The 144,179-nt window shown below is 44.2% G+C and overlaps 7 protein-coding genes and 1 long non-coding RNA gene across 11 annotated transcripts; 3 read left to right on the top strand and 5 right to left on the bottom strand.

Moving 5' to 3' along the window:
• The first annotated feature begins 89,476 nt into the window (after positions 1-89,476).
• LOC147868827 (uncharacterized) lies at positions 89,477-92,227 on the top strand. Its single transcript, XM_087323787.1, has one exon. The coding sequence runs from the start codon at positions 89,547-89,549 to the stop codon at positions 91,458-91,460; it is 1,914 nt and encodes a 637-aa protein (XP_087179913.1). The 5' UTR covers positions 89,477-89,546; the 3' UTR covers positions 91,461-92,227.
• A 1,336-nt stretch (positions 92,228-93,563) lies between these two features.
• LOC147868826 (cryptochrome-1-like) lies at positions 93,564-98,139 on the bottom strand. The gene is made up of 4 exons (XM_087323747.1): positions 97,540-98,139; positions 95,716-95,940; positions 94,927-95,633; positions 93,564-94,505 (listed from the first exon to the last, which is right to left on the bottom strand). The coding sequence occupies exons 1-4, from the start codon at positions 97,880-97,882 to the stop codon at positions 93,669-93,671; spliced, it is 2,112 nt and encodes a 703-aa protein (XP_087179873.1). The 5' UTR covers positions 97,883-98,139; the 3' UTR covers positions 93,564-93,668.
• Positions 98,140-102,434: 4,295 nt separating this feature from the next.
• On the top strand, positions 102,435-104,929 carry LOC147868825 (uncharacterized). Its single transcript, XR_015530150.1, has 3 exons — positions 102,435-102,561; positions 103,270-103,339; positions 104,762-104,929. It is a non-coding gene; the product is annotated as an uncharacterized LOC147868825 (long non-coding RNA).
• A 1,299-nt stretch (positions 104,930-106,228) lies between these two features.
• Positions 106,229-109,798, bottom strand: LOC147868824 (cysteine proteinase COT44-like). The gene is made up of 5 exons (XM_087323797.1): positions 109,253-109,798; positions 107,714-107,961; positions 107,304-107,447; positions 106,921-107,133; positions 106,229-106,527 (listed from the first exon to the last, which is right to left on the bottom strand). Exons 1-5 carry the CDS (start codon positions 109,731-109,733, stop codon positions 106,495-106,497), a joined length of 1,119 nt encoding a protein of 372 aa, XP_087179923.1. The 5' UTR covers positions 109,734-109,798; the 3' UTR covers positions 106,229-106,494.
• A 3,849-nt stretch (positions 109,799-113,647) lies between these two features.
• On the top strand, positions 113,648-116,109 carry LOC147868823 (putative F-box protein PP2-B12). The gene is made up of 2 exons (XM_087323808.1): positions 113,648-114,255; positions 115,388-116,109. Exons 1-2 carry the CDS (start codon positions 113,659-113,661, stop codon positions 115,841-115,843), a joined length of 1,053 nt encoding a protein of 350 aa, XP_087179934.1. The 5' UTR covers positions 113,648-113,658; the 3' UTR covers positions 115,844-116,109.
• A 1,150-nt stretch (positions 116,110-117,259) lies between these two features.
• Positions 117,260-120,112, bottom strand: LOC147868822 (putative pentatricopeptide repeat-containing protein At3g01580). Its single transcript, XM_087323736.1, has one exon. The coding sequence runs from the start codon at positions 119,933-119,935 to the stop codon at positions 117,413-117,415; it is 2,523 nt and encodes an 840-aa protein (XP_087179862.1). The 5' UTR covers positions 119,936-120,112; the 3' UTR covers positions 117,260-117,412.
• Positions 120,113-121,809: 1,697 nt separating this feature from the next.
• Positions 121,810-124,177, bottom strand: LOC147868821 (pentatricopeptide repeat-containing protein At1g11290, chloroplastic-like). Of its 2 annotated transcripts, none has more exons than XM_087323758.1 (2): positions 123,894-124,177; positions 121,810-123,719 (listed from the first exon to the last, which is right to left on the bottom strand). In XM_087323758.1, the coding sequence occupies exons 1-2, from the start codon at positions 124,111-124,113 to the stop codon at positions 121,831-121,833; spliced, it is 2,109 nt and encodes a 702-aa protein (XP_087179884.1). In that variant the 5' UTR covers positions 124,114-124,177; the 3' UTR covers positions 121,810-121,830. The 2 variants fall into 2 exon arrangements, with proteins under 2 accessions (XP_087179884.1, XP_087179891.1); XM_087323765.1 differs by having other exon boundaries at positions 123,929-124,113.
• A 5,276-nt stretch (positions 124,178-129,453) lies between these two features.
• On the bottom strand, positions 129,454-134,144 carry LOC147868820 (uncharacterized). 3 transcript variants are annotated; one of them, XR_015530147.1, is made up of 5 exons: positions 133,339-134,143; positions 131,325-131,439; positions 130,555-131,189; positions 130,065-130,200; positions 129,454-129,995 (listed from the first exon to the last, which is right to left on the bottom strand). XR_015530147.1 is itself a non-coding variant. In XM_087323832.1 (4 exons), the coding sequence occupies exons 1-3, from the start codon at positions 133,362-133,364 to the stop codon at positions 130,585-130,587; spliced, it is 774 nt and encodes a 257-aa protein (XP_087179958.1). In that variant the 5' UTR covers positions 133,365-134,144; the 3' UTR covers positions 129,454-130,200; positions 130,555-130,584. The 3 variants fall into 3 exon arrangements, 2 of the variants coding, with proteins under 2 accessions (XP_087179958.1, XP_087179947.1); XM_087323832.1 differs by having other exon boundaries at positions 129,454-130,200; positions 130,555-131,217; positions 133,339-134,144; XM_087323821.1 differs by having other exon boundaries at positions 129,454-130,200.
• Positions 134,145-144,179: the final 10,035 nt, after the last annotated feature.

The following is a 144,179-nucleotide window of genomic DNA, read 5'->3' as shown; positions in this document are numbered from 1 at the left end:
GAGAAATCAGCCTTCGGGCAGTTGGAAATCATGGTGGTCGGACACTTATGTGGGCCATATGGCCGGAAACCGTCTCCGGCAAAGGTAGAAGCCATCTCCGCGATGAAGCCCGACTGCAGCTCGGTCACGGAAGTACGAAGATTCCTGGGGGCATGCGCATTCTACCACATATGGATCCCGCATTACGCCCACGTTGCGGAGCCGCTATACGGGTTATTGAGGAAAGGGCGACGATTCGAATGGCTAGACAAGCACACGGAGTCGGTCCGGAAGCTGAAGGAGGCTCTTTCGGCAGCACCGGCGCTCCGAAAGGCCGTCTACGGGAAGGGCACCCCAGTGTACATAACGGTTGACACGAGTCCGACCGGAATCGGGTGGGTCGTCAACCAAGAAGACGAGGACGGCAATCGGTTTCCGATCCGATTCGGCGCGAAGGTCCTCAGCGAACGGCAGCGAGGATACGCCCAGGTTAAACGCGAACTCTGGGGTATCGTTTCGGCGGTGAAGGCCGACAAGGACTATCTGATCGGGACAGAGGTAATCATAGAGACGGATTGCATGCCGATTCTCGGCATGGTTTCCGGATGCGCGACGCCGGACCTGGCAATGCTCAGGTGGATAGCGTACATCAAGTCCCTAGACCCGGTAGTACGACACATTTCCGGGAAAGACAACGCCATGGCCGACATGCTTTCAAGGGCGAGATTCGATGACGAGGGCGGCATGGTTTCGGAGGACGAAGAGGTCGGCGTGGACTTCTTCGAGACTGCGTATGTAACAACCGACGGGACAAGCACTCCGGCGCTTAACGACTTCGACGCGAGCAAGTACGACGGGGAGTGGCTGCAGATCGGTGGGTTTTTGAAGACAATGACGCCCGATGCGTCATGGACGAAGGACGAGGCCAACCGGATCCGGAAGAAAGCGTACCGGTTCTTTCTCCGGGATGGCTATCTATGGAAGCACCCGAAGAAGAGGGACGGCGCTCCGCTCCGGGTGGTGGCGATGAAGGAAGAACAGGAGGAGCTGCTGACGGCCTACCACGACAGCCCTTGGGCTGGATACCGTGGGACATGGGCTACGTTTGAGAAACTGAAGGGGAAGTATTGGTGGCCGGGGCAGTACCAGGACGTGCATCGGTTCGTGACAACTTGCGAGAGCTGCCAGATGCACTCCATAGTCCGACATTGAGACGAGCTTCACCCTACGTACCCTCCGGCCATCCATTTCAAATGGATGGTAGATCTGGTAACGATGCCAATGGGAGTAGGACAGATGCGGTACCTGGTCCTAGCGCGGGAGGATCTGACGAACCAGGTGGAAGGCCGGGCCCTTCCGAACAAAACGACCGCGGCCGTATGCCGGTTCCTAATCGAGGACGTGATATGCCGGTACGGGTGCGTCGGGAAGATCGTGGCTGACCGAGGGGAGTTGGACGCCGAAGAAGCTGCGGAGCTGTTCGACCGGCTGGGAGTCAAGCTCTCGCTCACCACTGCGTACAATCCGGAGGCGAATGGAAAGGTGGAGCGCGGACACGGACCGATCGTCAAGGCGTTGGTCCGGGCATGCGGAGGCCGAGTCGGTGACTGGCCGCGGCTGCTACCTTATGCTTTGTGGGCAGACCGGACCACGCACAGTTCGGTAACCGGGTACATGCCGACGGAGCTCATGTTCGGCCAGAAGCCGATCATGCCGATGGAACGGACGATCTCCTCGTGGGCAACGGTCGACTGGAGGGACGAGATGAGCCGGGAGGAGTTGTTGGCCGCGCGTATACGACAACTCGGGCGGAGGCCGGAGGACGTGGAACTGGCTGCGGAGAAGCTCCGGGTGGCGAGGACAAAGAACAAAGCCAGGTTCGACCGAACGCACCGGCTCCGACCGAAGAAAATCGAAGAAGGTGACTGGGTGCTCGTCTACGACAGCAGCCTCGACAACCAGCACCGAGCCACACGGAAGTTCGCACGAAGGTGGTTCGGGCCTTACGTGGTACGGAGCGCCAATGACAACGGGACATATCACCTGGCGGAACTTGACGGCACGAGAGTGGCGATACCGGTTGCAGGGAAGCGGATCAAAGCGTTCAAGAAGCGACATGATGACGAGCCGGACCCGGCTCTCCTAGTCAGCAGTGACGAACGATCCGAAAACGAGGAATGAAGACGGGCCGGTTTTCTCCGTCCCAACTCTCTTGGCGCATACCGGAGGATGCGCGGTTAGGTGGGGGCGGATGTCGTGAAGAAAACCGTCCATAGGCAGAATCGGCGCACCTAGGCGTGGGAACCGGTTCTTCACGCGCGCAAGCTCCAAGTTGTACATAGAAGCGAATTAGGAGGATAATCGGCAGGAACGGGCCCTAACACAAGTGGAGACAAAGACCGCGCGAACAGTCTTTTCGGTCGCGCGCGCGAGCGAAGGAACTGTACGAGTCGGCGGCGTATCTACGCGGACGCGTGAAGGACGGAGCGGATCCCTGTCCAAAAGGGACAAGGAATAAAGCTGACATGACGGCCTGCTCGTTGGGCTATAAAAAGAGGAGGAAAGAGCTGTTGCAGGGATCGCGGGCGGAGAGGACGAAGTGCTGTCGGACCGTTTCTGGACGCTTCTCTCTCTCTGTTTCCTTCCTTCTTGAGCTCCATAGCTTTCTGTGCAGGGTTCCGAGGAGGCTCGCGCTGTTTCGAGGAACGCCCGAGTGCTTCCGGCAGCACCTCCGACCTGCAAACCCCCGTTTCCCCGTTTCCCCTGTTTGTGCGTCGAAGCGAACAGGCATCGGCATCTGCTCGCCGGCCTGTTCGGTTGTAACCAACCTGTGCCCCATCGAGGGTTGTAGTCGTGTTAGCCATTTGTTAATATACATATTTAGTCATCCGCGTCTGTCTGAGTCGGTGTCTGTTCGCGTTCTCCGTGTTGAAGGGCCGTGTCCCTGTGTATCCCCGGTTCTGCGTAGCCTGTTCTCTCTCTTTCTCCTCCCTCGCTTGCTCTTTGGTTCGAGACCCCCGCGGTCCCGCCTCGTTTCCACACGCACTTGCGTAATAACTCGACAACGTTCAAGTACCTTGGATTTACGATGGGGAGGTCAATCCCCAAGGGAGCGCAATTGGCCCACGTACAAACCAAAATAAATAGGAAGTTGACCCAATGGAGTAGATCTAAATTATCCTTCGCTGGTAGGGTCCTTGTTGCGAACCAAGTGCTGCTTGCTACCATGTGGCACTCAGTCTCATGCTAGATTATGAACCCTACAGGTCTGCACGCGATTAAGGCTGCCATCAGGGGGTTTATATGGTCAAGTAAGGACAACCCAAGGGCTGCCGCCAGAGTGTCATGGTGTTGGTTAACACAACCGTGGGCCAAAGGGGGGCTTGGCGTCATAGACCCGTTAATGTAGAGTCGTTCATTGCTGGCTAAAATGGTGGTTCGCTGCCTCCTGCCAGGTAAGGGGTGTTGGAAGGTACTACTTCGCAACAGGCTGCAAGCAGGGACTCCCACGTATGGTAGGCCTTGGCCCGACTCCTTGAATTGGTGCTGCACGAGCGGAGTCCCACCCAAGCTGGCTTGCCATCCAGAGGACAGGGTCGCGAACTCCATCTTGCGGGCATGGTGCCATCTATGACAACATTTGGTCAAGCACACCCCGGAGACATTGATCGAATGGACTAGACAACCACTATTTTGGAATCCTCACGTGCGAACAAGTGACGACACGATGCTAGGGCAACTTAAGGGCCTAACATGGGGAAAGCTGGCACAAACAGGCCTCCTATCTATAGACGATTGGAGACACATGGCTGTTTCAAGAAGAGCCCAAGAGGACCTTTTCCCTCCCGTCAAGGGAGCTACGAAAATGCGGAGACTGATAGTTGAGGCAGTTGACAGGGTTCCGATGGGGGAGGCGAGAGAACATGCATTGTTCGATCTCTTTGACGAGGCCGGAATGGTCAAGTCTCTAAAGGGTGTGAGTGGATTGGGGAGAGATTGTCGAATACATGTGTATAATGGACGTATTCACACTATCCCGTTTTGGCCATTTATGTAATTAGCATAAAGGGTAGTTGCCCTAAGTCGGTCACTATATATAGTGACCTTGTAACCTCTTTGTGAGGTTGGTTGTTGTATTATTTGCTTTATGAAATAAAGACTCTTTTGTGTGTGTGTGTCTCTCTCTCTCTCTCTCTGTGCAACGACCTACAATCTCTCATACGCAGGTATTCAGAAAAGAATCGAATGCTCCTTGATCTTCCGCACAGAAGACCCTCCTCGCTTCCAACATCTGGTATCAGAGCAGAGGTTCGGCCGTCATCACCGCCTGCACAGCATTCGGTTCTTCACTTCATCACGGCCTGCACAGTATTCGCGTCATTCGAAGAAAGAGAGAAGAAGAACAAAAACGAGGTTTGCACCTCATCGCGTTAGATCCCCTTGCTTGGAGTAAGCCAGCAGGTTGTACTCTGTCCCTTGCGATCGTAACCGCTCGAGGTGAAATCCCCTTGTGCAACTTTGACAACAACCCAAATTCGTGCTTCATCTGGCTGATCGACATTCGGGAGGATCAGTCGGATTCGTCTCTCTCGTCGCTGCAGTCACCCGAAGCCGAATCGGTCCAGATAATCGGTTTCAATAATCGGTATTCGGCATATATATCCGAAGCGAACCGGGCTCACTCCGACTCGGCGACATTCGGGAAGACCAGTCGGTTCTGTCCCTCAAGTTACCGGAGTCAATTCGAGCAAGTTCAACAATACATATATCCGAAGCCGAACCGACTCGGGTTCAAATCCGACTAGAACGATATCGGGTGAGCCAACCGGCTGCACTCCAACAAGGTTCGTAGTCAACTCCGAACCGAGCTTCGTCAACCAAAACCGAACTTGATGGCATCAACATCAGGCTCGTCAGAAATGAGCCTACGAAAGTTCGATGGATCGAACTTCAACTTCTGGAAGGAACAAATGCAGGACTATCTCATAGTCAAGGGGCAAATCGACCCCATCGAAAATGAAGAACCTCCAGAAGGATACAAACCAACTGAGTGGCAGAAGCTGGACAGAATCGTCCGCGCCACGATTCGGATGCACCTATCGGAATCGGTATACTTTACGGTGCAATCGTGTACGACAGCATTCGAACTGTGGAAAACACTGTCGGACACTTACGAAAAGAAGGTCGCTTCAACGAAGATGTTTCTGATCCGGCGCCTCTACAACTTGCGGATGAAAGAATCCGACTCGGTTCAAGCACACCTCAATGAGTATGAAAGCATAAGCTCCCAAATCTCGTCACAGGGGACGACAATCGAGGATGAACTCAGAGCAATGATACTCATGAGCAGCCTTCCCTCATCATGGGAAACTTTCGTCACAACCGTGTGCAACGCGTCAACCACGGCTGTTAAATACTCTGAAGTCACGAGCGCAATCCTGACCGAAGCAGCTCGGAGAAAGTCTTTCGCCAAAGACTCAACAGACGACGCTTATGTAGTACAAGGTTCGACAGACCGATCGAACATACGAGGAAGAGATTCCTCACGACCGCCGAACAATCAGCGAAGACGGAGCCAGTCACGGGATAACCGAATCTGCAACTATTGCAAGAAACCCGGACATATCAAAGCCGACTGCCGCGCACTCAAGAACAAGAACAACAAGAAGAGTGGCCGGCATGAGGAGATCAATTACGTCAGCTTCTCAGATGATGTACTACCGGACGACCCGAATATACTATCAATCGAAAATCCAGTCGGATCAGAAGTTCTGCTCACGACTGAAGAATCGAGCACATGGCTCTTAGATTCGGGCGCGTCATTTCACGTGACTCCTCATCGATCCCAATTTCGGCAATATACGATCCGTCACTCCGACTCAGTTCGGGTCGGCAACTCACAACACTGTGACATCATCGGAATCGGCACAGTAGAGCTCAACCTTGCAGGTGGCTCTACACTTGTACTCCACAATGTCCGACATGTACTCGAGCTCTCAAGGCCATTGATCTCAGTCGGACAACTAGATGAAGACGGCATTCGTGCCGGTTTTTCTTCGGGAGGGTGGACACTCCACAGGGGGAACCTCCTGCTTGCTAGAGGACCTAAGATACACTCCTTGTATCCGTTACATGTTACGCTCAGAGAGGGTAACCTGTTTTTGGTGGATATTCCTGTGTCATCACTATGGCACCGAAGATTAGGACACCTCAGCAAGGCCGGCATCACGCACCTATCCAGAGCCGGATACATCCCCAAACTCTCCTTCTCGGACCATCAATTCTGCGAGCATTGCCAGTATGGAAAACAAGCAGCCGCATCACACCCGACATCAGCACCAAGAGAATCGAGACCTCTTGATTTGGTCCACTCGGACGTCTGCGGCCCAATGCCGCATCAGTCTCTCGGCGGCGCCTCTTACTTCGTCACTTTTATTGACGATTCGACTCGAAAGGTGTGGGCGTATCCAATTCGCACCAAAGATCGGGTTTTCTCGATCTTCACCGATTGGCTCGCTATGGTGGAAAATCAAACCGACCGAAAGCTGAAATGCTTTCGGACAGACAATGGGGGAGAGTTCAAATCCGAAGAATTCGTCAAATTCTGCCGACAACGCGGCATCCGACGTGAATTTACGGCACCACACAGTCCGGAGCAAAACGGGATTGCCGAACGCATGAATCGGACAATCCAAGAACGGATAGTTTCCATGCTCCAACACTCCGGACTGTCGGATGGCTTCTGGGCAGAGGCTCTACTCACGGCAGTACACATAATCAATATGTCGCCAAGTAGACCTCTAGGACTTCAAATTCCTCAGGAACTATGGATCGGCAGTAAGCCGAATTACGACAAGCTGAGGATCTTCGGATGCGAGGCGTACGCCCTTATTCCGAAAGATGATCGCCGAAAACTTGCACCTCGGTCCAGGAAATGCATTTTCCTTGGATATGGATCCGACGGCGAAATGGGATACCGACTCTGGGACCCCGAACGCAGACAAATCGTTCGAAGTTCGGACGTTGTGTTCAACGAGTCGGCTATGACTCCATCAGTCGAAAAACCGATCGAAGTCCGAAGGGTAACATTTTCCGATGTGCCGACCCTTCAAGAAGGCCCCGCTCTCAACACACGGTCAGCTTCACGGGTAGCTGAACCTTACACTACCGACTCGGACAACTCCGACTCGGCACAGCCGAATGATTCGCTTTCGGACCATCCGACCTCGATACCCGATGCGACCAGTCCAATCATGCCTCGACGATCCGAGAGACTGTCGCAACCTCCGGAGAGGTATTCTCCTGGAATTTTCTTCACCGACGCCGGCGAACCGACGTCTTACGAAGAAGCATCGACATCTGTCGATTCCGCCACCTGGCATCTGGCGATGGAGTCGGAAATGCACTCCATTCGGGCAAACAAGACTTGGGATCTGGTCGAATTACCTAGGAACCGACGTGCTCTTCCTTGCAAGTGGGTCTATCGACTAAAAGAGACGTCTGATTCGACCACCCCAAAGTACAAGGCCAGATTAGTTGCGAAGGGCTTCCGACAAGAATATGGCGTCGACTTCGACGAGATTTTTTCACCAGTGGTGAAAATGACAACCCTTCGTTTCCTACTCGGCGTAGTGGCAGCCGACAACTTGGAGCTGATTCAGCTAGATGTCAAAACAGCATTCCTCCATGGTGATCTTGACGAGGAAATTTATATGGAGCAGCCAAAAGGCTTCGTGGCAACCGGCCAAGAACATCTAGTCTGCCGACTCAGGAAGAGTCTATACGGCCTCAAACAGGCACCGCGACAATGGTACAAGAAGTTCGACGACTTCATCCAATCGATCGGCTTCTCAAAAAGCGATGAGGACCATTGTCTCTTCACCAACACAGCTCAAGATGGATCACCCATCTTCCTCATCATTTACGTGGACGACATGCTAATTTCTGGACGCCACGCGGGCGAACTTGCCGATCTCGTTCGGCAACTGCGGTTGAAGTTTGCCATGAAGGACCTCGGTCCGGCACGACACATACTCGGCATGAAGATTAGTCGGCATCGCGATAAACGACATCTTTTTTTGTCTCAGACCGACTATATCGGACGTGTCTTGGAACGCTTCAACATGCAATCAGCCAAATCTGCTTCAACCCCGCTCCCCATGAATCTTCGGCTCTCTCAGCGAGACTGCCCGACATCCGGTCCGGAGGGGGAAGATATGAAGTCGGTACCGTATGCACCGGCAGTCGGCTCCCTTATGTACCTGATGGTCGCGACACGGCCTGATATCTCTCATGCCGTAGGAGTCGTTAGCAGATTTATGCACAATCCTGGCCGATCGCATTGGAACGCAGTCAAGCATGTGTTCAGATATCTGGCTGGCACAAAAGACCATGGCATTCTTTTCGGTCCGAACCGAACCTCAGGCGTAGTCGGTTACACCGACTCGGACTTCGCCGGCTGTATAGACAGTCGGAAATCAACAACCGGATACTGCTTCAAATTCGGCAATGGAGCAATCTCGTGGAAGTCGAAACTTCAGGAGTGCACAGCGACCTCAACGACCGAAGCAGAATATGTAGCTGCGTCCGACGCGGCAAAAGAAGCCTTGTGGCTCGGTCGGCTGGCGCACACGTTTCGACAAGTCGACCATGACTCGGCTCCAGTTGTCTACAGCGACAGTCAAGGTGCTGTTGCCTTGTCGAAAAATCCGGTTCACCACAACGCCTCCAAACATATCGACGTTCGATATCACTTCGTTCGGGACTGCGTCATTTCAGGGAAAATCGGTCTAGAGAAAATATCCACAACCGACAATGTCGCAGATGGAATGACCAAGTGTCTTTCGGCAGACTGTTTTCGGTCTCTTCGGCATCAGATGGGCGTAACGACAAACCAGTCCGGTTAGAGCCGGACACAGAGCAGGATGGTTCCCGACAACCGACATCAGTTCCTTAATGATCGGCTTCAACTGTTCCGACCCGACCAGTTCGGTCTTCTGCCTTCGGACCCTGCCGACTCGAACAAAGCTGATATGTCCGAGAACCTAAGCCTATACCTGTAATCTTAGATAACCCATGTATACGCCCATTACGGGGGAGTGTCGAATACATGTGTATAATGGACGTATTCACACTATCCCGTTTTGGCCATTTATGTAATTAGCATAAAGGGTAGTTGCCCTAAGTCGGTCACTATATATAGTGACCTTGTAACCTCTTTGTGAGGTTGGTTGTTGTATTATTTGCTTTATGAAATAAAGACTCTTTTGTGTGTCTCTCTCTCTCTCTCTCTCTCTGTGCAACGACCTACAATCTCTCATACGCAGGTATTCAGAAAAGAATCGAATGCTCCTTGATCTTCCGCACAGACGACCCTCCTCGCTTCCAACAGAGATACAGTTTTTGGGGACAGTTAGAGCAGGGGCTCTTGGCACCCAATCCGAGTGGTGGCACAGGTTGATAACATTTGGAAGACAGACCCAGATGTTGCTAAGGTGGAGCCCCATTGGAGGTTAAGGGTATACGGCTGTCGCCTCCTTGTCGATGTGGATTGGGACCTAGGGGATTTCAGATGGAAACATGACGATAGACTCCATCACTTCTTCGATTACACCACTAAATTGGGTTGGACTTTGCAGCTGCAGCTAGACAGCCCCCTTCGCAATGGCTGGCGAACATTGGGCATCCCCGATGAGGCTTTGGAAGGGTCTCTGGCATCTCCACATGCCTGAAAAGATCAAGCTCTTTTGGTGGCAGATCGGTCATAATGTGGTGCCCGTTGGCGAATGGCTAGATAAACGTGGCGGCCCGTTAGGCTGCCCACTGTGCTCTCGACCTATTGAGACTTTGAGACATTGTCTGTGGGATTGCCCTCAAGCTCAAAAGGTATGGGATAGAGTGACTCATCTCCTTGCGGCATGTGAAGTTGAAGGAATAGCCTCGTGGAGCGCTGCGACATGGATTGATCACTTGGTCGAAGGGTGCACGGACACCGTCAATGCGGATAGTTGGTGCTATATATGCACGAGAGGCAAAATCGTCAAGATATGTTTTGAAAGAGGCTTGCAGCCCGCATCCCCTAGGTTTCCAGAAATCTGGATGTTGATCACAGGTTTCACCTTATGGTATATATGGAAAGTGCGTTGCCTCAAGGTTTTCCAAGGTACGGTACGGCCCCCGGAGGAAGTGATCATGGACATATGGTTCGCGCTTATCACCTGCCTACGAGGGCAACTGGAAGAGGTTTGCAGCCACTCCAACGACGTGGTCTCTGCCCGTTTGCGCTTTTGGCAGAAATGGCGGAACACACCTATGGTGATGCAAGGCGGGAGTGGCCCAAGGTGGAACTACCAGCCCCCACGTTGGATGTTCCCTACTCACCTGCCACCCTCTCTTCATTGTAGGCCCCAAGAGCCGACTCGTACTAGGCAACATTGGAAGGCATCGCCTTGAATATAGGTAGCTTCTTACATTAAGTTAGGCCGCAAGGCATTGTAAGTAGGCTCATCTTCTTTTACTTGATTGGAGGAAGACTCCCCGATGTGTGTATAAGTCTCCTTGTAGACTCTCTATGTAATAATCCTTCCTAACTAATGGGAAAGTAGCTTCATTTGGAAAAAAAAAAACCTATGCCCTTGGTGATTTCCATAATAAACTAATGATTTTGGTTAGTAATGGAAGGTCTACGGGAAACTCTTCTATAAGACAAACATTAATAAAAGGCCATAGGACAAAACAAGGAAATGTGTGATGTGATTAAGGGTTTACATAGGAATTAATTACTTCCACTTACTGAGAAAGGTTTGAGCTTTAATATATTGCCTTAATTAGGAACGGTAATAGCTTGTACACTTCACCTTTTATTTTGCCCTTCAATGTTGTCTAGGTTTAAAGGATATTATTCCTTAAACTTTCTACTATTTATAAGTGTAAACAATTAGTTAGAGTAATTACGTTATGCGAAATAGATTAGAGATGTGTGTTATGTGTGTGTGAAAGAGGAGAGAAGAGACACAAGATAGGAAAATAAAAAGACTCAAGTGTATATTAACGAGGAGTAAGAAATTCAATAGAAAACAACCAACCAATACAAAGGAAGGAAGGTGCTTTATATAAAGTCACACTCTCTCTACATTAAAACACTCACTCTCTCTCTAGTAACTATAGAAGCTCATGTGTCGTGGGGAATGCAGAACCTCATTAGTTATGTGTCATAGAATATGATTCTATGTCACATAGTTAATGTTGGAGAGTTAATGGTGATCTTTGACCTTTGAATGCTTATACATTCTCAAAGGGTGTGTTCACACATTAGACTAGGTTGAGTTTGATTCTCAACATGCCCCTTCAAGCTCAACCATGTCATGATCGAACCAGTTGTCAGGTCGGCTATCAGTCCCCCTCAAGCTCGGTAAGGCGTAGGTCGAAAGACCAAGCTCAATCAAGAATTGCCGAAGCTTGTCGGTCCCCAAAGATTTCGTGAAGATGTCAGCTGTCTAAAGATTGGTGATGATGTGTTGAAGGTCGACATCCCCAACAAGGATACATTCTCGAATGAAGTGGTAGTGCACCTCAATGTGATCTCATCCAACCATTAGGCCTGTAAAGAATCGGGTATGGTTCTTGTGTAGCGGAATAGGTGAGAGATGTGCGTTATTTGAGTGTGAGAAAGAGAGAGAGAGAGTGAGAGAGAGACAAGGAGTAAGACACAGAGAATACGCAAGGTTAAGTATATTAACAAAGGAGAAAGACTTAACATAATACAAGGTGGGAGGAGGGTGCTTTATATAGTCACCCTCTCTCTTCATTAACTACAAGACTCATGGAGCATGGGGAATGTGAAAGCTCATAAATTATGTGACATAGAATATGATTCTATGACTCATACTAAATGTTAGAATACAAAGTGGTGACATAATGGTGACTCTTGACTGTTGGAGTGTCTATTCACTCTCAAGGTGAGTTCACACACTAGACCAAGTTGAGCTTGATTCTCAACAAGGCCATTAATGATTGGATGGTTATGGTTTGTAGGAAATTGTCGAGAATTCTTGAATCCAGTGCACAATTATTCATGAAGAGACTCACGTAGTTAGAGTTTGATTTATCTTTAGGTAGACCCTATTTGTTATGGCATGACCATATAATATCCTGTGGTAAGATTGTACCGTAGTATTCTATACACGTGTATAATGTGTGAGGCTTAAATGATAGTGTAAAGAAGGGAGGATTACTTTTAATCCTAGGAATTGGGACAACCCATAAGGGCCAAGTGTGAACTTGCTTGGGGGCCTTAGGTCTGGCTATAAATATGATGGCTAACTACTCTCATTAAGACATCATTTTTTACTATGTCGAGTCGTACTTGGTACTGACGCGCTCGCTACAAGAGTCTCCTCACCACGCGAGACTCGGGTGGATTGACCCCTTCTTTCTCTCTCTTCTCTATTTATATTGATATTTTATTTCCTTGTCGGATTCTTACATTAGGATTAAGCTCTAATACTAATTGCACACCACACATTCTTAGAAGGTTGTTGAAAGACGGCTCATGCATGTGTTTTTTAGTAATAATAATATATACTCTAGCAAATAATTGATCCCCAAGGTATCTCTTAACTGTCTAAGCTACATAAGTGTACAATTCTTTGGCTTTTCAACAAATTGCGTATAAGAGTTTTATTAATAAGAGTTTTATTAATAAGAGTTTTTCCGTTTAGAAAAAGGACTTACGTCAAGCGTCGTATTCAAAACATACGAAAGCTTGGAGACATCGTGTTGTGGGGTCAAATATTGTGTTTTTCTGCAACCAACTAGCAAGCGTATCCTAGTAATATAGACAGGTCGGGGTGGGATTTATTGATACACAAATTATTGCCTTGTAGATATTCAAAGTAGCATAATGATGCAAAAGAGACAAAAAACATGTTTGTATGTTCATATCTTTAAATATAGAAGTGTTGCATATTTTAATTTCTAGTGCATGTTTAGCCTCCAATTATGTTGACATGGTATGGTTCATCATACACACAAGATAAAGCCCAAATTCATGGCGCTTGAACATTCAAAAGGCATTAATGTTAGAGCAAGTAATTAACCATATATGAAACTTGTCAACTCATGATTTGACTTTAAGATAACTTCAATAATAGTACCACCTTGTATTAGGGGGGTAATAACGCTCTCGTCGTTGACCTTAGTAAACAAAATTGGGCACACTAATTAAAAAAATTTCATTATTTTAAATTTAAAGATTTTTCTAATATGTGAGAATAAGGTTCGAAAATGAAAAGATTGTTTTAAACTAAAAAAAAAAAAACAATCGTTAAATAGTTTAAATCACGGTTTTTTACTGTTGAAACCAAACCGACCCGTTAAAAAAAACCCGAACTTGAATTGAACCGTTTAAACCGTTAAGCTGTGGTTTTACGGTTTGGTTTGGTTCAAAATAAACCGTTGTTGACTGTTAGGCACACTCTCACTTGCTCTTGGTCCAAAGGACCTCGCTACTCGGAGATTCGTCCTTGCATCCTAGGGTCATTAATGACAAAATAAAATATCAATGTCCTTCTAAAATCACATAACCAATTAATTTCTTCTATTGTGATCAACTATGTCGTGGAGATTAACAATCGGCAACGGTTCAGTTCGGTTCGGTTCGGTTTGAGAGGGTCAAAATTGAATCGTTTAGAATTTTTGAAACCTGAATTGAACCGAACCACGAAACTGTTCAACTGAACCATTAAACAATGTTCAAACTGTTAAACCATTAAACCGTTAAAACCACGGTTTCGTGGTTCGGTTTCAATTTTCAACTTAGGTCAAATTTTAAAATTTTAAAATTTAAAGATATTCCTAAAATGTGAGAATAAGGTCTAAAACTGAAAAGATTGTTTAAAAACAAGTTATTATTATTTTTTTAAATTTTAAAAAATGAAAAATGAAAAACCGTTAAACCGTTTAAATCGTGGTTTCTAATTGTTGAAACCGAACCGAACCGTTAAAACCGTTAAGCGGCGGTTTTGGGGTTTGGTTTGGTTCAAATCGAACCATTGTCGATTGTTAGTGGAGATGAGTGGAGATGAAACATTTGTCCTTATAACACACATACAAGGAAAGAGGAACAGACTCATACAAAGACGTATGTGTTGACCTCCCTTTTGTGGATCTATAAGAAAAGATCAAAACATGTACACAAAACAAATAAAAAAGGATTTAAATTTTGGACTATAGGGTTGCCATTAATTTGATTACTGGACCTAGTGTTGTTTGTGTATAGGTTGTGAGTGCATGTATCCTGGTCCTATTTTGGGCAAACTCTTTGATAATCCATTAACGTGATACCCAAGATAAGTCTCACTCCCTACCAAGTATATCACATTGTAAGTAAAAACACCAATTTGTTGAATGAAACCCACCAATCTTCAAGTGGGCATCATCATCATTTTGTTGGTTTAAGTTAGATACAATTTAAAATCAAATATAAAAAAGAAAAAGAAAACATACAATAATTGTGCTCAACCCAATTAATAAAATATAGAGATTTTTAACTTATGAATAAATGTACAGATGAAACTAATTTAATTACAAAGAGATTTTTTATGTACATATTATGAACATAAAAACACTTTGTCTAAAGTGGTGAATTTGTGGGCAGATTGGAGTTTTGCTACGAGGATGATTGATGTGTTTTTTTTTCTCACTCAAGTGGAACTCACAACTATAAGGATAATAAATAAAAAGTAGGGGCTATTTGTGTAGTTTCAACACCACTTTTTACTTAAGTCTTTATATGCTACCATAGAGGGGTAGCCTAAATAGAAAAAGGAAAGATGAAAAATCTAAAAATTAGAAGTAAAATAGATTTATAAGAATAGACAAGAGAGTGAGATTATAAAATAGAGAGAGTGTGTGAGAGGAGAGATTATTGGGAAACATATGTGGTTAGAAAAAGGGTAATTAAGGTATGGTCTTTTCATAGGACAACAATTTGGTGGAAAAATGTACTCCAGAAGGGTTGGTGTTCATATTTGTCATTTAGAGCTAAGGTGTTTATTTGGAGGGTTATGGTTGGTGGATTACCATTGGGTGATGCTTTACGCAAAAGAAAAATAGCTAGTGGCTTTTGTTTCTTTTGTACGGTGGAAGTAGAGCACAATCGACATCGATTTATTTCATGTCCTGTTACAAAGATGGTTTGGAGATTTATTAATGCAATATGGATGTCCTTGAGAGGAGTGATAAAATCTTCTTAGGAGGTCTTTCATTTCACCTTCATTTCAGATTATTTCAGATTATTTGAGGTATTATGGGCTTTGGTTTATTTGGCATATGCAAAATGCTTTTATATTTGATTCACATTCGCCATTTGGTCTGATAAGAAAGGTTATGGGATGTTGAGAGACATATTCATGGTTTGTAATGATATGAATATGTATCTCTCTATGTAGATATGTAAAGCTGACTTGCAAGTTATAATAGTGGGGTTTTTACATGCAATTAATATAATTGTGTGATTTTACCAAAAAAGAAAGAAAAAAGAGATCAAAACGCAAAGACAAAAGAAAGATACAAAGTGAAGGAGGAAGCTTGAATCAACCTTGATCTCGACCGAAACCAAAGCCCTGCTTCTGTTGTATGTGAAAGAATCCTCGTTTCCGTTGATCTTATGCACTACTCACATACACAAGTAAACCTTCTTACCTTCTTCTTAGTGCAACAAAGTAGGTGTGGTTGACTGTTGGATGTCAAACAATGATATCAAGGGTGTTTGATTCTGATGTAATCTCAAAGAGACATGCTCCATACATCCATGTATATAAATATGCTTATATATACACGTTTGTATGTATATTTTCATATGTTTATGCTTGTGCTTATATCTCTCTATTGTAGGTATGTTATATGCATATATTTATGGTTGTATATATTACATGTATGCATATAGAATGCTCGTGTCTATCCGCTACCAAATAATAAATAGGGCAGGCGAGGGAATCACGGCCATAGACGGTGCAAGTCGTTCAGCTGAGGGTGCGCACGATTTGCACCGTTCAATATGGATAAGAAAGAACACGTGAAAAAAGCTGTCAAAGGTCGCCCAACTTAGACACCTCGATTGCTCGACCGTTGTTGTGAAGATTTCCGGCTATAGTGTGAAACCGGGGTGGAATGGGCAAATCGGTGGTGTGCAACATGTGCACGTGTATACTAGGAAAGGGTGTGTAGAAAGAAGAGGGGAATTTTATCCCACATTGTAAGGTCCCCCCTTCCTTGGGCTATAAAAGGAAGGGAGGGGTCACTTATGAGGGGTTGCCTATTTTGAGGGAGAGAGGCATACCACTTAGGTCGAGGGTTTCCTATTCGGTTTTAGGGTTTCGGTTAGGGTTTTCTTCTAGGGTTTTTCTCATAGTCGTTTGGTGCGGCCATGGCGGCCACCATTGTTATAATCATTTGTTTGTTTTAATAAATCTTGTTGAGTATCTTACCTCCGTTGGTCTCTCCTCCTATGTCATGATCTTATTCTTTCTTCTTCTCCTCTTGAGATAAGCTTCCAAACATATCTTATTCTTTCTCCTCTACTCCCTAGTCCGAGACCCCCGTGGTCCCGCCCCTTCTACATGCACGCACGTAACTTCATGACACCGTGTTAGAACAATTAAAAGTAATAAATAAAACTAATACTAAAAATGTACCTTATTCTCTCTATGTTGTTTTCATTCTAGGATATATCTGCCTAATTTCTTTATATTTAGAGTATCTAATAGTTGTCAGAGATAGTACTAGAGACAGGGAGAATTAGTACAAAAGACAGAGAGGAAGAATGAGAATTAGTACTAAGAAGGGGAAAAGTGTGTGGAGACTCACGAGAGAGAGAGAGAGAGAGAGAGAGAATGATGACAACAAGTGGTATATTATATGAAGAGAAGATACAAGAGTAATTAAGAGGCTTAAGACTGACGTTGAACCGAATTGGTTATTAATAATGCCATGTGCCTCTATTTATAGTACTCCTGAAGTTTCTAGAATTTTCCAGAGTAATCTGGAATATACATGAATTTCCTATGGTGAAATAAAAAATGAACATAATATCTTTCGTATTACAATGCATGGTTTAATGGTAAGGGTTCAACCTATTTAACACAATGTCATGGGTTTAAATCCTTTTGGGGCCATATCATGGCACTATCCCCCCCCTTTAAATGACAAGTGTACAAGTCGTCTTTGATTAGGGACTTGGTTTGTCCGGATATGGAAGTCTTCAAGAAGAGCTCGAGCATTAGCCAAATTCGTCACTGGTTCCCAAGTACGCTCGCTTGGACTATATTCTAGCAAATCGACCAAATAATAGAGCTTGTTGCGAACAATCTTGGAATCGAGGATTGCAACAATCTCATACTCAGGTCCATCTTCAAGTTCGATCGGGGGTGGTGTTGGTGCAATATGATCTGGGATAGTACTGTCCTGATAGGGTTGTAGGAGAGGACTATGAAATGCCGGATGTATTCGTAGTTGCAAAAGTAGATCAAGGCGAAAAGTAGCATCATTAACTTTTCCGTTATACGGAAAGGGCCTAACCGTTGATAATCCAGTTTGTCACACGGTCGAATAGTCTTGATGTGCCGTCGTAATAGCCATACTCGATCTCCAATATTTAAAGAGGATGGAAGCCGATGCCGATCCGCATAGTTCTATGTTTTCTGGGCGTGATGTATGTAGGTAGATATTTCTACCTGAATTCGTCGTAACCACTCCAAATGATCCTCCGCACTAGGATTTGTAGGTAACTCCGTAGTTTCTAACACACACCAGTAGAATGGTGTAACCCTAGTAGAGGAGTTGATAGAATTATTATAAGGAAATTTAGTAAAGTGTAGAATATTTGCCCAATCATCTTGTTAATAACTTAGGAAACACATAAGATATTGTGCTAGCGTTTGATTGGTACGTTTTGCTTGTCCATCTGTTTGGGGATGATAGCCTAAGGAGAGATTGCAGGTGATCTTGAGCATTTTAAAGAGATGTTTCTGTTGGGATTACGGTCCCTTCGGATGGGATGGTCGGATGTCGGAGATGAATGCCGACGAGCCCGGTTTCGGTTTCGGATCCGGATGACGAAGACCCCGGCTTCGGTGCCGGATGACGAATGTACCCGGAGAGCGATCCGGATGCAGGGACATATCCGTGAATATGTTCGCTATGGGCCCCTGAGGCTATAGTTGTAAATAGCCCAAAGTCATATAAGTATAAATATGACTTAGGGCAAACAGTTTTGCTGTTGCTACTCATTTTTCTGTTTTTCCACTCAAGAGGAGTGAAGAGAGAGCAGCCGTGAGAGAGAGAGAGAGAGATAGAGCGCGAGAGAGGAAGAGGTAGACGCCTCTGTGTATTTCCGCCGCCTGTGGCGAGGACAGCGAGCTCAAGGTCGTCGCCTTGCAGCTCGCCATTGTATACTTCTCTGTATAGTGTTGGTTTGGAGTCTTGTACTCCCGTGGTTTTTCCCGTCTAGGGTTTTCCACGTTAATCCCTGTGTGCTCGCGTTTTGTTTCTCCGTGTGGTTCCTATTTTCTGCTCCATTGATTCGCGCTTACTCGGTTGTGGCCGAGCGGTGAAGGTGAATAGAAGCGTCTATTCCTTACAAACTGGTATCAGAGCGAACTGCTGCAGAAAATGGAAGGCGGCGGCAACGGGCAGCCGGGGATGATGGTGCTGACTGCGCAGAACTACGCCGACTGGAAGATCAAGATGGAAGATCTTCTGATTGTTCGGGACCTGTACGAACCGATTGACAGGTCGGAAATACCGAAAGGGGTACTTGAGTCGGAATGGAGGCTTCTGAACTGGAAAGCCGTTGCAACCATTCGGCAATACGTCGACGTGAGCGTCCTACAACATGTGGCAAACGACACCAACGCATATGAGATGTGGAAGAAGCTGTCGGGCCTCTACGAGAGGAAGAATGCGTTGAATCGGACCTCCCTGATGAGGAAGATAGTGAATCTCAAGTACCGGGACGGCGAGAGTATGGTGGAACACGTAAGCACGTTCATGGGATTCGTGAATCAGCTTGCGGCGATCAAGTTCCCGTTGGAGGATGCAATGCAAGCCATCATCCTGATGTGTACATTGCCGGAAAGTTGGGAGAACTTGGTGGTGACTCTCAGCACCTCCTGCACAGAAGATAACTTGTCCTTACAAACGGTAAAGACAAGTATTTTGAACGAAGAAGCGCGTCGGAGAGATAAAGAACCGGCCTCCGACTCGAAGGCGCTGCTTACCGAATCGGATTGGGGAAGACAATGGAACCGGAGTCCGCAAAGACGGGAGAAGTCGGGGACCCGGTCGCAGTCAAGAGGAAGGCCCACATGCTTCCACTGTGGGAAGCCGGGGCACTTCCGAAAGAATTGTCGGCATTACCGAAAAGACAACGGAGCCGACGACACCGATTCGAAGAAGTCACCGGAGAGAAACGGTGCATACCGGGGAGCCACGGACCGGAGAGGTTCGGATCGGCGAGGGCAGGACCGGAAAGGAACAACGGCACTCGCGGCAAGTGAGGAAGAAATCATGCTCATCACCGAAGAAAGTGAAGTAAACATTGCCGGCGATGAGACGACCTGGGTGGTCGATTCCGGAGCATCGTTCCACCTGACCCCGGAGAGAAGATACTTCTCATCCTACACAGCCGGTGAGCATGGCTGTGTTCGGATGGGAAATGAAGGTACGTGCCGGATTGCCGGCATCGGAGACGTGTGGTTGACAACCCCGACCGGATGCAAAATGCTGCTGAAGGATGTCCGACACGTTCCGGAGGTTCGATTGAACCTGATTTCGGCCGGGAGGCTAGACGATGAAGGCTACACAGGTAGCATCCGGAACGGCGTAATGAAGTTCAGCAAGGGGAGCCTGATAGTGGCTCGGGCCCGGAAAGACAACACACTGTACCTGATGAATGCCCGGTTATGTCCGGAAGAGCTGAATGTGGCAACCGACACTGCCGGTGAGCTGTGGCACAAAAGACTGTGCCACATGAGTGAGAAGGGGATGAAGAGGCTTGCAGAAGACAACCTTATTCCAGTGAAGCATGTGCACCTGGAGAAGTGCACCGATTGCCTGGCCGGTAAACAGAACCGAACCTCCTTCCACTCAAGGCCACCGACGAGACGTAGCGCACCATTGGAGTTGGTGCACACTGATGTGTGTCAGGTAGAAACGAAGTCACATGGCGGAGCCCAGTACTTCGTAACATTCATTGATGATCACAGCCGGAAGCTGTGGACGGCACCGTTGAAGACAAAGGACCAAGTGTTGTGCGTCTTCAAAGAACTCCACGCGAGAGTGGAAAGGGAATCCGGCAAGAAGCTGAAAGCGATACGAGCGGATAACGGAGGGGAATACCGGGGGCAGTTCGCGGAGTACTGTCGCTCGAAGGGAATCCGGCTCGAGTTTACTGTGCCGAAGACGCCGGAACTGAACGGGCTGGCCGAGAGGATGAACCGGACCATAATGGAGAGGGTCCGGAGTATGCTGGCGCATGCGAAATTACCCAAGGGGTTTTGGGCTGAGGCAATGTCGACGGCGACATATGTGATAAACCGATCACCCTCAGTACCTTTGGACGGAGACACGCCACAGAGAGTGTGGACCGGTAGGGAAATATCTTACCGGCATCTGAAGGTGTTCGGGTGTCTCGCATACGTGCACGTGGCAAAGGACCGGAGAGGAAAGCTAGATCCAAAGACCCGGCCATGCATATTCCTCGGTTACGGCGACGACGAGTTCGGCTACCGAGTATGGGACCCGGTCGACAAGAAGATATTCAGGAGTCGAGACATCATCTTCATGGAGGACAAGACACTCGCCGACTGGGAGTCGGAGAAGAAGATGAAGAGCTCCAAGTCGACCGGTGAGGATCAACTCTACGAGGAGCAGTCCCGACCGGCAAGGGACCGGTTAGCACTCGAGGATCCGGCCGAAGACGGTGAAGAAACAGAACCGGCTCCGATCCCGAAATGGATTCGGATGAAGAAGAATCGGAGGAACCGGTTACCGAAGCTCCGGAACGGAGATATCCTCTAAGAGAGAGAAGGGCCCCCCGGAGATTTCCGGAACCAGAGCACGTGCTGCTAACCGACGAGGGGGAGCCGGAGAGCTTTGAAGAAGCAAAGCACGACACCCAGAGCCGCAGGTGGTTGAGTGCCATGCAGGACGAGATGGATTCCCTGCATGAGAACCACACATATGAACTTGTGGAGTTGCCGAAAGGAAAGCGGGCACTTCGAAACAAGTGGGTGTTCAAGCTGAAACCGGGAGATGCCGGAAACCCCCCGAGATACAAAGCCAGGATCGTGGTGAAGGGGTTTCAGCAGAAGAAGGGCGTCGACTTCGACGAGATATTTGCCCCGGTAGTGAAGATGACCTCCATCCGGACGGTGCTGAGCATAGCGGCAAGCATGGACCTCGAGGTAGAACAGATGGACGTGAAGACGGCATTCCTTCACGGTGACCTCGATGAAGAGATCTACATGCAGCAACCGGAAGGATTCGAGAAGAAAGGGAAGGAGCACCTGGTATGCCGGTTGAAGAAGAGCCTTTACGGACTGAAGCAGGCTCCCCGGCAATGGTACCGGAAGTTCGACTCCTTCATGACCGACGAAGGGTACCTCAAAACGCAGTCCGACCACTGCGTGTTTGTGAAGAAGTTTGAAGGAGAAGACTCTCTAATACTCCTCCTGTACGTGGACGACATGTTGATCGTCGGACGGGACCAGGTCAAGATACGGATGCTGAAGAAGGCCCTTCACCGAACCTTCTCAATGAAGGACCTGGGTCCGGCGAGGCAAATACTAGGGATGCACATCATCCGGGACCGGAAGAAGAAGCAGTTGTGGCTGTCACAGGAGAAGTACGTGACAAAGGTGCTTAAACGGTTCAACATGTCGGAAGCAAGACCGGTCGGATCGACCCTCCCGGCAAACTGCAAGCTGTCCAGCAAGCAAAGTCCCAAGACAAAGGCTGAAAAGGAGGATATGATGAAAGTGCCGTATGCCTCAGCCGTCGGGAGCTTGATGTACGCCATGGTGTGTACGAGACCGGACATCGGATATGCAGTCGGAGCGGTAAGTCGGTACATGAGCAATCCCGGCAAAGAGCACTGGAACGCGGTCAAGTGGATACTTCGATACCTGAAGGGCACGGCAAACGTGTGCCTCCGATTCGGCTCCGGAATGCCCGAACTCGATGGCTTTACCGATTCGGATATGTCGGCTGATGCAGATACCAGCCGGTCCACATCAGGGTATGTGATGACGTATGCAGGGGGAGCTGTTTCGTGGCAGTCGAGGCTGCAGAAGACGGTTGCGTTGTCAACCACGGAGGCGGAGTACATGGCGGCTGTTGAAGCCAGCAAGGAAATAATATGGATGAAGGACTTCATTAGAGAGCTCGGTATCCGGCAGGAGGAGTACCGACTCTACTGCGACAGTCAGAGTGCAATCCACCTTGCGAAGAACGCGGCCTATCACTCCCGGACGAAGCACATCCAGCGAAGATATCACTGGATCCGGGAAAGGATAGAAGACAAGGAGTTCGTGCTGACAAAGATCCACACGGACGAGAACGGGTCGGATATGCTGACCAAGGTCCTCACACCCGACAAACTGGAAGCATGCCGGAAGAGGATCGGATTGGAGAGACATCCCATGCCGAAGTGAAGGGGGAGTTTGTTGGGATTACGGTCCCTTCGGATGGGATGGTCGGATGTCGGAGATGAATGCCGACGAGCCCGGTTTCGGTTTCGGATCCGGATGACGAAGACCCCGGCTTCGGTGCCGGATGACGAATGTACCCGGAGAGCGATCCGGATGCAGGGACATATCCGTGAATATGTTCGCTATGGGCCCCTGAGGCTATAGTTGTAAATAGCCCAAAGTCATATAAGTATAAATATGACTTAGGGCAAACAGTTTTGCTGTTGCTACTCATTTTTCTGTTTTTCCACTCAAGAGGAGTGAAGAGAGAGCAGCCGTGAGAGAGAGAGAGAGAGATAGAGCGCGAGAGAGGAAGAGGTAGACGCCTCTGTGTATTTCCGCCGCCTGTGGCGAGGACAGCGAGCTCAAGGTCGTCGCCTTGCAGCTCGCCATTGTATACTTCTCTGTATAGTGTTGGTTTGGAGTCTTGTACTCCCGTGGTTTTTCCCGTCTAGGGTTTTCCACGTTAATCCCTGTGTGCTCGCGTTTTGTTTCTCCGTGTGGTTCCTATTTTCTGCTCCATTGATTCGCGCTTACTCGGTTGTGGCCGAGCGGTGAAGGTGAATAGAAGCGTCTATTCCTTACAGTTTCCAAAATTTAGAGATGAATTGTGGTTCACAATCACTGATGATACTGTCGGGAAGACCATTATGCCGAAATACTTCACGCATAACAATTCCAATGGTTTCTTCTTTAGTACAGGGCACGAAATGTGCCATCTTAGTATATTGATCTACCACTGTTAAGATTGCATTGAAGCCCCTTGACTCTGGAAGATCTGTGATAAAATCGAGAGAAATAGATTGCCATGGTTTGCTAGGGATCAGTAATGGCTCCAACAAACCATATGGATGATGTTGCTGCATCTTCGCGCGACAACATGTATCACATGTCCGAACATAGTCTTCGACAAATCTTCGCATATGAGGCCACCAAAATGATCGTTGTACTAAATCCAATGTTTTAGTAACACCAAAATATCCAGTTATGTATGTGTCATGACAATTTTGTACTATTTGAAGGCGACAAGAACCATTGGGAACATACAAAAGTTTCTTAAAGAAGAGTAATCCATTATGACATTCGAATTGCTGGTAATCTATACTTGGTTGTTGTGATCGTGAACAAGATGCCCGAGAAGGTTTGATTTGATCTAGAATAGCTTGGGCAAAAACATCCGTCTTCAAATCTTCACATATGGTATCGATAATGCGGGAATCCAATGGAGTGTCAAAGACCCACGTTGCTTGAAGTCGTGCCACACCTATGATTACTTGCTTTTGATTGTCGAAGGCCGGATCACTAGGACGGGGAGCTAGATACGAGCATCGTGATCATGCATCCGCCTTTCCCAGTTGCTTGCCCGGACGATATGTAATCTTGAAGTCAAAACGAGTGACGAATTGGGCCCACTAAGCTTGTCGTTTATTTAATACGCGAGCATTCTGGAAGTAGGCAAGATTCTTGTGATAACTGAATACAGTGACTTGATGAGGAGTTCCTTGTCATGTATCTCGTAGTTGATTTCGGCGGTGTCAAATTTGCGCGAGTGGAAAACCAAGGGATGTAGCTTCTCATCATCACCTTGTTGACAAAATACTACTGAGGGCGAAATCAGACGCATCTGATTCAATGATAAATGGTTTTGGTGGATCAACATGAGCTAAAACAAGAGCTGATGTAAATGCTTTGTTGAGACCCTCAAAAACCGTGTTCGCTTCCTTAGTCCAAACAAACAATTGCCCCTTCTTTGTAAGTTGTGTGAGCGGCAAAATAAGCTTTGAGTAGTCTTGTATAAACTTGCGATAGACGTTTGCAAATCCTAAAAAGCATTGCACATTACAATGAACGTGAAGTCTGCCACTCCAACACAGTTTGGACTTTAGGTGGATCCATAGAGATGCCTTCCGATGAGATGACATAGCCTAGAAATTCCTCCTGATTACAGTGAAAGCTACACTTTTCTAGCTTTGCATAAAGACCATGTTCTCATAGTCGTCTTAGTACTAATAGTACATAAGAATCATGCTCCTCTTGTGTTTTTGAATAAACTACCAGATCATCCAAGTAGATGATCAAACATATCTCCAAAAGATCTTAGAATATATCATTTTCCATGTGCTGGAAAACCGCTAGCGCATTGGTGAGGCCGACTAGCATAACCGTATGCTCAAAGTTCCCATATCGGGTGCGGAAAGCTGTCTTCCATTTGTCTCCCAGTCGAATCCGTACGAGGTTATATGCTCCTCGTAAGTCGATTTTTGTAAAAAACTTGCGCCATTAATTATTTCTAAAAGATTCGAGATCAAGGGCAGTGCATACCTATTCCTGATTGTGACCTTATTCAAGCCATGGTAATCCAAGACTAGACGAAGTGATCCATCTTTTTTCTTGACAAAGAAAATAGGTGCGCCGAGCCGACAGGAGATTTTGAATGTCGAATGAACCCGTTTCCCAAGTTTTCCTCTATGTAGGCTCGAAGAACTTCAAGCTCAAGTGGTGACAAGTTGTAGATCGGTTCCCTCAGTGGCTCTTTTCTGGGTTGTAAGTCAATGGAACAATCAGACGATCGATGATGAGGAAGAGTACTAGCTTTTACCTTATCAAAAACGTCGGCGTAATGATGATACTTCTTTGGAAGTTGAATTGTTGACTCCTTAGTGGTGTTGGAAGGTTTCACTGATACTGCAAATACAAACATTGCTTCCTTGCGTCCTTCTTCATGCAATTGATGTAGTGAAATCGTTGAAATCTTATGGGTAGATCCTTGAGGTTGTCGATACCCGATTTCTCTTGTTCTCCAATCTACGTCTGGATTGTGTAATTTGAACCATGGTAACCCTAAAACAATTGGATGCGCTGGAATACTAATTATATTAAATGATACTAAACATGCCAAATTATTTAGGACAACATTAATCGGCTTTGACTCTTCTACGATATTTCCGGAAGCAATGGGGCGACCATCAATGACTACTACAGAAGCTGGGCAAGGGAGTTTTCTTAGCTATATCTGATCAGCTTGGGCAAAATTCTTATCCATGAAGCAAGAATTGGCTCCAGAATCTAGGAGTGCTAAGACATGTACTGGAGGATTACTTTTAGTATTAATTGTTACTTGAGCTAGGAAGATATTGCTAACTTGCTTTGAGAGGTTAAAACCACTAATGGGTTGCACAGATCTAGGACTGTCCAACCAAATGGCTCCTATTTTGGATGGACTTAGTCGTTTAACTCTTCTTCTAATTGACGAAGGACTTTGAATTTGTTTGATAGGCTTGGGCTATTAGGACTATCTGACACTCCTAATGAAATAGACTCAAGTTTAGTACTATTAGTACTAGCGACTATTTGATTTACCTGTCTTCTTGGCCTATGAGCACAATTCACTTCAATATGCCTCGGTCCACCACAATAAAGACATAGTTGATTTGCTCGACGTCATTGCTTTTCCTCTTCCTATAATGGTCCGCGATGTCGTGTGGTGACGATTTCCATCGGAGTTGGAATATTTCCTAGAGACGCATTATATGACTCTCTTGGAAAAGGTTTTGCTACAACTGAGGCATAGGTGGGCTCTGATCTTGTCCTTGGCATCTGGAATTGACGTTCCGAACGTCGTTCGAAAAGGCGGTTATTGCATCGTACCATTCGACTGATTACTTTTGTGAGCGACTTTGGTTCTTTAGGGAAAGTCAAGAGTAAATCCTTGATATCATTACGTAGGCCATAGTGAAATTGCTCCATCAATGCTTGGTCATCCCAAGGAATATCGGTGGTGAGAAGACGGAAATCCGCGACATAAGTTGAGGCCGTCCGATCACTTTGATGCAGTCTTCAGATTTTGTTTATTGCCATCCTAACGCTATCAGTATCTCCAAAACATGGTTTAAACTTGCTAATAAACTCTTAAAAGTTATTTAACAATGGAGAGCCTTTTTCTAACAAAGGGGCGAACCATGCCAAGATGTGCCGCTAAGTAGCGTGCCTACTAGTCCCAGTCGTGATGCATCAGTGGGAAATGTGCTATGGTGTAAGATATTCTGTAAAGGAAATGACTTTGTACTAGGCCTAATTTCATTTCCATCTAAGTCTCTCGAAAAGAAGTGAGAGGTCAAAGGGTTTCGATGTGGGTGTAACCCGTGGTCCCAATGTAGAACGTACCATAACCATGGCTTCTAGGTGATGTAGCTCACATTCTTTTATTTTCTTAATTGCGTCTAAACCACGCTGAGTTGCTTTGAAACTCGGCATCTGAGGGCGTTTAGTTCTTCGTTGGTTTTTTGCTTCATCAAGGAAGAGGCCAAGTGGTGCAGGTGTGTCCACATTTATCGTCTCCCCCTGTCCCTGAAAAACTTCATTGGTTACATGTTGGTGAATATTAGAAAAGTTACTATTAACATTTTGTATTTACGATATGGCAAGACTCGAACCCATGACCTTATGTTACATAGGTCGAGCTCTTGACCATTAGACCATATGTTGTAATTGAAAAATATTATTTTCATTTAAATTTTACTATAGAAAATTGATGTATATTCTAGATTTCTCTGGAACATTCTAGAAAATTTAGGAATACTCTTGAGAACACTATAAAAGGAGGCACAAGGCATTATTTCAAACCAAATCGGTTAAACGCCAGTCTTAAGCCTCCTAGCTACTATTGTATATTCTCTTAACATAATATATATCTTTTGTTATCATCATTCTCTCTCTCTCTCACTCTTTCCTTCTCTCGAGAGTTCTACATATCCCTTAGTACTAATCCTCATCTTTTAGTACTAATTCTTTCTGTCTTAGTACTATTCCTGACAATACTTCTCTCTCTTAGTACTGTTCCTGACAGTTTGAACCAATTTTGTCTCCTTCCTTCTCTTCCTTTATCTTCTTACTTCTCCCTCCCTTCATACTAATCTCTTATTCCTCTTTCTCTCATACTATGGCCACTGTTAGCGCTCAAGTATATCAATCCGTTTTTTTGGAGTTGCAATGCTTGAAAGAGAAGTTTCTTGCATTGGAACAAGAAAATCAACGACTGTTGGGGGAGCTTCAACAAATCTCCTTAGAGAAATAGTAGACGCAACAACAAGATGGGGAACTAGCGTTACGCGTGCAACAACTCGAAGCGACCATAATCGCGATGCAGCAACAAGGATCCAGTACGCAAGGGGTTTATAAAGAACCCAAGATCGGCCTTCTCATGAAATTCGATGGAAAGTGATCACAGTTTAGAGGATTCCTTAATCAGGTACGATTAGTCATTCAAATGCATCCTTCCCGATATCCCACCGATGCATCACGAGTGGGTAGGCACGTTGTTAACTGGCTCAACTTTGGCATGCTTCGCTCCGTTGTTAGAAAATGAATCTCCTATACTAAACAATTTTGAAGAGTTTTTAAGTGAATTTAAAGCCTGTTTTGGAGATACTGATAGCATAAGCACAACAATCAACAAAATCCGACAATTACGTCAAGGTGATCGTCCAGCCTCCGCATACGCTGCAAATTTCCGCCTACTCGCCTCTGATATCCCCTGGGATGACCAAGCACTTATGGAGCAATTTCGTTATGGTGTACGTAACGATGTCAAGGATTTACTCTTGACCTTCCCCAAAGAACCAAAGTCATTGACAAAAGCAATTAGTCGCGTGGTGAATGCGACAACCGTCTTTTCGAACGACGTTCGGAACGTCAGTTCTAGAAGCCAAGGGCAAGATCAGAGCCCACCTACGCCTCAGTGGTAGCAAAACCTTTTCCAAGGGAGTAATATAATGTCTCTCTCTAGTGAATACTCCAGCTTCGATGAAAATTGACACTACACGTCGTTGCGGACCACTATCGGAAGAAGAAAAGCAGCGACGCCGAGCATATCAACTATGTCTTTATTGCGGTGGACCAGGGCATATTGCAATGAACTGTTACCATAGGCCTAGAAGACAGGTGAACCAAATAGTTGCTAGTTCTAATTGTACTAAATCCGAGTCTATTTCAATAGGAATATCTGATAGTCCTAATAGTACTAATAGCCCAAATCTATCGAACAAATTTGATGTCCAGCCAAAATAGGAGCCGTTTGGTTGGACAACCCTAGATCTGTGCAACCCATTAGTGGTTACATTCCCTCTAAGCAAGTTAGCAATGTGTTCTTATCCCAAGTAATAGTTAGTACTAAAAGTACCTCTCTAGTACATGTCTCAACATAACCCAGACATAGATTGGAGAACAAGGGAAATCCGGTATTGACAAACCTGAGGATCTACTCATAAGGTTGCAACCATTTCGCTACATCAGTTGTGTGAGGAAGGATGTAAGGAAGAAATGTTTCTCTTCGCAGTATTAGTAAAACCCTCCAACACCACTAAAGAGGAGTCCAACATTCAACTTCCAGAGAATTATCTTCATTATGCCGATGTGTTTGATAAAGTACAAGCCAATACTCTTCCTCACCATCGACCGTATGATTGTCCCATCAATTTACAACTGGGAAAAGAGCCACCGTGGGGATCAATCTACAATTTGTCACCAACCGAGCTAGAAGTCCTACGAGCCTATATAGAGGAGAATTTGGCAAATGGTTTCATTCGACATTCGAAATCTCCAACCGGCGCACCCATTTTCTTCGTCAAGAAAAAGGATGGATCACTTTGTCTCATTGTAGATTATCGTGGCTTGAATAAGGTCACCATCAGGAATAGGTACGCACTTCCCCTTATTTGAAGTCTTTTAGAACGGATCAATGGTGCAAGGTTCTTCACAAAGATCGACTTACGAGGAGCATATAACCTCATACGGATTTGACCAGGAGATGAATGGAAGACTACATTTCGCACCAAATATGGGCACTTCGAGTATACGGTCATGCCATTCGGCCTCACTACTGCACCAACAGTCTTCTAGCACATGGCAAATGATATATTCCGAGATCTCTTGGATGTTTATTTGATCATCTATTTGGATGATCTACTGGTTTATTCGAAGACCCAAGAAGAGCATGATTCTCATGTACAATTAGTACTAAAACGACTTCGAGAACATGGTCTTTATGCAAAGCTGGAAAAATGTAGTTTCGAGTGCAACCAGGTAGAATTTTTGGGCTATGTCATTTCCTCGGAAGGCATCTCCATGGATCCAACTAAGGTCAAAACGGTGGTAGAGTGGCAGTCTCCGCGTTTGTTGCGAGATGTGCAAGGCTTTTTAGGCTTTGCTAATTTCTACCGCAAGTTTATACAGGATTACTCAAAGCTTGTTTTGCCTCTCACATAGCTCACCAGGAAGGGACAATCGTTCGTTTGGTCTGAAGAAGCGGACATGGCTTTTGAGAATCTTAAGAAGGCATTTACATCAGCTCCTATTCCGGCTCATGTTGATCTGGAAAAACCATTCATCATAGAAGCAGATGCGTCAGATTTCGCATTGGGTAGCATTCTGTCACAACAAGGCGATGATGAAAAGCTCCATCCTGTGGCTTTCCACTCACGCAAGTTTGACGCCACCAAAATCAACTATGAAATTCATGATAAGGAGCTATTAGCAATAGTGGACTCTTTTACACAATGGAGGAATTTTCTAGAGGGATCTTCTCATCAAGTCACCGTTGTCGGAAAGTTTCGCGCGTGCGTGGAGAAAGGCGGGACCACGGGGGTCTTGGACTAGGGAGTAACGACGCATAGGAAGTCGTGCTTCACCGTTTCCGGGGAATCCCAGAAGCACACCGGAAGCAACCAAAGGGAGGGAGAGAGAGAGAGAGCAAGCACACAACATTGACTCTCGCACACACGCACACAGTACGCCGACCCAGCTCACGCCTTATGTACAGAAACGAGAAAGAAACACAAAGACACACACATGCACACCAACAGAGACTCGAATATGCACAACCAAATGTATATGTATTTACAAGACAACGAGATTCAACACCGACTTCGAGCCGGGCCTAGGTCGCATAGGATACAACTGTTGTCTACTGCCAAGCCGCCGATCGGGGAGCTCTTGGGCTTGTCGCGCCGAGCGGGGCTTGCATAAAGTACAAGGCAAAAAACCGAAACGCTAGACGCCAGTGCCCGACGCGCAGAACGACGAAGAAGAAGCAGAGGAGAGCAAGAAAGGAAAGAGAGAAAGAGGAAGAGAGAACGTCTCTTCGTCTAACGGTATACCCTGCCAATACAAAATGGGCAACCCTTCACAAGAAGCGCTCCCTTCCTTTTATAGAACAAGGAGGGAGTTGCGTTACAATGTGGGATAAATCCCGACTTACATGGGATTCTCTGTCCCGACTAGACTACTCTTCGGCGCCATAAAGGCGCCCTCGTTATTCACACTAAATGTACAAGGGTGAGCGCACATGCTGCACCCCGCCGATATAGCCAATATTTCCCGATTTCCGCCTCTGGCCAGAATTCTTCATGACACCATATTGAGTGATCACATAAACCTTGCCTACTTTCAGAATGCTTGTGTGTTAAATTGACATCAAGCTCGGTGGGCCCAATTCCTCACTCGTTTGGACTTCAAAATTACATATTGTCCAAGGAAGCAACAAGGGAAGGCAGATGCATTATCACGATGCTTGTATCTAGCACCACATCATGGCAAGCCAACTTTTGATAACCAAAAGCAAGTAATCCTGGGACCAGTATGATTGCAAGCAACACAGGTCTTCAGTATGCCCTTGGATTCCCACGTTATCGATACCATACGTGAGGACTTGAAGACAGATGCTTTCGTCCAAGCCATTCTAGCACAAATTGGTCCCTCTCGAGCATCTTGTTCACAGTCGCAACAACCTGGTACGGTCTATCGACAATTCGAATGTCATGATGGATTACTATTCTTTAAGAAACTCTTGTATGTTCCTAATGGTTCTTGTCGCCTTTGAGTAGTCCAAAACTGTCATGACACATATACAACCAGGAAATTTTGGTAGTACTAAAACGATCATTCTGGTGGTCCCATATGCGACAATTTGTCAAAAAATTTGTTTGGACTTGTGATACATGTTGCAAAGCAAAAATGCCAAGGCATCGTCCATATGGTTTATTAGAATCATTACCAATTCCAAGCAAGCCGTGGCAATCCATTGCTGTAGATTTCATCACAGATCTTCAGGTCTCTATGGGATTCGATGCGATCTTAACAGTAGTAGATCGATATACGAAGATGGCCCATTTCCTGCCATGTACTAAGGAAGTCTCCAGTGAGAAAACTACCAAAACTGTCATGCGTGAAGTATGTCGGCATGATGGCCTTCCCGATAGTATCATCAACGACCGTGGATCCCAGTTCGTCTCGAAATTCTGGAAGCACCTCTTTAAAATGCTCAAGGTCACGTGTAACCTCTCCTCCGGCTACCACCTACAAACAGACGGCCAAACAGAACGCACAAATCAAACGCTAGAGCAGTATCTTCGGTGCTTTCTAATCTATCATCAAGGTAACTGGGCGGATATTCTCCAGTTCGCCGAATTTGCATATAATAACTCTGTCCACTCATCGACAAAGGTTACACCATTTTATTCTTATATGGGCTGTCACCCCCGGTGGTGTGTATTTGAAACCCCAAAGTTACCCACAAATCCTTGCGTAGAGGATCGTTTGGAGTGGTTACGGAAGATACAATCGGATTTATCTACTCACCTACAACAAGCTCAACAAACACACAAGGTTTACGCAGATCATCATCGGCTTCCATCCAATTTTAACATTGGAGATTGGGTGTGGCTACTACCACGACACATCAAGACTACTCGCCCATGCGAGAAGTTGGATTATCGACTATTACGTCCTTTCCGTATTATCGGAAAAATTAATGATGTCACTTTTCGTGTCGATCTACCTCCACAACTTCAGATACATCGATTGTTTCATAGTTCCCTCCTCGAATCCTATCAAGACAGCACCATCCCAGGTCGTATTAAACAACCTCCACCCCTGATCAAACTTGAAGATGGACCTAAGTACGAGGTTGCCGCCATCCTGAATTCCAAGATTGTTCGCAACAAGCTTTACTATTTAGTCGATTAGCTAGGATATAGTCCCAGCGAGCATACTTGGGAACCAATATAGAATGTGACCAATGCTCGTGCTCTTCTTGAAGACTTCCATCGTCAATATCCAAACAAACCGGTGTCGCGTTGTTACGCGCGTGCGTGGAGAAAGGCGGGACCCCGGGGGTCTTGGACTAGAGAGTGACGGAGCGTAGGAAGTCGTACTTCACCGTTTCCGGGGCATCCCAGAAGCACACCGGAGGCAACCGAAGAGAGAGAGAAAGAGAGGGAGCGCGCGCTTAACATCGACTCACGCACACACATGCATGCACACACACACGCACACACACACACACACACACAGGCTGACCCGACTCACGCCCTTATGTACAGGAAACGCAGGAAAGGGGAAGCACCCGACACCAACAGAGACACGAATATACACAGACAGACGCAAATGTATATATATAAGAGGAAGAATACATTCCCGGCTTCGAGCCGGACCAAGGTAGGTTACAATAGTCGTCAACTGCCAAGCCGCCGGTCGGGGACCTCACGGGCTCGTCGCGCCGAGCGGGGTCTTGCGCAGGAGAGGAGTTGAAGCAAACCCTAAGCGAACACGAAGGGGGAGAAGAAGAAGAAGAACAACAAGAAGAAGAAATGTAACTAACCCTAAATCTAACGGTATACCCGCTAACGCAAAATGGGCAACCCCTTTCACAAAGGGCGCTCCCTTCCTTTTATAGAACAAGGAGAGGGATGCGTTACAATGTGGGATAAATCCTGAGTTACATGGGATTGTCTGTCCCGACTTGACTACTCTTCGGCGCCATAAAGGCGCCCTCGTTATTCACACTAAATGTACACGGGTGAGCGCACATGCTGCACCCCGCCGATGTAGCCAATGTTTCCCGGTTTCCACCTCTGGCCGAAATTCTCCACGACATCCGCCCCCACCTAACCGCACGTCCACCGGTACGTGCCAAATCCGGTGAAGGGTGAGAGATTTCGGCCGGTGAGAAACCGGTCTTCCGTAATCCGCATCCCAGGTCGCTGCCGGTTTGATCTGTCGGCTTCGGTTCTTCCTTCGCACTTACCTCCCCGTAGGCTCGTTCGACCCGTCGATGGGTCCTACGCGTACTTCCGTTGGCCCTTGTTCGGTCGTATGAACGCCCCGCTCCCCGCCGTATGCCCGATGTCCTCCGCTTGGGGAATGCCCATAGTGGCCCGCTTGGCCTCCGTTGATCATTCGCGTCGTCCTGATTGCCGTCCCATGTTGTTTCACGTTGCCCTCGTCCTCTCGCCGCCACCTTCCTTCTCCATGGTCTTACATTGCCGCGTTGGCTCGAACCGCCATGGTCTCCAGAATGGTGTGGAGGATCCCTTTCTGGCCTTCTTCGCGCTACCTCCAAACCGCGCAAACTGTCTCCGCGCTCGCCTTCCCGCTCCGGCACCTTCGTGTGCCACATACCTTCGTCCGTTGTTTGGCACTGCCTGTGCCGTACTCCGGTTCATTGCACGCCTTGTCGGCCCCCCTTTTCCGGCCAGATCGTGCATCGCCGCTCACCCGCATACTAGTGTCCTTCGCATCCGAGGAACACCCCGTAGTAGCCTGCTTAGCCCTTCCCGTCTTCGTGCTGTTGCAACAGGTCCCGAGTCTTCCGCTTGTCGTTGTCCCCTCGCCCCCACCAGCTTGTCACCCCGGGCTTGCCGTGTCAGTCTTCGCTACTTCGACGGAGCTCCCGAGATCTACGAAGCGAGTGTGGAGGATCCTCCTCCGGCCTCTCTTGTCATCCCCTGACTCTGACCCTGTGCAGTCCACTATGTCACCTCGTTCCCGACACCTCCCTTGTGCCGTCTTCCGCCCGCGCCGAACACCGTCCCGCAGTCACGCTTTGATCCGGCCCGCGATGGCCACTTGCGAGACTCTTGTTCCGTCCCAGGTGTGCCTTTCCGGCCTGACACACCTCCCTGTGTTTGCCCCTACCGGCTCCTTCTGAAACCGTAACCGGCCGGTGAGGGTTTCACACTTCGTCCGCCCGTTTTACCGGCTCCCTATCCGCTACCTCGTGTCGTCGGGTCTCGTTCCCTGCCGCCACCGTCCTTCTCCCTAGGTCTCATGTTGCCACATTGGCCGAACTGCCGGAGTCTCCGGATCGGTGTGAGGGTCCCATAGGACCAGACTCCGTTTCTATGCTTGCCGAAATTCAGGTGTCTTTTGTTTGAGTTCTTCCCTGACTCTCCTCGTGTCTTCCGCGTAGTCAGGTCCCGTTTCCCACCGCCACCAACCTTCTCTCTCGGTCTCATGTTGCCACGTTGGCCGAACTGCCGGAGTCTCTGGTTAAGTGTGGGGATCCCGTAGGACCGGACTTCCTTACGCCCACTGACCTTGCCGGAAGGTCCGATTTGGTTCGTGGCCGCCTCGCCAGCCTGATACCTCCTTGCCGTTCGTCGCCTCTTGCTGTCCAATCACGTTCTCCTGCCGCCACCGATCTTCCCTATAGGACTCACGCCGGCTCTCGGGCCGACCGCCGGATCGGTGTGAGGATCTCCGTAGACCGCCCATCCGTAGCCCTTTTTACCTTCGTCACCTCGCCGCCACCGTCAATATCTTGGTCTTACGTCAACCGTTATCGCGTTGTTGCGCGCTTACATGTAGAAGGGGCGGGACCACCGGGGTCTCGGACTATGGAGTGGAGGAGAAAGAAGAGGACACGATATGGAGGCTTAGCTCAAGAGGAGAAGAGGAAAGAATAAGACCACGACATAGAAGGAGAGATCGGCGGAGGCAAGATGTTCAACAAGTTATATTAAAACAACGAATGGTTACAACAATGGTGGCCGCCATGGCCGCACCAAACGACTATAAGAAAACCCTAAAGGAAAACCCAAGAAGAAAACCCTAACCAAAACCCTAAAACCGAATAGGAAACCCTCGACCTAAGTGGTATGCCTCTCTCCCTCAAAATAGGCAACCCCTTCATAAGTGACCCCTCCCCTCCTTTTATAGCCCAAGGAGGGAGGGACCTTACAATGTGGGACAAAAATTTCCCCTCTCTTTCTATACACCATATCCTAGTATACATGTGCACATGTTGCACACCACCGACTTGCCCCTTCCACCCCGGTTTCACACTATAGCCGGAAATCTTCACGACATCCACCCCCACCAAACCGCACATCCACCGGTATGTGCCAAGAAAGGAAAAGGGTGAGAGATTTCGGCGATGGTGATCAACCGGGTCTTTCGCCTTACCAACACCCAACCGCCTTGCCGGTCCCTTGCTGGCGCCGATCCGTCTTGCCGGCCCCGACCCGCCGACTCCATCCGATTCACCACGTCCACCGCGTTTCCCCGAACCGTCAGCTCCATCCGATCCGCCATGTCCGGCGCATGCACCTTCTTCTTCGACCGGCCATCCCGAACACCGTTGCCGATCCGGTCTCCCTTCCTTCGCTCACCGCGCATGTCCTCCGGTTAGACCCCCGATTACTTCGATTGCTCGTCGGGTGCCGCTCCTCGCGTATCGCGTGTGTTCCACCTCCGGCTCGACCTTCTCCTCGCCCCGAACACCTCGTACCGACTCCCTTCGTTCTGCACTCGGCTTCCGTAGGCACTTTCCGTGCGTCGTTGTCGTCCATCGAATGCGTGCTCGTTCTTCGGTCCTTACGTGACCCCATTACGCGCTCCTTGCTTCTCCCTTGCTCGTCGTGCTCTCTTGCCGTAGAGCGTACCGTCATCCCGACCACCATGTCAATGTCCTTCGCGACTCCCGTTACCGCTTCATCCCGACTCTCGCCCTCTTGGCCCGCTTGGCCTCGCATGCCTTCCGGGAAGCCGTGCTTCCTCTTCCCGGCGCGTAGCCCGTTTCTCTCCACGCACCTCCTCCGGTTCTCAAGACATAGCCTTTCACGCTCGTCGATCATCCGCCGATACCGGCACCTCACCGCTCCATCTCTCGCCGCGCGCATTCCTCGCAAAGGCTCGTATGTCCTCCGGGTGCGCTCTTGAACTCTCCGATCGTACTCCGGATTCCGCCTTTTTCGTGCCGCGTATGTTCCTCCTTTGGTTTTATCGTCTCCGCATGCCGAACTCCTCGGCGTGTCGACTCTTCCTGCTCCGTGCTTGCCTTCCATGGGCTCTTCTCATGCGTTGATGTTGTCCCCCGAATATGCGCTCATTCTTTGGCCCTTAGGCGACCCCATTCCGCGTTCCTTGCCTCTCCTTTGACCGTCGTGCTCTCTCACCGTAGAGCGTACCGTCCTCCCGACCTCCGTGTCGGTGTCCCTCGAGGCTCTCGTTACCGCCTCGCCTCGGCTTGCGCCCTCTTGGCCCGCTTGGCCTTGTATGTCCTCCGGGAAGCTGCTGCGTTTTCTCTTCCCGGTGCGTAACCCGTTGTTCTCCGTGCACCATCCTTCGCTCTCGCCACCCATCCGCCGATCTCGGCACCTTACGGCTTCGTCTCTCGCCGCGTGCTTGTCTCTCAAAGGCTCGACCGGTCCACCGTTGTCGGTCACTCGTTGCCGCTCTTCCGGGTGCATGCTTACTTCTTGGTCCTTCACTGGCCGTAGTGCATGCTCCGTTTTACGCCGTAGTGCATACTTCGTATTACGCGCCTCATCCGTCATAGACCCGACCTCCGCGTCGGTTTCTTCGTCCTTTCTTGCCGTAGCCCCTTTCAACTCCGGCTTGCCGTCTTGTCCGTGCTCATCCGTCTTCACGCACCGGGTACCCGTTCTAGTGGCCTCGTCAGTTCCGGTCTCCGACTCCTCGCCGCCACCCGTCGTATCTCCGGTCTTATGTTGATCCGCAACCGCCGAAGTCTCAAGGATAGATGTGGAGGGCTCCTCTCGCTCTCGGTCTTCTGCCAAGCTGTAATCACCGTGCCCGGTTAGCTTCCTTCTCGCGCTCACCGGCTCCCACCGGGTGTTGTGGCCCGTTCGCCTCGACCTCCAACCGTGCCAACTTAGCCTTCGCCCGGATCGGTCTCGGCCGATCGAGTTCCGGTTAGGTCGGCTCCCTTCCGTAATTGTAACCGGCTGGTAGATGTTTCTCCGAACAAATCCGACCTTGCCAGCTCTTCTTCGGTTCAGGCCCGGTTGACCAGACCCCGCTCCAATGTTCTTCCGCGTCGTCTTCCGGTCATGTCGGATTATCGACCGGTCCATCTTCCGGTCGGGTCGGTTCTCGACTGTCTCCTCTTTGCCGCTCCCGACCTCTCCGTCGGTCCTCTCGTATATGCCCGTTCCGGGCCTGGCGTCCTCATCTTCGTACGTGTTCGCTCCGGGCCACACCTCCTCACGGCCACCGCCCTTCTCTCCGGTCTTATGTTGGCATTCGAGCGCAACCGTCGTAGTCTCCGGTCTCGGTGTCGAGAGGTCTTGCCTCTGTCCGCTATGACCTTCCTCGTTGTCGTTTCGATCGTCCGCTTTGCCGCCGCCACCTTCCGTCTCTCCGGTCTCACGTGGGCTCTCAGGGCCGACTGCCGAAGTCTCTTGAATAGGTGTGGGAAAAGTCCCGATACCGTTACTCGCCGATGCCATGTTCGTAGCCACCTTCGTTCGGACGCCGTGGTCCGTGGCTATCTCTTCCTCGTTCTCTTCGTCGCCGTGGTAGGCCGCCTTGCCGCCACCACCGCCCGTCGCTCTAGGTCTCACACCGGCACTCGGGCCGGCCGCCGGAGCCTCTAGGACCGGTGTGGGTAAGGAGCCGGCACCGCCACTCGTGTCAGTAACCGCTTTCGTCCAGTCGTCGTTGTCCGCGGCTACCCCATCTCCGATTCCGCAAACCTCGATTACGCTTGCCACCATCTCTCCCATGCCGTTGTCTCGGTTGCCCGCCTTGCCGCCGCCACCGTCCGTCACTCTAGGTCTCACATCGGCTCTTGGGCCGGATGCCGGAGTCTCTAGGACCGGTGTGTGTAAGGTCGCAGCACCGCCGCTTGTCCGCTCCTCACTTGATGTTTCGGGCCGCCATGTCCCGAATCCGTAGTTACCGGCCTCCATGGCCGTCCCTTCACCGCAAGGCAAGAGGGTCGCTTGCTCCGCACCCTCTCTTATCTCGCCGTAGTACGCTCTCCCGGCCTCCGTATAGGCCCCGTCTTCTACGTCTAGGGAGGCTTCTTCCTCCGCATCCTCCGATCACCTCCGGCCCGTCTCCATAACAAGCCCTTCTTCGGCTCTGATTTTCGCCTTCACAAGCTCGCATGCCTCTCGTATTAGCGCTTCTAGGTCGAGCTTCTCCGAACCGTTTTGCATTGAGCTCTCTTCCGGCGGTAGTGCGTACTCACTCGCTGCTCTCTCTTCTCTGCCGCTCGCGGGCCACGTTGTTCCCGACCGCTCCCCATCGGGTTGCCGGCATACCCACTCCGGTTTCACGTATCCGCATGCTTCCAATAGGGCTACCTTCAAGGACACCCACGACTCGTGAGCTTCTCGTAGCTCCTTGACCTCCTTGTGCACCGATGCGGCCGCCACTCGAGGAAAATACTCTAGCCGCATCTCCTCGTCCACGCCCCCTTTCGCCATCTCGGCATCGTACGCTTCCAAGAACCTCGGGACATCGTCCCCCTTGAATCGGCCGACTCAATCGACCACCCTTTCGACGGCTTGTTGAGCCGCATCTCGCTTCGCCATCTTCTGTCCGGCTTCCATCACGATTTTTGCCATCATCTCCTCGAAGTTCAAGTCTTCTTCCATCTCCATGCTCCCTTGCCGCCCTTCACGTCGGGTTCACCAAAGATGTCGCGTTGTTGCGCGCTTACGTGTAGAAGGGTGGGACCACCGGGTGTCATGGCAAGACTCGAACCCATGACTTTATGCTACATGGGTCGAGCTCTTACCATTAGATTAGGAATTGTATTTTGTAGGATATTATTTTCATTTATACTTTATCATAGAAAATTGATGTATATTCCAGATCTCTCTGGAACATTCTAGAAGCTTCAAGATTATTCCTAAAAACACTATAAAAGGAGGCACAAGGCATTGTTTTGAACCAAATTGGTTCAACGCCAGTCTTAAGCCTCTTAGCCGCTTGTACTTATCTTTTCACATAATATATAGCTGCTGTCATCATCTCTCTCATTCTCGCTATCTCTCTCTCTCTCCTCTTCTCACTTTCTCTCTCGGGAATCTTACGCAGTCCCGTCCTCTTAGTACTACTAGTACTGCTGTTCTTAGTACTAATTCCATCTCTGTTTTAGTACTATTCCTGACAGTTTGAACCAATTTTTCCTCTAGCCTACTTGTCACTCTCCCTCATCCTCCTACCCTTTTCCTTATACTATGGCTACTGTTAGCGCCCAAGAATACCAATCCGTTTTCTCCGAGCTACAGTGCCTAAAAGAAAAGTTTGTTGCCCTGGAACAAGAAAACCAACGGCTGATAGGGGATCTGCAACAAATCGCTCTAGAAAAACAACAAACGCAACAACAACATGGGGAGTTAGCGTTACGGGTACAACAACTCGAAGCAGCGTTGCAACAACAAGGATCCAGTCCCCAAGGATTTCATAAAGAGCCCAAGATTGGACTTCCTGTGAAATTTGATGGAACGCGTTCGCAATTCCGGGGATTCCTTAATCAGGTATGCTTAGTCATCCAGATGCATCCTTCCCGATATCCCACTGATGCATCTCGAGTCGGCCTAGTAGGCACGCTACTTAGCGGCTCAGCCTTGGCATGGTTTGCTCCGCTTCTAGAAAAACAATCACCCTTACTTAATAACTTTGAAGATTTTATTGGTGAGTTTAAAGCCTGCTTTGGAGACACCGACAGCATCAGGACGGCGATCAACAAGATTCGGCGATTGCGTCAAGGCGATCGTCCAGCCTCTGCCTACGCGGCGGATTTCCGCCTACTTGCTTCAGATATACCCTGGGATGATCAAGCACTAATGGAGCAGTTTCGCTATGGCTTGCGAAACGATGTCAAAGATCTACTTCTAACTTTCCCCGAAGAACCAAAGTCTCTTACGGAGGCAATCAGTCGAGCAGTTCGATGTGACAACCGCCTTTTTGAACGGCGTTCAGAACGTCAATTACAGATACCACGCTCTAGGCCAGAGCCCACTTACGCCGCAGTCGCGGCTAAACCGTTTGCACGAGACACACCTCAAGCAAATACTTCGACACCGATGGAGATCGATACCATGCGTCGACGCGGCCCGTTATCGGAAGAAGAAAAGCAACGACGACGTGCCAATCGATTATGTCTTTATTGCGGTGGACCAGGACATATCGCCATCAATTGTCCCCATAGGCCAAGAAGACAGGTAAATCAAATCGTCGCCTGTACTAAACCCGAGTCAATTCTTCCCTTTGGAGTGTCTGATAGTATTAATAGTACTAATAGAGTGTCAGATAGTATTCATAGTACCAATAGCCCAAGTATCTCAAATAAATTTGAAATCCTTAGTCAATTAGATGAAGAGTTAAACGATTGAGTCCAGCCAAAATAGGAGCCATTTGGTTGGACAGCAGCCCTAGATCTGTACAGCCCATTAGTGGTTCCATTCCTTCCAAGCAAGTTAGCAATGTGTTCCTAGCCCAAGTCATTGTTAGTACTAAAAATACTCCCCCAGTACCCGTCCTAGCACTTTTAGATTCCGGAGCTAATTCCTGTTTCATGGATCGAAATTTTGCCCAAGCTTCTCAGATATCCTTAAGAAAACTTCCTTGTCCCGCATCTGTAGTGGTCATTGATGGTCGTCCCATTGCTTCCGGGAATATTGTAGAAGAATCAGAACCCATTCAAGTTGTCCTAGGTAGTTTTGTGTGTATAATATCATTTAATATAATTAGTAGTCCAGAGCATCCCATTGTCCTAGGATTACCTTGGCTTGAATTACATAATCCAGCCATAGATTGGAGAACAAGAGAAGTCCGATATCGGCCACCCCAAGAATCAACTCACCGAGTTTCGACCATTTCACTCCATCAACTACGCGAAGAAGGACCCAAGGAGGCAATGTTCCTATTTGCCATATCAGTACATCCTTCTAGCACTATTAAGAAGGACTCCTCAATACAACTTCCGGCAAAATATCATCCTTATGCCGATGTATTTGACAAGGTAAAAGCCGGTACCCTTCCTCATCACCGTCCCTATGACTGTCCCATCGATTTACAACCAGGAACCGAGCCACCATGGGGACCAATTTACAACTTGTCACCCACCGAGTTAGAAGTCCTTCGAGCCTACATAGAGGAGAACTTGGCAAGCGGGTTCATCCGTCATTCGAAATCTCCGGCCGGTGCACCCATCTTCTTTGTCAAGAAGAAAGATGGCTCACTTCGTCTTGTCGTTGATTACCGCGGATTGAATAAAGTCACCATCCGGAATAGGTATGCACTTCCTCTTATATCAAGTCTTTTAGAGCGAGTTAATGGTGCCAAGTTTTTTACTAAAATCGACCTACGAGGAGCGTATAATCTCGTGCGGATCCGACCGGGAGATGAGTGGAAGACCGCTTTTCGCACGCGGTATGGGCATTTCGAGTATACTGTTATGCCGTTTGGCCTAACCAATGCACCCGCAGTCTTCCAACACATGGCAAATGATATATTCAGAGACCTCTTGGATATTTGTTTGATCATTTATCTGGATGATCTGTTGATTTATTCGAAGACCCAGGAAGAGCACGATTCTCATGTACTATTAGTACTAAAGCGACTCCGCGAGAATGGTCTTTATGCCAAGCTAGAGAAATGTAGCTTTGACTGCAAGCAAGTGGAATTTCTAGGCTACGTCATCTCCTCAAAGGGCATCGCCATGGATCCAGCTAAAATCCAAACTGTACTAGAGTGGCAAATTCCACGATCGGTACGAGATGTACAATGTTTTCTAGGCTTTGCTAACTTCTACCGTAAGTTTATACAGGATTACTCGAAGATTATTTTACCTCTCACACAACTTACGAAGAAGGGCCAAGCATTTCTTTGGTCCATCGAAGCAGATATGGCTTTTCGGCATCTTAAGAAAGCCTTTACATCAGCACCGATTCTAGCTCATGTGGATACAAGCAAACCATTCATCATGGAGGCCGACGCATCAGATTTCGCCCTCGGTAGCATTCTTTCTCAACAAGGCGATAAAGAAGAGTTGCATCCGGTGGCTTTCCATTCGCGCAAATTCAATGTCGCAGAAATCAACTACGAAATACATGACAAGGAGTTATTAGCCATCGTGGATTCATTTGTACAATGGCGGCATTTCTTAGAGGGCTCTCCACATCAGGTCATTGTCCTTAGCGATCATAAAAATCTTGCTTATTTTCAGAACGCTCGCGTACTAAATCGACGGCAAGCTCGGTGGGCGCAATTCCTCACGCGTTTCAACTTCGAAATCACATATCGACCGGGGAAGCAGCAAGGAAAAGCAGATGCACTATCACGGCGTTCATATCTTGCACCTCGTCCTGGTGACGCAACATTTGATAATCAAAAGCAAGTAATCTTGGGACCAACACGATTGCACACGACGCGGATTTTTCACACCCCGATGGATTCACGGATTACCGATGACATACGTGCAACCTTGAAGACGGATAGTTTTGCTCAAGACATCCTGGCGCACATTGATACTTCTCGGGCATCCAGTTCTCAGTCTCAACAACCAGGTATTGACTACCGACAATTCGAATATCATGATGGTTTGTTATTCTTTAAAAAGCGCGTATATGTCCCCGATTGCTCCGGTCGCCTTCAAATCGTCCAACATTGTCACGACACCCATACGGCGGGACATTTCGGTAGTACCAAGACGTTGGAGTTAGTGCAGCGATCTTTTTGGTGGCCCCACATGCGCCGTTTTGTCGACGACTATGTTCGGACCTGTGATGCTTGCTGCCGAGCAAAGATGCCACGACACCATCCATATGGCTTGTTGGAACCTTTACCAATTCCAAGTAAGCCATGGCAGTCTATTTGTCTTGATTTTATTACAGATCTGCCGGTCTCGAAGGGGTTCGATGCTATCCTAACCGTCGTCGATCGATATACGAAGATGGCACATTTTGTGCCATGTACTAAAGCCATCACTAGCGAGGAAACCGCCGCTCTTGTTATGCGTGAGGTATTTCGGCATCATGGCCTACCAGACAGTATTATCAGTGACCGAGGCCCGCAATTTGTCTCCAAATTTTGGCAGCATCTCTTCAGGATGCTCAAGGTCTCCTGCAACCTCTCCTCCGGCTACCATCCTCAAACTGACGGACAGGCGGAACGAACAAATCAAACGTTGGAGCAATATCTCCGGTGTTTCCTGAGTTATCAACAGGACGATTGGGCCGAGATTCTCCACTTTGCGGAGTTTGCGTATAATAATGCTATTCACTCCTCGACTCGGGTCTCCCCATTTCTCGCTTATACCGGTTTCCATCCTCGCTGGTCGGTGATCGACACTCCGGAGCTACCTACCAACCCTCGTGCCGAGGACCATTTGGAGAGGCTACGCAAGATCCAGATGGATCTCTCTACTCACCTTCGTCATGCTCAACACACACAGAAGACTTATGCGGATCGTCATCGGATTCCCTCCTCTTTTGCCATCGGAGATCGAGTATGGCTCTTACGTCGTCACATCAAGACTACTCGACCGTGCGACAAGTTGGATTATCGACGACTCGGTCCTTTCCGTATTACGGGGAAGATTAATGATGTCACCTTCCGCCTGGATCTCCCTCCGCAGCTTCAGATACATCCGGTTTTCCATTGTTCTCTTCTTGAACCTTATAAAGCAAACACCATTCCCGATCGTGTGACACCACCGCCGCCCCCGCTGGAGTTGGACGATGGCCCGGAGTATGAAGTTGCTACCATCCTCGATTCCAAACTTGTTCGCAACAAACTTTATTACTTGGTCGATTGGCTCGGTTATAGTCCGAGCGAACATACTTGGGAACCCGTCGAGAATGTTGCCAATGCACAAGATCTTCTTGCTGATTTCCACCGAAAGTATCCGGACAAACCCGGTCCGCAGTTAGCGCCGACTCGTTCCACTCGTCGTCTTTAAGGGGGAGATAGTGTCATGGCAAGACTCGAACCCATGACTTTATGCTACATGGGTCGAGCTCTTACCATTAGATTAGGAATTGTATTTTGTAGGATATTATTTTCATTTATACTTTATCATAGAAAATTGATGTATATTCCAGATCTCTCTGGAACATTCTAGAAGCTTCAAGATTATTCCTAAAAACACTATAAAAGGAGGCACAAGGCATTGTTTTGAACCAAATTGGTTCAACGCCAGTCTTAAGCCTCTTAGCCGCTTGTACTTATCTTTTCACATAATATATAGCTGCTGTCATCATCTCTCTCATTCTCGCTATCTCTCTCTCTCTCCTCTTCTCACTTTCTCTCTCGGGAATCTTACGCAGTCCCGTCCTCTTAGTACTAATAGTACTGCTGTTCTTAGTACTAATTCCATCTCTATTTTAGTACTATTCCTGACACCGGGGTCTCGGACTATGGAGTGGAGGAGAAAGAAGAGGACACGATATGGAGGCTTAGCTCAAGAGGAGAAGAGGAAAGAATAAGACCACGACATAGAAGGAGAGATCGGCGGAGGCAAGATGTTCAACAAGTTATATTAAAACAACGAATGGTTACAACAATGGTGGCCGCCATGGCCGCACCAAACGACTATAAGAAAACCCTAAAGGAAAACCCAAGAAGAAAACCCTAACCGAAACCCTAAAACCGAATAGGAAACCCTCAACCTAAGTGGTATGCCTCTCTCCCTCAAAATAGGCAACCCCTTCATAAGTGACCCCTCCCCTCCTTTTATAGCCCAAGGAGGGAGGGACCTTACAATGTGGGACAAAAATTTCCCCTCTCTTTCTATACACCATATCCTAGTATACATGTGCACATGTTGCACACCACCGACTTGCCCCTTCCACCCCGGTTTCACACTATAGCCGGAAATCTTCACGACACCGCGTTGCCGACTGCCGAAGTCTTTAGAACCGGTGTGAAGGATCCTCCTTGGGCCTCCGATTTGTCCTCCTGACCCTCTCCCGGGTCGTCCTTTTCCGCACGCCGAGAGGGCGGTTTACCCCGCACCCTCTCCCGTGGTACCGACGTACCGTCTCCTCAGCCTCTCCGTAGGCCGGCTCTTTTCCTCCCTCCCGGAATGGTCATCCGGGAGTCCACTCCGCCCGGTTCTCGTCCGGGTCCGTCCGTCCTTCTCCGTATTGTCGGGTCCCGTTCTCCTGTCGCTACCAGCCTTCTCCCTAGGTCTCACGTTGCCACGTTGGCCGAACTGCCGGGGCCTCCGGACTGGTGTGGGGATCCTGTAGGACCGGACTTCGTTCTCCTCTTCATCCCTTGTACTTCTCCCGAACTCGTCGCTTCTCTCCTTCTCGCGTACTTGCCTCCATCCTCCATCTCTTTCGGTCTCATGTTGCCACGTCGGCCGAACTGCCGAAGTCTCCGGATAAGATGTGGCGTAACCGATTTCGCAACGTCTTTTTGCAACTCGTCCGGGCCACCGCCCCTTTTAGTGGTGTCGGTGGATAGCATCTGCTCTGTGATCAATCAAGCCCCGCCTGAGCTTGATTCTCCAATGTCCGGAGTTTCGACTCCGATGCCAATCTTGCCAGACTCGTTCCGAACCTTTGATCACCTTCCTTTTCAATTCCCGACCTTCGCCTGGTCGGTCTTTCTCCCCATCCATCTTCGTTGGCATCGTGCCAGGACTCCTCGGTACCGCCATCCATCTCCTCGGTCTTACATGGGCATACGGGCCCGAACGCCGAGTTCTCCGGAATTGGGTCCGTGGGCTTTCGTCCGTTCCTTCCCCGTATTGTCTCGCCGGTGATTCTTGGTCCTTCGCCGCCGCCTTCCTCCGGTTGGGACTCACGTGGGCACTCGGGCCCGACTGCCATCGTCTCGGGAGCAAGTGTGGGAAGACACAAAGAATCGCCCGTCCGTTTTACGCCCTTGTCCGTAGCCACCGACTCTTCGTGGTCGGTGGTCGTCTTTTTACCGATCGCGCAAGCCCCGCCTGGGCTTGCTTCTCCGATTTCTGGGGTTTCGGGCTGACACGCCCGAAACTATTGGTCCCAACTATCCGGTTCCGCGATCTGTATCTCGACCTCGTCCTTGGCTGTTCTATCTCCACAAGTCGAGAGGGTGTTTTGTTTCGCGCCCTCTCCCGTGGTACCGTCGTACCGATCTTCCGCCGTCGAGTGGGGCAAGTCCGTCTCCTCAGTCTCGGCTTGCGGCCTTGATCTTTCCTCTTCCTCGAGCATCGCCTCGAGAGCTGCGTACGCCTCCGCAATCCTGGCCCCAACGCCGACCCTTGCTGGCTCTCTTTGCCGTTCGGCCTCTTCCCGCTGTGATGGCATGCCGTCGCGCGCCTTCCTCTTAGCCTTCTCGGCTCGCTCATCGTCTAGCCGTTGGCACACCCTTCCGACCTTCGACCAGTCCTCCGTAAGCCCATTCACCCCGTCATCGTCTTCGAGCTCAATCCCGATGGCCTCCCGTTCCGCTCGGTCGATCAACCTGACGAACAATAGGACCTTGTCCGCCCCCACCAAACCTTGTTCCCGCTCTGGGATCCGAGCAAGCCGTCGCTCGAACTCTCGGAACGCCTTGGTCGCGCCCCGATGGGTCTTTGCCGATGCTACCCATTGGTCGAAGTCGTGTCGTCCCCGGCTCTTCCGCCGTCCTCCGTATGCCTTCAGGAGCGCCTCTTCGAAGGCCTCCCACGAACTATGAGCCTCACGGAGCTCCTTTACTTCCGCATGCATCCGAACAGCTACAACCCGACAGAAGAACTCCAACCTCAATGACTCGTCTACACCACCCTCCTCCATTTCCGCATTGTAGGCTTCCAAGTAAGATGGGACTTTGTCCCCGTTGAAACGACCGACTCTTTCGACCACTCGCTCAACCGCTTGTTGTGCTGCTTCTCGCCTCATCACCACTTGTGCCGACTCCAACACCACTCCGGCCACCATCACCGCGAGGTCGTCGTCTTCCGACTCCATCCTCCCTTGCCGCCTTTCACGTCGGGTTCACCAAAGATGTCGCGTTGTTATGCGTGTGCGTGGAGAAAGGCGGGACCCCGGGGTCTTGGACTAGAGAGTGACGGAGCGTAGGAAGTCGTACTTCACTGTTTCCAGGGCATCCTAGAAGCACACCGGAGGCAACCGAAGAGAGAGAGAAAGAGAGGGAGCGCGCGCTTAACACCGACTCACGCACACACGCACGCACACACACACACACAGGCTGACCCAACTCACGCCCTTATGTATAGGAAACGCAGGAAAGGGGAAGCACCCGACACCAACAGAGACGCGAATATACACAGACAGACGCAAATGTATATATATAAGAGGAAGAATACATTCCCGGCTTCGAGCCGGACCAAGGTAGGTTACAATAGTCGTCAGCCGCCAAGCCGCCGGTCGGGGAGCTCATGGGCTCATCGCGCCGAGCGGGGTCTTGCGCAGGAGAGGAGCTGAAGCAAACCCTAAGCGAACACGAAGGGGGAGAAGAAGAAGAAGAAGAAGAAGAAGAAGAAATGTAACTAACCCTAAATCTAACGGTATACCCTCTAACGCAAAATGGGCAACCCCTTTCACAAAGGGCGCTCCCTTCCTTTTATAGAACAAGGAGAGGGATTCGTTACAATGTGGGATAAATCCCAACTTACATGGGATCGTCTGTCCCGACTTGACTACTCTTCGGTGCCATAAAGGTGCCCTCGTTATTCACACTAAATGTACACAGGTGAGCACACATGTTGCACCCCGTCGATGTAGCCAATGTTTCCCGGTTTCCGCCTCTGGCCGAAATTCTCCACGACACCAGGTCCTCAATCCAAAACGACTCGTGACACTCGTCGTTTTAAAAGGGGGATAATATCATGATATGACAAGACTCGAACCCATGACCGTATGTTACATGGGTCGAGCTCTTAACCATTAGACTATATGTTGTAATACGGAGGATATTATTTTCATTTAAATTTTACCATAGAAAACTGATGTATATTCCAGATTTCTCTGGAACATTCTAGAAACTTCAGGAGTACTCCTGAGAACACTATAAAAGGAGGCACAAGGCATTATTTCGAACCAAATCAGTTCAACGTCAGTCTTAAGCCTCCTACTACTATTGTATATTCTCTTAAAATAATATATATCTTTTGTTATCATCATTCTCTCTCTCTCTCTCTCTCTCTCTCTCTCTCTCTCTCTCTCACTGACTTTTTCCTTCTCTCGACAGTTCTACACCTCCCTTAGTACTAATCCTCATCTTTTAGTACTAATTCCTTCTGTCTTAGTACTATTCTTTACAGTACTTCTCTGTCTTAGTACTGTTCCTAACAAATGGGGATAGGGCAGATGCGGTATCTGGTGCTTGCGCGAGAAGACGTGACGAACCAGGTGGAGGGTCGTGCTCTGCAAAATAAGACGACTGCGCCCGTGTGCCGGTTCCTGATCGAGGAGGTGATCTGCCGGTACGGCTGTGTAGGGAAGATCGTGGCTGATTGGGGAGAGCTGGATGCGCAAGAGGCCAAAGAGTTGTTCGGCCGGTTAGGGGTAAAACTCTCCCTCACTACGGCATACAATCCGGAAGCGAACGAGAAAATAGAGTGCGGACATGGACCGATCATAAAGGCGTTAGTACAGGTGTGCGAAGGCCAAGTCGGGAATTGGTCGTGGCTCCTACCTTACGCGTTGTGAGCGAACCGAACTACACACAGTTTGGTGACCAGGTTCATGTCGGCAGAGTTGATGTATTGGCAGAAGCCGATCATGCTGATGGAGCGCATGAGATGAGCTGAGAAGAGTTGTTGATGGCGCGGATTCGATAGCTTGAGCGGAGGCCAGAGGACGTGGAATTGGCAAAGGCTAAGTTCTATGCGGCAAGGGAGAAGAACAAAGACTAGTTCGACCGGACACACCAGATGAGACCGAAGAAGATCGAGGAAGGCGACTGGGTTTTGGTTTACGATAGCAGCCTCAACAATCAACACAAGGTAACACGTAAGTTCTCGAGGAGGTGGTTCGGGCCTTACGTGGTGACCAATGGAGCTTGACGGGACGCGGCTAGCAGTATCGGTTGCGGGAAAGCGGATCAAGGCATTCAAGAAATGGCACGAGGAAGAGCTGTATCCGGGGTGTGCGGAAGAAAGCAACGATCTAGGCAGAACGGACGAGGACGGGGAGCGCGACAAATCGGAGAGCAATGGTTGAGGGCAGGCCGGTTTCCCTGGATAACTCTCTCTCCCTCTCGGCACATACTGGTGGATGTGCGGTTTAGTGGGGGTGGAAGTCGTGAGGGAAACCAGCTACGAGTGGAAATGAAGACCTGAGCGCGTGAACCACAACATACACGGATGCTCACAGTTGTAAATTATTTGTTAAGAATTAGGTAATAATTAAGCAAGGGTTAATTAGTACCTAATTATGTGATTAAGTTAAGCGCGGAAGATTATGTGATATGTGTGTGTATGTGTGTGAGAGGAAGAGAGAGAGGAGAGATACACTTATGAACAACACAAGATGGGGGATGAGTAAACCAGAGTGTATATTATATTAGCATTATCATCATTGAATACAAAAATACCCACAATGAGGTATATATACATCTCATGTGCAAAGGTGCACATGTGTGAGTAGAATATAGGTACTAATGTGTAAGTCCTATATTAAATGTACTTAGGAGTGGAGGATCTAGAATATCCCACTTAAGTACAAGGTCCTATTTAAGTCATTATAGTCAACACTTTTAACTAGATTCTATCTAGGTAACTACGAAGTTACATGGTTAACTAACTAACTAAACTAAGTTGAGCTTGATCTTGCAACACGCCCCCTCAAGCTCGAGTGTGAGGCGTCCGACATCCGCTTTGGCTTTCGTCGGCTTCGTGTGCTTCCGTTCAGCCTTCGGCTTTCTTCGTCGTGGCAATCTCGGTTCCTCCCCCTCAAGCCGGTGACGAAGGCTTGTAGTGTGTGGGTGAAGGTCGACTAGTTCCACCCATCGTGGGTTACGAGCCGCTTCGGTGGAGCTCTTGAGGTCTTGTTCGGCCACTACCTTCATCGCGAAGGCGTAATGATGGGCCATGTACTCATTGTATGTAGTTGTGCTGAGTGACGACGTTCTTAGCTCTAGATGAGCATCGAAGTTTTTCGCTCGCCGATGTGAGCGCCTTCTTTACTCCGGATGTCCGCATGATAGGTACACAAAACTCACTGTCTAGTGAGGGAGCCGATCCATCCGAATCATTGTCATCGGGGTGGTCAACTTCATATTCGGGCATCTTACCTTTGCCTTTGTCCAAGTTCGTACTTGGCCATGATGTGCTTGGGTCGCGTGGGGGCTCTTGTGGCCCACTACACTTTGCCATGAACCGCTCGGGTAGAAGGGTTGTTGCACTTGTATGCTTTCTTCTCGGACGAGTATCCTATGAGGATACATTCCTCCAACTTCGCGTCGGGCATCTATCGTTGTTCATTCGGGATGCGTACATTCGCAATGCTTCCGAACACCTTGAGGTGCGACAGGATTTGCTTTCTTCCGACGAGGAGCTCGTATGGAGTTAGCTCATGGACTCCATTGGTGGTGCATCAATTCATGAGATAGACGGCCGTGGATGCCGCTTCGGCCCAATAGAAGTTCAGCATGTGCTTCTCATGCATCATGGCGCGTGCTACCTCGAGTATTTGCCGATTCTTCCTTTCAGTGACTGGACCATTTTGTTGGAGTGTGTGTCGGCATAAGGATTCTCTTCGAATGCCTTCACTTTGGAGGTACGAGGTGAATTCATCAGAGAAGTACTCCTTGCCTCCATCCGGCTGTAGGCATCAAATGTGCCGACCGGTTTCTTTTTCAACTTGGCCCTTGAGCTTTTGGAAGTGGGAGAACACTTCATCGGGTAGGTTCACCAAAGATGTCGCGTTGTTACGCGCGTGCGTGTGGAAGGGGCGGGACCACGGGGATCTTGGACTAGGGAGAAGAGGAGAAAGGTTAAGACAACGAATGGAAGATTAGCTCATAGCTCAAGAGGAGAAGAGAACGAATATGACATTATGATAGAAGAAGATGAAGACAAGATACTCAACAAGAAGTTCGATTAAGAAAACATAAACGCTTTACAATGGTGGCCGCCATGGCCGCACCAAACGACTATAAGAAAACCCTAAAGGAAAACCCAAGAAGAAAACCCTAACCGAACCCTAACGCTCGACCTATGTGGTATACCTCGCACACTCAAAATAGGCAACCCCCACAATGGTGCCTTCTCTCTCCTTTTATAGCACAAGGAGGGAAGACCGTTCACAAAAGTGAGACTAAAATATCCCCTTTCATTCAAAGGGGATATTTGCCTTGATTTGGGGGAGGGTGAGATTGATGGCCCCTTAACTCCCACCTCCTCACAAACAACTAGGTACCTATGTACCGCATAGTACCTCTCTCTCTCTCTCTCGCATGGATGTGCGTACAACCACATCACCTTTATACCTTTATTATTATTACAAATACATTATGTACGTGTGCAACGTTGCACATCGCTCTTTGGCTCTCGTTCCTCGGGTTTCCGCTTGTGGACGAAAATCTTCACGACAGCGTAGCGTGAGTAGTCGTCGATAAAGATTACGTAGTATCGGCATCCGCCGATCGTCGGCGTTTCAGCCGGTCCCCATACATTCGAGTGTAAGACGTCGAGGAGGCCTTTGCTTGCGGAGCTCTCCTTCGGGAATGGGAGTCGATGTTGTTTGCCGAGTTGACACACTTCTCATACTCGATAGACTCGAATGTCGGAAGTCCGATGACGACTCCCTTGGTTTGCATTGCTCGTAGCTGTTGGAGGTTTATGTGACTGAGTCTCTTGTGCCACAACTCGATGCTTGTCTCGGTTTTGAGACCTTTGGCGTACATTGTCGATTTCACCTCGTTCGAATCAAGGATGAACATTCGGCCATCTCTCCGCCCCTTCGCTATGGGTCGGCCATCTTTCTCGATGAAGCATCCTTCTTTGTTGAAGCGAACTTCCATTCCTTGCTCCACGATTTGGTCGACCGAGACCAAATTCTTCGTTATTGTGGGCACGTGCAAGACACTCTTGATGCAAGTTTGCTCGCCTTCTTTCCCGAATGGGACATTGCCGATGTGCCGAATGGGGTGCGTGGTGTCGTCTCTCATCTCTATGATGCCGGGTCGATCCAGCGTTCGTAAATCACGAAACCACTCTTCGTGAGATGTCATGTGATGTGAGGCGCCGGAGTCGACGAACGACATGTGTTCCGAGTTGGAGGTGCTTGCGGAGTTGGAGGCTGACATAGAGTTCGCTCTATGCCTCAGTACGAATAGTCCACCGTAATCATCGTATTCAGAGTTGTTGAGAATCAAGCTCAACTTGGTCTAGTGTGTGAACTCACCTTGAGAGTGAAGAGACACTCCAACGGTCAAGAGTCACCATTATGTCACCACTTTGTATTCTAACATTTAGTATAAGTCATAGAATCATATTCTATGACACATAACTTATGAGCTTTCACATTCCCCATGCTCCATGAGGCTTGTAGGTAATGAAGAGAGAGGGTGACTACATAAAGCACCCTCCTCCCACCTTGTATAATGTTGAGTCTTCCTCCTTTGTCAATATACTTTTACCTTGCGTATTCTCTGTGTTTCACTCTCTCTCACTCTCTCTCTCTCTCTCATACACACACACAGTTCACACCTATTCCGCTTCACAAGAATCTATCTCTTGATTCTTTACAAGAGTTGACAACGTAATTCACGTGTTGTCAACTTGTAGAAGGCAACTCGCTTCTTCTTTTTCGGGATTCCTCCTCACGGTGGCCGATTTTGCCGCAATAGTTGCAAGTTGCTGGCCTCATTTGCCGACCATGTTCGGCGTGGAAGCTCCCCCTTCTTCCGAGGGTTCCTTGATGGCTTCCGTGAAGTTTTGTGTTCCCTTCGTGTGATGGGCCGAATTGGCTTGTTCTACCGCCGAGACCTCCTCTGTCGTGACCTCGTCCTCGGCCACCATCCGAGCTTGAGAAGAACATTTGTCCTTCCGACATTTTGCTTTTGGTTCGGACGTGGTTCTCTTCGACCAATAGCATTGATTGGAAGTCGAAGAATGAAGGAGGGTTTTCTCTTGCCAAGATTGCCGTCCATAATGGATTGAATCGTTGTGCGAGGCCGCCCAAGCATACTTGAACCCTCTCTTCTTCGTTGACGTTTATGTTGATGGAGCCAAGTGAGTCGCAAATTCTCTTGATCTTGGCGGTGTAGTCCGACACGGATATGTCTTTTTGTCGAATGTTATTCAACTCTTGTCGGAGTTGAAGCTTTTGGGCGGTCGTGTTGGCGACGAACATTTTCTTTAAGTTCGCCCATGCTTCTTTAGGTGTCTTGGCATCTTGAATGTGGCTAAGCATGTGGTCGTGGACACATGTTGCCAAGCAATACATGACTCGACTAGCCGCTTGCTCTCATGTTGAGTAGTCGGCGTCTTTTGGGTTGGGTCGATTTTCTTGAGCGCCCTTGATATAGCTCCAATACCCTTGGCTGACGAGGTATTGGGTCATCTTGAACTCTCAAGATGAATAATTGCTCCAGTCTAGCTTTTCGCTAGGGAGCGAGCTACCCATTTGTGTGTTCATGTTGATTGTGTCTTCTCTTCTTTTGTTTTTCTTCCTTCGATCACGTGTACGTGCTACGTAGCAGCACTACGGTAGCAAATGGCCGGAATTTGTCATCGGCGTTTTGAACACACAATTACGAAGAGTTGGGTGGGCTTAGTGGATGTGCTAAACCACACGCTGTCGTGAAGAAAACCGTCCATAGGCGGAATCGGCGCACCTAGGCGTGGGAACCGGTTCTTCACGCGCGCAAGCTCCAAGTTGTACATAGAAGCGAATTAGGAGGATAATCGGCAGGAACGGGCCCTAACACAAGTGGAGACAAAGACCGCGCGAACAGTCTTTTCGGTCGCGCGCGCGAGCGAAGGAACTGTACGAGTCGGCGGCGTATCTACGCGGACGCGTGAAGGACGGAGCGGATCCCTGTCCAAAAGGGACAAGGAATAAAGCTGACATGACGGCCTGCTCGTTGGGCTATAAAAAGAGGAGGAAAGAGCTGTTGCAGGGATCGCGGGCGGAGAGGACGAAGTGCTGTCGGACCGTTTCTGGACGCTTCTCTCTCTCTGTTTCCTTCCTTCTTGAGCTCCATAGCTTTCTGTGCAGGGTTCCGAGGAGGCTCGCGCTGTTTCGAGGAACGCCCGAGTGCTTCCGGCAGCACCTCCGACCTGCAAACCCTCGTTTCCCCGTTTCCCCTGTTTGTGCGTCGAAGCGAACAGGCATCGGCATCTGCTCGCCGGCCTGTTCGGTTGTAACCAACCTGTGCCCCATCGAGGGTTGTAGTCGTGTTAGCCATTTGTTAATATACATATTTAGTCATCCGCGTCTGTCTGAGTCGGTGTCTGTTCGCGTTCTCCGTGTTGAAGGGCCGTGTCCCTGTGTATCCCCGGTTCTGCGTAGCCTGTTCTCTCTCTTTCTCCTCCCTCGCTTGCTCTTTGGTTCGAGACCCCCGCGGTCCCGCCTCGTTTCCACACGCACTTGCGTAATAACTCGACATCTTTGGTGAACCCGACGTGAAGGAGGCGGCAGAAGAGCAGAAGATGAGGGGGTCGGATCTTGCAGAGGCCATGGCTTCGGCCGTGGATCGGATTGTAAACGCGCGCGAGGGCACCGGTGCCCTCGACAGAGCTATTGAGGCGGTCGTCGGCACGCTCGGCCGGTTCGATGGGAGGGATGCCACGAAGTATCTGGCGTCCTACGGTGCAGAAATGCTGATGCGGGACATTCCGGAAGAAAGGCGTCTTGCCGGGTTTCCCCGAGTGGCGATGCCGAGCATCCATGCGGAGGTGCTCGAGGTGCGGGCGGAGAGCCGTACCTGGGAAGAGTTCGAAGGTCGGCTCCTAGAGAAATACGGGCTGGACGACGCGCTCTGGCTTTCGAAGCGAAGGTTCATGGAATGGGTGGAATCCCCGGGGAAGGGAAGAAACGCGTCGGCACTCCTCCGGGAGTTCGAGGAAAACTTTGCGCGCCTTTCGGCGCTCGACCGAACCATCCTGGACACGAGCCGGGTCTTGCTATTTGTCAAGTCGGTCGACGAGCGGGATCGGGAGCAAGTGGGCCTCTTGCTGGAAACCGAAGACGGGCTCACTACCGACTGGGCGGCTATCAGGAAGGTCTGTGGCCGTTTCGACAAACGCCGAGAATGGGCGGATAACGGGGCAACCGGGTCGGGCTCGGTCGCAGCAAGGAAGCTCGAACCAGCGCCACAGGTGCGAAAGGAAGAGACCCGAGAGTGGTTGGAAACTGGTTCGGCTTCGACCGGCGTAGTCAGAGGCTCAACCGGAGGAGCGGCGCTGGAGGAATTGACGAAGGCGATAAAGGACCTCCAAATCGCGCAGGCCCGAAGGGAAGGAGGCGAACCGGCTCGTGACCGACGGCCGGCGGCAGGAAACAGGTGCATGTGGTGCGATGAAGTCGGCCACATTCGGAAGGACTGCGGCGACTTCGCGGAGGCGCTGAGGAACAGGGTGGTGTACCTGTGGGAAGGACGGGTGCATGCCAGCGACACCCGAAGGGCCCTGAGCCGAAACGACGGGCGAGGTGGTATGAAAAGGTTGATGGAAGAGGCGGCGGCCCGACACGCGGAAACCGTCCACTACTCGGCGTCGGCCGGCATTCGAGTCGGGGGCGGCGAGGCCCGAAAGGAAAGCAAAGCCGGATTCTGGCCGACGATGCTAGAAGGCCTTGCCGGTGCAGGGCTTAAAAGGGAGGAATCGGACCGTGCGGAGAAACGGGTACGGGAGATGACCGGGTGGAGCGACCCGGTCGAGGAAAAGACGGGCTTCGTGGAAGCCGCTTGCCGGAACTACGAGGCTCTGGTAGAAGAGAAGCGGGTGGGGAAACCCGGGACGACCGGGCCCTCACAACGATACGAGACCCGGTCCGGGCCACGACGGGACGAAGCCGGCGGGGCCGGTACGCAAGATAAACCCCAGAAGGGCGGGTACCGTCTGGGAACGGAGATAGAAAGAACCACGGACTTACGAAAGGTCCTGGAGGAACGGATCCTCGACAGCAAGGTGGAGCTGTCGTTACGAGAGGTGCTGGGAATCGCCAAGAAGGAGTTCCATGACTCCATCGTGGACTTAGTGAAACGGAAGAGGCTGTCGACGGAGACAGAACCGGAAAGACCGGTGGAAGTGCGGACGACGCACCTAGACGACATGGCGCTGGGAGACGAGTGGGCGGAAAGCCACTATTCGAGACCACACTGGGCCCGAGCGACCACGGAAACCCCGGTAAAGATCGGCGATGTCCAGGAACCGGTGATAGCTTTGGTGGACCACGGATCGGAGATCAATTTGATGTCCATGGACTTCTATAAGAAGGGCAAATGGCCGATCAACACCAAGCACGGGTGGAAAATAAGGGCAGCAACGCGCGCCACCGAGGAACTGCACGGGGCCTGTCCGAATGTGCGAGTCAAGATCGGCGACGTCGAGATTGACCAGCACTTCTTCGTGCAGGAGACGTCTTCGCATCCGGTCATACTGGGAGAGCCGTACATCACGGCGGCGCGGATGGAGACCAAGGTGCTGGACAATGGTTCGGCCTACGCGAGGGTCAAAAGCCAAGACGGGCGCCATTCGGTCCAGTTTCTGACGGTACGGCCGAACCACGAACGTAACCGCGACTCCCTCGGTTCCGAAAACCGAGAGGATTTTTAGAAAGGACTGCCAAGGCGTGGGGCCGCGACAGTCCGGATGCTCCGGGAAGACCCCACATCTGTACGATAAAACCGTGTACAATAGGTAGGAAATTTTGCTTCTCCGGCAGCGGAGCATGTACGATGGTCGGCATCGCCGGCCGAGAGAAAACAAAGACGGAGGGGAGACTTCGAGCGTGCGGAGTTCTCGGCCCTGACGAAGAAATCAGTGGCGCCGTGGAGGCGGTCTCCTTCGACGACACCTTGGGAATGCTGGGGAAGGTAGTCGAAGAAGACCTTAACGAAGACCGGACGATACCGGTATGTTCCGAAGAAATGTATGAAGTCATCGCGGACTTCGGTCGAGGGCTCGAGTCGGAACGGACGGCCCGAGTGAGCACCAAGTACAAGACGGTGGACCGGAAGGTGAGGCCAGTTGCGGCGCCCTTACCGGAGGGCAGTGAATCCCGGATTAAAGGGGTTGCATCGGACCCCAGCTTACGAGATCGGGCCTGCATAGGACACACCTTCACCGACGAGACGCTCCGCGAGCTGAAGATCGGTGGGGGCGGGTTCCTACTGCCGGCGGAGGAAGACCGGTTCCGGAGAATGCTCGGAAGGCACGGGAAAGCCTTCGCATTCTCGCCGGAGGAAATCGGGTGCGTGGACCCGACGATCGTAGAGCCGATGGTGATATTCACGGTACCGCATGTACCATGGAATCTCAAGCCAATTTCGGTTCCGAGAGCTCACATCCCGAAGTTGATGGAGCTGTTGAAGCAGAAAGTTGATATGGGCATTCTCGAGCCGTCGAGCGCCCCGTATTCAAACCGCTGGTTTACCGTACCAAAGAAAAACGGATCATTGCGCTTCATTCAGGACCTGCAGCCGGTCAATAGAGTGACCATTCGGAACGCAGGGATCGGACCGACCATAGACGAGTTCGCGGAGGCCTTCGCCGGAAGGTCGATTTACTCGGTCGGTGATCTATACTCAGGGTACGACCAGTTCCAGCTAGCCGTGGAGAGCAGAGACATTACGACGATGCGAACTCCCCTCGGCCTAGTGCGGATGTGTACGCTGCCGCAAGGAGGGACCAACTCGGTGGCCCACATGGTGAATGCAATGAACAAGGTGCTGAGGGACTGCATCCCGGACATCACCATGCCGTTTCTAGACGACATCCCGATCAAGGGATGCCCGGTAGAAGAGAAGGACGAGACGATCGGGCCGGACGGATGCCGGCGATTCGTGATGACGCACATCGACGACTGCGAGAAGGTGCTGCAAAGGCTAGAGGATGCGAGGCTCACCTTCTCGGGGGAGAAATCAGCCTTCGGGCAGTTGGAAATCATGGTGGTCGGACACTTATGTGGGCCATATGGCCGGAAACCGTCTCCGGCAAAGGTAGAAGCCATCTCCGCGATGAAGCCCGACTGCAGCTCGGTCACGGAAGTACGAAGATTCCTGGGGGCATGCGCATTCTACCACATATGGATCCCGCATTACGCCCACATTGCGGAGCCGCTATACGGGTTATTGAGGAAAGGGCGACGATTCGAATGGCTAGACAAGCACACGGAGTCGGTCCGGAAGCTGAAGGAGGCTCTTTCGGCAGCACCGGCGCTCCGAAAGGCCGTCTACGGGAAGGGCACCCCAGTGTACATAACGGTTGACACGAGTCCGACCGGAATCGGGTGGGTCGTCAACCAAGAAGACGAGGACGGCAATCGGTTTCCGATCCGATTCGGCGCGAAGGTCCTCAGCGAACGGCAGCGAGGATACGCCCAGGTTAAACGCGAACTCTGGGGTATCGTTTCGGCGGTGAAGGCCGACAAGGACTATCTGATCGGGACAGAGGTAATCATAGAGACGGATTGCATGCCGATTCTCGGCATGGTTTCCGGATGCGCGACGCCGGACCTGGCAATGCTCAGGTGGATAGCGTACATCAAGTCCCTAGACCCGGTAGTACGACACATTTCCAGGAAAGACAACGCCATGGCCGACATGCTTTCAAGGGCGAGATTCGATGACGAGGGCGGCATGGTTTCGGAGGACGAAGAGGTCGGCGTGGACTTCTTCGAGACTGCGTATGTAACAACCGACGGGACAAGCACTCCGGCGCTTAACGACTTCGACGCGAGCAAGTACGACGGGGAGTGGCTGCAGATCGGTGGGTTTTTGAAGACAATGACGCCCGATGCGTCATGGACGAAGGACGAGGCCAACCGGATCCGGAAGAAAGCGTACCGGTTCTTTCTCCGGGATGGCTATCTATGGAAGCACCCGAAGAAGAGGGACGGCGCTCCGCTCCGGGTGGTGGCGATGAAGGAAGAACAGGAGGAGCTGCTGACGGCCTACCACGACAGCCCTTGGGCTGGACACCGTGGGACATGGGCTACGTTTGAGAAACTGAAGGGGAAGTATTGGTGGTCGGGGCAGTACCAGGACGTGCATCGGTTCGTGACAACTTGCGAGAGCTGCCAGATGCACTCCATAGTCCGACATCGAGACGAGCTTCACCCTACGTACCCTCCGGCCATCCATTTCAAATGGATGGTAGATCTGGTAACGATGCCAATGGGAGTAGGACAGATGCGGTACCTGGTCCTAGCGCGGGAGGATCTGACGAACCAGGTGGAAGGCCGGGCCCTTCCGAACAAAACGACCGCGGCCGTATGCCGGTTCCTAATCGAGGACGTGATATGCCGGTACGGGTGCGTCGGGAAGATCGTGGCTGACCGAGGGGAGTTGGACGCCGAAGAAGCTGCGGAGCTGTTCGACCGGCTGGGAGTCAAGCTCTCGCTCACCACTGCGTACAATCCGGAGGCGAATGGAAAGGTGGAGCGCGGACACGGACCGATCGTCAAGGCGTTGGTCCGGGCATGCGGAGGCCGAGTCGGTGACTGGCCGCGGCTGCTACCTTATGCTTTGTGGGCAGACCGGACCACGCACAGTTCGGTAACCGGGTACATGCCGACGGAGCTCATGTTCGGCCAGAAGCCGATCATGCCGATGGAACGGACGATCTCCTCGTGGGCAACGGTCGACTGGAGGGACGAGATGAGCCGGGAGGAGTTGTTGGCCGCGCGTATACGACAACTCGGGCGGAGGCCGGAGGACGTGGAACTGGCTGCGGAGAAGCTCCGGGTGGCGAGGACAAAGAACAAAGCCAGGTTCGACCGAACGCACCGGCTCCGACCGAAGAAAATCGAAGAAGGTGACTGGGTGCTCGTCTACGACAGCAGCCTCGACAACCAGCACCGAGCCACACGGAAGTTCGCACGAAGGTGGTTCGGGCCTTACGTGGTACGGAGCGCCAATGACAACGGGACATATCACCTGGCGGAACTTGACGGCACGAGAGTGGCGATACCGGTTGCAGGGAAGCGGATCAAAGCGTTCAAGAAGCGACATGATGACGAGCCGGACCCGGCTCTCCTAGTCAGCAGTGACGAACGATCCGAAAACGAGGAATGAAGACGGGCCGGTTTTCTCCGTCCCAACTCTCTTGGCGCATACCGGAGGATGCGCGGTTAGGTGGGGGCGGATGTCGTGAAGAAAACCGTCCATAGGCGGAATCGGCGCACCTAGGCGTGGGAACCGGTTCTTCACGCGCGCAAGCTCCAAGTTGTACATAGAAGCGAATTAGGAGGATAATCGGCAGGAACGGGCCCTAACACAAGTGGAGACAAAGACCGCGCGAACAGTCTTTTCGGTCGCGCGCGCGAGCGAAGGAACTGTACGAGTCGGCGGCGTATCTACGCGGACGCGTGAAGGACGGAGCGGATCCCTGTCCAAAAGGGACAAGGAATAAAGCTGACATGACGGCCTGCTCGTTGGGCTATAAAAAGAGGAGGAAAGAGCTGTTGCAGGGATCGCGGGCGGAGAGGACGAAGTGTTGTCGGACCGTTTCTGGACGCTTCTCTCTCTCTGTTTCCTTCCTTCTTGAGCTCCATAGCTTTCTGTGCAGGGTTCCGAGGAGGCTCGCGCTGTTTCGAGGAACGCCCGAGTGCTTCCGGCAGCACCTCCGACCTGCAAACCCCCGTTTCCCCGTTTCCCCTGTTTGTGCGTCGAAGCGAACAGGCATCGGCATCTGCTCGCCGGCCTATTCGGTTGTAACCAACCTGTGCCCCATCGAGGGTTGTGGTCGTGTTAGCCATTTGTTAATATACATATTTAGTCATCCGCGTCTGTCTGAGTCGGTGTCTGTTCGCGTTCTCCGTGTTGAAGGGCCGTGTCCCTGTGTATCCCCGGTTCTGCGTAGCCTGTTCTCTCTCTTTCTCCTCCCTCGCTTGCTCTTTGGTTCGAGACCCCCGCGGTCCCGCCTCGTTTCCACACGCACTTGCGTAATAACTCGACAACGCTCTGATACCATGTTAACAATTAGGTAAATAATTAAGCAAGGGTTAATTAGTACCTAATTATGTGATTAAGTTAAGCACGGAAGATTATGTGATATGTGTGTGTGTGTGTGAGAGGAAGAGAGAGAGGAGAGATACACTTATGAACAACACAAGATGGGGGATGAGTAAACCAGAGTGTATATTATATTAGCATTATCATCATTGAATACAAAAATACCCACAATGAGGTATATATACATCTCATGTGCAAAGGTGCACATGTGTGAGTAGAATATAGGTACTAATGTGTAAGTCCTATATTAAATGTACTTAGGAGTGGAGGATCTAGAATATCTCACTTAAGTACAAGGTCCTATTTAAGTCATTATAGTCAACACTTTTAACTAGATTCTATCTAGGTAACTATGAAGTTACATGGTTGACTAACTAACTAAACTAAATTGAGCTTGATCTCTCAACATTATTTGTACATCGTCTAAGAATAGGTCGGCGTGATGTGGATAAACATAGATACATTAAATAGATTAACAAATCGTAACCAATCTTTGTCTGAAGTGACAGAGAATAAAGATGATGTAATTACATGATGTGATGGCTCCTCCCTCAAGGACCTATAAAGGTCGGGAGAGAGGGCTAAGAGAGGATCACGTTTTTGGGGAGAACGGAGTGCTCTCGGACTAGGGACCGAACATTTGTTTTGTATCGGTGATCTCTGCAGGAGTTCTTTTGCCGGACGCCTCTATTCGTGTGGGAAGCTTGGGTGCTCCCGACAGAGGCTCCACGTTGTATCTCGTCTCTGATGTGTGTGTGTTGTCGAGCGAGTAGTGGCTCAGTTACCGACGAGCTGGTTGTAATCCATTCTTAATCGATTGAGGGTTTCTTTCTCTTATAATTGTCTCTTGCATCGATCTGATCTCGACCAAGCCGGTCGAGCTTTGTGCTTGTCCGCATCCAACGCTTGCCCGACACACGTTCTTTGTTGCACTTTTCCCCTTTTCTCACATTCCTCGGTCCAGGACCCCTATGGTCACGCCTTCGTTCCTTACACGTACGTGTAATTACGTGACAACGTGTGCACATACGTATCGACTCATACTTACAATTATACTTGTGCGTAGTGCGCGGCCCTCCACCTGGTTCGTCAAATCCTCTCGCGCAAGCACCAAGTACCGCATCTGCCCTGCCCTCATTGGCATCATTACTAAGTCTACCATCCACTTGAAATGGACGGTTAGCGGGCAGGTCGGGTGTAGTTCATCTCGATGTCAGACTGTGGAGTGTAGCTGACAGCTTTCGCACGTCGTTACGAACCGGTACACATCCCCGGCCTCCTCATCTAGAAAGCTTGACTTCACTCTTGCTAGGGATAATTGCTTCCCTTCCGGCCTAGCGTTGCCCAAAGTGACGACCAATGTCTCCTAGCTATCTGGGAGGGAGCCGAGCAGGAGTAGTGCTAGTACCTCATCGGCGAGAGGTACTTCTAATGATGTTGCCTGGTGTATCAGCCCCTGGAAGGCATTCATGTGCTCCGCCATGCTGGAGCCATCTTGGTACAGGAGTCTTACTAGCTTCCAAAATACCGAAACCTGATTAACAACATTTTTGTTCTGAAACATAATGTCCATCTTCTCCCATAGCTCATGAGCCTTACTCTCTTCATTGAAGTTGTTGTATAGACTCATGTCGATGAAGCACTGTATGTACACTGTTGTCTTCATGTGCATCACCTCCCATATCATGGCATCAATTTTGTCCGATCTCTTGTCCCCGAACTGAACCGGCAACCAAAGATCTTTAACCACGAGCATGTCCATCATCTTCGACTTCCACACTGAATAGTTGAAGCCGGTGAGCTTGAACATGCCTCCCAACAAATCGTCCATTTTTCTGTGTTGTTTCGCTCTGATACCAGTTTGAAAGGAATACGGTTTCCTAAGCTATGCTCGGCCACAACCGAGACGTCGGATCAAGCACAGAAAACATGGATGTGGTGAGATGTATCTACACACGAAACAGTAAAGAAGAGAGTGCACTGGATGTTAACGTGGAAAACCCAAATCTAGGAAAAACCACGGCAGCCCTCAGACTGCAAAATATCACTATATCAAGATTACAACAATGGGGCACAGAGGCAACGACCTCTTGCTCCCTCACTTCACCACCAGGCAGTTACAACAAAGGCAACAACCTCTTCTTCTCTCTCTCTCCTCTGTACGTAGTTCCGCTCTAAATTATCGCCACAACGATAATAGCACAACCAACTCTACATCATTAACTATTAAGTTTTCCCTAGGTCATATTTATACTAATATGACTTTCGGGCTATTTACAAATATAGCCCTAGTGGGCTCTCTAGAACATATTTACATATATGTCCCTTCCATCCGATGAGAGGTTCTCACCGGGCCTGGAACATCCGGTTCTCACCGGGTCTTCCTTGTCGAGTACTCCATATCCGGTTCTCACCGGGTCTTCCGTTGTCGGGTACTCCACATCCAGATTCGGCCTCGGCCTATCGGCCTCAGCCGAGTTGCTCATCAACACTGTTCTTCTCACTTCCCATCCAGAGGGACCTGTTTCCTAACAAGTATCACCGGGTGCGAGGACGTCTCCTGCACGAAAAAGTGTTGATCGATCTCGACGTCGCCGATCTTGACGCGTACATTCAGGCACGCCCCGTGCAGCTCCTCCGTAGTGCGGGTTGCCGCGCGTATTTTCCAGCCATGCTTGGTGTTGATCGGCCACTTCCCCTTTCTATAGAAGTCCATGGACATCATGTTGATCTCCGAGCCGTGGTCTATCAATGCCACCACAGGCTCTTGAACGTCCCCGATCCGAACAGGGATCTCCGTAGTGGCCCTGGCCCAGTGCGACCTCAAATAGTGGCTTTCTGCCAACTCGTCTTCTAGAGCCATGTCCTCCAGGTGCGTGGTTCGCACCTCCACCGGCTTCTCTGGTTCCTGCTCCGTCAAGAGCCATTTCCGCTTCACCAAGTCCACGATGGAATCGTGGAACTCCTTCTGGGTGATCCCGAGAACCTCCCTCAGTGACAACTCGACCTTGTGGTCGAGGATCCGTTCTTCGAGGAACTTCTGCAAGTTCATTGACCTCTCGATCTCCGTGCTCAACTGGTAACCGGCCCGCTTCGTTTTGTCCGGTGCGCCGAGGTTACCGGCATCATTTTGCTTTTGCCTGAACTGGGTCTCGTATCGTTGTGAGGGCCCGGTACCTCCGGCCTTTCCCGCGCGCTTGTCTTCTACCAGAACCTCGTAGTTCTAGCACGCGGGTTCCACGAGACCGGTCTTCTCCTCAACCGGATCGTCCCATCCAATAACCTCCCGGAACCGCTGCTCTGCGCGGCTCACTTCCTCCTTCTTCAATCGTGGGCCGGAGAGGCCTTCTAGCACCGAGGGCCAGAAGCCAGAGTCCTTTGTTTTCCAGTCTTCGTCACCTCCCACCCGGATTCCGGCCAATGCCGAATAATGGACCTCCTCCGCATGGCGCGCCTCCGCTTCTTCCATTAGCCGCTTCATCCCGCCACACCTGAAATTTTTCTCCACGGCTCTCTGAGTATCACTAGGTACACAACATTACCCCTGAGGGCTTCGGCAAACTCCACGCAATCTCGCCGGCTATGCCCGACCGCATCGCACCACATACACCGGTGTCCGTCCAGTGGCCTTCAGTCGCGTGGCTGCTCTCCACTGTCTCTCCGGCCCTGCACGATCTGCAGGTCGCGCACCATTTGTGTCAGCTCCTCAAGAGCCGCTCCCCCTGATGGGCCCTTGACCGCTCTAATCGATGTTGGGCCAGTTTCAATCCAATCCCGGGTCTCCTCCCTTCGCACCGATGAAGGCTCATCAAACTTCGTTGCCGGTGTGGGTCCGACATCCAGCCTGTACCTCGAGCACCTCTTCTTCTTCTTCCTCCCCTTTTATAGGTTGCCGAGGAGGCTGTCACATCAAAACACCTCAACTTTATTCTTTGTCCCTTCGGACAGAGATATGCATCGATTTCCTATTTAATAGATATCTTATACCTTGTATATTTACACCAGCCGTCCTATTCCTAGTTATATACAATGAATCAATTCAGGCCAACTCGAGAAAGGTCGGGTTCACGCCTTCAACTCCTTGATTACTCTTAGGGCCAGTTTTCTTCACAACAACTTATGGTATCCATACTGTATCTAACGTACCTAACAACCTTGGGACTGACCATGCATCATGGTCTCTCTTTCTCTCTTGGTAGTCTTTAGTGTATCCATGGATATTAAGGTTCTAAAGAAGAAATAGAGGACAAATATGAAGAAAGACAACATGAAAGAGTGTTGTCACGCCACATTGAGATAGAAAACAATGTTTACCATGTCTACATACTTTGCAGGGATCAATGTGATGAATGCATGCTATGGGTGTGAGAGCCTCGTTAGAAACCAAATTTGAAGTGTCTCAGTTCTTAAGGTCCCCATATGGTAAGTCAATGTTTGAATAAACATAATTTTATTACAGTTAGGGATGTCGTGAGGCAAAGGTAAGACCATGCAACAACCCCATGAAAAACAAACCATCCACATTTGAAGATCGACAAAACTAGGACCTCATGGTGTGATTTCATAGAGAGGCCACTTGTCAAGGATGTGGAAGGGATCATAGTTATAGGCATAACAATCTTAAGGACTAGTTCTAGAGCTAATTTTAATGGTTTAATGGTATGACAGTTTGGAAACTAGTTATTCTAGCAACTAGAACAAACCCTTAAGGACTTATGACACATAGGAACATGCGTTGGCTTGTGAAACTATGATGTTGGTTTATATGAAGTGGACCAACTGCCCCCTTCATTATGATAGTTGGAGATGTTGAAACTCTACGTATTAGAGATATGCCCTAATGTAAGCATATGATAAGGATAAAAGAATGATAAATAGATAGATAGAAAGGAGAGAGAGAAAGAAGGGTGTCGATCCACCCGGCCACCCCCAAGTGAAGGGATCGAGACGGACTCAAGCCTCGATCGGCGTCCCATACCACTGTCGTGGCGTCAAGTCGTACTTGGTGCTGGCGCGCTCGCTACAAGAGTTGACCCACCACAAGAATAGAGTCTCAACGTAGTCAAAAGATGATGAAATGAGGGTAGCTAGGCCTGTTATTTATAGCGATACCCAAGGCCCCCAGGCAAGTTCACACTTGGCCTAATGGGTTGTCTCAATCCCGAGGATTAAAAGTAATCATCCCCTTCTTTACACTCTCGTTTAACCCTCACACTTATCCACGTGTATAGAATACTACGGTAAATTCTCACCACGGGATATTATATGGTCATGCCCGTAACACTACAAGTAAGGTAAGCTCCTTTCTTTAGATTCATTATACAACTACCAAGGTCTAACATAAGGTAATATTCATGGCATGGGACAATTATGATGATACTTTGTTTGTCTCATGTCCTTTGATTGGGAATGGTTGATGAGGTTAAGCACACTTAATCCTTTTTCCCCTAATATTTTATTATATTGTTTATCATTAATTTGACATGTAATATTTGCTCACCAAAAACAGCCTAATCTCCACTACCTTTACCTACCAAAGATGACAATGACAGGAAAGATTTTGATTTGAACGCTTCATCCTTTTACTATGTATCCAATGTTGGTGAAATGCAATGCTCTGATGGTTGCACTTGAAATGTAGCCAACACCAATATCTTGATTATGTGCAATCAAATATTATCACCTTAATGCAGTGGAAAGGTTCTTTTTAAACCCTTTATTGTGATTTGACTTGCAAGCACATCTTTGTTTTTTGGCAGCATGCTTTGTTTTTAAGGTCTACTCGTTATGCCTTTTTTTTCATACAAGCTTGTGCAATATATTATTGTACCCAAAAAGGTGCAATCATCACTACTTTGGATTGAAATATCATTTAGATATATTATATTTCTAGGTGCCCAAGGCAAACTTTTCGGGGGACATTTTTGTGTGCGTTTGTTTGATTTGGGGTTAGAGAGTGATCGTTTTGTTTTCTTTGTTCTTGTTCTTCTTGAATTAGCGGATTTTGGGTAGGGGAACTTACTTTGATGAGGAAGAATAGTTTTTGATGCCTAAAGGAGATCATCTCTCAATACAAGGGGTTTATAGGCTACAAAGGATCATCAATGTGTACATGATCCTTTTCCTTCAACCTCATTGGATTCATTTGTTCCACCTAGCTCTTCTTCTTCTTTTTTTGGAAGGAAGATGCACCTTAGTATATTACTTGAAAAGTCCTACATAGGAAAAACAGAAGGAGACATTTCATCTCACTTCTTTTTGTAAGATACAAAAGCTAGTACATCTAATCAAACAGATGATACAAAAGCTACTACATAGCTCTTCTTAATCAAAAGCTTATTTTTAATTGTGGGTTTTATGGTGTCCTTCCACTATTTGTTCCTTTTCTAGTTTGGACTAATTTGGATTGAGTGATCTTGAGTTATGTGAGTGATCAAGTTGAAATTATGTTGTGAGTTTTAAGTGCCTTCATCATTTTGAGAGACCACATTATAATAAGCACACTTCCCACAGAGCACCCATCGTGTCACAACTTTCACATCAACAAAGAATATTTTTAAATAAGGCTACATATGGCTACCTACACATAGAGCCAATTGAGCCTATATAAAAACTGTAATAATGAAACTTTCAATATGAAGCTAACGAAGGCAACCAAGCCTAATAAGGAAGCTTACATCCAAACCCATTAGTAAACTTGGATCTACTCCAACCTTCAAAAGAACTACACAAAGCTCAACCTGGTGAACTTGACAGATCTTCTTCCCTTGTACAAGACCCTCATGGAACCTCTCCCCGCTCCCTTTTTCATACTTAATAACAAAGTTCCATGAAATTGTCCACATCGAGTGTAAATATAAGCTTGGTGCAGCACATACAATGTGCATTAATAAACACTTCCTTTGTTTTAAGAATGTAACTTCTCTTATCATATGTAGCAATATTTTATGTAAATGGACTAGCTCCCACCCACTCTTATTGATGTAAAGGGACTAAGGGTTATACAAAGCATGCCCCTATTGCATATTAGTGTGGATTAGAACTTGAATGGGCTTCCTTCTCACTTATTTTAGCTATATATAATTTCTAAACTCTTAACAATACCCAAGAGTTTGATGGCTCTCATAATATACTTATTAGAGCTATTTGGTGGGACATATATTATCCAATTTCTCATCTTGGATCAAAAACAAAAATGTACATGAGGTTTGCAAGAAAGCTCTAGGATCGCATGGTGGGACATTGCTAATGTAATCTTAAACAATCACGCTTAAGAATGACATCGTTGATTATGGAACATGATCAATCGTCTTGTTGTATGTACAATGAAAACAATGTGTAATGGAAGATTCTCATCGTTCCAATGGAAAAGATAAGTATTGATGGTTAATGCATAGTTTTGAAGCATCCACAAAAATTTAAGTTCCATTATTGAAAAATAATAAAAAAGAAATACACCCTTTCTAGAAGTAGGTCAACAACACAAACATAGGATTTAACAAGGATGTTATGCCCACCAAAGGTCGGTTCGGTAAAAGTTAGTGACTTTAGCTGTAGAGTTGGTCGTGGCTGGAACGAATTTGAAGCTGCTGACAACGGTGTAGCCAAAGACACCCCGGAAGTCCCCAGTCCCGCCCGTCACAGCTAGCTCAAAAGTCCCGGCGCGAAAGTTAGCCTCCCCTTGTGTGGTGAAGGTACCATTGAGGCCTCCTTTCTTGGGGTCGGCGTAATGCACCACGGTGTTGACAACAAAGAATGTGGCTTGGGCAGTGTTGGACGCGGCGACGGACGTGCCACGGACGGTGCCCAACACTTGGGACGTAGGGTCACCTGTCCTTGTCACCGTGTAGTTATAGACCACCTCAAGGCCGACACCAGTGGATGTGCCATTCACTGGGGGAATGGCTGCCGGCACACTACTGAATTCATTCACACCGAATTGTTGTTGTGTGTAATATTTGAGTACGACACTCTTCCTTGCAACGGTGGACATGGCCATTAGAAGCATCATCACTACTACCAATGTAGTTGAGTTATATCTAGTGGCCATTGTTAATATTAATATAAACTCTACTAATGATGTTTACTAGAGAAAGAGATATATAGAGAGAGATGGATGAGCTTTGCATGGCATTTGTGAGCTTTAAATAGGGCACACAATAGAGCCTTGATTTGTTATCCTAGCATGGGGTGTTTACTTTTTTGTAAGTGAAATGATATTTAATTATGTCATGATACAATCATGGAGTAAAGGTAAGCTTCGAAGGCGTGCATGGTTTTAAATTTTAATCTTGAGAAATTTCATGTGATCTAATTTGGATTATTTGCATATTAAAGCTTTTCCTTGTCAACCCCACACATTAAAGTGAACCTTCTTTTACCTTTAGAACCTCATTTCCCCATACATCGGTCACCCCATGTTATCCTAAACAATATAATTCTCAATGCGAAACGATTTTCTCCTGTAGAGCTTTTCAAGATATTAAAGGGGCATCGATTTGCAAGCTAATTCCTCCAAACAAAATATAGTATTATTCCCCAAAGTCTAAACAATGATGTTCTTTCATCTCTATCTTTGTAGGCTCTACCTTCAAGTTAGTCTTTCAATTTTGGCCATCTCGTTTGCACCCCCTCCCCCCCCTCTTTGTGTCTCTTGTTTCATGAAAGAAGCTTAGATTTGCTTTTGGGTGTACCATTGAAAAAAATCCCAAACCTACACGATTGTGACACGTTAGTGCTGTTGGGACACTCTCGCCCTGCCTCACTTTGGTTTGTAGTAATCTCTTTGTGTCTATTGTCACAACTTTTAGTCCCCCACCCTCTCTAAAGTTCATGTTCAACTTATATCTCTTCCACTCTTAAAAAATGAGAACAAGCTCTCCTTCTACTTACGACATTCAAGTAAGATAACAATAATATTATAGCATAAGAGAGACTAGAAGGTCATGCATCCAACCCTTATATTCAGTTGGTGTAATATAATGGTGTGAAAGTTAAGCCTTGAATTCAAAGGCCTTGTGTTGGTAATCTACCAACTTGCTTTTGCTGCTAGAGAGAGTGTGTGTGTGTGTGTGTGTGTGTTTGTCATTTAACAATTATTCAATAGCATCAGATATATGTATTGCCTCCTTTACCAAAGGTAAAATTATTATTTTTATTTATTAAAGTAATATAGATTTTTTGAATCTCATGATGAGTAAATTTTATATTGTATTTTATCCTTCATGCAAGTAGTTATTTTTGTATGTAGAATTCCCCTCAATACATTCCTTGAAGGCAAATTCCTTTCTTACTTGCATACATGCTCGAAAAGGGTGGCCGGAAATATTATCCTTTCCCTAGAATAGTAAAATTAAATTTGGGAATGTTTTACTTCACATATAGCACCTAAGGTTTAGCCAAGAGCACCTTTCAATGGATTCAAATAATTCTTCATCAACCTAATCATTGATATCATTCTTCCGGTTGTGTACTTTTTTCGGGTTTTGGCCGTTTATACTAGAAGGCTTCTCCGGGAAGAAGCTAAAGAAGGAAGAGGCGGACCGTGCGGAGATGCGGGTCTGAGAGGTCACCAGGTGGAGCGATCCGGTGGAGGAGAAAACCGGCTTCGTGGAAGCTGTGTGCCAGAACTATGAGGTTCTGGTTGAAGACAAGAGGGTCAGGAAGGCCAGAGGGGCCGCACCTTCGAATCGGTACGAGATCCGGAGTGACCCGAAGCAAAATGACGCATGCCCACCGGCCCACAAGAAAAGACTATGTTTCCGAGCTTCCGACTGAGCTCGGAGATAGAGAGAGCAACGGACCTGCGAAAGGTCTTGGAGGAATGGATCCTCAACAATCGGGTGGAACTCAGCCTGAGAGAGGTGCTAGGGATAGTAAAGGAAGAGTTACATGCTACTATGGTTGACTTTCTGAAGAGGAAGCGACTCTCGTCGGAGCCGGACAATGAGAGGTTAGCCGAAGGAAGCGTCGATCCGAAGGATGAATCGGTCGGGTCAGACAAATGTCGGACATTCGTCACGGACCACATCTCTGATTGCAAGAAGATACTATAGAGGCTTGAGGGCACTCGGCTTACCTTCTCCAGGGTGAAGTCGGCGTTCGAACAATCAGAAATCCTGGTGGTCGGACCGCTATGCGGACCATATGGCCGGAAACCGTCTCCGGCGAAGGTAGAAGCCATCTCAATGATGAAGGAAGAATGCAAATCGGTCATGGAAGCCCGACGATTCTGTTAAGAATTGGGTAATTAAGTAAGGGTTAATTAGTACCTAATTATGTGATTAAGTTAAGCACGGAAGATTATGTGATATGTGTGTGACCGGAAGAGAGAGAGGAAGATACACTTATGAACAACACAAGATGGGGGATGATTAAGTCTAGATTAAAATAGCATCATCAAATACAAAAATGCCCACAATGAGGTATATGTAGATCTCATGTGCAAGGGTGCACATGTGTGAGGAGAATATAGGTACAAGGGTATAAGTCCTATATTAAATGTACTTGGGAGTGGGATTTAGAATATCTCACTTAAGTACAAGGTCCTATTTAAGGCGTTATGGTCAACACTTCTAACTAGATTCTATCTACGTAACTACAAAGTTACATGGTTGACTAACTAACTAAACTAAGTTGAGCTTGATCTCTCAACACGCCCCGTCAAGCTCAAGTGTGAGGCGTCTGACATCTTATTTTTCTTTCGGCGTTGTCCGGCTTTCGATGTCAACTTCTATGCGGCTTTCGGCATCGGTATTCTCATGGCAATTTCAGTTCCTCTCCCTCAAGCCCTTGACGGAGGCTTGGGTCGACTGCTTTCACCCATCGTGGGTCACGAGCCACTTTTGTAGAGCTCTCAAGCTCTTGTTTGGCCACTACCTTCATCGCAAAGGCATAATGATTGGCCATGTACTTGTAGCCGAGCCGAGTGACCGAATTCTTCTCTTTAGAAGAGCGTTGAAGTTTTTCGCTCGCCGATGTGAGCGCCTTCTTTACTCTGGGTGTCCGCATGATGGGTACACCAAACTCAATGTCTAGTGAGGGAGTTGACACATCCGAATCACTGACATCGTGATGGTCGACTTCGTATTCGGGCATCTTACCTTTGCCTCTGTCCAAGGTCGTACTTGGTTGCGATGTGCTTCGGTCTCTTGGGGGCTCTTGTGGCCCACTAAGCCTTGTCGTCATCCGACTTCCTTCGAACATGGGCGTGAGTCGATCTTTCGCTTCTATCTCTATTTCAGCGGATTTTGGGTCGAGTGGAGTCAGAGTCGAAGTTGTCTCTAGTGCGTACCAGGATGCAGATTCATCGAAAACGACGTCTCGACTTACTCGAACCGCTCGGGTCGAAGGGTTAACGAAATTGTATGCCTTTTTCTCGGACGAGTATCCTACGAGGATACATTTCTCCAACTTTGTGTCAGGCTTCTGTCGTTGTTCGTTCGGAATGCACACATTTGCAATGCTTCCAAACACCTTGAGGTGCAACAGGATCGGCTTCCTTCCGACGAGGGGCTCGTATGGAGTTAGCTCATGCACTCCATTACTGGTGCATCGATTCATGAGATAGACGGCCGTGGATGCCACTTCCGCCAGTTCGGCATGTGCTTCTCATGCATCATGGCGTGTGCTACCTCGAGTATTTGCCAATTCTTCCTTTCGGCTACTCCATTTTGTTGGGGTGTGTGTCGGAACGAGAATTCTCTCCGGATGCCTTCACCTTGGAGGTAGGAAGTGAATTCGCTGGAGAAGTACTCCTTGCCTCTATCCGATCGTAGGCATCGAATGTGCCAATCGGTTTCTTTTTCAACTTGACCCTTGAGCTTTTGGAAGTGGGAGAGCACTTCGCTCTTCTTCAACATCAGAAAGATCCACATGTAGGGGGAGTAGTCGTCGATGAAGGTGACGTAGTATCGGCATCCGCCGATCGTCTCCCCATACATCTGAGTGTAATTGGCTATGACTCGGCCATCTTTCTCGATGAAACAACCTTCATTGTTGAAGCGGAATTGCATGCCTTGCTCCATGATTTGGCCGACTGAGACCGAATTCTTCGTTATTGTGGGCACATGGAAGACATTCTTGATGCAAGTTTGTTCGCCTTCTTTTTCAAATGGGACATTGCCGATGTGCCAAATGGGATGTGTGGTGTCATCTCCCGTCTCTATGAAGCCCGGTCAGTACGGTGTTCGTAAGTCAGGAAACCATTGTTGGTGTGACGTCATATGATGTGAGGCGCTGGAATCGACGAACCACACGTCTTCGGAGTTGGAGATGCTTGTGGATTCAGAGATCGTCATAAAATTCGCTCTATGCCTCATTACGAATAGTCCACTGTAGTCGTCATATTCGGCATTGGTGGCATAGTTTGTGAGTTGTCGGCTTGTCGAAGCCAACTCACTTCTCTTTTTACGACACTCCTCTTTGCGGTGGCCAATTTTGCCACAATACTTGCAAGTTGTGGGCCTTGTTTGCCGACCTTGTTCGGCATGGAAGCTCCCCCTTCTTCCGAAGGTTCCTTGATGGCTTCCGTCGTCTTGATGTCGAAGGTTTGAGTTCCCTTCGTGAGATGGGTCGAATCGACCTCTTCTACCGCTTCGACCTCGTCCTTAGCCACCATTCGAATTTGAGAACAACATTTGTCCTTCCAACATCTTGGTCTTGGTTCAGACGTGATTCTCGTCGACCAATAGAATTGATTGAAGGGAGTGATGTCGCGTTGTTACGCACATACGTGTAGAAAGGGGCGGGACCACAGGGGGTCTTGGACCGAGGAGCGAGAGATAGAGAGACAGAGAGAGAGAGATTCACCGACACGTAGAAGCGAGAAAGAGAGATATAGAACGTAACACTTAATTATAATGACAGAGATTAAAAACTCCGACAATTACAACCAACAAAGCGGCGACGGACCCGGCACGGGGGCCCTACTCACGCACACCGACGACAGTCACACGACTCAAAGAAACAAAAAGGGGGGGGGGGGGGGGGGGGGAGGGAACGACTCTGCTGGAAGCACACGGGCTGTCCATCAAGCAGAGGTAGCGACCCCCCGACACCCGCAGAGAGCGGCGATTCGAGTCGAAGGGAGAGAGCTCCGCCTTCCATTCTGCACCAACGCCTTTTTCTTCGTCCTCGCGCACGATACCCGTTTTCCCCTTTTTCTCTTCCTTTTATTCCCTGTCCCTCTGACCGGGATACGCACAATCCCCCCCCTAATAAATGTGCGCGCTTAGTATTTACATCCACCGGTTCGTGTGCAAAATATCAAGTCACGCGTCCATCCGTGTAAGGGTCGGTTTACGCACTTTCTCTCTGATTCCGCCTATGGCCGGTTTTCTTCACGACAGCGAGTTACCCATTTGTATGTTCATTTTGTTATAATGTCTTCCCTTTTATCTTTTCTTCCTTTGGTCACGTACACGTTGTCGTGCCTTTCGGCGCCGAATCGTTTCGTGAGTCGGGTGGGAACCGCTGGGGTTTTTGGACTAGGAGGAGAAAGAATTTGAGACAAGTTTAGTTATGAATATGAATAGATTATAAGGAAGAAAGATATGAAACTCATGAATCCTACGAGTATAGTGTATTAATTAATGTTTAGGAAAGAATATGAATTTAAATTGCAAGAGAGAAATAGATGGCAAATTCGTGAATCCCACGAATATAATATATTAATCAACCCTTTATAAAAAAATCAACAACTTTCATGCACACTGCATGTGCATGATTAGCTTTCTTTCACATCTTTTCATTTAACTCGAGTGTGTATGCATGAATAACTTTTTCTATCATGCTTATCTAGAATATTTAGATGGGATAAAGTTTAGTATAATTTTAAAACTCATAATATGCTAGTACAATGGTAAGGCTTAAAATCGTTAACATGGAGGTATAGGGTTTAAATCTTGCCCTATGCATGTAACATAATTATTGTAGTATTTTCTCCTATTTCTTTATACTTAGTCAATCGGGTACTCCACACATATTTTACGTAGTGTACAAAGTACACTACGACAACGTGCTACATAGCTGCACTACGGTAGCCGATAGCCAGATTTTGTCGTCGGCGTCTCGAACACACAATCATAGAGTCGGGTGGGCTTAGTGGATTTTCTAGACCACACACTCTGATACCATGTTAAGAATTAGGTAACTAAGAAAGGGTTAATTAGTACCTAATTATGTGATTAAGTTAAGCAGAGAAGATTATGTGATATTTGTGTGAGCGGAAGAGAGAGAGGAAGATACACTTATGAACAACACAAGATGGGGGATGATTAACTCTATATTAAATTAGCATCATCAAAAACAAAAATACACACAATGTGGTATATATAGATCTCATGTGCAAGGGTGCACATGTGTGAGGAGAATATAGGTACAAGGGTGGGTGTAAGTCTTATATTAAATGTACTTGGGAGTGGCGGATCTAGAATATCTCACTTAAGTACAAGGTCCTATTTAAGGCGTTATAATCAACACTTCTAACTAGATTCTATCTAGGTAACTACGAAGTTACATGGTTGACTAACTAACTAAACTAAGTTGAGCTTGATCTCTTAACAGATTCCTTGGAGCATGTGCCTTCTACCACATATGGATCCCACATTACGCGCATATTGTCGAGCCGCTTTATGGCTTGCTAAAGAAATGTTGGATATTTGAATGGAGCGAAGAGCACTCAGAGGTGATTCGGAGACTACAAGAGATGTTGACGGCGGCACGAACTCTCCGGAAAGTGGTGTACAAGAGACTATGACTTACCTGATGATCAACACGAGTCCGACCAGAATCAGATGGGTGGTCAACTAGGAAGACGAGGCCGGCACACAGTTCCCCATCTGATTCGGTGCGAAGGTGCTAAGTGAGCAACAACAAGGATATGTCCAAGTGAAGAGGGAGCTCTGGGGTATCATTTCGGCGGTGAAGTCTAACAAATATTACTTAATTGGGATACAGGTAATTATCGAGATGGTCTGTTTATTGATTCTCGGTATGGTTTCCGGAGGCGCAACGCCGGACCTAGCAATGCTCAAGTGGATCACATACATAAAGTCTCTTAATCCGGAGATATGACACATCTCCGGGAAAGACAACGCCATGGCCGATATGCTATCAAGGGCATGATACGAAAACGAAGACGGCATGGTATCGAAAGGAGAGGAAGTTAGCGAGGACTTCTTCGAGTCGGCAAACAAACGAAGCAATTTGGCCCTGAACAAATTCGACGGGGAGTGGCTTTCGATAGGAAGGTTTCTAAGCACATTGGCATCGGACAGGTCATGGACAAGGGACAAGGCAAGCTGGATCCAGAGGAAGGCGTACTGGTTCGTCCTAAAGAACAGTAAAATATGGCGGCACCCGAAGAAGCAAAACGGCACTCCACTCTAAGTAGTGACACAAGAAGAGGACCAATCAAAGCCGGTGTCGGAGTTTCACGAGAGCCCCTGGTCTGGATGTTCGGAATCGAATCGTTGATCCACAAAAAGATATGTTGAAATACACAAGTTTTGCGGAAATAGTAAACCACACAGTAGACAAAATATACAACCGCACAATGTTTTACGTGGAAACCCTAAACGGAAAAAACCACGGGAACAGAGATTCCACTATACACAAGAGAATACAAGATGAGATAAGAATACAAACACTCTCCACTCATAGTGTATCAGCCACACAGGGCTCTTGGCATCAAATCTCACTTGGCTATGGATCCGCTCTCACTCACTCTTTCTTTCACACTCTCACTTCTCTGTCGCTAACACCAACAGAGGATCACACACAATTCTGTTATTCACACTCTATGTTTGTCCTAAGTGTATTTATACTAACACACTGTATGGGCTATTTACAAATGTAGCCATTGCTATTGTCATTCCTATCATAACAATAATTATAGTTATTTGGCCGACTAATCGACTAGTCGATTTGATTAGACGACTCCAGTGTTGACTGTCCAGTCGGCCCAACTAGTCAGCCTTGTCGTCGACCCTCCGGTCTGTTGTGGTGTGTTCGTCACGTCCCGAGCTTGTGATCCTATCCCTGTTCTATGCCTGTTGTGTGCGAGTATCTGAGTGGGTGAGTCCATGAGCTTGTTGCTGCCACCTGGCTACTGGCCGGAACATCATACGTCTCTGAGTCGTCTGCTCACCGTCTGACTTCCGGAGAGGGGTCCGGACCAGATCTTCCCGGCAAAGACACCGATCGGGTGAAGCTGTCCGGAAGCAGATTCGACAAAGCTATTTGGAATCTGATGCAAACAAACCTCCCTCTCTCACCACCTCCTTGGTCTGAGACCCCAGTGGTCCCGCCCCATTTCAACCCGCACAAGCGAATTACTGCAATAACGGATATGCATTTTTCATTGTTATTTTATTGAAACGGCGATAATTGCTACACATTCACCATGAACCTTCCTTCTTCTTAACTAATAGAACTGGCGCACCCCAAAGTGATTTACTGTACCTAATGTGGCCCATACTCAAGTATTCCTTAAGTTGTTTAGCGATCTCATCCTCTTCTAATCGACTACGTCGGTAAGGTGGAATGCTCACAGGAGCAGCACCGAGGATGAGTTCAATCTGATGGTCCACATTACGTTTTGTTCATAAAGTAAGCAGCAATTCGTTAGGAAACACATCTTGAAAATCATCAGATAAAATAGAGTCGAGTAATTGTTGTTCATAATGTGGTAATTGTGTGCCATCAATATTAAAATAATAAAATTGAAGCACGAGATCAATTACACACAAATAAATAGATGAACCAGAATACTCGCTTAAAGATTTAGAAGACACAAGGGAATGAGAAGAAGTTTGGAACATTGAATAAAATGTTTACAATTATTAAGTTCAAATGTGAAAGAAGGGTTTTTATTAAAAAACCAAGGGTATCCTAAAATGATATCTGCGAGTTGTAGTTTCATAACATGGAAGTCAAGCTTCTCCAAATAGGTATCTATTTGAATTGGCAGTTAACAAACAATGTCACTAATGTATTGAACGCCTCCATTTGCCATGTGAACTTGATAGATATGATCACTTCTGTTTATGTGGATTTGCATTTGCTGCACCAAGTGATCATTAAGAAAATTGTGAGAACTACCAGAAACAAACAAGAAATGTGCTTGTGTTCCATTGATATACCCGGTTGCTCGGAGTAAATCATTAGGTACAAGTAAATGCGAAGGAAAAGTGCATTCACATAAACTTAAGTAGTTGGTATGAACTTCAATAACATCAAAAGACTCGCCTATGTGACTCGTTGATTTGTCTTGAGGAGGGGTGTTCATTGACTTCCTCTCAAGACGACGACATGTATCATTTGTGTGGCCCCGCTTCATGCATTATGCACAGAAGAGGTTCCGTTTCTTTGAGTCGAAGTCAAGAGTGTCACTGGATTGCTTACGTTTCCCAATGAACTTGAGATTCGGAGTTTTGGCGAACTCAGGTTTATTGTGGTCTTTCTTGGAAGTCTTATGGTTCCGAAGTACAAGGTTGACGACATCCTCGAAAGTTGTGAGGTCCTTATCATGGACAATCCAATGGTAATCCCCATTAGGAATACCATTCAAAAAACAAGCGACAAACCATTTCTCACCCGTAAGTCCCGATTTTTGGATCTGGGTTCGAGTAGGATGCACATAATCTTCGAGAGAGGTAAATGGCTTGCTCGACAACGTGAGCAAGTTTTGCGCTTGTTCGGTTTGAGAAGGTGGCTGCAAGAAATGTTTCTTGAAAACATCGACAAAACCTTCCCAAGTTGTGGGTAAGTTCTTTGCAGTCCTTAGCCTCGCCACCAAGCAGCAGCTCGGCCACCTGACTCATTGTTATGTAGATAGTCCCTCCTTTTCGGGGGAGTCGGTTGGCCGAAATCGGTTGAGAAGCCGAAATGTGTCAGCTGGCCGAAATCGGGTGAGGAGCCGAAATGTGCCGGCTAACCGAAATCGGTTGAGGAGTCGAAATGTGTCGGCAGACCAAAATTGGTTGGGAATCCGACTCCGAAATCGGTTGAGAAGCTGAAATTAGTTGGCCTAATAGAACTTCGAGATGTGATTTGAGATCTGATAACTATGGTAACACTATGGTGTTTTAAAAACCATGGGGAAAAACAAAACAAAGATGTCTTTCTCAAATCTCTATCTTGAATAATCACGGTGGCTCTCCGAGGCTCAACCATGGTTCTAGCATCAATGTAATTTCCTAGTTATCCTTAATATATTAAAATGCCAACCCATCATGTATTGATATGGTCGAGAAATTGTATTGCATGAAAAACAAGTGCACTCGCAAGTAATATTCTAGTCTTGTGAGTAACAAATAAATGTTATGACAAAAATGATAAAATAAGGCACTACCCATAAGAGTTGAGAAGAGACAAAAAAAACAAGGGTTAAAAAACCCATGTGCTACTTACTAAAAAAAATGTCACAAATAAATGGATGGTGCGAGGTATGCACATATACATCCCAATATGGTGGTTGTAATTTGCACACAATTGTGACATAAGCCACAAGTTGATACAAGCCGTGGTGTTGTTGTGCGCAAAGATGTAGTACTCAAACCTATGAGTAAAACGTCAATAGGGGAACTGTGTGGTTTTACTCGAGGCCTAAGGCTCGATAATATGAGTTAAACCTAGATGACCCGTTGGAAAAAATGGTCTAAAACAGCGGCATGATGCCCACTCAATACGAAAAAATAGTTTACATGGAAGCATTACATAATAGGTAAACGCACATTAATACTTTAAACATGAAAAATAAGGGTAAAAAAAAAGTGAAGTGTGTGTGGGTAGATGACAATCACAAGAAAATCTTAAGAAAGTGGGAAGATAACTTGTGTAATTAGAAAATAATTAGAATAATAATCAATTAGGTGTATGAAACATTAAGCATGCCCTAAGGTAAGAAACCCTAGGGTAGTCGACATGCACCTCCTCAAGACCACCACATCCTGGCATAGAATCGGCCAAGTGATGCCTCAATAGAGAGTAGAGTGGCATAGGTAAGCGACATATACCTTGTCAAGGCCACAACGTCCCATAGAATTAGCCAAGTGATGGTTCAATGTGGAGTAGAGTGGCATAGGTAGGCGACATACACCTCATCAAGGCCACAACATCCCATAGAATCGGCCAAGTGATGGCTCAATAAAGGGAAGAATGACATACTCAACATCATATGCAAAAGGACCATGAGGTGAGCGTGTGCGATTAGGGCAAACACGCTCATCCCGATGCACAAGAATAATTATTAGCGTAAGAGGTGGCTCAAGAGAGGGAAGAGTGGGAGATACATCGCAATATGTAAAAGGGCCATGAGTTGAGTGTGTGTGATTAGTGCAAACACGCTCGTATCATCGTAGAAAGAAGAAAGAAGAAAAAAAAGAAAAGAAAATGTAATACAATTGCCATGCGACCAACTGAATAACGCATCATAGAAAAGGAGAGAGATAGAGAAACAAAAATACGGGGTTTAGAATGTTGTTTTGATCTTGAGAAGACCATGATGAGCCTTGTTAGATCCCCATCGCTCACACGCAAAAAACTTCAAAACAACAAAAAAAAATTGTTGTTAAATGCTCTGATGCCACTGTTAAGAGAGTCTATTACTAACCAATAGACCAAAATAAACTAAAAAGAAGGAAAATAGATTGGATTGAAGAACCCGTTCCACCCGACCACCCCCGAGCTATGATCTAGACATAGTCAACCTACCACCGACGTCCCATACCGCCAGATATTAGGATGTTTAATACCTTGGAAAAGATAACATGATCGTCGAGACGAAAGTCTAGCCCCCACCTCTGGTGCCTAAGACAACAACCTTCCGACGTAATGTCCTAATGAGGGTAGATAAGCCTCATATTTATACCTTTTCCTAGGCCCCTTGAATAGATGTGTCTTTCTAAAAGGCTCTCCATTCATTGGTTGTCCAAATCATGATAGTGGATGTACCTATCATTCCTTCTATCCAATCACATTAGTCCCCTTTTTAACATTAGTGAACATACCCTTCACTTATGTATATATTAGTGACCTACCCTCACCTATGTTATGTGTACATAACAAATATGTTAGACCATAATACCTTTTGTACAATACTAAATGTGCCCTCATATAATGGTTGTCAACATAAACTTTTGTGGGCTTCAAACCTTTTAGTTATGATGACACTACTTTGGTCAAATGCCTCTTCCTTTTCATGAGGACGATCAAGACGATGATGGCATCACGACACTTCCGTTTTGTAACCCATGAGACTTCGTATAACTTGGACTCCACATGACTATCAAGAACCCTCTCCTCCATCACACACTTTAGATCTATAGTTTGCATTACTTCCAAAAATGACATGCCATGTTTCTCTTTCCTTTTTCCATTTACCATGGGCACCATTGTTAGTTCATCTCTTCTGCTAACTTCTCAATGTGTTGTGATTTTTGGAGGGACTTGTTTGTTCATCCATTCTTTAAACTGAGTGTGAGTTCATCTAATCATACTCAATATTAAGGATAAAATGAATGAGCTAATCAAACGATTAGGGATATGGTTCAAGCTTATGTTGGAAAAAGTTGACTTCATGGGAATGGGATCAACTATATTTTAAGGTTTTCTTACAATAGATCTAAACACACATCAACAAGATATAGTCGCTTTATGTTAATGTATGGTTTCCAACCATGAGACACAATTTATGTTACCTGAGAACACACAAAATGTTTTAAAGGATACACAAACAACATTGCATAATGTATGAGATAATGTTAAGACTACTTTCTTTTTGTGTGGGTGCCTCTTGACTCTAAAATATTATCTATGTCAATTATGCTAAATTAACCTCACATTATTGTGGACCGTTTTCAATCCTTCAATGCATTACTTCATCTATTTCTTTCTTTTTTCCAAAATGAAGCTACTTTCCCATTAGTTAGGTAAGATTATTACAAAGAGACTGTACAAGGAGGCTTAAGCATAGAACGGGGAATCCCCCTCCGCTCAAGTCCTAGAAATTGAGCCTAGTTACAACGCCTTTCGAACGGACTACTTAGTGTAAGTACCAACAGCTAAAACAATGCCCTGTACTGATGACTAGTGCGAGACAACTCTTGGGGCCGACAACAGAGGGAGGGTGGTAAGTGAGCCGGAAATAGCCAACGTGGGGGTTGGTAGTTCCACCTCGGGCCACTTCCTCCTAGTGTCACCATAGGTGTGTTCCGCCATTTCTGCCAAAAACGCAAACGGGCAGTATCCACGTCAGAGGAGTGGCTGCAAACCTCGTCCAATTGCCCTCGTAGGCAGCTAATAAGTGCAAACCATATGTCCATGATCACTTCCTCCGGGGGTCGTACCAGATCCTGGAAGACCTTTAGGCAACGCGCTTTCCATACGTACCACAGGGTGAAGCCTGCGATCAGCATCCAAATGTCCGGGAACCTAGGGGACGCAGACTGCAAGCCTCTCTCAAATCGAATCTTGGAGATTTTTCCTTGCATGCATACATAGCACCAACTATCCGCATTGAAGGCGTCCGTCCACCTATCACTAGAATGATCAAGCCATGTCGCAGCACTCCACGTTGTTGTTCCTTCCACTTCACATGCCGCAAGGAGGCGAGTCACCCTATCCCATACCTTTTGAGCGTGAGGGCAATCCCATAGACAATGCCTCAAAGTCTCAATAGGTGAATGGCAAAGTGGGCAGCCTAACGGGCCGCACGTTTACCTAGCCATTCGCCAACTGGAACCACATTATGCCCAATTTGCCACCAAAAAAACTTTATCTTTTCCGGCAAGTGGAGACGCCAGAGACCCTTCCAAAAGGTAATGAGCACCTCATCCGAGATGCCCAATGTACGCCAACCATTGCGTAGGGGGCCGTGTAGCTGCAGTTGAAAGGCTCGACCTAGTTTAGTGTTGTACTCGAAGAAATGGTGAAATCTGCCATCATGTTTCCACCTGAAATCCCTTGGGTCCCATTCTATTTCTTCCAAATAGTGTTCATGTGCATCTAGTTTTCCATGTTAATCATGTTTGAAAGAATTTTTAGGTTCCAACAACAATGTTTGAATCAAGGATATTGTTTCTCTCATGGACAATCATATTATAAATCTCATGTGCCAAAACACATTTTGGTTCCAAAACTAAGAATCTACATTCTAAATCCATTCGAGAATCTAAGATTAAATGGTTGGAAACTATCAAGGATGCCACTTATGAAAAAGAGACAACTTTCAATATGTTCTACTTGTTTTATATATGACATCATCAGTTTGATCAGATACTTATATAGCTTTTGTATCTTACAAAAAGAAATGAGATGAAATCTATGTATAGTTTTCAAGTAATATATATATACTAAGGTGCATCTTTCTTTAAAAATAAAATAAAAAGACAACTTTCAAAATTCACTTCCTTACCTTTTCATTACAAGAGTGCAATGTTAAAAGAAGACAATAATGGTACAAAACCTTAATATATTAATTGAAGGTAAATTTCTAATGGTTTTAATAGTATATCATAGGGTCATCGCATATGGCAAACATGGAGTGACCGAAGAACCTAAAATGCAACTGAAGATTAGCTAATCTAAATGGAGAAGGGAGACAAACATCTTTGTTAGAATGCTATGAGAGACCAATGGTTGGGGAGGTTCTTGCTACAATAACATTATATTGATTGCATCGAGGGTATGATCTTAGGCAATATTTGATGGTATGGAACATTGATGGTGTTTCGGATCTTTCTCAATGCCTTTGATCGGGGGTAGTTGGGTGATTGTCATAGCATTTAACCTCCAAGTGTAAAGGGTAGTATGCCAAGATCTTATGTAGGCGAAGTTGGATGGAGACCCAAACAAGCATGAAAGGTCCCCATTTGGTTTCACACCTCAAGGCTGAGGCTTTGAATTTGAACTTAAACTCATGCTCAAAATAACCTTTTCAAAAACATTGCAATTACCTCGGTTTCCTCTTAATCAACCAAGTTTAACTATGATAAAGGTTAATCGACTTAGCTTAATCATGAATAAAGATAATCAATCTAGCTTAATCAAGTAACAAGGTAGCCTTGTTACAAAGTGCCTAAGCATGTTGTTGTAACTTGTGCATATAAAAATGGTTAACTTTGGATGGCATGAAATTCCTCATGATTCAAATGTGCCATGGAAGCTTTCTGAGCTTTACTTCCATGACCAACTATGCTCTTTTGAAAACAAAGCCATTAACTCAATAACCTCTTCATCAACCAAGTTGACCTAGACACTACTACCGTGCTTTCGAGAGGATCAGCTGCAGCAAATCGGATCAGATTGTCTATCCATGACAGAGCGAGTGTTACTCGTAGTTCAGGGGCAAGATATTTTATGTTGCTTACTTTCCTTTTGGCCAATCTGCGCTTTATTATTATTAAAAATAATTGGTTTAGTTTAAGGATAATTAACCTAAACAAATTATAATTAAGCTTTTTTCCACTAGAACTCAAGAGGTCTTTAGGAGAAAATGTTTACATCCGAAATTTTATTCATTGGTATAATATGAAGCATGTGTAAGGAATGTGCTTGTAAAGGTTAGTTAAGGTGCCCTTTAATGTTGAATTGAAAAGAACAAAGCTTGTTACAAGTGCCTACGCATGTTGATGTACGTGTGCAAATGGTCAACTTTGGATCCCATGAAATCCCTCGCAATATTTTGGCTATGCGTGCACATGTTCTAAGTTTTACTACAATTTTATCACAAAAAAAATATCATTTCCCTAACAAAAGTAACACCCCATACTATGAAAATAACCTAACAGTCCACGTGCTGAATTGAAGTGGACCATTCCACTCTAAGCATATTCATTTCCCTGTAGTTACAAAAAATGGAATCGGTCAAACAGGTACTAAATCTCCAATAGGGGCATGTCAACCTTGCCAAGACACTCACACCACCAAGTTTGAAGGACAATACTTTGAAATATTGTGGAGGCTAGGCTAGATAGAGACGTGAACAATCACATTTGGTTTCACACCTCGAGGGGGCTTAAAATCTAGCAACCCAATGTGATCTTTATTAAAGATAATCAAGTTATCTTAATCATGATTTAAGGATAATCAACCTCTTCTAATTGTAATAACTAAGGTTGTTTTTTTTTCCCCATGAGGGCTCTATGTTTGTAGATCCCATGTTTTTACTCTTTAGCATAGCACCAAGTGACGTATGTGTGGGGAAATGAGCCTGTGAAGGTTATATAGCTAAGGTGGCCTTTAATACGTGGCATTGAAAACAAGTTCATAATCATGGTGTTGCAAGAAATTCAACATCGAATCACATCGAAATTCAAAGCATGATAACTCTAACACAATCCATCCTATCAGAGCCGAATTCAAAATGCAATTGTCCCCTTGGAAAGTAAAAAGGCCCTCATACCATGATAATAATAGTGTGGACTTCCATGGGTCTCTACCTAAAGACGTGGACAAATTCCATTCAAAGCCCATTCAAATATGTAGTTGTCTCTTGTAACCCACCATTATTCACTTATAAAAAGCTTAGGAGAATATGCTAAGCTTCTTACATTGGTCTTATATTTCATTCCTTTCCCCTCTCCAAAAACCTGATTCCCTAGTACTTTACTTTAGATTTCATCTTTATTGTGTGATGGAAATGAGGGCTACTACACATACCTCAATCACATCAATGGTGGTGGTGGTGTTCATGGTAGTTCTAATGGCCATGTCTCCGGCAGCCTCGGCAGCCCGAAAAGAGGTTGTGCTCAAATACTACACCCAACAACAACAAGGGGTGAACGAGTTTGGGACGGTTTCGGCTTCGGTTCCCCCGGTCAATGGCACGAGGGCCGGAGTCGGCCTCGAATTGGTCTATGGCTACACTGTGACCGAGACCGGGGACCCTAGCTCCCAGGTACTAGGATATGTCCGAGGCACCTCGGTCGTGGCCTCCAACACTCTCGCGGCCACGGTCTACGTTGTCAACACCGTCGTACATTACGCGGACCCGAAGGAAGGGGGACTCAATGGCACCTTCACCACACAAGGCGAGGCCGAATTCGGTACCGACAAGCCCTTCGAGCTAGCCGTGACGGGGGGCACCGGAGACTTCCGTCGGGTTGTTGGCTATACCAAGGGCAACACCTTCAACTTCATACCAGCCACCTCCAACTCCACTGCTAAGATCACCAACTTCTATGAAACCCACCTTTGGTGGCTCTAAAATAAAAGTGTCCCCATGTCTGAGAATCAAGCCGATATAAATTTGTGCTTGTTTCCCCATGTCAGAGATTCAAGACAACATAAATTTGTGCTTGTTTCACCCCAGCGACAAATATATATATATACATATGACATTCACATTTCGTTTTGTTTCTTTATTTTCGAGGATTCATCCCAAATATATATATTTCCTTGGAGGTGAATCCTTGTACATAGACATAAATTTGTGTTATTGTTGTCTTCCTACTTGCTGGAAGATTTTCTTTTTTCTTTTATTTTTGGATTATAGAACTTGGTATTGTTTTGTACAAAACCATAAATTAATTTCCCATTCCAATGGTGAAAATTTTCTGCTTCATTGTATATACTACTAAGTTTTTGTGTTCCATAATCAAGGGAGTCATTCTTTCTACTAAGCTTGTGATGATGTAATAGAAAGCAATGATGCACCACACTTAATGGCATCCAAGAACATTACAAAAATATTGCTAGAAATATATCTTCAATTGATTTCTTGGTATTTGTTGATAGAAATGATACCACAATCAAATGTGTCCGGCGAGCAGACATTAGAATAGGATTTGATTACCTTTGGGAGCTTCTCGAATTAATATTAGCTAAGGCACTGTTGTTTTATGTTGGGCAATAGTCATGTACCTCTCACTTTAATTCTTGTAGGACAAACGAGGAACTCTATCCCACCAATTTGCCTCTTTTTTGTTAAATGTGAGAAAGGCAAAGGACTAGGATGTATGGCTTCTTGTTCAATTTAAGCTTCAATGTTTGATTAATTAGTTAGGCCATGTCACATCTATGAATCTAAGCACCATATTCACATATTTCATAAATCTTTTTGATGATTCTATGTTGTGCAGATCATGGTTATAGGATAGATTGCCTAACATTTTTTCATAAGCACTACGATATCCAGACATACTTAAAAATATTAAAAATGTGATATGCATATATACATTTGCTTTATCATTGAGCAAGATGACCAATTTACTAGGGTACAAGTTGGTATTTCACATGCCAAATTGGGTGGCTTGTGCACAAGCATGGATATTTTAAGATATGGGACAAATGGGTGTACAATAGATAGGAGATGGGTGTCAAGAAATGTTTGCAATAGATATGAGATGGGTGATAAGAAATGTGCAAACAGTGAAGCCATGGTCCTATTGTTTGTTCATGCATGATTGAAAAGGAGATTACCTTCACAACTAATAAAGCCTAGAGAAAGGGATTATACTATGTTTATCACAAAGTTTGGTCTCACGAGATGCCCCCTACTTATACATTTGAACCTTTTTTATTAGCTTATATTGACTATCAAGATCCAAATTTCACGCAATGAGGCTTGTATTATAGTGCATAACATTAATGTGAATCAGTTTGAAAATTAGTTTCCATAGCAGAAATGGTTGGCACAAGCTATAGGTCTATTATTTGGGTTTACTTGTGGGGCCAAACCAACTCCATACGATGAGTTTTTTTTTGTTTATATATGCATCAATCACTTCACGATTTGTTCACTTTATGGATGTGTTCTTCTAAGAAATTTTCTGGATTTTTCCATTGGAAGTAAAAGTTTTTGCCAAATCTATGTTAATGTATTATTATACTAGCCAAATCTTCAAAGCATGGAAATGTGCGCAACATATCATATTTTTCCAATTTTCTAGCAACTCACATTCAGAGGTTCTATTCTTGAAAGCGAAAATTAATTGAAATTTCCTTGAGTATTAGGGGTTAATATTGACTACACATATGCTTGTGGTCCCAAAGTGGTGCATTTTCCCGAGAAAAACGAACAATGCTATCACAATCCTCTCCATCCCTCTCTGTATTGTCTTATCCTTCTCGTGAGGTATTGGTATTATTAGTCTGAGGATGAGGTTGTGGGTTCAAATCATCATTATTCGTGTCTAACTACATGCCACATCAATGTATCTAACTAATGTCCTCCTCATCACCACGTAAATTTAGTAATCTAAATGTGTCCTTCTCGTTATTCAACCGTTCCATCACGAGTGGGATCAGTAGGCACATTATTGAGTCCTACAAGACTCCATCGTGTTGACACAACCATCTCAAGTACAGCTTCATTGGTAAAACAACAAAAAAAGATCATTCGCCCTTGTCCCAAGTTGAATCCGAACCATCTCAAGTATAGCTTCACTAGTAAAACAAAACAAAAAAAAGCATTCACTCTTGTCCCTCCTTCTCCATAAGTTCGTTCCACACCTTGTGTTTAACCCAGGCTTCGTGAACACTTTCTTCACATCAAGCGATTTAATTGTAGCCCACATGTTCCTCTCTAAATTCTAATCACAATGTTATATGGCACATTGTGGGACAAAGGGCCCCCTGGGCCATCAGTCTGAAAGTGGCCGGGCGGACAAAAAGGAGGGAGCCACAGTGTGAAACCTGCCATATCCATCGATGCGTTGGACGCCTCTCTCCGTGAAGAGCTTCTCAACCATCTCTGACGAAGCTCGGGTTTTTCTCAACATTATCTGTAAGAGGAATTGGGACTCTTCATTAGAATCATGTTTGCATAAATCAGGACTTCCCATAACTCCTGGCCTTGTGAATGACGTGTTAAAATCTATTTCTGAGCCAAAATTAGCTCTGAGGTTGTTTCTATGGGCTGGAAAACAACCAAACTATGTTCACTCATCAGACTCCATACAGATTATCTCAGTGATTTGGGGCCACGCTAAGCATTTTGATGCCTTTCTTCAAATCTCGGATCAATATGAAAAGTTAGGGCTAGGGCTAGGGTTAAATTTCCATATGACAAGCAAGAAATTTACTGTTCTAATCATGGGATATGGCCATGCGGGAATGATCAAAGAGGCTCTTGATGTGCTTAAGCATATGAGTTTATACGGATTTACACCAGATTTGATACATTATAACTGTGTCTTGGACGCATTAACAAAGGCAGATCAGATAGAAGAATCTCAATCTTTGTATCGTAAGATTTTGGAGATTGGATTAAGACCCAATGTCGTCACACATACGATCATGATATCTGGCCTAGGAAAAGCTGGAAAACTTGATCTTGCTTATGAGTATTTCCTCAGAATGGATGTAGGAAATGATGGTTTGAATGGGCCAGATTTACAAGCTTGTACTTCATTGATGAGCTCTTTGTGCAAAGCTGGAAAATCAAATCGAGCTTTTGAAGTGTTTAAGAAAATGAGTGACATGGGTTCAAATCCAGATTTGCCACTTTATAATCTTTTAATTCAAACACTTTGCCAACAAGGGTTATTTTCCGAGGCAAGCAAGGCTTTTTCTAGTATGGTTTATTCAGGCCATGAACCAAGCTCGTTGACAATTGCTATGGTCATAACTGCTTACTATAAAGGAAAAGAATATGCCGACCATGCTGCCAGAATGTTGATGTTTGTTCAGACTATGGAAAAGGCAGGGTTGGCAGATGCACCCATCTATTCTGCAGTTGTATACTCTCTTTGTAAGTCTGGAGAAACAAGCAAGATCGAGGATTTCATGGCTCGGATGAAAGAGAGAGGATTTGTTTGTTGTCTTAGCACCTATAATACACTCATAACAAGTCTATGCCGGGAAAACATGTTACAAGAGGCTCAAATTGTGATCAAAGCGATGAAGAATCTCAATGTTTCTCCTGATGTAGTGACTTACACCACATTAATAAAGGGATTTTGCATGGTTAGGAGGGTTGATGATGCAATGGAAGTTCTTAATGGCATGGCTAAGAGCGGTTGCCAACCAGATACGATCTGCTATAACACACTTTTGGATGGTCTATGTAACCTTGGTTCCATTTCATCTGCCAATGCGTTGATGGAGAGAATGAGTGAATGTGGTTGTCCTCCTAACATGATCACCTATAACATTTATGCAAAGGGCTTGTGCAATAAAGGTAAGCCTTATGAGGCCTGTAAGGTTTTGGAACGAGTTAAAAGTTTGGGTTATTCCCCAAACAATCGCACTGTCATAGTGGTTCTCACTGGTCTCTGTGATAAACTAGATTTTGAAATGGCATGGAAGGTGTTCAAAGATGTGACTGATCAAGGTGGGTCTCATGATGCTATATCTTATGCCCTCATGATAGTCCGGTTTAGCAAAGCAAACCGAGTAAATGAGTCGAAGGGGCTATTTAATGAGATGATTGAAAAGGGATTCACACCAAGTCTTTTTGTTTACAACAACTTGATAAGTTGCTATTGCAGAAACCAATGCTTGGATAAGGCTTCAGATTTGTACTTTCACATGGTGAAGTGTGGTTGTACACCGAATTTTTACACGCGAAAGGTGCTTAATGCAGCCTTCCTAGCTGTGAAACCTTTGGGTCCCTTGGGGTGATAGTTTAAAAGAAGTGCAGTTAATCTGTTGGGCTGTAAGAACGAGCCCTAGTAAGACCGTTTCCCCAAGGACTGTAGGAATGAAATGCTCAGTGTAGGGAAAATAGTTTCCAGCTTCTTTGCTATACTTAAAAAGTTAAAGACTGAGCACCGGAGTCCTTAAACTGAGATGTTCCATAGAAGGGTCTTATAATGCAATAAAATGCCTTTCTATTTGGCCTATGTGTGCCTCTACGGTTTTCATTATTTCTCCCAAATGCTCGTTGTTAACCTCCAAAAGAAAGAAAAAGTGGATGAATTGAGTTTATAATTGCTTTCTTTTGGGGATTGACTGAGGTCATTTGGGGAAAAAGAAACGGGAAAATTGAGGGGTTTTGGGAGGATTTTAAAGTGTTTAAGCGAGACTCATCTTGTTGGAGTTCTCAAGCCAAAATCTAATTGTTTTGTGGGGCATATATCAAGCTCTCACATTCTTTCTTCTTAATTTTTACATAAGATCGTGTAGCTTGCCAAGGGGATCCCATAAAAAATGTTTATACATTTCTTTCCATCAAGACACTTTCATCTATGTGCCCCCTACTTGAGGATAAAAAGAATCTCATGGAAACCATATTAGTCACTTGCGTCAAGCACTCTCAAGACAAAGTGTGTATATGACGACCCAGCTTTTTATGGATCCGTGAAATCTAGCCTGGACCTTTATTAAAGGATTTGTTTTTCAGGCTGTCAAACTAAAACTTAATGAAAATTTTACCAAATTACCCCTAACTATGCATGGAATTCTCAAAATGCCCATAATATTTTTTTAAACGCGCCTTCTCTATCATTTTTCTAAAATTTCTAAAGAGAATGTTGAGAGTTTTGAAGAATGAGGTATTGTGGGAATTTTAAAGAAATTAAGGTTGTTATGGTACATAGCTTGAGTTTAGATCTAGAAATTTGCAACAAGAGATTGTGTCATCGTTCTTATCTGAGTCGGCGCCCTCTCAATGTCCTCATAGATGGTATCTATCGAGAGATTCTTCTAACCTTAGTGGCATGGGTAAGCCTTCGCTGACATTTTCCCTCTCTCTATATATATACATATATATCAAATTTGACTTTTATCTCCCCGACATTTTCCTGCATCATGGCAACACATCATTGTGGTGCCTTGTTCCCTTGCGTGCAGGGTAATGCTCTTAGTTTTTGCTATTATGAAAAATTGTCACTCTCAACATAAACAAATGTTGGACAAAAGCATGGAAAACCTTTTGAAAACTGGCCATAAAGACATATTCTGTGGATAATCTTTTGAAATTTTGCCAAAAAGACATAAGAGTATCGAATAAAGATGTGATAGAGAATAATGATGATAATTCATAATAGTGATAAAAAAATGTGGATAACTATAATGTCATTTTACTAGACCATTTTTCATGTAAGCTTCGCATTTCTATAAATGAGCAATACAAAGTAAAGTGCAATTTAGTTCTCGGAATGATTCACCTTCTATAAGAATACGTGCACGCAAATTCCTTCCATTGGAACATTTGTATGTATGGGAAAATCTGAAGGAAAGTTCATATACAAACATTTGTAGTGTTTGGGACTCTAGAAACATGACAACTGTTAGCTTTGCCATTGAAACTTTTACGACAAAATTCAAAACAATTTTGTATCAATGGATGTTTTTGGTATAGCATAGATATTATCCACCATCAATTTGCCACACATTCTGGCAACAAACATCACAAATACTTTACCAATGCAAGTCGCACATTTTTCATTCTTTTTTCAACACATATCGTCTTACCTAATTGCTAAATAAATTGCTGAAAAACTCAATTGAAATTTCTGAGGATTTCAGAAGAACGACTTTTTCTTATCATTATATTTGTACATATAGAGATAATTTTTTATACAGAAGTAGCCAACCCACAAGGAAGACTCAAAGAGTTAAGAACCTACAATTTTGTACAGGGGGATGGTAAATAAGACCAGCCTATATGCCAATCTTTGCATACAAGCTTTTATATGTACAATCCCTAAAATATTGTGCTCTTTCTGATCTCCGTTAAATGAACATAATCCACTCAATAACATGCTCTTTGACAGTCACATAGATTAGAAAACTCACAACTAAGAATACTCGAAGGATACATCTTCAAAAATGATATAATTTGATGTCCATACAACCATCTTTAAAAGCATATAGATCATAAAAAGACTACACCTTTGTTGCGTGAATGGCCTCGAGGCTCACCAAGGGTTGAGTATGGTGATTATTAGCGTTATTATTATTATTATTATTATTGCGCCTTCGGGATAAGACTCCTTGGTGTACTACCTCAGGTACCAATGGCACATGAGTATCATCATGGTGCATCTGAGAGAGGTGTCGTGGTAGGGCCAAATTGCCCCGGGTAGCATCTCTTCGGGTAGAGGAGGATTCAGCAGTCGAAATTGCATCGCCTTGCCCATCTTGCAATGCATCTGAAGGTGATCCTAGCTCGTGTCGGCCACTTCCAGCTTCACGGGCTCTCCTGGGGTTGTTAGATTGCTCAGGTGTGAAATGATCTGACAGCATTCTTTTTCCAGATTGGGTACATATATTTGGGACCATTTGGTCATGAGGAGATTGATAATGAGATGCACTATCTGAACTATTTCTTCCATCTCTATCATGTGAATCTCCTCCATTGTCCATATCCATATTTTCAACAACCTGAGTTTCTCTACCTTGTACATCAATGTTGTCTCCTCGACCTTCTACTTGTTCTTCTTGTTCTTCATCATCTTCTCCTATCATACCAACTTCCATAGCAGCCTTCTCAGCTGCCTCTTCTTGCCACATAACCCGAAGTGCTTGCTCAAGACGTTGTCTAGCAGCAACTTCTTCCACTATTGGTCTTGGATAGTTTGTGCCGAGCTCGACACCAGCTGCACGAAGCACATTTGGAGGTGCATCCCAAGGATGATGTATCCATTCCGAAGGCAGGCGAGAAAGTTCAGGCAACCAACGCCGTACGTATTCACCATAAGGATCATATTTGTACCCTTCTGTCTGAAAGAAGCAAGGCAATGAAAGTTAAAAACCCAAATATTGTAGTTTTCATCACACTTGTATTCGCAATAGATATATGACTAGAAGAGGTTTACCGAGCCTAGGGATGACAGGTGACCTATGTGATGTGAACATCACTAAAGATTGAGGACCCAAAACTCTATTTATCATTCAACAGGACTCAATACCCACTTTCTGGTTACCTAAGTGGTATGAACACTATAGCCAATAGTCAGTCTCATTATTCGATGTAGGGCCTAGAAAAGCCAGAATTGCTCCATTTCATGCAACGGTCATACAATAGTCTAATTATAGCTGTAAGGGCCTTGAACATGCAGGGTTACGATAGCACTGGCAAAGGAAATGGTATATATGCCAATTGCTAGGTGGCGAGCCAACACCTCAGCAAGTTCATGGCTACCTGAGGATTATCGATGCGATCAAGTTCGTGACCATCAGGCAAGCTCCCCGATATGTATTGCCATCCCAAGACATCACATTCGAGATCAGCATCGAGAAGTGTGTCCCAGAAGTATTTCATACCCCATCGCCACGGTAACTGTAGAAATTTTACAAAGAAGCTTGATACAATCACACGAACACGATTATGAAGCCATCCAGTAGCCCAGAGTTCTCTCATTCCAGCATCCACTAAAGGATACCCTGTCCGACCTTGTCTCCATATCTTAAAATACCCTTCATCCACACGCCAGGGGAAGTTCTTCAAGTTTGAGAGCAAAGACCGTTCATGCGTGAAAGGGAAGTTGAAGCTAAGATACCTCGAGTATTCTCGAAACCCAATAGACCTCAAGAATAGATTCACACTTTCTTCGCCTTCTAAGTTCCCTTCTTTCACCCATAACACTTGTTTCATGCTCGCACAACGGAAGACTTTCCGAATACTTAACTCCCCATAATGAAGGTGGGGAGAAAGTAGTGAAGTTGTTGCACTATCGACTTTCTGTCGATTTTTGGCATACTCTATTAATGGCCCATTCATGAAGGCCACCAGTGCCTTATCTGCATTCGCCCACCCTGGTGCCCATGCTCTTGCTAGCAAAGCATTGCTTCCTTTATCAGACTCATCCTCAAGCTCAAGGTCCTCAACTGATAAGTTAAACACGGGACCTAGAAACATTTGAGAGATATTGTGAAATTTAAAATTGGGTGTTTCATACCACTGGTTAACAAAAGAAATTCGAATGTATACCTGGATACTTAGCGATCTTTTTGGGAGGTAAAAGGGGAGAATCTGGTTGTGTTGGCATGTCCATACATTTTGACCAAAACTCAGAAAAGGTGGTGTATGGGAGACCGCAGTTATCATTAATCTCCCAAGGTTCATAAAGAAGGTCTGCATTAAATGTACTCACACTAATTCCAGCTTGAATAAGGCCTTGCTTCACTCTATGATCACGCACGAGGGAGACAGGATCTGGGGAAACGAAAAGATAAAAGATATTCAAAACCTGTTTTCACTGGAAGATTTCACGTGATATATCTCTAAACTAACCTAGGCTAGTTCACTGACATAATACAGTATTAAATTTCATAAATCTCACACATTACATCAATATTACAATCCAGTCAAAACCCTTTGTTCTTATACTCAAAGAGATTGCTGAACTACGGAAGGAACAAGTCGGCCTATATCAAATGTCAGACTCAAACATATACAAGGCAATTACAACATATATATAAATATATATGAGTTCTCTAACAGCATGGAAAGGGGATCCCAATGGAACTAGTTCAAGCCTAGTGAGGCTAGATGTCCAAAATTATCTGGTATAAGTAACAAAATCACACTACCACCAGAGAGGCATCAAGACATAAGATCAAGCCTAATGAGTGGAAATTTGAGGATATATGTACTGAAACCCTCGCATGGAAAAAAATAAGTCACAAAAACACAATCAGCTTCAATAAGCTGCAAAACTACCACCTTGTCATCAACTGGAATCATCACCTCGAAATGTAAATAGCAAAATTATCAGCAACTTCATAAATAAGCAATGAGAACATATCCGCTGGCATGAGCAGTGATCGAACACCACCATGAGAGTAGCCTCAGTGGTTGACATTTCACATGAACCAGAGCCCAAATGACACGTACTTCAGGATATCAAAGCAAAGTCTTGGGGAAAAAAATTTACATGTAAAGAAAATAAGAAATTTCATCACGATTATACCATAGAAACTTAAGCATATCTCAGGCCAAATTTTACATGAAAAGTAGCCCTTAATGACCAAATAATTGAGGAGGTCTAACCCTCCCTTCGAGAAAGTCTACATAAAAACAATGCCCTAATGGCCGTGTTGAAGATCAAACTATAGACATCAAATCATATCTTGGATTTATAAATAAAAGGTTAACATGACGCCCTAATAAGAAAGATTAAAGCATAGACTTCTAACGATCTCTTGATGGCAAATATTGCATGAAAAGAAAACCAACATATTTTAACGATCTAACCATTTCTGGAAAAGGAGGGGTATTTACATAAGAATAAATACCTAAACAACCATAAATGTGAGGATAGTCAAGTACCTCCTAAAACGCAAGAAAAAGGGGGTCAAAGATCTCATTCATTCTCACAAATTTTACATGAAACTGAAGCCCCAGATGAACATACATATCAAAAAGCCTCCGGAAAACACATGAAGAAAGGAACCTTACAAATCATAAATGTGGTTATAGAAAATTTGGGAAGAATTGATGTTGTAGAAATTTGGAGGACAGAGGGTATTTTGATCAATGCGATGAAAATGAGGTACCAGGCTAGCAAGATAAAAACTTCTCTTTATGCCAAATTTCTCATTAACACAAAAACTCTGATGACCAAGATTTTACCCTAAATATCTAGATCATCTCTTCAGTTTGGGTTCGGAGTTTACATAGGTGTTTTGTTAGGGAGGGAATCTTACATCGGGAAAAAAACAGAGACACCTCAAATTATTATATATCAAAACAAAAAACATACACACGAAAAGGGAAGTTGTATTATAGGAGAAACAGTCTCATAGAGCCTACCATAGAGGTGGTTATAGAAGACTCTGGAAGCACCAGTTTCCTGGGCGATCTGAAGGAGGGTGGAGAGGGCATCTTTGGATCGACGCAAAACGAGTGGAGCTCCAAGGCTGGCCAAAGACTGTTGGAGATGGGTAAGGCTCTGTTTCATCCACCATCTTGAGACGCGACCAGGCAGGAACTGGCCTTCCTCTTCAGGGGTCCAAATGAAGAGTGGAATCACAAGCCCTGACCTTGTCGCTGCCACTAACGCCGGATTGTCCTCTAACCGCAGATCTCTCCGGAACCACACCACTGTGCAGCATGAGGCCATTGTTGCAACGCTTGTCTGTGTGTTTTGCTTCATTTCATTACCATTACATTAAAGAAGAGATATGAATATGTGTGCGTAAATGGATTACGATATGGTTTAGATTTTATGTGTGTCGATGCAGGTTTAGATGGATGGATATACAAATTTTGATGTAGAAATAGATAGATATGAATATAGAGAGAGGTATGTGTATGGGGGGAATTGTATGAAAGGGGAATAGAGATGGAAGAAGAGATCAAAAACCCTAATTTGATGTTGGCAAAAAAGGGGAGAGGAGGAGGAATGAAAGTGAAAGAAAGAAATTAAACCCTATCTCTCTCTCTCTCACACACACACGCTTTCTTCTCCCTCTCTCTATCTCTGCACTGAAACCCTTATCTCTCTGTCTCCCCCTTCCTCGTCTCCCTTTCCTTCTCTCTCTGTCTCTCTCCTTTCATTCCTGCAGAAAAAAGAGCAGCAGAGAGAAGCAAATGGGTGGAAAGAATACTCTCTGAGAGAGACGAGACAGAGAGAGAGACAGAGACAGAGAGAGAGAGAGAGAGAGAAAGGACGGAGTATTTTTTGGAGAGTACCATTATATCCCTGCATTTCATGGTAATTACCATTATAGCCCCTACTTTTTGTTCTCAGCTTTATCCTCCTTTAGTACTTACCATCTCTCTATATGTACATATATACATATACATATACATACAGTATATACATAGATGTATGTATGTATATATGTATATATGTATATTCTGTATATTCTGTATATTCTGTATATTCTGTATTTGCATAACACTTGTTTTATTATCCCATTAACACATATAATTGAAAATGCCAATTCATTGTTGTTGTTCCTTCTCTCGCAAAGATTGAATGAGAGATAACCCCCGATTCACGTAACCAATCAATCACGCTCGCTCTAACAATTCACTTGAGAAATAAAGACCCTTAGCATACCGAATATCAGTCATCGATGATACTTGCGTGCCTCTATCAATCGCATTCTTAAGCTACATCATCTCAACGAGAATCGTTGTTGCGTTCATGATCATATTCTGAAGTTACGTCTCAGGAGGGAGTCGGTTTTGGCTCGCCTCTTTACTAATACTAAAATTTATACATTGTTAATCTGGAGAAGACTAGGCCTATCAAGACTTTGGATAAAGTTACTAATAATTGCTTTCATTTTTTAAGGGGTGTAATAATATTAGTGAATTCTTCTTGTCTTTCCTTCCTTGTGTTCAAGACAATAATGGAGCCAACAACAAAGCCCTCACCTGATTTACCAGAACCTCTTTTGGATGAAAAGCACTTTTGCCCCTTTATGCGAAAAGTGCAGTCTCCACATTCTGGAAAGTCAATTGGCTGGCATGAAAAAGGTTTACTAACCTATTGGTTAGTTCTCGTGGATCTAGATATTCACATTCATGAGAGCTTCTCTTTTGGCTTCTTTATGTTGTTTCTAGCACCCAAGGGATATTGCGACCTCAATCCCCGTAAACTTCTCCATTCTATGAGCGCCTAATATGTCCTTGCCATCTCATAACGAAGCACTCTAGGCCCTCTTTGTCGTTTCAAACCATACAGAACCTTCTTCCATGCAACACCATGTCTAACCCACTTGTGTTGTTTCATATGGCTAATTTTGCATGTGAACCAAAGCTTTCATATGATTGTCAAGTTTAGCAAATTCCACCACCTTGTTCTAGTGTTACTAAACAATTGTCACAACTAACCCGTATATTTTAGTGTTGAACCAACTTGTGTACACACATCACATGCGCATTGCCATTGATTAATGAGCCCCATCTCTTGTTTTCAAAACCCAAATTTGTTGTTGCTAGATCAACACCACCTAGCAATCATGAACCCCATATTAGTTTGAATCTTCACCCAGTTGTGTGTTGTTGTACGAACAACATAAGGTTACCTTACTAGCATATGCAACCCAACCTTAATCATTGCAAACAAAATGTCACGTAAGATCGTCCTATTGTATCATTTTATGATGAATCTTATTATTTTATCCACATAACATTGCATAAGAGATATATATTATTGACTTTTTATCCAATGATCCAACACATAATCTTGCACATATGCAATTATGTTGCATATTATCACATTTAAAGCTCCTAAATGACCCCTGCACATTGATAATATCATAATTTTGCTAGCCTTAGCCCATTACACATAATATAATTACGTCATCATGCATCAAAGACCGTCATCCTTACTTATATATCTCATATTTTCATCACCCAATCAACTATTGCCATAGTAGCACCATCATGCAGTGTCCCTTCGATGCTTGTGAATGCAACTTGGTGCAAACAACTAGATACACCACATTACGAGGGATCTTCTTACCACAACCATATATCTAAAAAGTCATAACATCACAATTACCATAGCCTTTTGGAACTAACAATAATTTAAAACTATTTAACAAAGAGAAGCTGCCAAGTATTTTTTCAAAGTGGTTGCTAATCCTTCACAATCAATCAAAATAAAATATATGTTTTCCTTGTTTGAAAGTAAAAACCTTGTCCACCTTTTTCTTTTGCAAGTAGTGATAGTTTTTCCTTTTTACTGAGACATATGATTCTAATGTATAAAGATCCCATCAAATGCGTAACATGTAGGTTGTGACATGTGTTTCACGAATTGTTCCATCTACGAATTGTTCCATGTGATCCGTTAAAAGTTGTTCCAAGAAAAGAAGGGACAAGTAAATCCTTACCGAGACATAATGATTCTAATGTATAAAGATCCCATCGAATGCATAACATGTAGGTTGTGACATGTGTTTCACGAATTGTTCATCTGATCGGTCGAAAGTTGTTCTAAGAAAAGAAGAGACCAAGTACATAAATCCCTTGCCATGGCACAATTGTTTGAGAAGGAACCCTATCATGCTCAATTAATGTTGATTGGTGTAGTTACCTTTTGTGTACATTAGTAGTAATAATTTTGCTTGTTAATATTCAAGCTTGTTCACATTTCATAGGAACTCAATAGTGTGGATGCAAATATGTATCAAAAAGAAATCTTTGATTAGGGAGCTATATGTACAAGAAGATAGAATCCTAATTATATCCGAAGCATTAGTGATCATATTGACAATTTTGGCAATATAATTTGTTCTTCTAAACAATAGTGTCAATCTTGTTAAGAAAAAATGATAATGTGGCATTGTTGCGTTAATATTTTGAAACTCACCATCATGTTACAGGCTATATGCTCTACGTATGAGCTCAAATTCAGTCATCTACAACCGAAGAATTCATCACACAGTTCCTGATTGAAGCATCTCTGTGATTTCATTAAAGATCCGCCACACAAGTTTGACATTAGGAATTCATGCCGGCGTCCGAGAAAGCACAGGAATCATCCCATTTCAAATCAAAGGAATCAATTCAAGAAGACTGCAAAGATAAGAAATCATACTTATCCCAAGGCGATTGACAAAATACACAGAAGACAAAAACCTCCATATGTATATGTATGTATTTCCTGAGTCATGAAAACCTAAATCAACTCCTGCTAGGGTTTGTAGCCAATGGCTTCCTTCTGGGTAGGGGGGGGTGGGGGCCACCCGACATGTGAATCTCTTTTTAAAAGTGATCATATATATGTATAATGTATGTATATAGAGATATTGCAGAGATCTACAGTTGTAGTGAGGCCCGGGATAAGTAAAGCCTGTATGTCCCACATACATATGTCAGGCTTTACTTATTCAATGGAGGGATGATATGATCTACACTATTATTTAAAGGAGGCGGCGGGGGCTACTACTTGAGAGTAAGTAGTCCACATCCATCCATTACTCTCTCTTTTTTCACAAGAGAATTTGATGACCCAACCTGTTCATTTGGCCATGATGTATCATGGAGATCCTTCTGCATACATTGCTCCCCCCCCCCCCCCCCCCCCCCCCCAAACTAAATAAAGATTAGCAATCATTTGATACGCCATGATGGTAGGCCACTTTCTCACTGGAATGTTGTCAATAATTGTTTTATCATTCATTCATTAAACTTCTCTCGCAATCCATAATTGTATATTATGATTTGAAATCCATTAAACTTCTGAATAATTTGTTGTTGTGAAATGCATTATGATATGAGGACCGATCCCCCCCCCCCCCTCCCCCCGCTCCTGCAAATTTTAAATCCCCCAAACAAAGTTCACGCCACTTTAATATTCATGATCTCTCCATGAAATCTTGTTACGATCTTTGTTGAGCTTCTTTTAATAATTAGGTCATTAAATCCTGATTGTGGCTTTTTACCTGCTGGTTCTACTAGTGGTGGTAATTATGCTTCTTCTTTTTTGTGTGTGTACATATACTCGAGATAAAATTTCTTTTCCGTTTGAGTGGATAGTCAGTCAACATTCTAGGGCTCCTTATTTTGCTGCAGAATATATAACCTAATCAAATAAATAAATCACGACGAGTCATACGATTGTTTTGAAGCGTATTTGTGGGGGGTTCCCATGGATATCTTTCATAGGGAAGGACAATTCTGAATTAACCTGAACTTAATCGATACAGTATATGTCTTCATTCGCATCATCAGAAACCCTCACTGTTCTCGATGATAATAAAGGATTCCCCATTATAATGGCACAATTTTTTCGGAGCTAATTGGATTATTGTAATGGCGGCTGCTGCTACAGCTAGCATCATCGACACACTAATCTTTGCTTATATTCGGGTAATTAATCTCCATGGAAGCCCTTCTTCCTTTCTATCCTTCTTTGGTAATATTATATTACTTACTTAATTTATTTTTTACGAAAAAGCAGTCGTAATCTAATCCAAGCGTAAGAAGAAACAGAATTATCGATTTGTTTTTGCTTTTCTCCAGTAACCAAAATCATTCAGAGTTCTCTTAACTATCAACAGTAATTAACTTTTTGTTGTTTTACTATTATTCGCGATCAAATAGATCCATTAAATCCTATACAAAAACTTACAAAATAGTTCCATGATTCCCTCATCTAATTCATATAAAATTTTATAATGCTCCCAACACTGACCAATTTTACCAGCATTTGATTCGATGGAAATCAATAAAGCTTCGTAATGGTAAATGAAACGGATCAACTGCTCACTTACTACTGTAACTATGTTCACTTCATATCGAAGTAAATAATGCTTAGAATTTAAGCGACAGGATTAACATCAAAAGAAACTAATTTCAAGCAACTTTCCCCTTACATTAACTAACTAGTTAATGGATAGCTATAAATGGCTTCTAATAACAACCGTCCTTTACGACTGCATGGCGAAATCCCCCACTTTTAAGGTTTCAACTTCCCTAAGACTAAACTATGGGGGTTGGTTTCATTTCATATTTTTGAACAAATAAGCTCCATAGTAAGCAAATAATTAGTAATGGCATGATTTATGTGATCCACAGGTGAAGATTTGGAGTCTGCAACAATTCAAATTTTAAAACCTATGTTATGACGTCTCTGGTGGTGGAGAAGGTACTGATTCATGCTGATCAAATCCTCTATTTTATGTTGATTAACTCTTGGAGAGCGACACAATTTGCTCTAATTATTATATCCGTGACCCGATAAACACTCTTTTAAGAAATGAAATTATGGCCATCTGGGTTATAGATCCACTAGCAATCCAGAATGGAAGAATATGAGTCCAATGAGCACTCTCCATCTGTGCATTGACCGCCTAGCAGGATCTTGATGCCATTCAATTCTGCTGCAAACATTGAGAGACTTCTTCTTTTTTCCTAATTAAAATTAGCTAATTAGCAGAGAATGTGGTGACTTACATCTAGTGCCATCGTACTTTAATCAATATTGAATCCCAAATTGTGATGATCCACGATCCAAACAAACACACACACACACACACAAAAAAACGATTTCAATGCATTTATTTGCGCATATGATATAAGTCAATGGCCAGTATTGTCGCCTTCCCTGCCAGCATGTGCATCTCCAAATTGAGTATATTTAATCCTCCCAACGACTTGATAGTGCAGAGTTTATCACGTGAAAACAATCTCGACCCCTTTTACCTACTGCATGTTCTGCCATTTAGGAGCGTTAATAATGTATACATGACCTCTCACATAATTTATGCCTTTGAAGCTGCTTTCTGGACCCATCGATTAAAGGTAGATAGGCTATATAGAACTGCATATATGCAGCTAAGAGAATTAATGACACAATTTTTAATCTTACATGTAGTGGCCTGCATGTTGCAATTATCCAAGAACTTGACTTTAGTCAAGATTAGACCTTTATGCATTAATACCCATTCACCTTCTGCTTATCTTATATGATGTTCAGATCTACTGGAATACAGATAGCCCAAGTGCCTAACCATTGGATTTAGCCTAGCCTTACAAACAACTGGTGCCAAGCATACAAATTCAGGGGCAGCGACTTCGAATTTTCGAAGTTTACTGTAATGTTGTATAACTGTAAAGTATCCATAATAATGCACATATTGTGTGGTTCATTAACTAGGTAATCGATCCATGCATGCTTGAGATTGCTAATCACTATTTTAGGATTCCGACAAATTAATTAATCTTAGACATTACATTGTTATTAGCATTTCCGAAATTAATTTAGAACAATAATGAACACCCCAACACATGAGTGAGTTCTGTCTCAATTTCTTGGCATCCAAGCATTAAAGAAAGGATGTTGACTGGCTTCAATTCCTTGGTCTCTCACTCCCACAACAGATTGACAAATCTGGTTGGGTCCAAATGACATGGATGACATGAGAAACTGTTGTTGAATGACTAAGCCTGGCTGCTCAGGGTTACCCACTTAAAAAAATAAAAATTGGAAAAGCGTTATGCTTTAAACTTGTTCTTGAGCCATCTGCAAGCAAGGCATTTTTACCTTCTTCTTTCTTTGTAATGGCAGACAAATCGTGAATCCCTCAATAAAGAAATCTTACACGACATATCTTATCATCGACAACCGGGGACAGATTCCATAATCTCTCAACTTGGGGCTTGTTTAAAAGGTCTGATTGTTAGTGGATGGAAAAATTGTTAATGATTCAACAAGGGCAAACTGGATGAAAAGCTCTTACTTACAGAGAGTAGTAAAATGTTTTGATGGCCTTTTTAGCATGACATGGGGAGTGAGAAAGCTCTAATAAACTCCTTGGGACAATAAATAATTATGTGTCTTTGTGTCCTTGTAGTAAAAATCCTGATTACTAAATTTTGCTCATTGCACAATCCACAATGTCTCGGACATGTAAACTCTCGAAATGAACCAGCTCATACTTGTTACATTAATAGTTTCTTTGGAAAATCCGCTGATGATTAGTTTTAATCATGCAAGAGATCAGCCATGAATAACAAGTGACACCACAATGGGTCTAATCGTATCATAAGCATATGATCCCATTTTATGCCATCAAAATATGTGATATCTAATAGATCTCATAGGACCGCAATTTACGCAATTGGATTACGTGACATTTAATTGCAAGTGAGACGCTTGAAGTCCAATTTTTCACCATAAAGTTTCATCGTTGATCCATTCTCTTCCTTATCTTAGAATATTATCCAGCCATACAATTGAACTATGTTTCATCTTTTGACATAATCAAGAACATCCTTTTGGTAATTTAGAAGAACACTGATCTTTTAGCAATCCATGTAGTCGTTAAGGCAACTGTGAAAGTCAACCAATGGCCACATGCAACCATCCACAACGATCAAGCTAATAATCAATGTTGTTTTCCCTACAATCTCCTTAAAAGGATTTATAGGCTGAGACTACTATACCCATTCAACTATTGATCATTCTGAAATGCTTAATGTACCATTCCTCGCATCAAATAATTGCTTCACTAAAACCTTTTGTCACTCCTATAGAAGGGTCGGACATACTCTTACTAAGATTGATTTCATGAAACTATAGTTAGTAATCACCTTAATTATCTACCATCAACATATTGTGGCATTCTGTACATAACTAATTTTAATAGGTTTGCTTGGTTTTCCCTAGATAACCTACAAATGTTCTCATGGACATTGTTCATTGATAATTGCCCTCGTGAAGTCTGAATTTTTTTCAATAACTCCACTAGATATTAATGAGGTTTGAGAGGAGGAAAACGTAGCAATATTCATCGATAATGGCAATATTTTAATATATAGTTGTTCGAGGAATAACTCCAAAAGGACCTAGTAATATTGAACAATAGTTATGTAGGCATTCATTGAAACTATGAGTTACTTGTCAATAATTGTAGTCAAACAATGAGAGTAACATTGCAAATGTCACTACACATGAAAAGAATCCATCCATTCGCCATAGTAAAGAGACCAAAATATCCAAGTATTCATATGAACTTAAGGAGCTAAACTTACCTTTAGTCAATTTTATCCAATATATTATAAAACACTAGTCAGATGAAGTACAATCAACTGAAATTCTATGGTCATATCCCACTCACAAATTATGCAAGTGTTGCAGCTATATGTACATTGAAATGGTAATCCAATAAAAATAGCAATAGGCTTCCTTGGAGAAAATTTACATATGGAAGTCAAATTTCAAATCACCTAAAAGAAGTGTGCATACAATTCATTGTAATGTACATCGTACAACACCACATCAATCATCATAGCAGAACTTCAAGAATCCGAAGTGAGGATACTAGAAGAGTACTGCAAACAAGAAAAGAACAAAAATAGGAACCAAAAAAGTTAGCATTGCATAAACCAATGTGTAAGCTTTGCTAATAACAACCCTAAAAACAGTTTACCCTTTTTAAATATGAAATAGTTTAGAATTAAAAACATTTGTGGGGGTGTTTGTGTGTGTGAAAAGTAGAAGAAAAAGAGTGATAATAGAATGCGGTTAAGAGTACAAATATTAAAAGGTAGACGAAATGAATAGTAGAGAGTAAAGAGTAAAAGAAGAGAAAAGGAGTGATAGAGCATCAAAGAGCAAAGGTAAAAAGAAAAGGGTGAGCATAAGAATCAGCAAAATTGGAAGACAAGCAAAGAGCAAATGATGTTTATAGTAAAACGAAACCTAATTAATTACATAATGTCTACCTTGACAGGGTAGGATGACATGGAATGAATAGCACATATTCCAAATGGGCTGCCATTACGGATCATGCGGATATAGCCTTGGTCTCCCCATGAGTCGCTCCATGAGTTCTTCACTATCCAATAGTTGACACCGTCTTCAGTCCCATAGCCAACCACGAGGACCCCGTGATTAATCGTGTATGGGTTACTTGAGCAAGAACCATTGTAAATGCCCTATAAAACCTCATCCATTCATTATCACACAAAGCCATTATACATTAAAAAAAATTACATGTTCTCCTATTAACCACTATTCTTGAGATCCAAAAGTTGCAAACATTGGGAAACCAATAAAATTTATTCATGAGCAAAATTAGCGAGAAGAATTAGATAAGGGATTATACCTCCGAATATAGCTGGAAATCCCATGCCGATGCCTCGATGGCCACACTAACGGGTTGCTTTGCAACAGCAGCCATTAAGGCTTCCTCACTGTATGACTCCACATCAACGTAGTCATCGATTGTGATTGTTTTATCCTCTCCTTGCTGTCAAACAAAGCCAGGATATTTATTCCAAGACAATTGTGAACATTATGCAAACCTATATCATTATTAAGTGGTAAGTTGGACAAGCATAAGTACTCTTTCCTTGTACATGTTTCTAAGTTTATCATATTTATTACGTTAAATTATCTTACGCGTAGAGTGTCATCCGAAAACAAATCGCACAGGCTTTCACTTGCAATTATAGCAATATGCAATAATATCATCATGAATCATGTGCAAACATCTTGAAGGTAAGAGCAACTTACAAGTTTGGTATTGCAAACTCCGGATTCGCCAGAGGAGCTCTCATAAGGATATGCCTCTTCTGTTGCTATGCCTCCATTATTTACAACCCATTCAAAAGCATCATCCATGAGGCCTCCATTGCAGCCCGAACTCATACCACCTAAATCACATGTCACGAGCTCCTGTTCTGAGACACTAACAAGGGTACCTGTGGCTATGGCATTGGCTCCTTCTATGGCACCAGTGGCAGAGAAAGCCCAACAACTCCCTGAATGAAAAGATATTTCCCACAAAAAGATTAACATAAAATCAATAGTCCATATATATAGCTTATTGTCAAAAGAACATCGAATCTATAGAGCATATATGGTTACAGCATCCATTATGAATCAGTGACTTGTCAAAATAACAATTCACAAAACATGAATGATCTTCAAGTCTATTGTGCATATTTAGTTTCTAATGAAAAGAACATCAAATCTATAGTACACTCATCAAACAATACAAAAGAACAACCGCCACCACAACATCTAATCTTTATACACATACACACTATAATCATCATAAAACAACCTACAAAGATCACAAAAACATCTCATTGGATATATCGCACGCGCACACATGGAAATTCCGTCAACATCATTAAACAAACTAAAAATACCAACAGGTCGATAGATTATAATTAGATTTACATATAGCCATCCAACCAACAGATTACAATTAGATCTAAGAACATAGTCAATATCATCAAAGAACCCAAAAATATTACAAACAAATACATCAATTAGATTTAGATCTACACATATAGCAACCAACCAATACAACTAGTTCTACACATATGGTCAACAATTGTGGAACAACTCAAAAATATCATAACGACAACCAACAAATTGGTTACAACTGGATGGATATACACACAATCACTATCAAACAAGCCAAGAATATCACAACCAACAAACAATCTATCAATAAAAAACTAGGTGTGTAGATAGATTGATTACAAATAGATCTACACATACGGTCAACATCATCGAACAACCCAAACCAGCCAACCAATCTACTACAGCCAAACTTATATGAATGTTCAACATCATCAAACAACCACCCTAAAAACACTGGTAATTGCCGACTGACCAATCAATTGCTGAGAGTTCACTTTCTACTCGTATGGTCAATATAATTGGACATACCACAAAAATCACAAAACCAAACAATCAATTGATTTCAATTAAATCATATTGTCAGCACCATTGAACAAAACAAAAACATCACCATAAAAACCATCCTATTTGCAAACAACCTAGAAACATCACAATAAACACAATTGTAACTAGATCTATGCATATGAACATCATCTAACAACCCAAAAGATCACAATAATTGACCTATCATATTTATGATGAAAAAATTAGCAAATAAACTAAAAAGATCACAATCATTAAGAAAAAGTTCATAACAATCAACCACAACCAGATTTTCAACCTAAAAAGTCTACAACAACCAACCAAACATTAAATTACAGCTAGATCTAGAATGAAAGAATTTTTTTTTATTCTTACCACACATTCCTTGGTCTTTGGGCAAAGTGACAGCGCCGAGTGCACGCCAATCAATAGACTCAGGGAGAGCTTCATTCGGTTTCACACTGGCAGCCAGTCGGGAAGTCTTGGTACTCCTGGGAACCGAAAGCTTAAGACCCAATCGTTTGCTGCTGATGAATTCTTCATGTGTGAGGTCAGCGAACCGGGTTAAGCCGAGACGGAAAGATGAACTGGCTTTCACATCGCGATTGTGTGCGTCTATGTACATTAGGTTCTTCTTGAAGATGTGGAATCTTCTGTGCTTTTCTGCCTTCTGCTGTGGTTCAGATCCATAGTGTTTTCCATGTCTAGCATTCCAGGCATCGAATAAACTTACGAGTCCGGTCTCCGAGTGTAGATCTGAGGCAGAGTAGGTGAGAAGGCTGTGGGCAGAGGTCAAGAGTAAAGCAAAGGAAAGGCCCAAGGCGAGAGTGAATAGGAACACCCATGAAGACGCCATAGCTTCTTAGTTTAAAGATTCTTCCTGTGTTTGATTTTCTGTGCTTGGATTCTAAGGAAAGAAACAAAATAAGAAGGATATAGGGGAGAAGCGAGAGAGACAGAGAGAATACGAGTCAACAAAAAAAAGCGTGCTTTATCTTTACATATTTCACGAGCTTGCCCCTGCGTTTGCGTTTGCATTTGCGTTATTTCCTGGAATACCCCTTGAGGCTTGCATGATTGGCCAAAAGTATGACCCATGCAATCGCTACTCAGCCTGCCTCGAAGGGGCCCTGCAACTCACGAGGGATATAAGAGGTGAAATCTATTGGGGGGCTTATCATCTCCGGAACTTATAGAAACCCCATGGAACACAACATACTCTTCGGGCTCATTTCTATCTTACATTTGCTACTCGTTCTGTTCCTTGAACGCTCGCGTTTGATCCCTTGAACTTTGTATGATGCTTGCTTAAGCATTTGTTCGTGGTTGATTTCCTTCGGGTGTTTGATTACTCTATGTAACCGAGTAAGAAATTGTGTTTCACCTTGATTATCCCGCACAAGAACATGCCAACATTGTTACTTTTGCAACCCATGATTTGTTGCTTTTGCATATGTCCAACTCCTCCCTCTAAATTAGGCCTAACCCCAACTTGGGATCATGGATGTTGGTTCTAAAAAACTATACATCCTCTCATTGTTGTTCCCAAAAGGAAAACTACTTGACTTTTGTGGAATAATGGCAATGCAAGGGCAACAAATAATGATTAAGGGTTGCATATACTATTCTAGAGTCTAATTAGTGTATATTACATGGACAATCGTCTCTAGGTGATGCCTAAAAGGTAATCAACATTCCATATCCAAGACTAGTAAAAGACACTTCCAAAAACCAACAACAAACTCACTAACAATGCTTTATGATATGGAAGTGTTGTCAAGGAATGAAATATGTTATCTTGGTGAAGACGTTGAATGTAATAAGGATGGAGTCATGGTTCTAGGATGATGGGAGGTTGATAGAAAGCCATGTGGAATATGACTAGGAACTTTTGCATTGCAACATGTGTCACATCGTTGTAAAAAGTCTTGACATTGCAAGTGAAACGTAGCAAGCAATACTCCCAAGCAATGAGGCCAAACGGGCGCAGTGAGAGGGAAATCATGATAAGACTTTACAACTTGAAGTTTCGGAGCATCATGAAGAACATAAAATATTTTATTGCAAACGGCCATACCACCATGAGTGTGAAAAGCATCAAAATTAAATGTTGAGGTGGTTCTCAAAGGAAAAGCTTGAAGGAAGGTTAGAAAGAATATCTTATGCCAAGGATCTAGGATAAGTGCAATTTGGATTGTTTCTAGTAGAGTGCCAAGAAGTTGCCATCAATTGGGATTCGTGACCCAAAATGGCTTGAATTGTTGATGAAATGTTAGTTCCACAATCTCGAGTTCTGAATAAGATGTATGGGAAAGAGCATACAAATTCCCTTCTATTGTGCTAGTAGTCTAACATTGAAGAATGAAATCAAAGTAAGATGACACTTGTGTGTGTAATCATAAAGATGATTGAGAACCAGTGTGAACTAAAAATACTCTCGTTGTCTACCGTTGGTTTCGATGATGTAGGTTGCCGACACAATAGTTACCAACCACCTTGACTACTAAGGTATCTTTCGGGAGTTATTACTTAACATACAATTAGTCATGCTACTTCAAGGACATGCACCTACTCAATAATGTAATATTGATCACAATATATGGTACTAGTACACACAATGTGAATCTCACGCACAAATCAGGCATACTAGCTCAATTGAAATACTCAATGATTGTGCATAACCATTACAAGAAGGGAGTTTGGTCTTGACTATGTCGAGACTTCATAATTTAAAACACAATATTTGTCGAAGATCGAGATACAAAGAGGAAAGAACCAAACTGAGATAAAATATTGGATATATGTTAAAGTTGCTGTAAACTCGAGGAATCTCGTTAGTGTATAGTAACACAAATGGTGAGAGGTGAGAGGTGAGAGGTTTTAACGTGAGATAAAATCAACAATAGATTAAATATTGCAACACATTATAGATCACCTACATGGAATATTTGTTCAATATTATTTCTTGGTTCACATTTCAAAAACGACGTTATAATGACAGATCATTAGTCATAAGCAATCAAGAGAGTATAAAATACCATGTGGACAACAAGGTTGTTAAACTATTAATTTAAAGGCACCACACAAGAAGCATGGAATTGTTTACAATAGCATAGGAACACCTTGTAGTGGTGAAGCATCGCCTATTGATTGATCTCATTTTATTCTGGCATCCTTGATATATACACCACACCTATTCCAATTTCCTACTAATGACAACTTGCTCTTCTTTATGTCTCTTTCAAGGGTTGCCTAAGAATATGTCCAAGCATTATTCAACTCATGGCATTTTGTAACATACAAATCCTCATTGGCGTATGAACATAGCAAATTCATTGGGTGGATTAGTTTGTTTTGCTGTGAAATAGGAATCTCTATTCTAGCTTTATAATAGTCCATGTAACGATTTCAATTATGTAGTGATGATTTTATATGTTTCTTTATCCTCTACAATGCAACGACTTGTATTCTTTAGTGATTTTGTATCACTTATTGGTTTGCCCCTTTTTGTCGTGACCTCTCCCATGTAATGACTTTTATCTTTTATTTATTTCTTTTTCCTTTTCCCTCTTCTCTCTTGCTCATCCTTAGGGCAGATAGGCTTGTGAAGCTTTGTTTTTGCCATGGTTTTACATATATGTGTCTCTTTTGTTAGCATCCTTGTGCATACTTTATAAAATTATTTCGTGTTGAATCCAAAGAAATAAAAAACTTTAATTAAGAAACATCAGAAATTATGACATTGTAGTTTAGATTGTACCAATAGCACGGCATTGACTTTACCCCAACCATTTTTTATATTGTCATCACTCCTCGACTCCGCCTCGGCGTTCCCTAGGTCTCACACATGGGGATACAACTACCATGTTAAGATTACCTATGGTTCGAAGAATGTACCTTCTAAAGAACAACTCACATCTAAAGATCCTTATCCATCATAAAAAAAGTGCATGCAATCAAAACAACAATTTGAGAGAGGACTTCATGCGATTTTCAATACGAAGTGTGTAAAGCTAGGATCAACATCTCTCACTTAGCATAGCATTGAATATACGAGGTGCTCACTCCTAAGACATCTCTTTATACTTAAAACCTTGCAATGACAAGGCAAGCAGTGTCGGGCGGAGACTGTACAGACCTTTGGTTTCGCCATGTTTTTTATACATAGCTCTTAAGGAATAAGCAGATGCATGGCGGCCAATTAGTTATTGTATCGATATCTATCTATCTATCTATCTACCTATCTATCTATATATATACATACATAGGTTCGAAGGAATAGATAGAGCAATATTTTTACGATCATGTTCAAGAGGCCAACCAAAAGATGCATGTCAGTGTGTGAAGCTCAGGGAGAGATTTCATTTCATGTATTCGTGTTTGGTTAAGTAATGTTGGGGTTCTCATTCTAAACCCTAAAGAAGAAGAAGAAGATATTGGTTTTATTCCCATTCACATAATACTAAAATAAGGAATAATGTATCTCCTCACTATTACACAATTTAATCAGTACACTGTACATACATACATACATACATACATACATACATATATACATACATACATACATACATATATACATACATACATACATACATCTCTCTCTCTCTCTCTCTCTCTCTAGATAGACATACATGCATCCATACATACATTATTACATACATACATACATACATACATGCATCTCTCTCTCTCTCTCTCTCTCTCTCTCTCTCTCTCTCTGTAGATAGACTCTGTAGTAGTCACAAGAGCCGCATCGTATTGCAATTGGGCGAAAAGAGATGGAGATGGAGATGGCCATGGCCATGGCCATGGAGATGGAGGAGCAGCAGCAGGACGAGGAAGAAGAAGAAGAAGAAGAAGAAGAAGAAGTTGGTCTAGACAAGATGCCGCAGGAATGCCTCGCTCTCATCCTTGGCCGCACCTCGGCTTACGATGCCTCTCGCCTCGCCTCTGTATGCAGCTCCTTTGCCATCGCCGCCCGCTCCAACATCACGTGGCTGCATCTGCTCCCTCCTGCAAACGCCCATGCTGAACCAGAATATCTTCATCTCCTTCTTAACCCTAAATTCAATGACCCCAGCACATGCCCTAATTGTGACTCTAAATCTCACACTAACACTAATGTTACCACCATCACTAACTCAAAAGCAAATCCAATACCTACTTTTTTTGACTGTCATGATGAGAAGAGACAGTTTTTCCGACACCTTTCACAGGGGATCTACCTCAATGATGGCCGTGAACGCATAGTTCTTCTGAAGCGTTTGCGTGGTGGCATCGTTCGGGTAATCTCCGCTTCTGCAATGGACATTGCTTGGGGCAACGATTCCCGTTTTTGGCAATGGGTACCCTCTAGAAGTTCTTGCTTCCCAAAGGTATGGATTGTATTTAGGAAAAAATTGGCATAGTTAGATCGGGGAAACTGTTAACCTAGTTTCATTAGGAAAATGATTAGTCTAGTTTGATTTTCTTCTAATTTGGGGATTTCATTAGCCTAATTTTTTAAAACTAATTTGATAACCTAGTTGAATTGAGGAAATGAGTAACCTTGTTTGATTGGGAAACAATCAACCTAGTTTAGTTGGGGAAATGATTAACCTAGTCTAAGTGGTGAAATGAATGATCTCGTTTGATCGAGGAAATGATTGACATAGTTCTATTCATTCATACTGATATGGAATGCATTTGGAGGCACAGGGAAGAAACCAAAATGGTGTCTTTGTGATATGGTGACTGGAACCCAGACACGCTGGAAAGATATCAGAGGCAGCAAAAGGAAACGAGCTATCGAAAGAATGGCTATAAATTATGAATATGGATTAACCTAGTCCAGTTCATTTGTAATTACGTGGGATACGACATTGGCAAGAAGAGCAAAATGGCTGGCTTATGATGAGAGGGAGCTCTTGGGGACACCCTGACAATAATCTTATTAGTTTGATGTAGAGTAATATGACTATGTTATGTTATTAAGGAAAAGAATTCCAATAATGTTGACCCAAAAGATTCTTGTGGAATTGTGTGAATATTGGATCCTGTAAGTGTGATTATTGGTGGTCTAGTGGCTTCAGTACTAGGATAAGAATCCCATGACAGGAAAAACATACCTATAGGGAAGGCTATTTTTCAGCTTTCTCTTCCTGTTTGCTGTTCCCTATTCATTTTTTTCTTATTTTATTAACTGATATCATTTAGTGAACGTTTTGCTTTAAATCATCTCTAATTTCAGAACGTTGATGACTTCAATTTTGAAAATTAAGTTTTGATGTTTGCATCTTATGAGTGCAAAAATTATACCGAAAGGGTTTCATTTTCAAAGATTGGTTTCCTCTCATCATAATTCGAGGAGGATGGCCATTTTCTGATGATATTAACACAATGCATTCATTCGAGACGTGAATCTGTTTGTGGTTAATAGTGGTAAATAGTATGAATAGTAGAAAAATCAAGACTCACATTAAAATACGAAAACTTGTTATAACTTTTGAGAACGGTTTATGATATCAGGTTGCACACTTGAAAGCAGTATGCTGGTTTGCCGTGAATGGTAAATGGGAGGGTACATTTACGCCGGGAGAATATTCAGTTTGTTGGCGCCTCAAGGTTGTAAACCCACAAGGGGGACAACAACATTTTCTGGCTTGGAGAAAACCTCTTAGATTCTCCTTATCCTACTTGGGTATTAGTGTGCAAAAGGAGCTCGATCTTCGCAACCTTCCTAGAAATGGATTTGAGAAATGGTTCGAGTTCATGGTTGGAGAGATAGTTGTTCGTGGAATATATGATAGTGCTGTGAAGTTGAAACTCGAGTTTGGAATTGAGGAGATTGATTGCTCATTTTGGAAAGGCGGTCTCTTTTTGGATTGCCTCACTGTGAGGCCGTCTCATTGTGATGAAACTATCTATAGAAGCCAACCTGAATTGCATGCATCTTCTGCCCGTGGGAGACCAGGAGTCTTTTGAGATTTTGAATAAATCTTTGGATGTTTGCAAAGAAGAATAAATTTGGATAGTGATTCCACTTTGCAGTTGTAAATAATCATAGCTCATTTGTAATTGGATAGCAACGTCTCTTAAAGAGCATTCTTGTATAGGAAGAGGATGGTGAATAGTTGATTCAGCAGCCAATGTGATCTGTATAGTCCATATCAACTTATGTATATTGAGGATAAGGTTTTGTGAATATTGTATTATAATAGCTCAAAAATTTCAGAGCCTTATTTTATTGACCGGCCATATTCATGTTGAACTTGTGGTGTTCAGGAGGTCATTAATTCAATACACCAACTTGACATGTGATTTAGGAAAAGAATGTATGGCGTGAAAAACGAGTTTTGGGAGGATTGGAACCCAAGTTTATGCTATCTGAAATATACAATAATCATGAAATTATATTTCTCTCCATAATAAATCAGCTCTGTAGAAGAAGTTTGTAGACCAAACCATTGCATGACAGACACGTTTAGAGTGTTTATGACCTACTAACAAACCCGAATTTAGTGCAGTGAATGTACACTACAAAACCTAATTCCATAGCTATGTAGATTGTTGTCCCCTCTTGGTTTCTGTTTATTGTATATGTAATGTTTGTTCATAAATCAAAATGCAGATGGTGCATATTTTCAAGCTCAAGATTCATGAAAGAGGGAGCTCTAAAACCACATAAAAACATGTATTAAGGTTTATTCAAAGAATATTATTGTGATTTTAAGCATAAACTTTTGAATGTACAGCAAACTTGATTGGGTTGATAACAATATTATTTGGTATGAATATAATGAGTTAGATGGTCTATTGCTGATGGCAGCACAAAAGTAGAGACCGTAAATTTACATGAGACTTGTGGAACGTTCCTTCAATCAAAAATAGGTTTATGCAAGTCTAGGAAAGGACGCACGGGCAACTTTTTTTTTTGCTTTATTTAGTGGCAATGTTTTTTGAGTTTTTCTTTTCACACGATGGATTTGTAACTAAACATGAAATATGAACTACAGAATAAACTATTTAAAGGTATCTGAAAATGCATCATGAACTATTTAAACAAGACACATAAACATGCATAATAATAAAGCTATCTAAACATGTAACTCCCAAGAAAAAGTAAATAAAAGCTATCTAAACATGTAACTTGCAAGAAAAATTTTGAACTTAAAAAAGGAATTTATGATGTTGTAAAAAGAATTGCGGCTGGTTTAATCTTTGAAGGGAGAAGTTACGTTTAGATCAAGTATGATTCTGGCATATTCTTAATTCAAGACTAAATCCTACCATCTTGTGTGAGTTTGTGTGTTTTTGGGCCATATGGACTCATCTTTCAGGTTGAAATAGCTTTCTTGAGAGAATACATTCTGGATTTTCAATGAAGGTCATTAAAAAGAAATCATAGATTTTGAGGTGAGGGGATAGTAAGACCACTTCCATCCTTATCCATATTGTGTTAGGCATGTCCATGCCCATCTTCTTAAATAAATCATTCCCTTGCTTAGATGGTTAGCTTTCTTTAGGTACCTTCATTAGCAATACCAGGATCACCTAGGAGTTTTTGCACCCTTGAGGCCTAAGATGATCAAATAAATGCTTGCCCAAATGCATATTCCCGTATACTCGACAAGCCCCGAGCGACCCCAAATAGACCGCCATATCAGCTTGAATCGGCATTCTTAACAAGAGCTTTTCAAGCCTCTCAAAGTCTCCTGCTCTTCCGAGAAGATCAATCAAACATCCATAATGCCGAATATCTGGGCTCAATCTATGGCCATCATTACTCATAGACTCAAAGAATTCCACACCTTTGTCTAGAAAGCCCATTTGACAACAAGCCGAGAGAAGAGAAAGTAATGTTACGGCATTCGGAGGAACATTCACACTTTGCATTCTGTCAAAAGTATTCAAAGCCTCAGCATACTCTCCACATTCAGTATATGCATCTATCAATGAATTCCACACTGCAGTGTCAGGTTTTGCCAGTGTACTAAATATTGACTGAGAATCAACTGCCATCATGCATTTGCCGTATGCATGGATGAGACTTGCACCCAACAAATGGTTTAGACCATCTCGAATCCACAAAATACTATGATGAATCTGCCTACACAACTCCACACTTCCCATGTCACTGCAGGCTCGTAATATAGAAACATATGCTGAATCATCACCCCCCAAAGGAAGACCTCTTTCTTGCATTTCTTGAAACAATTGCAAAGCTTTCATCTCTCCTGAACCTTGTTCCACATATGTCGATAGCATCACATTATACAAAATCGAATCTCGTTCAGCCAATGCATAGAATGTGTGCTCGGCTTCAAGAATGGCCCCACATTTTCCATACATGTTAGTTATTTTACAACGTAAATGAATGTCGTAATCAAGACCTTTTGCTAACACATCATTGTGTAAGGCCTTCCCAATTTCGAGGGGCATCACCTCGATGGGTCTTAGATTGTGAATTTCTGCCATCTCTAAGGGTTTACAACATGCTTGAAGTGCACATGTGATGGCATGCTCATCTGGTGTTATACCTTCTCGTTGCATCTCTTTGTAGAGTTGCAAAACCTTCTTACCATTGCCCTGCTCAGCATTTAATGAGAGAATTACGGTCCACGATATGATGTCATGTTTGCTAGTGCTTTGAAAAAGGTCTTCAGCTTCTTGAAACGCTTCACATTTGACATAGAGATTCAAGAGAGCGTTAACAATGAATATATCAGAGTCCATGGAGCCTTTCCTTTTAGCATCTGAATGCAATGCCTGGCCAATTTTGAGTGACATCTCCTTCACTGATAACCAAGATTTTCCAGGTATAATGGATTCTTTCTTTGTTGCAAATACACAACAAGCCTTAATGACAATGAGAAGGGTTTTTTCATCTGAATCAGCACCCTGTTCATGCATTTGTCGATATAGCTTTAAAGCCTCTTTGGTCTTACAATGCTCTACGTATATTGATAGCATTTCCGTCCATGACACACTATTGCGGTTTGTTAGCATAACAAACACGCTTTCGGCATCAAGGATATGCCCACAATTTCCATACATTGTCACAAGGTTGTTACCGATGAAGCTGCACAATTCGAAACCTCGTTGTAATGCTTCAACATGGAGTATGTGACCAATATCTAAAGTTGTTCTACTCACAGAAACACAAGAAATTCCTTCCTTCTTGACAAGCGCAGAGCACCCTTGAAGTGCAACTGCAATTGTCCATTCGTTAGGAGTCACTCCTTCTGCATACATTTTGTTATAGATTTCCATAGCTTTATGTTCAAGTCCATTCTCAATATAGACTGAAAGCATAGTAGTCCAGGAGACAACATCACAATGATGCAGACATTTCCAGAATAAATTTTCTGATTCTGTAAACTGGCCAAATTCGGCATACATGCGGAGAAGAGTAGAAACAAAAATTGCCCATCTATCATGGATGTCATATTGTTCCATGAGAACATGGGCATGCAAAATTTGTCCACAATCAATGCATCCAATATTAGTACAAGCCTTAACAAGGCATACGAAGGTATATTCATTTGGATTCACACCCTCTTCCAACATATGGACATACATTTGAAGAGCATTTCCAAGATTTCCTCTCTCTGAATAACCACATATTAGGGCTGTCCATGAGAAGACAGTTCTACATAGAAGCCCTTCAAAAACCTCAAAAGCATTATCAAAACTGCCACATTTAACGAGAGTAAGGACCAAATACTCATAGAGAGAAGTGGTATGTGGATGATGTGTAGGGTCATTACATTGTTGGGTCATCATGTGGGCATGAACCAGTTTGGCATGATGTAGAGATTTGTTCTTCTGGCAAAGCTTTAAGAGAGACCAGCAATCGTTCCGAGTGAGCGAGCAAGCGCCTTCTTTTTGCAAGAGGTCTACGGCCATATGGAGGAGGCCATCTCTGCAGAGAGATTGGATGTGCAGAGACGTAGTTCTGTTGTCTTGCAGCTTCTGCCGATGCTGCCGAGACCGAAGAAGATGCTGCCCACTCCATGGACCGGGCTTGCTCTTGCCTCCCGCATCTGAAGGCAACCCACGATTGCATTTCATCATCAGACATGTCGTAGTGGAGGTGGTGCATATCGCTGTAGGAGAGAGTGGATACTGTCCTGTTCCACAGAGTAGAAGAGAAACTCTAGAAGGAGAGGCCCATGACAATACAGAGAGTAGATGCTGTCCTGTTCCACAGAGTAGAAGAGAAACTCTAGAAGGAGAGGTCCATGACAATACAGAGTAAATGCTGTCCTGTTCCACAGAGTAGAAGAGAAGCTCTAGAAGGAGAGGTCCATGTTAATACAGAGATTAGATGCTGTCCTGTTCCACAGAGTAGAAGAGAAGCTCTAGAAGGAGAGGTCCATGACAATACAGTAGCAGCATGGACACTTCAAAACCTCTTGTCCGACTACAGCTTCGCATCCTCATGTGTGAAAACACTGATTTTCCGAGAGTTCGGACCCCTACCATCCTCATGGCGGCCTCTCTTTGCAGACAATCGATCCGAGAATTTGTAAGGAATGGCTGGTTTGAGAAAGTCTTGAACAGAGCCGCAAACAATTGGAACCTGTTTGAAAGAGCTCGATGTCGGTATGGTGCTGAAACAATCACACACGAATTTTGATCAAAGGTGAGGATGAGAATCATGGGCTGGCCGCTGCACCATATGTACTTTTTCCCCAAGAATTCAAGTTATTCTCTTGTAGTACATTCTTAATTATGAGCTTTATAGTGAATCTAGATTCAATTCACATAATTAAGATCTTGAATACAATTTGTAGTAATTCTCACAAGTTTCTAAGTTATCTTCAAACAAGTTCTTTCATGCTTGGGTGATATTACGTTGGATGCATTTTGGTTTCAATTGGGTACACAATAGAAGTTGCAAAACATATGAAGTTGATATCTTGAATCAACATTTTCAAAGTTTATTGTTGGGTTGAGCATATGGTTGGAGCTACAATATTTCATGAATAATACATGCATTCAATTTCAATGATGGCTTGTGGCCAAGTAGCATGGATTTTCATGACCGTAGATCCTTAGCTCTTGTGAAAGAAATGGAGATCTATTGGTGAACTTGTAAGAATTTTCTCAATTCACGTCCAATGAACAACTCTTATGGCATATTAATGTGTTCTACAACAAAATGCCTACTAAGCATGATGCTTAGTGCTAGTATCTATTGCAAAGTCTGGTAAAAGATCTGCGAGCATATGCTAGTAGGAAATCAAGCTTAGTTCCAATCAGTAGCTAGCAACGCATAAAAGTAATTCATACACTAAAAACACTTGTTCTACTTGGCATTATATGTTTGTTTGGTTGTATGAACTAGACATTCATGAAAACCATCCATAAACATGCTAGATGATTGTGAGTCGTGATAGACCATATGGAGACGCAATAGTTTCTATGTGACCAATTTCAACGATATCAACATTGTAGGAAGTTGTGATGATGCAATGTGTAATAATGCTATTCGATTATATGTATAGGAGTGATTCCTTGTGGTCATCTATAATACATACAAATATTACATACTTTTGTATGTAATCCATGCTTCTTTGCATGGAAACTACAATTCATAGTTTATGGATCATGTGTGCAAGGAAAAGGTTCTTAGTCATGTGTGGAAAAAAATATAGTGACCAAAGGATGCAATCCCTGTGTTAGAGATTAATATTTGGACCCTATTGTAAGCCAATTTTGCAAGATACTATCTCGTAATCTTCGTTTGTTCATAGAACCCCTTCACTTATTTGATATCCTTCTTTTGTTTTGAGTGGTAGCTCATACCTTTGCCAATTCTTCACCACAACGAGATTTTAAAGAAGTGCACTTCACCTACATCACCTTGATTTGTGCCTCTTCCATCCAGACCTTTGATATCCATCTTTTGTTTTGAGTGGTAGGTCATATCTTTGCCAAATGACATGCCCTTCATCTCATCTAAATCACCTTGATTCTTGCCATTTCTCATCTAAAACCCCTACTCCACCTTCCATTTCAGCTAATGCAAAGATATTAGCTATGAGCAAAGATGTTGAGTCACTCTCAAAGCTAACTTGCTTCATCTGATTGGCAAGCCGATTTGCTCTTTTGACATCCAAATGCATTCTACAAGCACTGAGCAATGTGGTCCACAAGGTGTCCACAGGTTGTGACGGCAAAAAGCTCACCAAGCTCTCCCCTTCCTCTAGTCTCCCTGCCCTACTTAAAAGGTTGATTATACAATTAAAATGTTGAATTGTTGGTCTAATACCATGAACTTGAAGCATCGAAAGAAAACAACGAAGCCCCTCATCCACATACCCTCCATGGCTACATGCTGAAAGAACACTGGAGAATGTGGCTTTATCAGGGCGGATGTCTTTAGATTCCATATCATGAAACATCTCCAAAGCCATCTTGCCCTGACCATGTTGTGCATATACTGAGATCAAAGTATTCCATGTTACAACAGTTCGATGAGGAAATACATCCAAAACTAGCTTTGCATGATCTAGGCTTCCACATTTCCCATACATATGAATCAAAGATGTTCCAACCACTATATCAGATTCCATTGACGCACCTACAATGCATGCATGCATCCTCTTACCATCTACTAATGATGCCTCGGTAACACACGCCGAGAGACTAGTTGCAAATGTCGCATAATTGGGAATGAAGCATTCCATCTGCATTTGATGAAAGCATTTAAATCCCTCAATGTGATGGCATTGCCTGGCACATGCAGCAATCATGGCATTCCATGAGATCACATCTTTCTCAGACAATTCATCGAACACTAATCCTGCATGTTTAAGCATGCCATGTTTACCATAAAATGTGATAAGTGCTGTAGTGATGTCAACATTTATGTTCAAGCTTCCTCCTCTTACAACGCAAGCATGGGCAAACTTCCCTTCGGCTAGTTTCCCTTCACTACACGCATCTAAAAGCATGGTGAATGTGATCTCTACTGGCTCGATGCCTTCTTGTAGCATTTGTTGAAAATGTTGTATGGCCCTCATCTTTTCCTCGCAATAAATGAATGAAGTAAGCATTGTGTTGTGGGAAATTACATCGTGCTCAGACATATAATCAAATATTGTTTTGGCATGCTCCAGGAGCTTGCATTTTCCATACATGTTAACGAGAGCAGTCCCAACAATAACATCCATGAACAATGGACAGAGAGATGCATGTATGTGTTTTCCGAGACTTGGGTTGGGTAAAGTTGCACATGCACCAAGTGTGTTTGTGCGAACAATCATGTCTGGCATTGTGCTTTCCATATGCATTTGGTAAAACAATTGAATAGCCATATTTCCATGCATTTGGCTGGCATATTCTGTAATCATAGTTCCCCAAGTAACACAATTCCGATTGCTCATCTCATCAAATACTTCTCGAGCTTCGTCCAAACTATTGCATTTGCCATACATGTTTATAAGAGCATTTCCAAGAACCATATCTAGATCTATAGAGCTTTCCATCTTCTTCTTATTCTTCACGCAAGCATGCAAATGTCTACCTTTTGCTAACCATTTCTGATTTGCACAAAGATTGAACAATGTGGTATAAGTCACATGCGTTGGGCTAACATTTTCCTCCATCATCACGTCAAAACAAAAGAAAGCTTCATCACTGAATCCATGTTGTGAATAAGCAGAAATTATGGTATTCCAACATACAACATCTGCCTTCTCTGTCTTATGAAAAATCCTCAGAGCATCTTCAAGGCTACAACACTTGTGGTACATATTCATGAGAGCACTATGGAGCACTAAATCAAGGTTCAAATCACTCTCAAATAGACACGATTCCATCTTTCTCGCTTCATTTAGATCTTTCAAATCTGCACAAGCAGAGATACAGGTGAGGAAAGAAACCCTATCAGGTCTTACATTTTTAGCAAACTTCATTTTCTCAAATAGAAAAAGAGCTTCATGGCTATGCCAATTGTTAACAAAAGCTCTCATCATGAGGTTCCATGAGAACACATTAGGATCAGGTATGGAAGAGAATGTACACAATGCATCTTTCAAAGCTCCGAATCTCCCATACATGTCGATGACCATATTCTCGATGAATCGATCTTGTTGGAATCCATAGATTTCTACGATGTGTGCGTGGATGATCCTTCCATGGTAGAGGTCTATGCATAGCTTCAAAGAAGAGATGAAGGGCTCTTGTTGAGGGAGAGCTTTGTCGCAAGTTCTGCTTGCCAATTGCGGCATCGAGGTCATCATAGCTGGGGAAGCAGGGGAGGAACAGAGTCATCTCTAGTAGAGAGACCTGTCACACACAAGGTAAGGAATGGAATGTGTCTGTTTTCAAGTCTCTAGACATTTTTACCCACTATCTATCCTCTGTGGGCTACAAACAAACTACCTTGTGTTCAAGTAGTGTCCATACTATTCATTATTTGGACATTTGTGCAATGGTGGGTGACACTACTCATTATTTGGTCATCGGTGCAACTTGCAAAGTTGATACTATGTATTCATTAATTTGGACGGTGGAGCGTAGTGCCGATACGATCCATTGTTTGGACATCAATGTAGTGTCAACACGACCCATTGTTTGGACATGCGTGCAATGTCGATACGATCCATTATTTGGACATGAGTGCACTGTTGATACGATCCATTGTTTGGACATCAATGTAGTGTCGATATGATCCATTGTTTGGGCATTAGTGTAATGTCGATACGATCCATTATTTGGACATCAGGTACTATCGATACGATCTGGAGAATGACCAGAAGCATTTGCTACAAAGCTACCACGCAAGGACAACAACAATACTATCGGTAAATAATGGTGAAGATTTGAATGATTACTGAATGATTCTTCGTATCAGTCAATTTTTTACCATAAATACTTTGGACATTAGTGTAATGTCAATACGACCCATTTTTTGGACATGAGTGTAGTGTCATAGTGTCGATATTGTTTGGATGTTGCCATGGTGTCGATATTGTTTGTTATTTGGATGTCGGAGGCAATGTTGATACTATTCATTATTTGGACGTCAACATAATTTCAATATTATTCATTATTTGGACATTGGCACACAGAAGATGAACGACGCTTCCTCGTGAGTTGGGTATTGAATCTATCAATTAGCTTCTATACTACATAGTAATATGACCAGTAGGCAGGGATATTATGCTTCGTTATGAGGTCAATATTTATGCTAGGTCACTAGGTTGACATTCCTAATATTGTGGCTTAGAACTAATGTGATAGAATTATCTAGGCAAGTCAAATCACACGTGGTGGTGACATCGATGTTTATGACCTCCTATGAGAAAAGAAAGACATGACCAAGTGTAGGGAAGTGTTACAATCCTCGTTTTCACAACCAAACATAATGTCTTAATTCATAGTTTTTTATCTTATTAGGAAAGGAATACATCTTGCTTTTGGATGCCAAACACAAGGTTTGATCTTTGCTCTTGCCTCAAGGGCCAAAATGAATGTTATTTTCTATTGATTAGCATCCAAATACGAAATTCGAATTCTCGTTTTACTCAATAAATTATATCTTCTTTTTCTCCCTTTCAAAGGTTGAATAGATGCATCATGGGAGAAGAGAACGATAAGGGCATTCACATATCCAAAGTCTCCATTATCAAATATCCAAAGCATATTTTGATATTTGAAAAGATATTACTCATAGAAAATCACTCAATCATTAAGCTATATACAATTAAGGGACTCACCAATTTAATTGTTGGTTGACTAATAATGCAAAAACTAAGTACAATATGCTTTAAATTACATGAGAGGACGCAAATAGGTAATGTTGCGGTTAGCATGTACTTTGTAATGGTTAGTATCATAATTCAAGTAACTAATAATGCATTCACATTGTGGTTAATGCCAATGTAGTAAGTGTTATTGGAAGTTGGATCAAGATGAGCCATACATGGACCATGGATGTAGCATGGATGGTCATAAATACACTTCTAAAACCTCAGCTTCTTAAGAAAAAAATTCGCATCCCGATTTAAGAAGTTTGCTTATCACTTGCTTTGCTTAACACTCCATCATGTGCTTTAGATGGGTTTCATAAGCTTGTTTCTTACAGAGCATTGTATGCAAGATCACTCATAGATAAACAAATTCAAAATGTTATGACATAAATTGGAGAAAAATTATTAGCATTGAATGACTCTGATCACATGCACGTGGGAGTGGTATAATATTTACATCTAGTGCTAATAGTTGGTGATCACTACTTATATTTCTTATGACTGGCAACATTGCATTTTGTCTTTCAACATGATGGAAAGCTTACACATTTTTATCTTTCATGCATAACATATACATATATAACGTCCCACTAGATATATGCATTGAAATTTATACAAATGATGAGTCCACTAGTAAGAATAATTTTTAAGAGCATTTGAAATGTGAATGAAGCTTCAACAACGTAGTTAAGCCTCCATGATGATTGTGAATCCTCTAGGAAGCCCGCCAAACTCTGTCATTGTTTACGTCATGTGATGGGAGCCTTAGAACATTTGAAACATCAAAATGCATCAGGAACATCCACACAAAACAATTATGTGTGTGCTCTTTTATAATCCTACAAATCATATGGAGGTTAAGGGATACATAGTATACTCTCTATTTTTTTTATCGAGCTGAATTGAAAAAAATCTTAAATGCAAGCTTCAAAAAAGCAAAAGCAAACTAGTTCAAGGTTCTCAAAACAAGTTTTTACAATGTCAAGGAGATGTTAAACAAGATAAAGTATGTATTCGTGAACTCGTACAAAATCCCCCCAAGACATACGGTCATGCGAAGAAAATGTTTGTGAAAAGGCCAAAAATTATGCATCCAATTTGGAGTTTGCTTAATAAAACAAATTTTGTTATGAGTTTAATGGAAGGTAGGAGACTTTTTGACCTCTTGTAAGTTGTAAGGATGGACCAAAGTTGAAAAAATGGACGAAGAATATGGCTCCTCTAATGTAGACCAATGTAAATGGGAATATCCCACATACTTGAACTTCTTTTGTAAATGCATTCACGGGTCACCCAAAGAAGAAGTCTATTTATTTGAATTAAAGAAATTAACAAGACAACTAGTTGTGTATCACACCTAAAGCAATTAACTTGACCAAGAAGTGTGATTCTTGGGCTCTTTCTCCAAATCATGCATCTTACTCAGTGGGGAATTATTAGCCATCCTTGAGTGTGGCACTTCATAACTTCATGTATGTAACTTCCTTTCAATTTCATTAAAAGAATAATTAGTCTCTTATCATAGAGTATTAGGTAAAATATGTCAAAATTGTCTCCTAGAAGTTGTTTTATTTTGTTTCTTCGTAGGAGGTGTTAAACACACTCCCAACTTGTTCTTTGTATAATCTCAAATGTTACGTATTTGTTTAGATCTTAAAAATGCAAGCACTAATAGTTACACATAAATTATCAATGGTTTTCATCTTGATATGGACATAAAGCTTTCTTCACGTCCATCTCATATTTACATGCTACAAGCATAGATCTCATTTAGAACAATGTTCTATGAGGTTGTAAATGAATTGTTTGCTTGAAAATAGTTTTGATGGGAAAACCTTCCTTTATAATTTCTGATTAGCTAACAAACTCAAACCTTTAGTTACTACACTAATTTGTGTTTACATAATGAGTCGTCATTCTTGTTATCAACAATCCATTTTCTATATTATTGCTACCTACATTTAGGAATGGTGTAAAATGCCATTATTTTTTTGTTTAAACCCTATGCCATGAAATTCTATTCAATTTCCTTCTTAAATTTGGATTTGCAACTAGTAGTACATGTCAATAGCTACAAAAAAACCCTATTTCATGAAATCCAATTCAATTTCCCTCTTAAATTTGGATTTGCAACTAGTAGTACATGTCAATAGCTACAAAAAAACCCTATTTCATGAAATCCAATTCAATTTCCCTCTTAAATTTGGATTTGCAACTAATAGTACATGTCAATAGCTACAAAGACTCTAGTTGTTCCTTTGCTATACTAAACTAGTTTTAATTTTGCTCATGAGTAGTTGCTTAAACTTGGTTTTAATTTTGTTTACCTCTTAGGGCCTGTGTTACGCTCAAACATCATTCTTTTATACTAGGTCACAGGTTGTAACGCTTCTTCAACAACTTTATCGTCACATATTTATTTTATAAAGGCATGATCTAGTAAGGGTAGTTGTTGCCTCTTTAAATGGCATCCCTACCAATGGTCATCTCTCTTTTTCTTTATATATTTACAAGTCTAGAGAGAGAGAGAGAGAGAGAGATGTCGCGTAAAGTGCATGTTTATAGAGACTTTGCATTAATCAAAAGTAGGGACTAATAAATGAATACCACATATCCATATGGATGCATAAGAGATAGGCAATGGTGCAAAACTTAAACCCCCACAAGGTAGAATGATCACTTCACACATCTAGATTCTAGACATTGCTTGTTGGAGATTATGCATATCTAGATACAACCAATAAAACTAAGGCTTCTATTCTAGGGTATTGGTAAAGTGAGACCATGCCTCACCGGAACTTTCTCTCCAAATTCTTAAGCTCAATTTTATGACCAAACTAAAAACAATTATGCATTGGATGGCTTAAGAATTTGAACAATTATGGTACCTAAACAATTTGGATAGTTTAGATACCAAACTAACCAAATTCTTAAGCTCAATTTTATGACCAAACTAAAAACAATTATGCACTGGATGTCCCTTTTCAATCCTCATTTCAATCCTCACTATCAGGCTTAGAGCATGTCCCTTTTCAATCCTCATTTTAGCTACTTATATGGCTATCCATGTGCCATAGCACAACTATAAGCTTCTATCACATACTTTGGATTCGAACACTCTTGCTTGATAGTATGCCACCATGTCAAAGATGGTAGAGGCATTCTCAAGAGAAATGAAATTTAGACATAGTAATTATGTGAATAATCAAAGAACAATACTTCATTCCAAGGTTGTCATGTTCAAATTATCACTATCTGCACTAATGCTAACGGGCCCATACTATAGTATTAATAAGATAGTTATGCATGCACAAAGAATATTCATTATATATACCTAATGGGCATTTCTTTAATCTTGTCTTAATAATATAGGTCTGCATGAAAAATTACCCTCTGAAACATAACCATCAATTGGAGAATCTGATTTATAAACATCAACATAAAGCTTCATATGACCCTCTTCACTACAATAATGAGACTTCGGTGATCCAACAACCTCAATCTTTTACTTTTTCCAACATAGAAACAAAAAGGGATATGACAGCTTGTTTAAGACAAGAAAGAACCTTCAATACAATAATAGGTTTAAACCAACAAAAACTTGCCTAACCCATGGACATAAAAGAGAGCTTGTTTGGATATAGTATGTGTCGTTTCACATTTTTTCTCCTTGTTTACAGCAGGACAATACACAAAATTCTCTTGTAAAATAACACAGTGCATAGAATCAAGATGAAATGTACATACCACATTATTATAAGATAAAAATCAACTCTGTAAATTGCAATAAAAAACCACAAAAACACATTGTTCTCATATAAGGAGCCATTTGAAATAAAAGAAATTGGCATAAAATAGTTTACTGTTCATTGATTGATTCAAGCAACAGCACATTTTCTTTGCGCAAACAAGTGTAAAACAAAGGCAGTTTTTTATTGCCTGTAAATTTCTCAAAACTAACCACCATCATATCTCTGGATATCACCATGTAGTGTCATCTCTTCATACATGTGATTTAAACATCATGATAATGATGCTATATGCAATAATATTATTGTTATGACCATCCATATACACATTACTTCTACTCAATTCAATCATGGTGTCGAATTTCTGGAATCAAGGTGGAATAGTGTGGCTTGTTGCTTGATTTTGCTTCTTTCATCACTGATCTGCATGGCATGAATGTGATATGATCCGAAAAGTTTTTCTTTTTACAAGTGCAAGAGGGTAGTGATAGCAGAGGGAAAAATGAATGAAAAAGCCATTCTGTTCTGTTCTCACTTACAAATTGCATATACTCAAGGCATACTCCGAAAATTTGTGGAAAAGCCTGATACCAACATGCCGGGAAAATAATGGAAAAGAGGCTGAAAAAATAGTGACTGGGTCAGCTTGGCTAAGCCTTATCACATTTTACTTTGGGTGCAAAATTTTACCTATTAACACCATATTTGCTTTGATGCACACTGCAAATAACTACTAGCAATGTAGCTATTTTTAGTCACTGTTTGTACTCTGTGCCCTCACGCAGCCAGGAACTACTGAATATTCTAACGAAAGCCTGAGAAATGTCTGCAAAACAAATTTGAAAATAATAACATTGTTAGGTTCAAACCAAACTAGAAAACGTAATATATCTATAGAAAACGATGTGTTACATAACCAGAACATAAAGTACTATATACGTGTGTATGTATATATTACATATATATGAAATCGATATTATTTAACCAAGCTAATGGAATATATCAAAATGCCCCTAAATTGTTGGGTGTTTACTTAAAAACTCCAGTATTTTCAACTAATTATAAAATTTATTAGTAAACAGGAATATTCTGCCTCTTATATCTATCAGAAACAAGGTATTATACAACTGAAGCAGAACAAGAACTTTACCTATTAAGAACAGAGTATTATAGAAGATACCTGCTTGGCAGCAGCATCAAATTTGGCTCATCAGTCTGGAACCACATAAGGCAAAGCATGTATGCAAACTGATGGTAAATATACAGCCTCGGCCCATGCTTCTGGAGTTTCAACTTGTTCTAGAATTACGTTCTTCTGGTCCCTTGAATTACACATAAATAACCATTCCTGATCATCGATTGCGCACCATACCTTCTCTCTCTCTACAAGAGCAGCTCGAGCTTGTCTTTGAATAATCAACTCATCCTCAACTTCTTGACAAGCTGTTTTGGTAAGAGCTAATACATCATTCGATGGAGTGATACTTCCATTACTCATCAATTTTGTTGATATCAAGGGAAGCTGAGAATTTATTTTACTATCAGGTTCACTTGCAACTTTTGGTGATATTAACGTAAGTGAAGAACCTAATCTACTCTCATATTCACTTGCTCTATGCAAAGAAACCACCCCCTCATCTAAGAGCACTTTCCCTCCAGAAACATCAGTTTGTGATCTTTGAAGTGTGATGGTTTCATCATGTTCAGCAGCATAGAAGACTGCAGATTTTGTATCCAATAGCTTCCCATTTGTTAAGTTAATTCCTTCCTCAATGCTTCCATATGCTTGAGACTTCTTTGATCGCTTATCTTTATCTGACAAAGCACAAGCACCATCATAGACCTATCAAATATTAAATAGGTGCAGAATGATGCAAAGGGTTTTCTGTCTTTAGGAGGATGTAAGTCTAGCTCCAAGTAATGGAGAAAATGATGATAAGTTTTCCTTACCACGGCGTGAGCTGTCACCATTTGTCTCGCTGTCTCTTTTCCTTTTCTTCTTTTTGTCTTTGTCTTTGTCTTTGTTCTTGTCTTTGTTTTTGTCTTTGTGCTTGTGCTTGTCTTTCTGCACTCTCTTCGAAAATTGTGGAAGTTAGAAAACTGTGTACATTTCAAGGACATTCCAACAAAACAAAGATCTATAAAAGAAACCAAGCATCCAGCCATTCCATACATAATAATAAAAGGACTGATAAGAGCTTGAAATCCTAAAGATTTTAATGGAAACAAAGGGCATAATATTGAATTTGTACATCCTATTAAGTTACTTCAATGAAGAAGATACATCAATACAATCCAAATACCAGTACTAATTTATTTTCAGTATCAAGATTCCAAAGTTCTGGTAACAAAACTAATAATACAAAATTACACACCCTTGCAATGAAAACAACCGATATCAAGATTCCTAGGAAAAAGTGAACGTGAAACCGAAAGGATGTAAATCATAGAACTTGTGCACCCAAACAGATATTTAACATCCTAAACAAAGGGAATGTAACATGTCACCAAAATAATCTCTAACATCATTCCACAGGTTGAAGAATATCTTTAATTATGATACACCCTGTTTCCATATTAATTCATTCACATAGAGCATGTAATCAATCCCAAACCGCACGGCACGCATACATTAGATTATCACAACACAGTAAGCTTTCTTTGTATGTCTAAAAGGTGCAAAACTAAGCCATGCTATGTAGTTCTTATCTAGGACATAATAGCATAACTTTATCTATTTTTCAAAGTCCATATTATATAGTCTCCATCCCAATGAATTAAGAGGAAGACAAAATAATTAACCTATCAGGCTGATGTCGTTACACTTACATATAACTATTGCGGATGGCCTTATGTACCTATTTTACTTGCAGCTAAGATGCATAGCTTTATCATTCTTTTTGCTATCAGCAGTGCACACAACTCAGACCAGAAGTTAGCCTTATCCTGGAATTATATAAGATAGTACATGATATGCAATCTTGCATTCATGCTGTCCGAGAAAGAGGCATCATACTATACAAATAAGGTAGATGGAGGTGCACTGAGAGCTAGCCAAGGCACCCTTGTCCCTTGAAAATAACAGGACTAAATCAAGAAACGTTTTGAGCTCCATTGTCCTCCACTGCCCATTGAGGCTACTAGATTTCGGAAGGATTTTTCTGTTTTCACATAAATACAGCTGTGTTACAGTGTAAAATGCCTTCTTCTCAACCTTTGTATCCATATGTCATAAAGATGTGGATGATGCAATGTAAATGACTTCTTCCTCCTCCTCCATTTCCATATATATCCATCCATCATAAAGATGTGGCTGATAAAATGCCTTTGGTTATAAACCTAGTTCATCACAGACGTGTGATTAAGGATTACAGACCTCCAGTAGTAAGTCTTGGTTCCCATGGATTTCAAATGAAAGCAAAACGTGATTAAGGATCACGAATCTAGTGATTCAGCATAGTTTCCCACAGACTTCAAACAAAATCAATGCATGATTAAAAATCGGAAACGTTGGGTAATAACCCTAGCTCCCCATGGATTTCGAGCAAAATCAAGGTATGATTAAGGATCACAAAGCTCCTATACTAGGTCTAGGTCCCTGTGGATTTAAACCAAAAGCAGTGAGTGATTTAAGGATCACAAACATTTAATGATCAGTATAGGTCACAAATCAGTGTGTTATTAAGGGTCACAGACCTTTCAAACAAAAATGACAGCGTGGTTAAGGATCACCAATCTCTGGCAGAAAATCCAGACCACCATGGGTTTTAAACAAAAGCAATGTGTGATTAAGGATCACAAACCTTTGGTTGTAAGTCTAGTTCCTCAACCATAATCAATCGAGTTATCAAGGATCACAAGACATTTCTGACAAATATTTGAAACAAAAGCAATAATGATGGTGATGAGGACTCCAAACCAAAAATAAAGAAGCAGTGACATGTGTTTTAAAGACCACACAAACCTTTGGTGATAAGCCAAGCTCCACATGAGGCTTCTTCTCGTATCCAGGGGGTGGGTATGGATAGCAGCGAGACATGGCTTAACAAAGCCTTTTCAGGGTCGAAGACAGTGATGATAATGTTGATGCTGACAATGATTGTGGAATCCTCCAAAAACCAATGGAATTGATAGTGATAGCAAGACCTAGGGGGCAGCAAAGAGGAGCTAGAACTACTCTGTCCGCACTCTCGAAACACCATGTCAATACATCCGCTCTCTATCTTTATCTTTCTATATTCCTCTTATGTCTCCTTCTCCCCCTTTCAAGCTAGAACACAGTCAAAGGGAATCTGTGATCTCAGCCACACTAAGTTTAGGTTTAAGTTTTACTTCAATGCAGGGAGAGACATATTATGTTTAGGTATCTATAGTGTCTTTCCTCCCCTGTTTTTTTTTTCTTCGAGTCGTTCATTCAAAACATCGGGAAGTGATCGATCGTCTGGCTGTGAAAATTTAGGGTTTTGAAAAGACGATCAGCTGAAATGGATGCTGTTTGCAGTAATCCGATGAGCAGTACAAATCCATGCGGGAGCAACAACAACACGAGTCTCTGCGTGGATTCTGTAAGGGGTGAAGAATGAATTTTAGGGTTTCCAGGGTAAGGGGCAGTATTGTGGGTCAAAGGATCGTATAGTCCCTGTGCATGGCTCCTTCGTTCTTCTTTCTTCTGCTGGTTCTCTGCAAAATAGGAGCAAAACAAGAAGAAAACGAGCAGCAGGTTCTTCCCCTATTCTCTGCAAAACTCTCCCCCTCCCCTTTCTCTAAGGGCTCTGTTTTGGCCCTCATTTTATACCTCCCACACACACACACACAAATTAATTAATTAATTTAATTTAATTTAATTAATTAATTAAAAACACAAGCTCAAATTAATAGCAACTCAAAAAATGGGATTTTTTTTGGAAGAAAAAAAAAATGGAAATCTAAAACCTAAACAAATTTGATGGCTTTTTAACCCTAAACATTTTCACTTCAATCTTTTCTTTTCTTTTTACTCGAGCAATCATCGTGGCAACGCATCACTGATAATATTATGTACATATGATTGGTCGATCCCGTCTAGCCCCGCCATCCATCCATGCCATTCCTTCCATATGACTTCTTTGTTCCCGCTCTCTCTTCAATTTATTCTGAACAGTTAGGGAAAGGATGGGGAGGGAGGGGCACGACGTGGTTTGAGTGTTGTAAATAAGCCCATCGGTTTTGAGGTCGCATGTCCTTGTTACAATGCTCTCGCCATCTTTTGATCACAGTTCGAGCTTACTCTCCTCACATTGTCTACTCTGGTTCATACAAATGTGGTGCCCCTATTCTGCCCCAACTTGGGACTCACCAAGGGGCCCAATCCCCACTCCCAACGAGTAGCCCCAGGGAACCACCCATAATATTATTGTTCTGGTAACGATGCACACCCTGAATCGCAGGCACACATTATATTGCATATGTTGCACCAAACAACAAAACCATATTATCTGATGGGGAAACCTCACTTATTCAGACATGCTAGAATTCATTCCTTTGTTTGTCATCTGCATTTTATTCCCATGTAGATTAGCTTACATTCTCTTTACATGAGGTTGGGCACTCGTGCACACTAAGAGAGGCTCGCTTGACATTTTGTCTAGGGTTGAAGCCAAAAAAAATACTAGATTGGGAAAGAAAAATCAAGAAAAGGAGTTTGATGGTATGTAAGAAGAACAGGAGCTAACCGAAATGGTTTGACAAAATTGAGATCTTCCTTACACATAATTCTTCTAGTCTTATGCATATTTTTCTCCTAACATGCCACTTTGTGATCATGCATAACTATCATACATTGTGCTATGATAGCTATAGTGTAGAGTCTCACAATAATGTGATATATGTACAATACTAGATATGAAATGTTACAATGATTATATGATTATCATGTGTGATATGTTAACTCCATCCCCCTCTATCAACAATGAGTTCCAAGAATTGCAATACATGAATTGAGACCTAGTTTATGAGGACACCAATGATGAAATTTTGGTACAAGAGCTAGTGTATTAACAAGATTTTTTGTGGGTTCCTAAGTTTGATCATTAAAAATATAACCTAGTCAAACGAAGAGGATAGTATAACTTGTAGTGTTACGGGCATGACCATATAATATCCCGTGGTAAGATTATACCGTAGTACTTTATCCATGTGTATAAAATACTACAGTATAATCGTGGATAAAGTGCTACGGTATAATCTTAACACGAGATATTATATGGTCATGCCCATAACATGTAGTGCATGATCTTGAGGTATAAATAGATTCAACCTTAAACGTTGGTTCATTAACAAGTTGACCATGAGGTGTCGCGGAACCATTTGATTTAGAATGTAATTAGGAGCACATGGTTGGAAGATGTCACGTGGAACACCTAGTGGATACACATATCTGAAGGAATATCGAAACAAAATGTCACGTCATTCACCTGTGTGAATATCACAAATTGTGCAACATGCCGAAAATCTAACTTTTGGCTTGACTTGGGTCTTCATGTTGCATCACAATAGAGAAACATGATCCTCAACATGAACCTTATGTTTCTATAGTGAGGAATCAACGTAATGACTATCTATGCCTTACTTGTGCATGGTATGAGCATTGGGCAATGTCAAGAAAGTTAGAATTGAATCTCTTGGAGTTTGTATGATAGAACTGTTGTCAATAGTAGCATTCTTGGAGACTTTTTCTACATGTTGTTTAAGCATAGTCTAGTGAGGAATTAGGATGACAACTTGTTTTTGCAAAGAATGGAATATATTTGGAAAATTAATGGACAGAGTTATTGTGAGCAAAATCTAGAAAATGTAATAAGTCAACCTATCATCCTAGTGGTAGTTAATGAAGCAAGAAAGATACTACCCTAACATATGTTTGTACCTTCAACCTTGCCATCACATTATGGATGATGATTCAAAGAGACCTTACAAAGCTTTTGAGCATGTCATGTATGATATATAGACATTTTAAGGGGTGATCATTAAACATAATCTCACTTGTACAATACTTATATTAGGTATATAAATAATGGTTTGAGACATGCATTAAAATAATGTATATGTAGGAATACAATACAAACAATAGTAATATCAATGGTTTTCTCCAAAGAACAAGTCGATAAATAATTTATTTGATGATTACAAAATACCATGAGATACCCATACAATCCCATCCCTATACCATCATTGCAATATTAGCCTTAATACAAGATAAGAATGTCAAAATGCATCCAACATATTTTACTACCCCCATGAGTCTTAGCTCTTGTAGAACCCTTACATTGAACTTTGAACTTGCTCACACAAGTTAGGTGGTAAGGTGGCATCATGCCATCATCACCCAAGTATAAAGATATCTAAGGTATGCAATGAAAACCCAATGGAGGATGAATATCACTTACTTCTCAAATGCTCAATCTATAATGTAATTCACCAGAAGTATGATGACTTATTAGACGGGCATGATAATTTAAGTGTTGTACTCAAATATTGTTGTATATGGGATCGGCCACAACCGATTATCATTCTCAAGTAAAATGGAAAAACAGAAAATGAATCCACAAAACGAGAAAACACAGAGGCACTGGATGTTTATGTGGAAACCCTGAAAATGGGAAAAATCACGGGAGCCCACAGACTCCGAACTCAATCTCTATATCGAGAGGAAATACACAATAAGAATCTCAAGGCAACGACCTTGAGTTCTTCTTCGTCTGACAGACGACTGTAGAGTTACAACTCTTTCTCTAGTTATAGAGCCCACTACCCACTATAACGTGTTCAACAATGATTGTACATCTCTATCTAACTACTTGCCCTAAGTATATTTATACTCATATACAAGTTGAACTATTTACAAATATAGGCCACTAAGGGCACAATGAGGTTATTTACAATTATAGCCCCGAGTCAGCTTTGGCTGATTCGGTTATAAGCCAAATCAATTATTAGTCGATTTTTCAGCCAATCAATTTTCAGCCTCGACCGAGTTGAGGTCAACTGATCCACCTCATGCTCTTCCCATCCAAAGGGACCAGTTTTCCCAAAAAATACCCACCAAGAAGGGTGAGGACATATGTGTGTGCATTATATTTACATAGAGAGTTTCTATGGCAAAGTAATCAGCCCCCTTCTTAGGAAGAAGTCACATACAATCTAATATGTTTATTTGGTTCCATCGGTCAAGTTTGCCTCATGGACGATAAGAAAAACAATAAAATATAACCATTTCCTTTGATGGGATAGACCTAGCAACCAACCAACCACCCATCCCTCCTACCACCCACTTTCCATCACGCAACTGACTTGTAAGCCGTCGAAAGATTATTCATTCCTTAGAGCAACATGAGCAGTCGATTTTCGGCCTCGGCCAAGTTGAGGTCGATTGATCCACTTCATGCTCTTCCCATCCGGAGGGACTAGTTTTCCAAAAAAATACCCACCAAGAAGGGTGAGGACATATGTGTGCATTATATTTACGTAGAAAGTTTCTATGGCAAAGTAGTAAGCCCCCATCTTAGGAAGAAGTCACATACAATCTAATATGTTTATTTGGTTCCATCGGTCAAGTTTGCCTCATGGACGATAAAAAAAAAAAAACAATAAAATATAGCCATTTCCTTTGATGGGATAGCCCTAGCAACCAACCACTATCCCTCCTACCACCCACTTTCCATCATGCAATTGACTTGTAAGCCGTCGAAAGATTATTCATTCCTTAGAGCAACATGAGCAATGATTTCTCATGATGTCATTCAAAAACTATGGTCGAATATTTCTCTCAAAACTAAGTCTATTGTCGAGTCCTAACTATTGATCACTTAGTGCATGCAAGGTAATGCACGATCTTAGTGAACTTGCAATCCATCATTATGAGGATGGTATCAAAAGTCCTTGGAAGACATGATATCTATAATGAAATCCAAATAAATGGATTTCGATGGACCATTGAAACCAGTTATGGTTGTCACGACACATGTAGATAGAGTCAATACATCGTATGCCAACAACAAATATCGCAAATGCAAACTTAGTAACTCTCAAGCATCCAACACTTCTAAAGTCTTGTAGACTCCAAAATCTTGGTTGTAAAGTCTTGCAGACTCTGAAATGCCTAGTTGTATGCATATTGTGGCTATACTCCAAGACTTAAAGTTGAGAAGGACCACCATGGACACACAAATGGTTTTTTCGGAAGGGTAAACCATCGTGCCAAAATATTTATTTACAATCTTTATGAGACTATTTGGATCTTAAAAAGCATGTCCTGGAACAATATGATCTAAGATATCTAGGGCAAAAAATTAACCATGAAAATGTTTATTTGCAATCGGCCAAAATTATCTTTATAATGAAAAGAACCAAGAATGTTTGAATTTGCAAGTGCTTTGAAAACATTCTTATATTGATGACTATCTCAAAGTCTCATTGTTAACTCTTAGGGCCGGACAATGGCCTAACACAGGGTGTCTACGGAAGACACTTCACCAAAGGGGTGTTGCCGCAACAGGATTAGACTCAACGATTAATCCGACTTAATTAAGTTACTTAGCAAGATCGTCCTTAATATTCACACGCGTAAGATATAACAATGAATGCAAAACGGCAATTAACACAGAGAGATAACAACACTAAGCTTTATTACTTAACCGTTGTTCATTACATTGTATCCGAGCCTTTAAATAGGTTTCCGGTCTGTATTACAAAACGGTGCCATCCGCACCTGTTCGGGATCGGTCCGGATCCGGAACGGCATACCGATTCCGGTCCGTCCGTCCACACTCATAGCTTTCCTACAACCATTCCTACTAATTAAATAACTCCCCGTTTCACACTTTGGACTCCTTTGCCGGCCGAGCCGGTAACACATGGCACGCCCGTGGGACAGTACCTTGTACGTCGAATCCACATCCGACCCTTGCTATTCCTCGTCCAAAATATCCAGAATGCTTTGTTCGAGAGTCTCCAATGGTTCATCTGGAATTGGTTGTTGTTGTTGTTGTTGTGGTTGCTGCTGCTCTGTTGATGGCTACTGCGACGGGTCCGTTGGTGGCTGCTGCGGCTGCTCCTCCGTTTGTTGCTCTAACACCGACATCTCCGTCGTTGCTCCCTCCGTCGTAGTGGTCTCCGGTTGACTGGTTCTGGGCTGGCCCTCGGCCGGCGACGGTTCCTCATCACTAAGGTTAATCGTTGCCGCTTCTCGGGCTTTTTCTTCCCGAACCCGGGACCGCTCGTAGCTTTCAAACTGGATTTGAGCGTCTAGCCTATCATCATCTAGCTGAGCTACGAGTTGCCGGACCTGCGCCAGCTGTTCATACGCCAGGACTTGGAAGTCATCGGCCAACTCGTCCCGTATGGTGGTGAAGTCCTCGGAAGTCAACGTGTAACAATCATCTCCTTCCTTCCGCCGGTTTGGCACGTTTGCCCGTAGTAATTGGAGTTCCGCCGCGTTTTGTGCCCACTTTGTCCACCATCTTACGGAGCTTTCGTCAATCAAGCGTTTTGTCTGATTCAACCATGCCCGGAGGATGCATTGAATCCGGCCCGTTCCCAACTGCGATTTGGTCTCCGCAGCTTGTCGTTCCTCCTTCAATTGCTTGATGATTTTGACGTTGTCTTCCGCCTGCTCCTTGTAATGCGTCAATTGCCTTTGATATGTGCTTTGTAATTTCTGCAATACCGTTGACGCTCTCTCCTTTTCTTCCTGCTGCTGCCTTTGGAGCTCCATCCAGACCTTCTCCGCCTTGTCCAACCGTCTTGTATTTTCCGCACGTTCGTCGGCGATCGCCGTCGCGGCCCGATCAACTTCCTGTTGGAGCTCGGCCATCCGTTCCTTATGCTCCGTTTCCACCCGTTTGTAGTCCCGGTGCAGGTGATCAAAATCATCTGTCTTTTGCTTGAGCCGTGCGTTGATCTGTCGACGGGCCCGGTACTCGCGGTCCTTCTGCTGGCGGAGCTCTTCCTTTAGTCGTTCAATTTCCGTTTCCGCCGTCTTCTGCAGCTTGTCCTTTTCCTGCAGCACTTTGTCTTTTTCCTCCCTTAGCCGGTCGTACGCTTGATGGCCTTTCCGGAGGCTCTCCTCTGCCCGGCGGAGGTTCTCAGCAGTCTTCTTTAATTCGGCTTTGGCCGCTGTCTTCAATTCCCGTTCCCGGCTCCTTAGCGCTTCTTGTGCGGCAAGTTCATCTCTCAATTCCGCAAGCTCCTGGGCTTGCGCCGCATCTCTCTCTGGAACAATTTCCATTGCCGAGGTCTTATTGGTATGTACATGTTGATCTGTTTCTTTATTCTGTACACTTACCGGAGTCACCGGTGATTGGATCTGTGTTGCCGTTAAGGCCATTTTGGCCATCTCTGTTGTGACCTGATCCAAGTCTCTTTCAAGGCACCAGATTTTGGACCGGGTCGTCTCTAGTTGTTCGGTTGTGACGAGCAACAGTTCGCTTTGCGCTCTTTCTTCCGCCTCAATATAACCCACTGCTCCGGCAATCTGTTCGCCTATCCACCGGAGCCACAGGCTACCGGTGCCTTGCTGTTGCGTTTGCACGGAGGTTTGACGGATGGGCTCGCTTGTAGATGGGTGGTCCCGCCTGATTGCGCCGAGTTGCAATTCCGTTTCTGCCCGTGGACCACCCTGCTGTCCTGGTTCCCCTTGCGCTTCTTCTTGGTTGGCCGAGGGAGGCTGCATTGACCTTTCCGGCTCTGGCGGGATAGGACTTGCCGGTGTTGCCGGTGGTGTAGGGGCTTCTGATTCCGGTGCCATGCGCACCGGTTCCGGTTCTTCCCTTGGCGTGGGAGTCTCAGTATGGGGAGCCGGTGTTCCCTCTGTCTGAGGGTCCGAACGTTTCTCGGCTGCCTCAACGGTCCTTGCTGACGACCGTCACTGGAGGTGCTCCGTAGGCTCCCTCTATTTCCTCTTCCTGAGTCCCGGCATTGAGTTTTGCCGCCAAGGGGTCCGCTTCTCTATTCACCGATCGGCGGAGTGTAACCTTTACGGGTCGTGTCGATGGTTCCTCTTGCGCATCCGTTGGTCGCTTCCGGCTAGCGCTCTCCTTTCCCACCTGTTCTGCGTCCGCCGCCTTCCCCTTAGTGGCCTTAGAGGCCAACAACTGTTGTCTTTTGGAAGCCGTCTTTGGGATGCCGTCCGCCACTCTTCCTCGCTTCTTGGGCTGGACGGGCTAGACGGGTGGCACAAGCAAGGTGAGCCACTGTGTTACGGCGTGCCATATCCTCCGTCCGTCTCGGCTTTCTTTGCCGTCTTTGCCTCTAACGATCTCGATCGCCACACACAACCCGTCTGCGATCAATACCGGCCAATCCACCTTGACCCCTTCATAGGTGGCGATGATCATTCCTGCCCGGTTTTGCGGCATGACAAGGGGTCTAGGGTACACATGGCCGTATTCGTGGAGCACACGGGCAATCTCGTGGAACAACATATCTCCGCCGCCCTGTGTCCGGTAGCCCTTGCTGGCTAGGGAGTACTCACCAAAATACCTGATGAGTTGCTCCGAGGTCGGATTGTCAATCGTGAGTATGCCTCCCTCCGGAAGGCCTGTTAACACTCGAATCGCCTCCGCCGTTATGACCTCTGTGTCGATTTCTTTGATCACCTTGTCGGCTTCTTTGTGTGGCGGTACCTCCATAATCATCAAGAAGCCCTCGAGCTTGTGTTGCTTTAGCCAGATCTTGGCGGCTTCCGATAGCGTTTGCGGGTCCATGTCTGTGTCGAGGTCGGCTTGTGGTGGCGAGGTTGGCTGGTGATGAGAGTGAGAGTGAGAGTGAGAGAGAGAGAGTTCAGAAGGCGGGGGTTCTCTGTGTGTAGGTTCTCGTATGATGATCTTGCAGCGCCTTGGTGCTTCTGTACTCCTAGGTTCATGAAAGTAGAGGGTCTCCACGCGCAGTGGTTTTTCTCTGTGCATTCTGGCGCCTTTTTCGAGTGTGTGCACGTCGTGTACTAAAATAGCATTATGTCCTGTGGTGGCGCTTAAATTCCCACTACGTACCTTTTCGCTCCTCGCTCTTTCCTCCATTCATTCCTCTCTTTTGCATGATTACTTCGTTTTATTTATTTATTTATTTATTTTTATTTTATTTTATTTTACTGTTAATGTGACGTTACTTGTCCGCTGGTCCTATCAGACCCTTACCGGCCTCATTCTCCCCAGTTACCGGCTCGCCGTCTCTGCCGTCTTGGTGGTTGCCGTTTCCCTCATAGGTTGCCGTTTCCGCACCGGTGTCGGTCCTTTGCTCAAATGGGTTTTTGGGCATCGGTCCTCTATATGGCTTCAATCGGAATCCGTTGACCCATTTGCCTAGCACTTCGCCGGCAAGTGTCCCTAACTGGTAGGACCCATTATACTCACGTGTCAGCCAATACGGACCGGTCCATCTAAACCGTAGTTTACCCGGCATCTTGCCCATCCGGGTCTGAAATACTAACACCGGCTTGCCGATTGCGAACATTTTTTCATTTCCTTTCATGTGCCGGTCGACAAATGCTTTCCGTCGCCGTTGTTCCAATTCTAAGTGCAGGATGCTTGCCAGTCGTTGTTCCTCGAGTTCACGCAGCGTTGTTAACCGTATTGCCTCCGACTCCTTCTCGTTCAGCAGTTCCCGTAGCTGGATCCGTAAGATTGGTACTTGGAATTCCACCGGCATGACCGCCTCTAGTCTGAATGCTAACCGGAACAGTGTTGTTCAGATGCTCGTTTTAAATGTCATCCGGTATGCCCAAAGCGCGCTATGTAGCTTGGTATCCCAATCCGTTCGGTTTTCGTTGACGATCTTCCGGAGGATATTCTGGAGCGTTTTGTTCGTTGATTCAGCTAACCCGTTCGCTTGCGGATAGTATGGCGTGCTCTGTTTATGGACAACGGCATAGAATGTCGTCAGGCTTTCAACTACTTGGCCGAGAAAGTGTTCCCCTTGTCGCTTATTAATTCGATTGGGCATCCGTAACGGCACCAGATGTACTTGTATAGAAATTTTGCCGTTGACGCAGCGGTGTTGTCTCTTAAGGCTTTGGCCTCCACCCATTTCGTGCAGTATTCCGTCGCCACGATGACGTACCGATTACATGTTCTCATTGCCGGTGGTTTGAACGGTCCAACAAAGTGTAGCCCCCACTTTTGGAATGGCTCGAATGGTAGTACAGGCTGGTGTGGCATACGAGCCTGCTCCGTTGGCTGGCCCATTCGTTGGCATAGGTCACATTCTTTTGCGTACCGTGCCGCATCTCTTAATGTCGCTAGCCACCATAGGCCACTTTGCCATATTTTCCTGGTCGTCGCATCTCTGGCATAATGACCTCCGGCCACTCCGCAGTGGGCTTCCCTCAGTATGAGGTCCTTTTCATCGATGCGCACAGCCCGTCTCCATATGCCGTCCGCACCCTTGTGGTAAAGTGTGTCTCGCAGTAAGCAGAAATGTCGGCTTTGCACCGCCAGGCGTTTCCTTTCGTCCCGGTTCATCTCTTCCGGAGGCAGTCCTGTGCTAAAAAACTGGTGCATATTTGTGAGCCACTTGTCTTCCTGTGCCACCGTCTCATCTGCTGCCATTTCCGTAGTGACTCGAAACAGCTCTGCATCCGGAAACTCGTCCGCTACTCCGTCACCCGTCTCTCCGGACTCTAATCGGCTTAAGTAATCCGCTACGACATGTTGTATCCCGGGTCGGTGGAATATTTCGAACTCGAATTCCTGTAACAGTAAGGTCCACCGGGCCAACTTACCAATGAGTGACGCTTTGGACACCAGGTAAAGGAGTGCCGAATGATCTACATGG

This window comes from Azolla caroliniana, unplaced genomic scaffold, assembly GCF_043228905.1.
Source record: "Azolla caroliniana isolate FFs.n. ecotype wild unplaced genomic scaffold, voAzoCaro1.0.p SCAF_1, whole genome shotgun sequence".
Lineage (NCBI taxonomy): Eukaryota > Viridiplantae > Streptophyta > Polypodiopsida > Salviniales > Salviniaceae > Azolla > Azolla caroliniana.
This window is presented reverse-complemented; position numbering and strand designations above follow the sequence as displayed.

Excerpts from the sequence above, each read along its gene's own strand:
- LOC147868827 (XM_087323787.1), top strand. The coding sequence starts at position 89,547 with ATGCGTTGGACGCCTCTCTCCGTGAAGAGCTTCTCAACCATCTCTGAC.
- LOC147868826 (XM_087323747.1), bottom strand. The coding sequence starts at position 97,882 with ATGAAGCAAAACACACAGACAAGCGTTGCAACAATGGCCTCATGCTGC. Across the intron at positions 95,941-97,539 it reads CTTCTATAACCACCTCTATG|ATCCTGTCTCCCTCGTGCGT; the intron begins GTAGGCTCTATG and ends TCGTTTCCCCAG. Across the intron at positions 94,506-94,926 it reads ATCGCATCGATAATCCTCAG|ACAGAAGGGTACAAATATGA; the intron begins GTAGCCATGAAC and ends TGCTTCTTTCAG.
- LOC147868823 (XM_087323808.1), top strand. The coding sequence starts at position 113,659 with ATGGAGATGGAGATGGCCATGGCCATGGCCATGGAGATGGAGGAGCAG. Across the intron at positions 114,256-115,387 it reads GAAGTTCTTGCTTCCCAAAG|GTTGCACACTTGAAAGCAGT; the intron begins GTATGGATTGTA and ends TTATGATATCAG.
- LOC147868822 (XM_087323736.1), bottom strand. The coding sequence starts at position 119,935 with ATGATGAAATGCAATCGTGGGTTGCCTTCAGATGCGGGAGGCAAGAGC.
- LOC147868824 (XM_087323797.1), bottom strand. The coding sequence starts at position 109,733 with ATGGCGTCTTCATGGGTGTTCCTATTCACTCTCGCCTTGGGCCTTTCC. Across the intron at positions 107,448-107,713 it reads GAGTTTGCAATACCAAACTT|CAAGGAGAGGATAAAACAAT; the intron begins GTAAGTTGCTCT and ends TTTGTTTGACAG. Across the intron at positions 107,134-107,303 it reads ATTTCCAGCTATATTCGGAG|GGCATTTACAATGGTTCTTG; the intron begins GTATAATCCCTT and ends GAGGTTTTATAG.
- LOC147868821 (XM_087323758.1), bottom strand. The coding sequence starts at position 124,113 with ATGATGACCTCGATGCCGCAATTGGCAAGCAGAACTTGCGACAAAGCT. Across the intron at positions 123,720-123,893 it reads AGCTTTGAAAGATGCATTGT|ATTTGAAAGATCTAAATGAA; the intron begins GTACATTCTCTT and ends CTGCTTGTGCAG.
- LOC147868820 (XM_087323821.1), bottom strand. The coding sequence starts at position 133,413 with ATGTCTCGCTGCTATCCATACCCACCCCCTGGATACGAGAAGAAGCCT. Across the intron at positions 131,440-133,338 it reads AGCTTGGCTTATCACCAAAG|AAAGACAAGCACAAGCACAA; the intron begins GTTTGTGTGGTC and ends AAGAGAGTGCAG. Across the intron at positions 131,190-131,324 it reads TGGTGACAGCTCACGCCGTG|ATAAAGATAAGCGATCAAAG; the intron begins GTAAGGAAAACT and ends GTGCTTTGTCAG.